At 46.5% G+C, this 141,731-nt stretch overlaps 6 protein-coding genes across 14 annotated transcripts; 4 read left to right on the forward strand and 2 right to left on the reverse strand.

Moving 5' to 3' along the window:
• Positions 1–52,971: 52,971 nt before the first annotated feature.
• ccdc85al (coiled-coil domain containing 85A, like) lies at positions 52,972–65,816 on the reverse strand. Of its 3 annotated transcripts, none has more exons than XM_029850771.1 (5): positions 65,535–65,816; positions 63,700–64,780; positions 55,514–55,571; positions 55,082–55,178; positions 52,972–53,847 (listed from the first exon to the last, which is right to left on the reverse strand). In XM_029850771.1, exons 1-5 carry the CDS (start codon positions 65,778–65,780, stop codon positions 53,662–53,664), a joined length of 1,668 nt encoding a protein of 555 aa, XP_029706631.1. In that variant the 5' UTR covers positions 65,781–65,816; the 3' UTR covers positions 52,972–53,661. The 3 variants fall into 3 exon arrangements, 2 of the variants coding, with proteins under 2 accessions (XP_029706631.1, XP_003972599.3); XR_003891567.1 differs by having other exon boundaries at positions 53,709–53,847; positions 55,082–55,189; XM_003972550.3 differs by lacking the exon at positions 55,082–55,178 and having other exon boundaries at positions 53,682–53,847.
• Positions 65,817–68,017: 2,201 nt separating this feature from the next.
• LOC105417713 (protein transport protein Sec23B-like) lies at positions 68,018–72,260 on the forward strand. Of its 5 annotated transcripts, none has more exons than XM_029850772.1 (6): positions 68,018–68,226; positions 68,539–68,775; positions 70,148–70,263; positions 70,414–70,450; positions 70,660–70,759; positions 71,383–72,260. In XM_029850772.1, exons 1-6 carry the CDS (start codon positions 68,029–68,031, stop codon positions 71,388–71,390), a joined length of 696 nt encoding a protein of 231 aa, XP_029706632.1. In that variant the 5' UTR covers positions 68,018–68,028; the 3' UTR covers positions 71,391–72,260. The 5 variants fall into 5 exon arrangements, 4 of the variants coding, with proteins under 4 accessions (XP_029706632.1, XP_011611333.2, XP_011611332.2 ...); XM_011613031.2 differs by having other exon boundaries at positions 71,527–72,260; XM_011613030.2 differs by having other exon boundaries at positions 71,683–72,260.
• A 97-nt stretch (positions 72,261–72,357) lies between these two features.
• LOC101067573 (protein transport protein Sec23B) lies at positions 72,358–80,199 on the forward strand. 2 transcript variants are annotated; one of them, XM_003972489.3, is made up of 19 exons: positions 72,358–72,520; positions 73,612–73,844; positions 74,054–74,111; positions 74,209–74,295; positions 74,700–74,936; positions 75,148–75,227; positions 75,342–75,486; positions 76,175–76,333; positions 76,504–76,619; positions 76,793–76,916; positions 77,013–77,093; positions 77,181–77,270; positions 77,456–77,562; positions 77,820–77,973; positions 78,106–78,183; positions 78,281–78,442; positions 78,527–78,613; positions 78,706–78,927; positions 79,325–80,199. In XM_003972489.3, the coding sequence occupies exons 2-19, from the start codon at positions 73,624–73,626 to the stop codon at positions 79,412–79,414; spliced, it is 2,298 nt and encodes a 765-aa protein (XP_003972538.2). In that variant the 5' UTR covers positions 72,358–72,520; positions 73,612–73,623; the 3' UTR covers positions 79,415–80,199. The 2 variants fall into 2 exon arrangements, with proteins under 2 accessions (XP_003972538.2, XP_011611334.2); XM_011613032.2 differs by lacking the exons at positions 75,148–75,227; positions 75,342–75,486; positions 76,175–76,333.
• A 2,026-nt stretch (positions 80,200–82,225) lies between these two features.
• LOC101062038 (germ cell-specific gene 1-like protein) lies at positions 82,226–86,303 on the forward strand. Its single transcript, XM_003972549.2, has 5 exons — positions 82,226–82,901; positions 84,011–84,058; positions 84,295–84,447; positions 84,823–84,934; positions 85,366–86,303. Exons 1-5 carry the CDS (start codon positions 82,613–82,615, stop codon positions 85,658–85,660), a joined length of 897 nt encoding a protein of 298 aa, XP_003972598.1. The 5' UTR covers positions 82,226–82,612; the 3' UTR covers positions 85,661–86,303.
• A 313-nt stretch (positions 86,304–86,616) lies between these two features.
• On the reverse strand, positions 86,617–95,327 carry tmc5 (transmembrane channel like 5). 2 transcript variants are annotated; one of them, XM_029850758.1, is made up of 21 exons: positions 95,173–95,327; positions 93,498–93,695; positions 92,970–93,181; positions 92,745–92,807; positions 91,835–91,951; positions 91,650–91,752; positions 91,350–91,431; positions 91,017–91,277; positions 90,413–90,555; positions 90,196–90,340; positions 89,900–90,052; positions 89,563–89,729; positions 89,187–89,262; positions 89,003–89,100; positions 88,834–88,929; positions 88,675–88,750; positions 88,157–88,290; positions 87,896–88,069; positions 87,743–87,821; positions 87,568–87,654; positions 86,617–87,487 (listed from the first exon to the last, which is right to left on the reverse strand). In XM_029850758.1, exons 2-21 carry the CDS (start codon positions 93,569–93,571, stop codon positions 86,945–86,947), a joined length of 2,883 nt encoding a protein of 960 aa, XP_029706618.1. In that variant the 5' UTR covers positions 93,572–93,695; positions 95,173–95,327; the 3' UTR covers positions 86,617–86,944. The 2 variants fall into 2 exon arrangements, with proteins under 2 accessions (XP_029706618.1, XP_029706619.1); XM_029850759.1 differs by lacking the exon at positions 95,173–95,327 and adding an exon at positions 94,062–94,210.
• nomo (nodal modulator) lies at positions 94,501–111,761 on the forward strand. Its single transcript, XM_029850760.1, has 47 exons — positions 94,501–94,686; positions 95,188–95,446; positions 95,549–95,697; positions 95,794–95,949; positions 96,119–96,204; positions 96,287–96,432; positions 96,496–96,643; positions 96,845–97,027; positions 97,107–97,252; positions 97,565–97,679; positions 97,822–97,919; positions 98,135–98,318; positions 98,395–98,525; positions 99,084–99,239; positions 99,326–99,404; positions 99,481–99,663; positions 100,680–100,904; positions 101,351–101,440; positions 101,522–101,567; positions 101,673–101,773; positions 102,622–102,728; positions 102,813–102,885; positions 103,289–103,441; positions 103,566–103,703; positions 103,791–103,880; positions 103,967–104,072; positions 104,151–104,301; positions 104,399–104,576; positions 104,871–105,012; positions 105,095–105,226; positions 106,203–106,339; positions 106,429–106,516; positions 106,737–106,800; positions 106,898–106,993; positions 107,079–107,300; positions 107,416–107,498; positions 107,570–107,729; positions 107,817–107,943; positions 108,034–108,147; positions 108,251–108,378; positions 108,489–108,630; positions 108,759–108,842; positions 109,509–109,619; positions 109,691–109,792; positions 109,873–109,992; positions 110,081–110,173; positions 110,243–111,761. The coding sequence occupies exons 1-47, from the start codon at positions 94,671–94,673 to the stop codon at positions 110,372–110,374; spliced, it is 5,970 nt and encodes a 1,989-aa protein (XP_029706620.1). The 5' UTR covers positions 94,501–94,670; the 3' UTR covers positions 110,375–111,761.
• The last annotated feature ends 29,970 nt before the right edge of the window (positions 111,762–141,731 follow it).

Here is a 141,731-nt window from a genome sequence, read left to right on the forward strand (position 1 = left end):
GATCACGAGATCAGCATGCAGGTCATCTGTTTTGAAATCTATTCACAGGATTCATGCCCAGGGTTGTCAAGTCCTTACCCCCCACCCCCCACCCCCACTATAACCTCCTTCCTCCCCCCAGATACCCTGACCCTTCCAGTGTTTTCTCAGCCGCAGACCCCTGGCTGTAATTAAAGACGACGTTTTCACTGGAAGGTGCACAAAAAATGGGCCCCACTTTTGGTGGAAAGTGCGACGGAAGGAGGATGAGGAGGAGGAGCGGTATCCCACAGTGCACCTGTCTCCATTACCTCCTAGCCAAGAAATCCAGAATCGAGAACTCAGTGGAACGTTGGTGTCAGCCTCTTTGTCTCATTATTATGATTATTACTCAACTAAATGGTGGATCTAGTTTTTCTGATTAAAAACGGATTCAGATGTGTGATTACAACCGGCACTTAATCATCTTTGGTTTCTGAAATATTAACATTTCACCAGAATAATAACGAAAACATTGAAGACCAACTGTTACGGCCGTATAATCGGGCCACAATAAATCACTCGCTTATATTAGGTTTTTAATGAGTTTGTGTTTGGAAGCGAGGCCTGGGTGAAAAATTAGGGTGACAAATATCTGGATAAACCTGCGCGCCGCTTTGACAGCTCTTACATGCCGTACTGACAAAATTCATGTTTGCCTCAGTTCATTGCTACAAAAGTACCACTTCACCTGCTGTTTTCAAGGTTCAAAATGTAAGTGGCACTACAACTTGCCTGCACCAACTCTTAAAACATGAATACATTAGCTTAAATAAATTCCACTCCCATAATAAGGAACGTTTAGTGCGCTTGGCTCATAAAGTTAGCGACACGTCCCACATTGTGCTCTTTCATTTGGCCTGAATATCACTCTGTGTCTTCCCCGTCTGAGGAGGTGACGGTGAACAATGGCCGCGCTAATAAATAAAACAGCGGACTATCAACCGTCACTGCCCGGCCTTGCCCTCCATCATCACATGACCCACATGCTGGACGACGTGTCACAGCCAGTGCGTCTTCATTTGCATAAGACAATCGCCCCTTTCGGACGCAGGGCACAAATGTTGTCTAGACGACATGCATCAGACGGGTGAAACCCCCAACACAAGCGCACGCACACACACACACACGCACACACACACACATACATAACACCTATATCTGTATTTATGTGCATCCATTCATATGCACAGACACAGCCACGTCACTTCAAACAGCCTAGACAGACCCTCCAGCTAGGATAGAGCTATAAATCAACTTCAGTTCTGTCCCGGCTTGATTTACATGCTGTGCTATTATGATGTGGTGGGTCAGGCCTGAGAAAGACCTCCCATTTTTACAAATCTTTAGTAATGGAACAATAAGATGGCCCCAGCAGTTGTTTAGAGATGTACGCACTATAGGTGGGAAATTATAATTGCAATTATTGTGCTCTGTGGGATAAATCCTATAATATGAGATACACCTCGAAGCCATGACAATGAGTCCTGAGAGTTCGTGCAATCACGTGGATCCATATCTGTGTGTACACGCATAGGTGTGTTAATGTGTGTGGATAGAACATACTGGCCACCGGTCCCTCCTGATTGTTTGATGTTTCTGTTAGTCCAGCTGTAATGACTGCGGCAGCAGCAGGATGCATCTCAGGAGAGCTGATTATGTCTGTTTGTCATCCACGTGAGGGTGATCCTGTGACACTGCCAGCATCCGCTTTGCCGCTCTCTCCTGGTTCTCTGTGAAGGAGAAGTTCACTCGAGTGCCTGCCGCGGAACACTCAGACGCCCGCACATGTCAACGTGTGCATTTGCATTTGCAGACTTTCAGCTACGAAAGTGGCATCAAACATCTGTCCGTTGTCACGGCGGCAGCGCTACCAGAGCAGGATGTCAACGTGAGTCGGGACGCTGAAGGAGGAAGAGAGGAGGGGTGGCCAGTGGGAAAATGGAACCAAATAGGAAGAGACAGGAGGAAAGATGACCAGATAAACCATATGGGTCACTTCTTCTCTGTCCAAAAGGGTCTCATTTATACTCCCACTCTTGGCTCACATGACCAGGAGGCAAATTTTAGCGTCGCAGGAAGGCAACATCTTTACCCAGACGCTGGCAGGGGAAAAAAACTGCGTGAAATGACACCAGATGTTAGTTATTGTTGGTCCAGGGTGTGTGCTATAACTCAGCAGGGTGGGACTAATCAACACCTTGCTGTTGTCACATGTATAGTTTGAATGTCCGTCATCACCTGGCAATAGAGCTGAGATGTTCAGTAAATGGTGGGCCGACACCTTTCATCGGCTCGCAAAAAAGTAAATATGCATGGGTGCAAGCCTTCAAACAACTCCGGTTGGCCTTTCTCTCTTTCAAATGACCACAAAAACAAATTCTTCTCTTCTTTTGCTGACATATTAAGGTTTACCAGCATATCGCTGCTGGTGATATAACTCCTCTTTCACCAGCCAGGCAGCCCTGTATTACCCCTCAGCTGCCTCTTCCCATGGAATCTTTGGGCAGATACCATTGAGCCTGGATTACCACTGCTCACACACACAAATGTGCGCACACAGACACAACTACCCAAACCTGCATATGCACCACCTCGCCTGTTTTATCCATGCCTTCAGAAACCACTCTTTAATCATTTCATCAGATCATTTGCCTGGCAGATACGCCTCAGGCTTTTCCCATTACCCCTGACTGCCTTGACCTACATATGTGTGTGTGTGAATGTGTGTGTGTGTAAAAGGAAAAGAAAAGGGGGATGGAAGCAATAACTGTCCATGCAAAGCTGTGTCCGACAGTGGCTAAAAGACAAACAGCCTCCCAGATAAAGTATCAGATGTACATTTAAAAAAAAATAAAAAAAATCATCTTTTAAATTAATTTTAATATTCTTTTACAAATTCTCAGATATTAACAGCTTGGCCCGTCTTTAAACTACATAATCATCACCTTGAGTTTGCATTTGTCTGATTTTTAAAAAAAAACGCATTAAGTATTTCTACAGTTAATGTGCCGATAAAATGAAAACACATTTTATGACATTTTCTACCAGTTTGTTGGCATTTAGTTTCGCCTTCCGACAAAAGTGCTTGTATCTTCCAGTGCTGCAGAAGTCGCTGACTTACATTTACACGCCCAACTCGTCAAACTGGAAGGTTTCTACCTGTCTGAGACACTGACTTCACTTTGCCATAAATATCAACGCCATTAAAATCATGTAATGTAAGGTTGACAGGAAGTCGTCACAGCGTTAAAATGCTTCTCAAGTAGCTGTTACAGGCCTCTTATGTAGCATTACAGAACTTTAGACAATTTTCAAGAAAGTAGGTGTCATCAATGTAAATACACACACCATCAGGACAGCAAAGAAAGAAAAACGTGTGCTACCTATAGCATCACTTGCTTCTGTAGGATCTCTCATTATTTGGTGAGTTGAGAGTAAGAAGTGTGAATAAAACCCGCCTGCTCTTAACATCTGTTGTTGGTCGACTGCTTTACAAACCATATGTTTGTTATTTGTACAGATCCCGTCTTAGACAAATGGTGGCAAAGGTAAAGCTGTTCCGCTTACTTTAGCCTCCGGCCAGCTGCTACAAGAAAGAAATGATCAATAATAAACCATAAAATACAAAAAATCAGCAGTATCGAGATGTTGGCCTCCCGAAAGAGGTTGTTCAGGTTCTTTATTAGACATGATCTTGCATGCTCAGGTGTGCTAGTTGGTGTCAGAGCTGCCGTGAGTGACTATTTTACTCACAACAAGACCTGCACAATGGAAAAATAACCTAAAATTTCAACCTTGCATGAAGAGCTTTCTGGAAAAAATGAGAAACTAGGCTGTAATATGCCCTCGTGCCTAATGTGCTCTGTTTCCTTATAAATGTAAATGTTTTCTGCCAAATTTCTGCAGGAAAAACAAGCCGCTATCCACCAAAAGATAAATTGCCGCACGCAAGAAAGCCATTTGCCTTGTAAATGGACAGTCGCCTCATCAAGCAAACATGAGGCGAGGAGACAGCAGGGAGTGGTCACCTCTCCGAGACCTCTTGTACAGTCAGCCTGGCTCCTGCCTGCACGCCTCAGGACAGCCGAGTGACGGATGAAGGGATGAACGAGCCGCAGCTTGGGGAGGGGACAGGTGGGGGTGAGCATGAATCACAGGCAAACAGAGAGATGTCAAGACGGAAGGTAAAACTAGGGTTAAGGAAAAAAGACTTGCAGTATTTTTTTGCGTTAAAGCCTGGAATACCAAAGCATTTCTTAACTGGACGACATTCCCGGACGTTTTTTTTTTGACTGACACATGCCTAAAATCAGCACGCTCTAGTTTCCCATTGAAGCCGCTGAGAGATAATGCTGGTTTCTAATCCCGTGAAATAACCCGCAGCTATACAAGCATACCTGATATTTCTGATAGCGCTCTGGCTGAGAGATTGTGTCTAAAACGGCACCCCCGAAGCCATATCACATGGCTCTTGTATCTTTTCATTCCAGTTTCAATCAAATTTTGGTGGAATGTTTGACTTGATGTGGGCCTTGGGCAGCCAGAGGGTGTAAGGCCAGAGCGTGGCTATCAGGGCTGCTTCGCATGAAAGGACATCTAATATCTGCGGCCCAGAGAGCATGCAGAATTCTCATACGCAAGGACAAAGGGATACGAGTCTGGACTCGTTCGAGCAGACTGCTCAATGCCAAAACATTTTATTGTGTGGGAAGGACTGACGGGTTTTGTGTGGGTATTTTTTTGGTTTTGGTTTGTTGTCAAGCATTGAAGATTAAAGATGAGCTGCGGTGGTGACGTGCAGTTGTGTGCAGGAGTGATCAAAGTTTGCAGATTTGGGTATTAAAACTCCAGTTTCCAGTGCTGCTAATAGTGTCAAGGAGAAAAGAAATTCTATCCCAGGAAAGTCTTTAATGAACTAGAGAAAGAGCCTGCATTCCCTTTTCTTTTTTCTTTTAATTCTGCTTTTCCGAGTGAAAGAGCAGCTAGTGTCTTGGCTTCTGAAAAGAGGGATACTTGAAATAGATTTGGGGTTCAGATATCGTTTCAAGAGGGAAACATGTTCAGGGGTTTTATTGGACTGTTAAAAGTGGCCATCACACAGTGAATACAAGTCTCTAGAGAACATGAAGCTGCACTGAAGACATCTCATCTCAACCCACGTGTGGTTGGGATTAGGCAGAAAAACATAAATGAGGAACCTACTGTGTCGTCTATGGCTGCTATCTACACCGTTCAGATTCACTTATTTTGTATGTAAAGCTGTGGCGGAACCAAAGACAAGAGTAAGTGAACAACATCAATTCTGGCTTGATACCCATTCGATTTGGGTTGGCATAGCAACTCCGTTCCAGCTTCACTACCGGCGCTCAGTTCGTTAACCTGTTGAGTTTTTGGACGTGGAACAAGAGGTCGACCAGGTCAGGTGCTACAAAAATGAAATGAGAGCATATTGACACCTTTCTTAAGAGAGTTGTCGTTCCTTCAGTGAATAAATCCATTTTATGTGTGTTTGCATACAGAGATAAAGACCCAATAGTTGGGTTATATTGCTTATTTGGTCCATGCTTTTATCTTATTTTTTTTTAAAAAACCTGCTTGCATTAAAAAAAGCACTTTGAAATCAGAACATTAATGCCTTCGTAAATTGGTTAATTCTAATCTGTTTTTCCTTTTCAACGATGGCCTTGATGCCCTTTATGTGGATCCTCAGAATTCAACCTGCTGCAGGCCGTGTAGCCTTGCCTAAAAAGGCTGGAATTCCAAGACTCGCTAACAGTTTCTTTTACCATTTTTTTTCCCTGTGTACAGTTAGTGAGTATGCATATAATAAAAGCAACAAATAACCTCATTGCCCTCTTGCTCAGTGCTCTGCTATCAGCTCTGTAATGTGAAGCGTCCTGACCAGTGCACATATTCCAATCACATTTATCATTAAGAAATATGTAAACTATGTTTATGGACCACGACCTTTGCTGACATGTTGACATGATCCCCGCAGAGCAGCACACAAGTCTGTGCTGCGGCGCGTGTTAGTGCTGTATACAGCGCTAATGCAAGCGTTTGACTTCATCTGTGTGTGACCAAGGGTCCATATCTACGTTTGACCCCTTTCCTGTTACCTCCGTGCATTGCCTGCTCGTTGTACATGTGAGGAATGTGTAAAAGAGAACATCTCAAGTGTATGGACAGCGTTTACTTGAAAATGTGTCCTAGCAGCATGGCACATGTATATATAAGGGTCGCGGGGACTATTTCTGTCACGTAATGTGATCAGGGTGTCATGTCAGCTGGATGAACTGGTCAAATGGGGACAAGCATGAGAAAGGAGGGGGGCATGTTAGTGACAAAAATGCAATGTGTTGGGTTACGCGCTACAGGACGTGCTAATTCTGCTTTAAAAGCGGATCGTGCCTCCCCGTGAGTGAGAGCCCATCGTGCTGATTGCTCTACACAGGCCTTGCACTGAAAAATTACTTGTAACGAGGCAGCGTGCGAAGGTTGCAGCACCTGAGACCCAATTTTGTGCCAAAGTGATAATGAAAACAACAGCTTGAGGTTCAGCGCAGCACTGAGAGGTCAGTGCAGCTACGGGGAAGGCAAATATTTCCCTGCATGAGCTGTTTGTGTTTCAGTTTAGTGAGGGTGCAACCATTGTTGTGTTAGCAGGTCACAGGAACAACCAGCAGACCAGTTTGGCAAGGTTGTTATTTGTCTTTTCAATTGTCCGGGTTTTTTTGGTTTGTTTGTTTTATTGATGTTACTCAAAAGATTTTTCATTTTCAGGGCTTTTATACCCCCCCCAAAAAAAAAATCTCATCTATCCAGCACCTGTCTCCACTCTAGGATGTGAGCTTTAAAGGCCATTGTTTATTTCTGAACACCGATGATAATATTCAACTTTAGCTTCTCCCAGAAGGACTCCTATCTGCTGTGAAACCGTTCCAGGATGCGTTCAATGGGCCTCCCTTTTCATATATCAGCACAAGCAGCAAGACAATCATCCTCAATCACCTTTTTTTTCCCCCTGCCTGTCACTCGGAACCCTGCACCACATTGGCAGCGCTCCCAAAAGGTAACGTGGCATCACATTCTGGACTAAACGTGCATAAAAACAAATTAGCCTGGCCCATACAATTTGCAAAGAGATGTGTGCAGCCAGCCAGCAAATAGATGTCATTCCAAACCAAGGTCATGATGGTATTGAGGCTGGAAATTTAGGATTGATGTTTGCACATGCCGGCCTCCTCCACTTTTCACTCTGGGTCTGACGGCTTTGATGCAGGTTTATTGGACAAGAATTGCTGGAAGCGAGACAGCGCAGACAACATCAGAGCGTCATCCCCAACCATGTGATTGAGAGCTGAATTAAACGGCGGTTCATCCTCATCCCAACACTCGTGACAAACAATGAGCAGTTGTCTCAATGCATTTGGCAAAGTAAACTTTCCTCCCATTGTTGCTTTGAATGCACGATTCAGACTGTGTAGGTAAAGGACACCGGCAATGGAAACATGCATAAATGCAACAGACGGATTTAACATTTACATTTTCTGGTCTTATAGATTTAGAATAAAGGATTATAGGAACCCACTACAATTAGCACAACTGAATGTGAGCCAGATTTGTGTTCCCCAGTAGAACATATTGAAAGAGACATCTTTTTGTTCCTGTTTTAGTTTATATATTCATTATTTTGGAAGCCAAAGGGAAAAATGTAGCCAATGTTGCCAACTGGTCCTTTGTTCTAGTCAATAACAGTCATGAAATCTACTCCTTTTTATGCCTTTCAGACATGGAGGAAGCCCCCTCCATGCATTGTCAACAAAATTGAAATATTCAAAGCGTAACAATTGATGCAATCCAAACTTTCCAGTCTGGAGGTGGATGAGGACACTTGCGAGCCCACCATCACAACAATGAAGCATATTGGTGTGTGGGTGTAGGTTGGGTTCCACACCACATTAACAAATAACCAACAGCAGCAGCCTTTAACTGGCTGCCTTTTGTAACCACGTTCCTGCTCAGAACCACAGAAAAAAACAGTGTTTGTTGCATCAAAAATACAACACAGTTGTAAGTTGCAGCATGGGAAAAGATGAGGGCATCTCCCTGTCAGAGCTTCAACAGATGGCCACATGTTTTCTGTGTGAGTATATCACTCTCTGGTGTGCATATCATGTGTTGACCTCCAACATATTTCAGTTTGGTTCTGTTTTTTGTCCAAAAACAAAACAAAATGCAGGGCTCTGCGGGACAAAACTACAGCACCACTTATTATGCAAATTTGCTTTGGAAAATGGGTTCAGGTCATGGGCTTCAGTTTGGTTTGGTGTATCCCCCAATCTACTGGGAACACACAGTTCCAACATGCTTTCCCACAAAGATGCGAGACAAATTTGCAGCTGACCACTGCATACAGTGTTTACTGCTCATGTCTATGCATCTAGAAACCTAAATATTCCTTCTTCTACAGGTATATACAGAGACATAAAAGTAAAAATAGATGATACATAACCTACACACATTATAAATGTGCTTTTGTCTACAGTAGGCATTGTCGTCGCATCACTTCCTCTTCCTTTTCTTTGGGAAACTGTTTATTCCCGAGCTGAAAGGACCGATGTGGAGTGAATAAGTCCACCTCAAAACCACAGGAATCTACAGGAACAGGTTGGCTTCTAACAAATAAATGACACATCAAGGTCATTTCGAGGTCGCATGTTTTTTTGGTTCAATATCTTGATATTATTAGGAACTGTTAATTGTTCAGCTAGAGACCTGCCAGTATTTGTGCTGCTGAGGAAATACCATTGGAGAGCATATTCCAGAGGCTGCAGAAGAGGTCATCCCCTCTATGGAGAATCACAAGGGCAATCCTTGACCCGTCTAGTCAGCAAAATGTCCCTGAGCTGGACACCGAAAATACATGTGAAATGTTGCCATTCTGAAGAGCCAGGTGGTTCCTCAGATAGTCATGTCTCCCACCAGCGTGTGAATGGTTGAATAACACCGTGCTCTGGAAGCAAAAACGGTTGTATCGATTCTGTTTTAGCCACCTGTTTCCCTGTCAACATCTGAACACCACTTCAATGGTACATTAGATCAAATTTAAGTTTGTTTTTTTTTAAATGGGAAAAGCCGAAGATTCTAAACACAACATTTAGATTAAAAAAACAAATCTGTGACACTTGTATAGAGCTACTTTCTACAGCACAATATACATCCTGTTCACTATGTAGTCCTATGACTTCATCCAAGTCATTGGGATGCGTGGTAGATGTACAGCAGGTCCGAGTGGTGCAGGCTTTTTACCCTCTATGGTATGCAGAGTGGGCCAGTGTTGAACAGAGCAGGGCCAGGCTAATAAGTCCCCAGGCAATGGCAGCCGGGCCCGTTGTAGGTGGATGATGGATCTCAGTGCCAGGGTACATAATGGTGGGACAGGGGAGCATGGGGGTGAAGGACAACACTCTGCCCTCTTTCCTTAATCAGATGCAGATCAAGCTAAAAGCAGTGGAGCAGCAAATCCCTCCTCTAACAGCGAGCCTCTAGACCCCCACACAATCCCCTCTCCCTTTGCCTCGCTCTTTCCCTCCCTCCGCCCTTCATCCCTCGCTTTTTTTCCCCCTCTTCTGATTGTCTTAGCAACAGAGCTCAGGGAGTGGACCGGAGGAGGAGACGGATGCTCGGAGGTCTTTACCACAAAGATCATATAGGATAAGTGCAAAAGCCCGTTGTGACTTGTTGATATAGTATTGATTTCTCCGCAAGCTGCTGTTTACGAATCACCTTGGAGGGAGTGACCCTGGAGACCTTAGGGTGTAAGGCAGGAGAATGGGCGGGAGGAGGTAAGTGGGGGACTCATGGGGGTGATGTGAAAAATGAAGAGAGGGGAATGCAAAAGGAGCGGAGAAAACCGAGGAGGCCGAGATAGAAATTGATTGGGGACAAAACCGGCTGCTAATTGAAGGGAAGGATCAATGATGGTGGAATGCTGAATTTGGGGGGAAACAATGGGGGAGGCTGTGCTCCGTGATGCTGGTGGACAACGATGAGACCGGGCACACACCCCACAGCGCACCTACACAATCAGATGAACACCGTCTTTGTTTTGATTTTGTCTCCAGAGAGATCACCACCCTGAAGTTTATGCTAATATCCCCCGCAAACCATTCAGAAGACGATGATAAAAAATGAGAGTGTCACCGTTCTGTAGCCTGCGAAATCTTTCAGAATAATAAGTTTTATCACAGCACTTGACTATTATAATGGCCTTCATGCTGGTCTGCGGGGCCTTTTCTCTCTGGAAGTGAGAACACTTCTCCCTAATTCTTGCCTCTTTATTTCTTTACTGTTTAGGATTGATTCAGCCAGTGTGTTGTCTCTAAAGCACAATGGTGCCATCTACAATTTTAAAATCTTTAAAGGCAATGCCTGCAGAGTGGTCGAGGCCCTTTAAATCTTTTTATTTTTCAGTTGTTCCTCAGACGCTGCATGAAAAACAGGTCGGCGCATTCGATACGGGCGCTCGCAAAGTGTGAAATTAGCTGTCTCTCCATGCTAACACAGGTTTTCAGCTCCAACTGAGAGTAAACGCTCTATAGTTTCATCTTATATATTTTTAAAGAGCAGCATTTTGGTCAACAGGCCATTTTAAATCGTCTTTACAAATACAGTTACATTACACTGGGTTGGCTTATGACTTCACATTTTAATTTATCTTTCCTGTTGTGAGGAACTGCTGAAAGACTTATTTAGAGATAGAAAGATTCAAATGTGTTAACACACATGAGAGGTAATATCCTTTCTAAAACAGCACAATGCCAAGTTTTTTTAGTCTGGCAGCAAGGCTGCGAGGGCAGGGCGCCTGATCCAAGAATGACTGCCAGAGCCGTGACCTCCCACTCTTCCTTCCTCTCTTACACCTTGTTGTCAGGAAATCTAATTTGTACCTGCAGCCTACAGAGCCACCAGGCAGCATATGCAGCATGCAAATGTGGCCCTGTTTTCCGGCGTTTGTAGAATCGAAGAATGCGAGATGGAGCGTTTGCTCGGAGGGAGTAATGACACCCCTGGACTCCCAGGATATTACACACCTCTGACGCCGAGGGTTAATGTTGAAGACACACATTTAGAGATCTATCTTCGCCTCCCGGCGTACAGAATTAATGTGACTCTTTTATTATCATTATTATTATTTTTTTGTTTGCTTGATGATAGATTAATCGGAGGCTCTGGGCTACCGCCAGCGGATTTTATTTGAGTCTCACTAATGGTGACCCTTCTTGCTAGCATGGCAACCAAACTTGCAGCAGCAGCGTATGTATGGCTGCTCTACATGCACCCATTGTGCTGCATTATCCATCTTCTATGCTGATTATGTTTAATGCTGTCATTTGACTCAGTGGAGCAATGTGTCTGTGAAAGGGAGACACAGAGGACAATGACTGCCAGCGAGGAAAAAAAAAACCTTTGCCAATGCATCACGATGGCGCTCTCTCCAGGGGATCAACTACCACAAACAAAATTCATCAACATGCCATAGACGCAGTTGTTGGTCTTCTAGCATCGCGGCTCTAATCCGTCGTCATCAATACGTTTCGTTTTCTTCTTGTTCTGCTTTAATTCACATCTTAAATTCAGAGGCGGGTTGGTAAGAACACAAGTGTAAATGAAGTAGTGCACTATCAAACGTGTGCAATTATCCCATTCCACTTCCTCTTTCAGCATAAGACCAAATCAATGGAAAAGGTAATTGATTACTCTTATCTTTTTACATAGTGCTGACATGGTGAACTGGCTGAATATTATGAGTTGCATGTGAGGAAAGGGGTTGTTTTTCTACTTAAGGTAGCAGGACAGAAGAGGAATATGGCATCAACATAAGGTCAGATGGGGAAGTCACAAGACACTAGCCCAAGAATATTACAAAAGAGGGAAAAGCTTCAGCTCGCCGCTGGGGCGGGAGCAAAGAGCCTCTTCAGCCATAACTGGCGGTTCAAAATCAAACATCAAATCATCAGAAAAAGTCTCACGGTTCAACTTTTAAGGGTGGAGAAAAAAACGACAATATACACGTATCAAGCCTTAAGAGGAAACGTTCGCTCATTCAAGAAGCGAGGACTGACTGCAGTCTAAAGAGTTCATTACACACACACACACACACACACACACATCAATCGTGTTTATCCCGGGTTGGACCCAGAGGCCCCAGGCTTCAAGGCCAAAGAAGACCAGGCTAGAGGCTACAGGCTGTCCTATCCTGTTTCAGGCCCCTCGTAGCCAACCACATCTGTTTAATACATACATCCAGTCATGAGGTCATGAGGTGGGAATGTGACAGAGAGCAAAAAGGGCTCTGGACTCTGGGTTCAAGTACACTGAAAAAATAAAATAAAACTGGTGAATCAGGCAGAAAAAGAAATGGTGTGTGTTACATTGCAGCAGGATGTGATTTTGTCCAAAGTTGCCCACTCTTTCCAGCTCTTCCATTCCAGGAACGCTGGTGGTTGACGGACGGCAGAATAACAGCCTGGGTCACTCGCATGGAGGCAAAAATATTTTTCAGTTGAAACAAAGTTCAGACGCGGAGCTCGGCAGGTAAATCACCCTCTGGTCCTCACAAGAGCATATGTCATTTTTTTGTTGTGACCCAAAGGTGGTTCTTCTCACTCCCAGCTTCTGTCATTGAGACATAATGGGACCTGTCTGGCCCGGGGCCATTTTTTTTGGTTTCCATCAAATGAATCCCAAAGGAAGGTATCAGTGTCTGCGCGGTGTTCTTCACTACGACGTCCAACCGCCAAGAACAACACAGCAGGATTAGTGCTCAGGGCCTACAAAGGAAATTACAAGTTAAAGGCCCCAGATCTTTGGACATTTTCAGGTACTTTGGACTATTAATCTGCTGAATTCCTTAATGACAATAATACAGTTATTTGGCTACTGCGTGTGCTCTATCAGCCTGCACACACACACACACACACACACACACACACATTTTCACCATACTATAATTAAAGGAGGTGAACTCTATCTGTGGCACACTGCCACTCTCTGGTCTCTGAGAGGTGCTGCTGTCTTCTTCCATTCCTAACGTCTTGTTTAGCGTATGTCCGCCTTAAACCTATTTAATGGAGGTTTGGAAAAAAAAAAAGTGTCAGGCTCTTGAATGTGTCTGTTGACACATGCGCCACGGCCCACGTTTGCATGTCTTCCTCAAAGGAGCCGGCAGAATGCTGGCGAATGAAAGAGTGAAGGAAATGTAATAGAGGTTTAAAAGACATCAGCGGGTCAGGAGACGAGGAGAACGACGGAGGAAGGGGAACGTGAGCGAGCGCGTGGACAGGTGGTAGCCACGCTCCTGTGGTACCGAGGAACATGCTAGCCGGGAACTATGGGCGAGCCTTTGAAACCCGTGCCTCAACTGTTGACACCTCTCAATACACGCGGGCGGCGAGAGAGAATGGCACGGCGGGGAGGGCACGGTCAGGATGCTGGCTCCTACTCTGTGGACTCAAGGATTGTGGCGCAGACTGATTGAATGTGTGGCGTCTCTTTTGTGCAGCTTCAGGGTTATCTTTTAGAAAAGAGAAGAAACACTTGGGGCACGAGTAAACATGTGAAGTGGCATTCATACAAAAGGCTGTGGGGTCTGAATCACAGTCGTAGGGCTGAACTAGTGTGATAAAGGCGGGGTTAAAACATAAAAAAAGGTTGATTAAATGAAATCACATTGTCAGGTTTGTTCTGCATTTTGCCGGAGCCTCCGGATCAAGCTGAGGAGCAGGCTGTCCATCACCGTCCTGGCGCTGAGTCTCAGGATCCTCATGAAAAAAACTCGTTTACACCCTTCGCGCACGCCTTTAATCAGGTTTTGGCCGGACCCGGTGTCGCGTCGGGAGTCTTCTGTAGGCCGTAGATGACCTTTGACGCTAGCAGGTGTCACCCTCCTAAAAACACACAACAACGTGAGTGTTTTATAGTCATCTTCGTGCCTCGGCTTCTTTTTTCCTGCAGTTTTCGCCTCCTCTGCCCATTTCTCTCAGCAACACTCCCCGCTCCCCTCCCACTCCTTCTACTCCTGCCCCTTTCTCCCTCTTTCTTTCCTCACTGTTCCGTCTTCGCTGTGCCCATGCAGGTTGGTCCACACAGTTTGTTGTGTTGTTTAATATGCACGGCCCATTCTTGCTCCTTTATTATTGTCCCACTGGCGGCGAAGGCCCTTTTCTTTGGCCAGACAATGGGCGGCGTCGTGACAGAGAGCACGGTGGTCATGTCCCATTTGCCACCCCGTGCTATCTCTCTATCCTGCCCCCCTTCTCACCCGACCCGCTGTCCCCCTTTCAATAGCACCCTAATACTGTTACAGGAGAGAAAGACCTGGGAGCTTTCAATACAACCCGAGCCTCCAAGGCCACAGCTATATACATACTATTAGCATAATTATAGCCTGAGAGAGAGAGACAGTAAAGGTGTTGTAATGTGACAGTCCCCCCTGCACACCATCCCACCCCTCCACACACATTTGAATAGGCTGGGTATTGGATTTGTTCTGATCTTATCTGTGGGTGGAAGAGTTCACTCTGGGCTGAGACTCCTGGGTGGGCAACCCTCCTGCTCCGTGTTACGGTTGCCTGACTTTGAACTTGAACTTAGACCCCAGGGGTGGAGCAGTTGGAAATTAAACTGCAGAGGGCTCCCCCTGGGATACTGGGCTGGTATATGCAGGCTGGAGCAGATGTGATCTCGAAACATGTGTTTACATGTCGTTTGATCCGTCCCCGCAGCGTCTCCTGACCGAACTGATAAAAACGTATTTGATTCGATGTCAGGAAAGGTAAAATTTATTTGCACTGATGGGAATTACATATGTTTAAAGAGGCATTTTATAGAATAATACGGCACAATATTAATATTGTGAGGCAGAGGAGTCACCGTGTTGCTAAAACAGGATTTCAGTACTGGAAGAAACTGACATGTGCTGTCATTTTTCCCACTCTGAGGTTTGTCCCGTGTTCTTTGAATCAACGCTTACGGCTTTCTCTTTAATGGCACCAGACTTGAGGATTTATGACATATACACTCTTTCTCTGCGCACATGGAAACGTGCATTTTTGGGGGGCCAAAGCGTTTGTTACATTTGGATGTAGAGCTGACTATTGACTTTCACAGACGTCGCAGCCTTGCAGTTCAATGGAAACCTTTAGTCATGATGTGTTCTCAGTTGTCTGTCAGGAAGTGAGACACGGCGCATGTCGTTTTTTTTTAGGATCCTGAGCAGAAATGCTACATCTACAAAACCATCTGAATCCTCTGACACCAATGAAACCAGGAAACAAAGATGTGAAAGACGATATATTATATATATATATCGCTGGCTCATAAAGGCAGCTTTTTTTTTGACACAACCCGATAATGTCACACTCGAACACAGACTCGGGGTAATACCGGTGTTTGGCTTTTCACAGCATCTGCTCGGCTGCGGAAAAACGCCGATCCGTTCTCTCTATGTGTTTTGCACAGGGAAAAAATAGCGCTGTTATAGAAACAGCCAACACCTCACTACCACTGGCCCAGTTGTCCTGTTTTAGGGGCGGCTTTAAAGCATGTCACAAGACCTCATGCATAGTAAACAGCGCGGCCTCCATGGCTGACTGGTGAGCAATTTGCCTCGTAGATTGCCTGGCCCCGGGGCCTGAGAGCTATGTTTATGTATGAGCCCTCCTGTTTCATATGTATCGGCCCCCGGATCATTTTCTCCTCCCCCCCGCGCGCCGCTCTTTCCCTTGCAGAATTGATGGTATACGCACACAAATACGCATGAACACACATAAAAGGACACACTGGACACTGCAGAGAGACGCACATGTGGCCACGCATGCATACGGACAACACATAACAGAAACATTAAGAGTGATGACCTGCACAAGGGGTGACTCTGCCCCTGCAGATTACACTATTGTCAATACAAATAGAAATTTACTATACATGTGTCAGAACAGCTGCTGCTTGTGGTGGCGGTTGCGGCTTGCAGGGCGACTGGAGATGCATAAGGAGTGTGTTGCCTGTAATGGTGTTGAGGTTTTTGGGGTTTCCCCCCCCACACACACACACACGTGCTGTGTATAGCACCTTTCACCATATTTTCTGCCTCAAATATTGCTGAAAATTGACTGATTTGCAGGCTCTCTTCCATCATTGGTTTGTAATGTAATCACAAGGCCTCCATCACTGGCAAATAAGAGACGCTTGTGCCAAACATTACTTGAATGCGCCGTGCGCTGTAAGACCACATGCAGGGAGACAATTACAAAACTGAATATGTGTGAGATGAGAGTCGGAGTTCATTAACACTTCATCGCCCCCTTTGTTAGCCCTCCATCTCTAGCTTTGGCTCTCTTTTTCAGACAAAACAAGACATTCTTATGTTTCCCGCTGGCTCAACTATTCATTGTTTTGATCCCCCCCCCCCCGCCCGGCCCTGTTTAATGGCAAAGCAGACAGGTTTTTAAGATAAATAAAGCTCCTCTTTGATTTGGAAAAAGGGATGCTTAGCATAAGAAGGTCTTAAAGAATATTTAAAGCATCAAAAGTTAGAGTAGAGATGTCCTCTATGTGTCAGCTAGGGCAAAGAATCTCCAAAGGACCAAATATGTAATGGGTTTCACAGGACACAATTTGTTTGATATGAAATGATCCTCACCAGACACAAAGTGGCCCCCATTAGGGTCCAAGCAGATTAGTGCAGTCCTCTGAGGGTCCGTGGCTCAGTGTCAGTGGTGGAGGACCCTTCTTATCTTTCATTAAGCACACGCAGCGGGGCGGATTCACCAGCCAAGGAGGGTGATTGTGGGGGGGGTGGGAATGGGGGACGAGAGATCGGCGGTGTTTAAAAAAAAAATCATTTTCAACATATCAGAGCCTCATCTCTAATTCAGAGCTAGAAGTGATGGAGCCGTGGGGAATGCACAGCATCTTTCCCTCCAAATGCCAAAATTGACCAGAAGGCACGGAGGAAATGAGGCTGAATCACACACACACACACACACACACGCACACACACAGGTTTGACCAAATGCACAAAAAAGGCATACATATATACAAACACACACACGAGCCAAGTTGTGAATGCAGACATGCACAAGTGGCTGAAAATAAAACCTACTTAGACACTGGCAGGGGAATACGAGTCACATTTAATCCACAGACACTACAGGGATGGCAGCGTGCCATGCCGGTTCCTGCCTAATCTGTATTTGTTAATGGCTTGCGTGTGCTAATTACTGTCGCTGAGCACCAGGGGCTCTCTCTGGCCAATCACCAACTAGGCTAGCCTCTGACCGGCCAATCACTAGCCAGCCTAGCCTCTGAACCGCACGGGCATTTGGGAGAGGGGGACTTTCAGTGGCGGAGAAATTGGTCTTGGAACACTTGTCTAATGTTGGAACATGGTGTTTGTGTGCGCGCGCGCGTGTGTGTATGTGTGTTTAGAAATGAAAAGGGGAAGAGACACAGGCATGGAAAGACATGGTGAGAGTGCATGCGTACGGGAGAGCGGGCAGAGTGCTTCCATGTGTCGGTGTCAGGGTGCGTGTGTTCACATGTGGCGCTATATACGCTGCTGAGCTTGTCCAGCCTTACGTGTGCGAGCAGCGGACGACAGAGTGGAAATGAAAACAAGGCCTGAATGTGAGCCAAGTCAACCACTCCACAGACTCAAAGGCTTCGGTAATCCAGTGTTGACATGGTAATAGCCGTGAGCTTAGTGTCAATTAGATAGAAACAATATGCTTACATTTCTGGATTAAGTGGATCGTACCTTTTAAGCAGAGTGATATTAAGTCTGAACTGAAATGAGGTTGAATCCGAGACTTTCCAATTTAACATGTGGTGCCTATTTCTTTCTTCTTTTTTTTTTATGTCTAACATACGTGGAAATCACACCTTCAAAGCCAGGCTTTGCCACCATTTTCTTTTATTTGATGTTCTATCCTCTGAGACTGCAGAGGCTTATTATATTTCAGTCACTCCAAATGGCTTTCTGGGCCACAGCCATCTCAACTGAGTGGGTCACCATCATCCGGCGAAAAAAGGGGTGACACAAAGGGTGAAACCATCTTTGACATTCCTGGAATGGCCCCGAGGCCATAGGAGGGAGGGGGTACGTACAGTATGTGTGTATGCTTGTGTAAATGGCTGCTTTGCTCCTCCGATAATGCCACATCGCCAGCTGGGGCCAGAGGGTATGGGGGGGGTGGGTTGTCTTGTGATTGGCTGATGTGCTGCGGCATCTTAAGCGAGTCCATTTACCGTTGTTGTCTGACACCCGAGGGTGGGAGGGGTGGGGGGGGTGGGGGGTGGGGGGCTGAGGCATGAAAACACCTGCATGTTTATCGCTGCAGAGCGCGACGTCCTCAAAATAACACGTTTTGATTTAGGGTTTATTTACAGCTATCTTTCACACGCGTGTGAGGCACCGGGTTAAGAAGATGCTGAAGACAAAGCGAGATGTGAAAATGAACATGAAAGGGAGACGAACACAGCTCGCACAGTCTGTGGGAGCTTTGATCAGTCGCAGCCAATGTTTGGGACACAAGACCAGAGCGAGAAAAGGAAACAGAGAAGGGAGAGTAAATCCAAGAAACTCAACTACGATCCTGGGACGGGTCCACGATTGATCACCAAAGTTTACGTCAAACTCGAGGCATCGGGAGCAAAGCTGTGAGGCAGAAGGTCGAGTTTGAGGGGGATGAAAGCAAAGCGTTGACCAGTTCTCCACACGATCCGTTGCAGATCTGTGCATGACAAGTCCTTCCCAGGATGAAGCAGCTCTGATGGAGCTCTGTGGATTTGCCCTTGTGTTGAAAGGCTCGATGAAACTGAAGGAAATCTGTGTCGCACGGTCGACAAAAGGGCCAGAAGACGGAATAAGGAAAGACTTTGATTGTTTTCCTTCACCTGAGCTTCCATTAATCAAACAGAACCAAATGACTTTGGTCCTAATTTAGTGGAATGGCCCTTATTAAAGTATTGCCAAACCCATCATCCAAAAAACAACCTAAAGCAAAAGTACCTCCTGTACCTGCACAGACATCACCATTTCTGTTCTCTTTCTCTACCTTTTTCCTCCCAGCTGTACGCTCTCCTCCATAAATAAACAAGCTCAGCACGTCTCCGAGCCAATGTAGTGTTTGCCTAAATTGGAAGGTCGGAAGGGAAGCCGGCTAATGTGGCGAACCACTTCAAAACCATTCTGACTTCTCTTTCCCCCAGTTTGCTTTCCTTCTTATTAGCCTCTCTACCATTTTCATGCACTTTCATGTCTAAAAAGGCTGTTTCATTTGAGAAAGAGGGCCAAATAAGTTGACAGTTTGGGGGGGTGGGTGGGAGAGCTGGGTGAGCCGGAGAGAAGGTGCTGGGTGATTAAACGTGAACAGGTCTTAATCACTTCTCTGCTTCCACTGTGCTCGTCATCGTATGAAACAGTCTGCTGCTGTCCGCCATTTAAAAAAAATCCATCTCGCTGCGTTGCCAAGCCGGTGAAGGTCCCCGTGCACCGACGCAGGAGCGCAGTGAGGGTCATTGTTCGGCTCTGCGGTGAAGATGGGCCTGCCTAAAAGAGGCGGCACTCATCTGCGAAGTGTGGAGTTCATTTTCTACAAAATAAGTATGGGCTGCATGCGGCACGTGTGGCCAGCACCATAAAAAACCCTTGAAATCTAATTCTGCCATCATTTGGGGGCCATAATAAGGTTGTTAGGGTTAGGGCTGTTCCAAGTGTTTCAAGCACCAATTTGATTGACAAAGCCTGCGTTATTAAAAAGAAGGTCCCTTCTTTCCTGTATTTTTGTAAAAAAAAAAAAACCCTGAGGAGCCGAAGTTGACTGCAGGTTCCTTTTGAAATGATGGGGGGACGTTCAGGGAGGTCACTGCAGTGGCATATGAATAATAGATTGTAATTGATTTAACCTGGTCCTGAAGTGAGCTAAAACACAAGCCCTGTCACTTTTGGGGGGCAGTAAGAGGAGAGCATGGTCCAGCACACATCTTTAAAAGCCCCTTGACGTGAGTCCGGGATGAAATATTTACGCCGCAGTACCGACTGACCTCCTACTGCAAAAAGACACGGCGTGATCTCCAATTGATTCCTAACAGGACAACTGGGGCGAGACAAAATGCGACCTGCTCCGTCCCGATAACCCTGCGATTCCCGACGCTGACCCGAGACGCCTCGCGGGAACCCCAATCGCCACCTACCTTAAAGAGGAAACGGCGTTTGAACAGCCGCTCCGGAGGTTCACCTGAGTTATTTGGTGCTGTTTATTGTTTATATCCGTCAAGAAGACTTTTGAATGCTGCTAAATTAGAACGCAGAAAACGGTCCCTGAGTAGTTGAGTAGGGGTTAATGCGTGGGGGCAAATCTATAGAACGGCGCTCGTTTTGGATGATCGCCTGGCCCACTTTGACCCGCTGGTTCCTTCTGCACAAAGCAGACAAGTTCAAAAATGATCATTATTTATTTTTGGGCTGATCCAACGGGCCTTCCTGATATTATGCAGATTTATTCAGAACATTAGCATGATAAATTGGGAACAAAATGAAGCAGCTACACTTGAATTATTAAGATTATGAAAAATTGTAATGAATGCTTCGCTCTTGATGTGACTTGTTTTCCTGATAAACAAAGGCCTCTAATTACCGCAGAAACATCTGGGGACTTTGGTAACCTTCATTAATCTAGCACAATCCCACCATTCATCTCCCCGCAGAGCTCCACATTAGAAAGGATAAGTGCACCAGTGACACTGCATATAAATGTGCACCAGCTATCAGACGCCGTCGTCAGTAACTTTGCAAACCTCGGGGACATTGACCAATGAATGCCTCCTGTCGGTGTCACAGCCTCCAATCTTATTGTGACTGAGTGTTAATTGCGAGATAGCAAACGCCGATTGCAAGTCAATTACGCTGCCTCTTCAAACGGACCGCCGCAGTTTCACACCACGAACAGGTGAGGCGAGGAATTCTGCAGCCACAGACGGACACTTTACAGCTTTGTGTGCATATTCCCAGAGGCCCGAACACCGAGAGTTCACCTCAGACATGATAATGGACATCGCAATGAACGTGACTCACACCACATATATTCAACTCGGATTTTTTTGTTTTCCACTTCATGTCTATCCAACTATGGCTTCTTTAGCCCAGATCCAAGAAATCAATCTCTCATGTTTTGATGTTTTGCAAATGGTCTCCCCACCTGTATTTTATTTTTATTTTTTTGTATTATGCGAGTTCCTGAAGGTTAAAGCCAGTGTTTGTGCTTATGTTTGTGTGTGTGTGTGTGTGTGTGTGTGTGTGTGTGTGTGTGTGTGTGTGTGTGTGTGTGTGTGTGAGAGCCACATGCCGGAGCCAAGGGTAGCTGTGTGTGGATAACCCCTACAACAGGGGCCCCAGGCTGACAGAAACCCTGGCTCAGAGAGAGAAAAGAGAGCATGGATACAAGGCTGGATCAGACTGGGAGTGATGGAGGGCCAAGACGCTGTGCGCGCGCATGCGTGTGTGTGTGTGTGTGTGTGTGTGTGGGTGTGTGTGTGTGTGTGTGTGTGTGTGAAGAAAAAGGTGATGGAGGATTTTGGATGGTTGTGGAAAAGGGAAGGAGAGGCTGTCATGGTTCTTTGAAAGAGTCAGAACTCATTTGTTTAGTCAGTGTGTGTGTTGGGCTCCGTTTCATGTGTGTTCATACGTGCACGTGTGGATTTCTGCACATTAGCTTCTCCCTCTGTGACCTGTAGGATGAGTGTGTCGTGGGGGGACCTCCTGCTGATTAATGGGCCTGTCGGTTCTCCCATGGTGGCACGTTTCCAAACTAAATTTGGCCACTGCTGGCTCGTGGGGTCAGGTGCAGGCGATGGAGACATTAAGGAGCTCCTGAGCACCGTTGGACCTCAGCATGAAGACGGCGAGACTGGTCATCTCACTGAAATGTTCTAGGTACATTTATAATAACGCCGTATCATCTCTGAAGACTTCAAACAACACTCGGAAAGTATGTGTTACAACCTGTACCGAGATATCTTCTGACACCAGGGCTATAATTTCCGAGGGAGATTCGGCCGGCGGCGGGAATAGTTCAGCATCTTGGAAGACGCGCTGATTTGCTGTCAACGTGGGCTTTGGAAGATTGATGGAAGGTATTTTTGTTTTGTCTTTACACTAAATCTAAAGCTACTGTCAGAAGCTGATAGCTTAACCCAGCATAAAGCCTGGGAGCAGTGAGAACCAGCTGGACCGGGGCTTCCCAAAGGCCGCGATATCTCACAAATGGTAGCTACATTTTAGTTTGCTGCTACATTTTAGCTGCTTAATCTGTAGAAAAAGAGGAATGTGCTGCTGTAAATACGCAACTGCAAGCCGACGAGCCCTGACAGGAACTCTGCACCTTCACGATGCGAGACAGAGATGTTAATTTCCTTAAAATATGCATCAGCCGACACAGGTCGGGTGCTAATCGATGGCGACGCAACAGGCATCGTGCACAGCAGACGCAACCGTTTTCATCCCACACACAGCCCCCACGGTGACATTTCCCCGTCCATCTTACCACACAATCAGCACTCGCCATTATGCACCCGCTACTAGGTAACAAGCTCAACTTGACCAATTACACTCACAATTGTAGACCCCGTGGCTCATTTTTCTTTGTGTTTTTGCCGGCGCTGTCATGGCGACCTCTGCAACGGACAAACGTCAAGACTGGTTGGCGGGTCACCTGAGGTGGGCAATGTGAGTACATAATTACAGCTTGGGAACATTTGCCCTTTGCAAATTGTATGAAATGCATAGTGGCTAATTGGGCCACTTTGGCATTTGTGGAGTTCACTGGGTCATCTTTTATGTGACGGCCATTATTACTAAAGTGATAAGAGTGATGGGCCCACTCAGATCCCTTTGGTTTGTATCCATAGAAATAACCTGGCTGAGGTCAAGTTGAGGAAGACACCACAAGTGCGTTGCACGGGGCTCTTGAATAAATCTTTTTATTTGGCGTTGATAACTGTTTTGTGTATGCAAAATGGTATTTTATTTGACTATCTCTTCATTAGGAGATTAGGGAAAGAAGAAATCCTCAGTCCAACAATGGAGGTTGTTGCTCAAAGCATTTTTATGGAAGCTACATTGTGCGTCATATATGGTGGTATTTAAAGGTCAGAGGTGTAAGAAGGGGAATTATTTGCACAACACCATAACTGCTGTAAAACCCACTTTAGTTTTGAATTGGTATTCTTAGAATAAGAAAGAAAATAGCCTTCACTGTAATTATCTACAACCCAGAAAGACTTAGCTTTGGGCAAATGGAATAATAAAACACACACACACACACACACACACACGTTGCATTCTGTAACCGTACGAGTCCTGCTGAAATGCTTTCATTCATCCATTCATTAAGGATGAACCTTGGGCGTTCGAGGCAACAATAGCAAACATCTTCACCTTCGGCAGCCTTTGGCTTATTGTGCGAGGCTGAAAGACACATGTTGCCGTGTTAAAGCCTCCTCTCTGACAGCAAACTTCTGCCATTCCGATAACTCCCAGCTCACAGTGCGGCAGGAATGTGCTAAATCCTCCTCAGGACAGGGGAGACGGCCTGCCGACCATTAACAGACCCCGCTGCCAGATTCCTCCCCCTGTATGTACACCCCTAAGTAAAGGTAGCACCATCTGCTTCCTATTAATTCCTCGGCAGGCGACTTATCACCTCAAGCCACTTTGACCTCGCTGTGCCTCCTGTGTCCTCCCTGCTCCTCTCCTTGTCTCCCCTCTTCACTTCTCCCCTCTCCTCCCTCATTCCTGAGCTCTATTCATCTCGTGCTTTATGCTCTACAGTTGAAGAGGTTTTGTTGACATTTCATTTCACAGTGTCTTAGAATATGGATTGATACGCGCACACGCTAATGAAAACACATACTGCAACCTTATGCTAAGTCAAAGCAATCCAACCCCCCCCCCCCTTCCAGGACTATGTCCACATGGCTGGGGCTCAGTGGACAAGTCTGGTCCTGGAGGTCAGAGCCAAATGAGAAGCAGAGCTTTAGGTTGAGGGAGGAGATAGTTGAAGGTTTAGAAGCCTTCCTCTGGTTTTGATTACCCCCCCCCCCCCCACTTGATTAAATGCCCAACATCCAGGGGAAAAAAAGTTGAAAATCGGATGAAGGGGAAGACAGAGTCAAGGCCATTTGTTTTCATAGCTGGACCTGGTTCAAGTGCTGGTCTTCTGCAGCAGGAGGGCCCACAGTTTTCACACACACACACACACACACAGGTATCACAAACAAGTACAGAGAGAGAAAAGACAATCATGTTTAGGAGGGCATGAGACAGAAGGCTGGCTCTGACAGGTCCACCACCTCACTTTCCAGTCCCATCCTTCACTTTCCTGTTTACCACCACCCCCCCCCCACACTGTACTCTCCGTCAGTGTAGGGTCTGTTAGGGTAACCCGACTCTGGCGGCTTCTGACACGATCCAGACCGTTTGTAGCCCCTGCCCAACACTTTCACCACCAGATCCAGACAGTAAAACAAGCAGATTACTACCACATGTTCTCTCTTCTCCCCCTTCCCAGTCCCCCGTGCTCAGTTTTCCAACTCCCGTGCACACACACACGCACTCACGTGCATCCACGCACATATGCACATGCGTTATTGGCAGGCATCCCCTGCTGCCACCATTACTAGCTTGGCTCAGGAACACAGGCTACACCAAAAACCCCAGAGTGGGGTAAACTGAGCTAACCTGTGCAGGGAAAATGTGACGGGGGTTGACCTCTTGGTGCAGCGGTATTATGTGTGACTGTGTAGATAAATAGTTTCAGCTTCAGAAGAGTTGGATTATCTTCTTTGGCCTTGGACGCTTCCAACAGGTATCGCCTTATGAAAATGACCGTTTAAACTTGTTGCAGGGATTTACAGGGAAAGCCATGGAGCAGATATTGAATAGGGGGCACGTGGTATCAATGCTAGGATGCCAAGTAAAATACCATGAACTGGAAAAACCTCTGAGAAAAGAATGACTTTCCATTTTGAAGCGAATCCTCCGTTTCTATCGGTTATTCCAATTCAGTCGACTCCCGTTTTCTGTTCCGAAAAACTTTGGTCAGAAAGCAGAAGCCTTGAGCGGCCCCGGACTAAATGGGCAGGCAGTTGACAGGTCACGTTGAGAGCGCTGAACGTAGAGGCCTCCTTATACCCAGAAATGATATCATCTTTATTCGCCAGTTAGCAGGACTGAGCGGAGGGCAGATCCTCGTCTATTCACACAAACCGGAGCATCGACCAAGGAACTGACTTAAACCGTCACCTACAGCCGTTGACCAACACCTTCCTCGCCTTCCTGTGATTGGTTGAACCACCTTTATTTTGGTTTGGGGGTAGGTTCCCACTCGGTAGGGGGCGTCTGGGCAGTAGGTGGCCTAAGCTAACGGGGCTTTACTGTCCTCTCCTGAGAGGAGCTGCTGGAAGGGAGCAATAGTTTTGGCAAATGATCGCTGCTCCAACCTTTAACGGCCGGTTCAGGAGAAAGAGCTGAAACCTGCGATCAGCGCCATCATGTGATGGCGTTTTCACACCTGCTGCTCTCTTGGCCTCATTTTTTTGGCGAGTGCATTTTTCCCCTTAATGTCCTTAAACAGGAGATCTTAATGACAACTCCATCCCGAAGCAGATCCCACACCCTCAGTCTCGCAGTCCCCTTTTGACTTTGCACCTGCACAACGTTCCCTCCCTTTTTCGCGCTCTGTTGCCGAGAGCCTCCGTGGTCATTCTGCCTGCCCGGGCACATTATCAACTTGCAATTACACTCGCACTCCCTTTTCTACCCATCCTAATGAAGCAGCTGGCCGTGCGGCGACGCGGCGTTGCAGACGCATCGATGAGGGGCACGCTCTTAAATAAGAGGTCTTCCGATCGCAAATAACCTTAATATGAACTTAATGTGAGATAATGAAGCTGTAGGAGTTTCATTCCAGCATACTGCACAGTTAATAAAACAATATTGCGTTTGGTGGGAGGGGAAGAAAAGGAGAGAATGCTGTGGACCAAGTCCGAGATGAGGCCCCTAATGGCTCTGGTGCCGGAGGCTAAATTGAAATTTAAAACCCAGAGCGAGACCCTAATTCACCCTTATCTGTGTGAGCGACGAGCTCGCCTCCCCCAGCTGAGATTGGGGCCATCAAGTTGGATGAACTGCAATTTGCTTTGTTAGAGGTACTGTAGGTGTATATGCATCACAGTGTGGAGACAGAGAACGCGTGTTTGGAATGCATCCGTGTAAAAGAATAAGGTTCAAACCCCCACCTGCTTTTCTGCTTTGTCCACCCGGACCCTCCCTGGAGCACCGGGGGCGCAGCAGAGATTCTGACCAGGACGGAGAACGCCAACAAAACCCACCCAGCACGACGCCCACCTCCATTATGTGGTCCTGTCCCGACTGGGGAGGAACACCAGCGTTCCGAACGTGCCGCTCAGCATCCCCTCATACGCACGACACGCCATCGCCTCCCCCCCCCTCCGTCTCCATCCCTCATCCTGCTCCCCCAATCAAAAGGCCACTCGTTCATCCCATCATGTTTCCTTGGTGATATCGCTCTGTCTCTGGCTTCCTCTATTTCCTTCCTCCACTTTCACATTAATATCCTCCTTTTCCTTTATCTAATCTGTTTTTTTTGGGGGGGGGGGCTCCATCGCTGACCGTTCATTACCCTAATCAGATCCAACAGCTCAACAACCGCTCACTGCCACTCCGCAAGCTGTTTAAAAAAAAAAGGAGGAGAAGAAACGGGACTCATTTGCATATGCGTCCAGTTAATTAGCGCGGGGGCGCAGGTGCGTGGTGATAATCATTATTAAACATGACAGTCACCTGTGACCACGCTGCCCTCCCCAACCCTCCACAAACACACATTTGCACACTCTCCCACACACACACACACACACACACACACACACACACACACACTCCCCCCCCCCACACACACACACACACCAGGCCTACCTCTGCCGCTGCACTGACAGTGATGACGCCATTTCCTGCTTCATTTTTAATGCTCAGGACATGTTCTCAGCATATATTCTGTGCATGATCGCAGGTGACGTTATGTGTGCTGTGCAGCTTATTATAAACAAGGTGAGATCAGATGACCCCCCCCCCCCCCCCCCAACAAAGGCACTTAGGATTGCCAGGTTTTATTTCTATGTGTCCCAGCTGGTTTATTCGGGAGTTTCTGTTGATTGGATAAAGTTTGAATTTTTTACTGGAATAAGTGTTCAGTGTAATTGTGTTTACTCAGCATGAAGATTTATTCTTTTCTGCGTGGCCATCTTATCAGGTCTGAGTGTGGGCTTTATGTAGGTGCTATAAACTGGAGCCTGGAGGTCTGAAGAGCGCCTGGTTAGTATTTTACGTGAATCTGAGCATAATTTACGATTAAACCCACTGGTGTATTTTTAAATCCCTCTGTAATGTTCCGGGTGTCCTGGTTGTGACTCTAGCGCCCTCTGCTGTTCATATGCTGAAAGTGCTTTAAGTTACGACATTTTGGACACAGAAATCCAAAATCTTCCAAATAAAAATCTCTCCTTTATCTCTTCGAACATTAGAGTGTGAAATTTTGTCGGTTTGTAATTTTTCTTAATCACCCATTTATAGAAAACATGATTGCACTGCATAAATAAGCGCACTAGTTACATTTTAGTTTTTTAGTTACATGTTTTTAAGGAAAAAAAATATGTACGTTGTTATGTCCCTACAAGATAGATTACGTACTGTAGTTTTTTTTAAAATTATTATTATCAATTATTTATCGCATTAACAGTATTAACATTACATTCCAAATTGAATTTAATTGCACTTGTAACCAGTAATAACTACATCAGTCATCACATTACACTTGATGCTGATCAAGTCAAGTAATTATAAAAGAAAACATCATGTTGTGTATGTTGTTTTAAATAAAGTGTTTCAATAAGCAACCTGCTGCCCCGATACTTTACTGCCACCTACTGGTGACACGTATTTCCATTAAAACTGCAGCTTTTCTCGTTTTGTCCCACGATGCGACAGTCTCATAACATCTATCTTGATAAATACAGGTAAAACAAATCTAAATCTGGAATTTTGAGTTTACAATAAGAAAAGGTTGGGTTTGAAAGAAGAAACAGTCCAACTTAATCATCATACAGACATATCTTAGATTCAGACTGTGTATAGTTCGTGTATTTCAAATCAAAATCTGAAAATCGAAAGAAATGTTTTTCCTGTAACAGAAAAAAAATACGTCTTTCTGTCTGTCACAGGAAAAATATTCACAGAAAATTTGTGGCAAAACAAATGAAGTCAATACTGGTGGTGTTTCAGAATTTGCGACACCAGGGGGCGATGTGGTCCCAGTGTGCATTTGATAGTCCGCAGTGGAAGAAGAGGAGAAGAAGAATTCTTACGTTAATGGCGTAAAACATCCAAGAGCCTCGCTTTACTTTCCCTTTAATGTTCAGTTCAAATTTAGAATACGATTACACTTAAATCGTGTGAACTCACTGTATTTCACTATAGTCATTTACAATGCGCACAAAAATCCTGCATCCCTATAATAACTATGATAGCAGTATTCCAACGTTTGCTTCGGGATGCGTCTTCTTCTACCTTCTCTCGGACCATCAAATTTACACCATGGCAACATCGCCCCCTGGCGGCTCGCAGATATTTCTGTAACACCTGGTCCGTGTTAGGTTCAATATCAGAACATCTCTCAAACAAAACTAACCTTGAAACTCCCCCCTCATTTAAAAAACAAAATTAAAACAGAATAAACGTAGTGTTTTCGGCTCGATTTTGGGTTTTGTTTTTAAACCTTTTTTTAAAAGAAAAAAAAAAAAACATACACAGACTATTCAATTACTTTTAAAAAAATCACATTTTAATGCGGCCGTAATAGAACCCCCACCACCACCCGAAAAAAATAAAATTGAATAAATAAAATAATAATAAAAAGCCTCTTTTCCAAATGTTTGAGTCATTTCCCCATTTGTCCTGCAGTCATCTGTGCTTTTCAAATGTGCCCGCTAGATGGCGGCATATCCGCAGAACTCGGCTGTGATGGAGGATCCAGTGGACGTCTTATCATCAAACTATCACTGTTTCCAAGGTAGTTCTCTCTGTCAACTGGACTGGGTTTCTTCCTGTCCAGTTGACAGAGAAAACTACCTTGGATACAATGACCTGGATGACTGAGAATTTACACAGACAACTATCACTGTTGAATAAACTGGGCAGAATTCTAATTCCTTCGTTTGGTTTTGCGAGTCACGCAGTATAAAGATTTATTTCATGGAGTGGATAAATAAATGCTACATTCGAATAAAAGACTGGTGGTGGATGGAGACACAAGGTTTGTCTGGATCTAAACAAAGCTGTTTGTCTGTTGGTCAGTCAAACAAATAAATAAATCAATAAATAGATGATCTTGGGGGCGGAACACTACATTCATTCTTTGGTTTCTATAATTAAATCAGGGCCACAACCTCAGTCCAACACCCCCCCCCCCCCCCCCCCCCCCCATCAAACCTGTTCTTCAAATGCCAACACCCTGCTCTCGTGTCCAGTGCTGCTGAGGTTTTAACAGGCCATTTCAAAGACTCAATAACAGACCTCAGTTTGTAATAGACATGGTTTAAAACCCATCGATCGTGTTATTGGCCAATTGTGTTTTGACTGATTCTGAAGCGTGAAGATGAATCAATAAGCAGTTTTCAAAACTAAACATCAGGGAGCGGAGCCACCGAGGAGGAAAGTAAATACAGCACATATTCATGTACTCACACACTTTTTAGGGTACGGGTGCATCGTGAGGTCAGGAGGGTCAGAGATAGGTCAGTCTTGCCACTGCTGGATTAAACCAGACATTACCCTCAATTTGTCTCCCATTATGTTTCTTTGGGTCTCCACCAGCTCAGAGTTCTGCCTGTTGTCAACCTGTGGTTCCCTATTATGACTGAAGGTTGTTAAGGACAGAATGTTGCCTCTTCAAGTACACATTTTGAATTTTTTAACCATTGAATCCTTAAAAACCTGGAAAACGATTACAAACTTGACATTGTGAATGGATTTAAATGTTTTTTCCCAACATTCTTTAATTCCTAAGTGTGTTTTTCTCCTGAAATGACCACTAACAGCAGCAACTGATCCATGGTTGAAGTGTCATTTACAGCCTTCCCATTTAAAATCGGTGTTTATTAATGGAAGCTCAGATGTTCAGCAAGAATCTGGGAAGAATGAGCATCACATGTGTCTGCAGCTGGAAACCTCTGCACACCCTGCAGACTTCACTCAATAACCCCATTTTCCCACATTTTAATGACAGAAACAAGAACTAATTCCCTGTCTCCTCAGCTAACCTTGATGGCAGTGGAGCTGTGACTGGAGGGCAGGGACCCGGACAACCCGGCCACGGAAATAAAAATCAATGCAGGAAGCAGATCTGTTGCCAGAGCGTAGTCCTCCAAGGTCATCGGCCCCGGCTGAATATCTCGCTCTGCTTTCCGCCCAATCGCCTCGATGTCAACAAACCAGAGACATGGACATTAAAACCGCCCACAACAATATTCCTGATACGTTAGGGTGGGGAGCGTGGGGATTTTGGAACTATATTTATTTGGTGCTCGCATCAAAAATCACCCAACAGGAAGAGTCTTGTTTCAAATGTTACCAAAGTGGATTTATGATGGTAGATATAATAAATAAATAGACGTAACTCTGTCCATCCCACCGACTCTGATGTCCTAAAGTCTGTAATTATCAGAGTAGGTGGAAGCAGGGGGACAAAATCAGAAAAAGGAAAAAACTAAAATCTGTATTGATGCGAAAACCAGTTGGACGAGGGAAAAAAATGTAATTATAAACTTTACTCAATTTTACCCTTCTTGGGGCTATTAAGTGGTCCAGTTTCAAACCGTCAAAAGGATTGAGGATTCTTCAACAAACAAAAAGCACCTCACACCCCCTGTTGGTTAAAAAAAAGGCCTGTTTCTGACATTTTAGGCAAAAAATCTTTCAAAAATCAGTAAAAATGACCAAACATTTTCATCAGAGGTGGAGTATAAACTCCCCCTTTGTACTTTAAGGTCAAAAGAGTTTAACCCAGGGACGGTGCTCATTCACAAAAATCAGGATACAGAGCAAATCATATTTAACACGTCTCAGGCGGATGTCTTAAAAGATCTGCAGAGAGATTACAAAAAAAAAATCAACGGTCCCAACCAATTAAGAGTCTTTTCTGGTTCCAGTCAATCGTGTCAGACGTCCTCCGCAAAAGGTCAGAGGGAGACGTGGAGTGTAAAACTCTCTGATTAAGCTCATGCGGGAGCTGCAGGGGTCACGCCTGTCAGAGCGGAGACCCAAAAGACCTTTCCCTGCCTCTCTTTTCAGGGCGCCCTTCAAAGCCAATGCGGTTTTCCTTTTCAACTGGGCCGATGCTAAAAACCTCAACCTTTACTCTCTGCAGATTCATCATTTCGTTATCTTTTATGCGAGCGGAAGCCCGCTCAATATTGGGCCCGAGGGTCTGCAGATTTCTCTGAGAGCTGGACGGGTCAGCCGGGGTCCGGCGTCGCTCTCAGCTGTTCCTAGCGAGCTGCGGCTCTTTAATTACTGTGCAAAGGTCAAGACGGGCTGCTCGGAAAATGCTTATCCACCAGGATCTGGAGCGTTGAGGGCTGCGCAGGCGAGAGCGGGAATCTGCCGATCAATCAGAGGCCACCTGGGAAGGAGCCCTGAACACCTGCATGGCAGATCATTCCCATTCCCATTCCCATTCCCATAACCCACCATTCCTGGTGCAAAGAGCCAGCCAGTGCAGCCGTGGCAGCCACAGTCTGCAGAAAGAAACCATTTGTCCTCATCACAGGGGTTCTGATTTCTACCAGCCGTCTCCCTTCCATCTTTAAAGGTCATTACATTTACAGTCACCAGGCTGCTATCTGGCCAATATTTGTTGCCCTATGTGCACTTTTTAGTTGCTATAGTTTCTAAATGTATGTTGTTGTTTCTTTAAAAAGAAAAAAAGCAACACTTCTTGTTCAGACTTCTGGATATAGTTGTGATTTGCTGAAAAGAAGAAGATAAATCTGTCAGCGTATTCACGAGATACGCGATTAGCTGGGTGGTTAGCTAAACGTCCCGGTGTCAGATGATCCCAAATGTATCTGGATGTCCAAGTGAAACAAACAAATACTTTAATGACGCTTCAGTCAGCCTGTGCACATGTACAGAAATGGACTCAAATGTGGATCCGACCCAGAGTTCAACCTAAACCCACAATGTACCGAGTAGCAACGGACACATGGCCTGCATCCCGTAAACATGGAATCCTGTGATCCGCTGCTGTAGTTACAGTATTTATCTTTAATGGAGCACACGGTAGGCAAAGGTCAGGATCGTTGTCAGCAGAGAAGGTCACATCCCTGGAGAGATGGTTTCCAAACAGACAGAGGGAACAATACCTCTCGAAGGGCATGTGACTCAGCGATGTGTTCAGCGGCCGGACGCGCTGCATGTAAATGTGACTGCCTGTGTCACCCCGACTGACATTCAGATTCGGCAAAGACCCCCGGTCGACATTAGGGCTGACGCACGTGTCCACCAGTCACGAGGAGATCTCTGAGCGTCTGTGGAACGAGGTCCGACAGTGGCGTTCTGTATGTGGATATTTGGGCGGGAGGTGTCATCACGATTTCATTACTCCTGTTCATTATTCCCTCAAGTTTAAGTTCAAGTTTATTGTACTTAGAGAACATTCTACACATCCTCCGTCCTTAGACCCACGGCAGGAAAAACCTAAAACCCTTTTAGGGGGAAAAAGAAGAAACCTGAAGGAGCTGATGTCTGTGTAAATTCTCAGTCATCCAGGTCATTGTATCCAAGGTAGTTTTCTCTGTCAACCCTCAGACAGAGGTTAGTACACCCAAAGGACAAGACACCAAGACCCAAACAAAGTAATGTTGTTTATGCTGTACAGTGCCAGGAGAAATGCAAGGAACTGTACATTGGGGAAACCAAACAACCTCTACACAGAAGAATGGCACAACACAGACGTGCCACCTCTTCGGGTCAGGATTCAGCAGTCCACTTACACTTAAAGGAGAGTGGGCACTCCTTCGAGGACAGCCAAGTACGGATACTGGCCAGAGAAGACCGCTGGTTCGAAAGGGGGGTCAAGGAAGCTATCCATGTTAAATTGGAGAAACCATCCTTAAACAGGGGTGGTGGCCTGAGGCACTTCCTATCACCCACATACAATGCAGTCCTCCACTCCTTCCAACAGCAAAACAAACATTCACACCATTCCAGGAGACCCAGTGACTCATCACCATGTGACCCAGCAGACAAAGGGGAGACATCTCAACAGAAACTAGGTCAACGACCCGACCAACGACCCTGCTAACGACTCTCAGGTGACCACCCAGATCATTAGCATGCAAATGGTCCAGGGGCTATATATTCTCAAGCTCTCTCCCCAGCGATTTCAGAACTGAAGAAGCCTTCTGGATAGAAGGCGAAACGTCTTCAAGAGAAGAAACCCAGTCCAGTTGACAGAGAAAACTACCTTGGACTGAAGGAGCTGAACTTTAGTGATGAGGATCCTGGTGAAAGGATGCTGAAGCATACTTCTTCTTATTATTATTATTATGCACCATCTATGATAGCGTGTTTTTGAAGCAGATGATATCTATATGATACGATTAGCTTAAGTGAAGCTCATTTTAGGCCGCTGGTGCCACACTTTCTGGCACGAGTCTGACAGGATGCCGTGTGGTCAGGATAAGTTACTGCAGCTGAAGCTGTGGCAAATCACCCTGTACCCTTTTCTGCTCTTTATGAAAATATACAGTCTGTAATTTGAGCTATGTTTGGCGATGCCATTTCTCATCTGTCCTGATCTCCCCCAGGACATAAAGAAGTTAAATATAGAGGCGAGCTGAGCTGCGCTGTCTGTGAATCACTGTCCACCGGCCAGGTCAGTTAACCCTCGGTCAGTCTCCCAGCACATCCCTTCAGACCCTCTGCTGGTTTCGAGGCCCACATCCAGCAAGGCAGGGCTGTCCTGGGGCCCTCATCAGGCTTGTCCATGCACCCGTTTGTACATTAGTCTACATGCTTTGCGAAGCATTTGCATGTGTCAGATTTGGTCTTTAAAAACTGAAGAGATGGGTAATGTGAGTGGTCCTTTTGTATCTTTCTAAGACACACACAGATGTACGAAATGAGTGTGTCGCTCTATCCTTTTCTGATGAGCACACAGATTGCATCTCCCGAGAGTGCTGAGCTTGTGGGATTTACCTGTATCCACCTGTTCTCCAGAAAAGCATCCTCCACCCTCACTATCCTAGAAATGTGGTTGTACCAGTCAGAGCATGGAACCTCCCAGGAGACGGCCTTCCATCTAAAGGTCGTGCCCTCCCCAGCACTCTGCGTTATCCACGCAGTGTCGGAGACCAAAACGGGGGCCCCGGGGAGCGGATGAAAAATGCTCAGGAACCAAAGTGGCGTGAGGGCGAGGCAGGAATGGAGCGAATAAAGAGGGACAGAAGGAGAGCACGGGAAGGAGTAACATTAATTTATAGCCGCCGTGCGACAAGGATATCCATTAGGAGTGTCTTAGTGAATCTCCGGTCCTCAGCAGTGGCAGTGAGATAGAATCTGGGCTGATTGAGCTGTGACCACCAGACTGCAACAGCAAACAAAGCAACTCTAACCTTTCAAGCTAGCATCAATGTACACTCTGTGTCATCGACAGCTGGCCTCACACATCTGGTTTTAAATCATCCCTCAGATTTCACCCCACATATATTTGGTCCAGTCAGACAGCATGTGTGTTTCCGGATGTGGAGTCTCTTAAATTTGGTCCCAAAACACTGAAAAAAGACGCATCCCAACTGGATTTCTTTTTCTTTTCTGTTGCAGCAGATTTCCCACTCATCATCTCATCCACTCGACATCTTCGTCTTTCCTTGTGTTTCCATCCAAAACGCACCCTCAGCAGGTCAAACCCCTTCCCAACCTGGAAGCGGCTGTCTTCCTTCTCCACCATTGACTGATGCATTCGCATCAGCCGCCTCGCAGGTCCGACAGGCTAGCCGAGCTACGAGAGAGTCATTCTTTATCTCGACAGCAACCTTCACCTCTGGTGTCAGAGATTACTGCCACGACTTGCTCCAGTCACCAGATTCAAGCAGCTGCCTCGGCAAGAGAGGCACAGAACGATATCTTCAACTATTGGGATATAGTTCATCATTATGGATATCGACACTTTTTCTTCCTAAGGCCCATGATGTTATTTAGCTCCCACCAGGTTTGTAGCTAAAGGTCAAGGACTGTCGTTTCCTGCTCAGCGACATTCAGCAACAGAGATACTGGACCATCGAGCAGAGCGCTCCAGGTAGCTCCCCGCCCTCCCCTGGCCTGTCTGACTCTTGTTTTATTTGTGTAATCCATGTCTTGGCCTTGGTCCAGAGCAGTGAAGTACAGCAATAATAAGATTATGAGTGAGTCCAAACTTCATCGCCTGTCGGCTGCCGTGCCAGGGGAGCTGAATCAATGGGGTGATTTATAGTTCGGAGTGTCGCTGGAGCGTGATCATGTGTGAGAAGACTGTTTAATGCTCTTTAACAGGGAGGTGAAGGTAATATTCCCACTGTAACTAGTTATTTTAGTTATTTTAGTTAGTTATAAAACTCTTAATCAGGGACAGCATTGTAGGATTAAACACTACTCAATTTTTAGATATGAAGCTGTTAATTGTGATATGAGACTGATCATGTGAGCACTAACATCTTATTTCTAAATAAAGTAAATAGTGATCTACCCCCGCCCCCCCCCCTCGACCCTTTCTGTATCCATCTACAGGTATCGCCAACCCCTGCTGACCTCTGACCCCACTGACCCTCTCAGCTCTAGTTTTGATTGCTGTGTAATTAATATATTTGCCTGATTTATGTCTATTCTCTACCCCCCTTCTTTCTCTGCCCAGCTCGCCATCAGCAGGAGGGTCCCCCCCCCCCACTATGACCTGTTAAAAGGGAGTCTTATCTTGTCGCTGTTGCTTGTTGGGGAGGGGGGGGAGCATTGTAACAGAAGTTATATAAATAGAGAGTAATTGTATTGTTTTCTGGCCTCTTCTGTGTCAGGTGTAAATGACCCCGTGCACAAACATCCTTTCCCTTCCAGGCTTCTCCCATGGCCGCAGCGAGCGACCCCCCAGGCTGACCAGGCAGCGACAGCAGTCTGCCAGCATCAATCGCCTGATCCGGAGACGCGGCTCCTTCACCAAGATGACGGTGCCTTTGAAAAGGAACCGGGGCGACATTTGAATTTGCGTCTGAGTTTGGTGGCTGCTGGTGCGTCCCGCCACTCCTCGCCGCTGTCCGAGCCCGCCCGCGTCGGTGCGCGTGTCAGGACGCATCAATGCGCCGCAGCTGGGGAAGGTGCAACGTTTCCTCTCCTCACGTGTCAAATGGCCGGCTGAGCTGAATGAAGTGAGCGGACGTGGAAAGAATAGTGAAAAAGTGAGTCCAAACAGTTCATAAAGGTGTATAAATCCACAGACTATCCTTATTCTGGGACGAGGCACAACACTCAGTAGAATTCACCGCGCACTCAGTTCTCAAAGCGCCACCTGCGTCTTCTCACCTGCACACAAAATCAATAAAACCCAGCTCTGTGGGTGGATGTCTTTTCTAAAATAAATAAATATAGAGAGATTTACTTTCTATGAAACTCTTCCACAGTCTTCCACAGTGTGCTCAGGGCGCAGCTGCCAAAGCAGATGTTTTCCACCCAAAACCGCCTTCAAAGCATCAGGTCCTTGTCTGAGCAAACAGCATCAGACAGACAGACAGACAGACAGACAGACAGACAGACAGACAGACAGACAGACAGCTGGTGCACGATCTGAGTAGGGAGACATGTTCACAGCAGTCCATCACCTCTCTGACGGATGCGTACGCTTAACTGGCTGGGCGTCTGCAGCATAGGTTGCAGCAGTGCGACACACTCCTTCCAGGGAAGGAGCGAGCACAGACACGTGGAAATCCACCAGCATTCAGGCCATATTCACTGCGCATAAATAGGACACGCGTCAGTGACTTTAAGTCCCAGAAGATGTGGACACTGACTAAAATAATGATGCTCCAAACATAAACGTCACTCATTTAAAACAGTCCTTCCCATGACGAGCCGGCTGAGGTGGTTCAGATCTGTAAACAGGAACTTAATGGTGTGTGGGTGATACGGCGCTACGGCGCGGGCTGATTGGAACTGAAGGATGACCGTTGTTGTCCTGGTTACTCACATGCTCACAGGCATATGAGGTATGAGGTGGAGGGTGCAGTCAGCCGCGTTTCTCATCATTTAGGTGGAGTCACGTTCCCCCAGTCCTTGAAATGAATGACTCCCAGTAAAATCCTCACATTTTCTTCAGATCGGAACACACAGCGTCACACACACACACACACACACACACACACACACACACACACACACACCTCTTCTATTATTTAAATGCTATTTGGATGATACACAGCTAGCAGATAGTAAAACGTATCATCTGCATACATTCAAAGACATAGAGAAACTGTTGAAATCAGCCTTAAGGAGGGTGTATTCACGTTTTCCCAATGGAAGTTGCAATCATAAAAACATTACTTCTCATTTCTTAGCAGTAGCTATTATTTATGATTTTCCACAGGAATGATATAATAACGCCTCACTGGTGCTGGTTTTAAATTAATCCAATAAAAAGAAATCCCAGAACCCTTTCTGTTGGGTCTTATTGAAGTCTATTGAATCTCTTTAGTAGGCTTTGGTATATTAAATGAGTCAAGTAATTTTGAGCAGGTGGAAAATTACTATTTCCTTTCATAAAATTAGGTTCTTTGTGTTTGTGGATGCAAAACTTTGAGCAGAAATTAACTCTACGGATTAAAATGACAGGAATCACACTTGTGGCCGAGAAAACCCTTCAAAACCTGTTTATGCATTACAGCTTTATACCCTCTGTTGCCTAGAACCGCGCACATAATTGACTTAATCACGTCAGCCCAGTTCAGTGGAACAATGAATCACCAGTAAGTGCCATATTATGACTCAGCTTTATGAGTAAATGGACACCAAGAAATTAAACTGGATCTCAGGGGTATAGGGGACCGTTATAAACCAATGGAAATCAATCTGAGTTCTCTCATTAAAGCGATAATCAACTGTGTCCTCTGACGCCACATTGATTGAACAACAGTTTGAGTGACAGCGGCGCTGTCCTCAGGGCTTATTTAAGATGAGTCATGCTGAGAGGGACTCAGGACGCATCCTCCATGTTCCTCCATGGCGGATCCGCCTCACTGATCTGATCCAGCATCATGGCGCCTTAGCAGCATTGATATTGCAGCACTGTTGCCACATCCGCCCCTGAGCCTGTTTCCCTCTCTCCAACTGTGCATTCCCGCCTACACTTTGCTGACAGTTACTTCCACCCACCTCTGAAACATTTTTTTCCTTAGCAAGTTAATAAACAACACTCCCCCAAGTCGTCGTAATATTAGGTTAGCACCTGTGTGCATGGTTTCATAAAGCTAAATAGAATTCCCCGTGGTGAGAAATATATTTGTTCTCCTTCAGCGTATTGCCCACAGACTATCATTATGGTACTCTGGGCGTAAATATACAGGAATGAGAGGTGGGAATAAAGAAACAAATAAATATAAATGTACATTTGTTGCAACACTGCTCACTTTAATGCCAAAGACACATCACTGATGTGACAATAACATCATGTCTTACAGGTCACAAAACAGTAATAATCACGCTGTGTCGAGTCCCCGACTGTTTCCAACTCTGACGGTTACCTAAAGTCAGCCATTGATTATTTTTTACCCCAGATAGGGGCTCACTTCCCCGGGGCTGATCGTGTTGCTGAGCAAAGCTATAAAGTTTCCAATAAACTGTTGCCACTTTTTTTTATTACACAGCGCAAAAAAAAGTCTTGTTTTCAAAGAACAGTAGAAAAACATTACAGTTCTTTTCTTGACTTTTCTTGTTTTGGGCTGATGTTTATAAAACCATCCCTAGACACAATCTAAAGTGTCTTTCATTTATTAAAATGACCTTTTTTTTAACTAAATAAAAACGCACGCGACACACAATGACAGATCCCTATAAATATTCCAAATTAGTAGTTAATTAAACCATCAGGTAGGAATTCGTCCTTGTGACTTATGTGATTCAACTGTATTTAGCACATCATAGCCCAACATTTGGAATTTTTGTTTTAATTAAATTTATTGTACCATTAACGGCGTTAAGCAGTGGTTTCTTGTTATGTAAAAAGATGAGTTAGTTATTATATTGTCTTCTCTTGATTAAAGACACATGGAGAGACACATCCAGGCACTAAGAAGCTATCTGTATAGCTGTTGTTGTGTCCCATTACCACTGGTAATCCTCTAATCCCAAAGCCCCAGTGGTGATTGTCAGTTGCTGCCCCTGGAGGTGCCTGTCTGAATATTCCTATTAATAGGTTTCAGTGTCCTGTTTTCCCCAGGCCTCCGTGCACGGGGGAGGCCAAGCAGGTGCAGAGCAGGAGCCTTTACACTTGGGTTTGGATAGTTAGGGGTTGAGCAGATAGTGTGGCACTGTCTGTCTGTCTGTCTGTCTGTCTGTCTGTCTGTCTGTCGCATGCGTGAATGGTTGGAGTGGAGGCTGAGGAAGGTGGCAGCTGCATCTACAGGACATGATGGAAATCACTGTCAGACGCTGCAGACACGTCCCCCCGGAGGATATCCACTTGGATTAGTAGAGATCCACGGGGTCTGCATGCCGCATGGGGCTCTTGGGTGTGGACAAGGGGGTGACAGCACCCTTTCAGTGCACCTTACGCCATGAGAGCGTGGGTGGGTGTTCGGCCAGATGAATGTCAATAGGTTGCAATATTGATCAGGCCTGGCTCCAAATGACCTCTGAGTGCATTCCCCCTCACAAATAACCCCTGCTGACAGAGAAGTGAAGATTCTGGAGATCCATTTTATATCTTAACAGTCTTAACACACGCACACACACACACACACACACAATAACTGATGTTTTTCTACCTATGTTGTACCTATATTACAGCCATAGTTATAGGATTGGAAGTCCTGTGCCTTTGCCTTTAAATTAATAAAAAATGGTTGAATGTGGTGAAAAGACAAAAGACCTTCAAGTTTGCATTGATGGCATCTTGACAGGTGCTTTTTGATGCACTTGAAAGGAAAAGAGGCTTGTACACAGGTCTCAGAAGAGCTGTACCTAACAAAAGTAGGGCACCGTCATCAGAAAAGAAGACATATGTCTCTAAGAAGGTACGTCTTTTATTCGATGACACTCATAAATGTAAAATGTGCACAATATTCTTCACCACTTTTGTTATTGTCATAGAAAATGTTGAGCTTGTTACCATTTTTCATGGTTCTAACTAAAACACAGCTTCAGGGGCCAACCTGTGGTCTGGTTTTTAACGCTTTGGGGTGAAGTCTGGTCTGTTTTCAACAACAGTTTCCGCTCTGATTGGCCGGTTGGTTCCATTGTCAGTTACAGAGCGGACATTGTGAAATTGGTTCCAAATGCAGGAAGATCGGCCATTACATGTTCGTGATGGTTTTAACCAGATTACACTGCTCGATCTCCAACCAGACACTTGGCAACACTTCCTGTTTCATGTTTTTCTTGTTTGTTGCAATGTGGTGTAATAGATATGGTCAAATTCAGCGTTTCAGCTCTGTGTGAAATTAAATCCCCCAAAAGGAGAAACAAAATGAGAAAACCAAAATATTGATCATTTCCTGCAGATTATCCAATAAATAATAATAGACACAGATTTTAGAGGATATTACTATATACAAGAAACTAGATTTGTGACAACGTATAAAGCATTTAAGACAGAGCTAATGCTGCTATTGTGATGCCAGGATGCTCTGCCTGAATCTCTCTAAAGGAGGTGTTACTGGAGACCTGTGGTCTTCCTCTGTGCACACGTGCACATAAGCAGGCATCCTGGTGCATGTGTGTGGGAGATCTTACCGATGCTAGTGATTATTTTTACAATGTGGTAAAAATAGCATGTGTCCCCTGAACCGCTCTGAAGCACAAACCTCTCTGGACAATAAACTGTTTATGAACTCTCCCTCAGCTTAGTCAGGAAGGGTTGAATTTATGAACCTTCCAGCTCTCTTTGAGAGGGGCATGACATCATTGAGGTAATGTATACCATCTCTAGCGTTCTCTGTTGACCCCGATGGTGAACCAGACAATAGTCAAGCCTCTTATAGCCACTCCAGAGGGAAATACCCACGAGAGGCTAACAAATCGCCTCTTAGAAGGCTCTCACAGTTTATTAATCATCTTAAGATGATTACGTAAAGAGAATTATCCATCAAAGTGGTCCCAGGCAGGGCACCAGAGTAATTGAGGTTTCCTTTAGAGCAGTAACTTGATTGGAAATTCTTTTCAAGGAAAATAGAAAAGCCCAGTTTATCGAGGCAAAGGCCGACTGGAAAGACGCTGAAGTGAAAAGTTCAACAGTGAACAGTTCATCTAACAGTTAATAACAGATTTATTACCATTAGTATGGATTTTAGTGCAACGTTACAGAAGTGAGTCCAATATAGTTATAATTAAAGATGTTACAGACAGAGATAAGTTTATATCCGTGCAGATCATGTGACCAGACCATTCTCACCTGTTGATGCCGAGCGCCTCTGTGCTTGCTGATTCTCTGATGTCACCACGAGCACCCTGCTGCTTACGGCTGTATGTGTCTCTCTGCAGGGTGCCGATTGAGGTGGCATTCTTTCTTCAACGTCCTCCTCATTACACCCTTCCCCCCACCGGCCTCCATCTCCAACTCCCCGTCATGATTAGGCTTGACAGTCCCAGAAGACCTGCAGGCTGCCAGCAGGACATTGTCCCTTTTCCTGCAGAAGTGCTCAAAAATAAAAGACCAGCCTGAAATGCTGCCACGCAAATATGGAGGAGAAGAAAAACTAGAATGTTTTAGTGGCCAGTGATGGAACCAAAACTTTGATGAAATGAATTCATCCAGATTATTTCATTTGCATCCAAGTCAACATGTGCAACATATCGAGCAACATGTCGACTCTCTCGATAAGAAGTTTAAAAGCCCGAGTTGGAACGAGCACCCTACGTGACGTTTGGACCCGCTGCAGAAGGAAACGTGCACGTCCAAGCTGAACGTGTATCAAAAAAGACAAAACCTACTGACCAGATAATATACAGAATAATTAGCCAAAAAATTTGATCCACATTGGTCCACTCCCCTGGTCTCTCATCATTGTCCGATTAATATAAAAAAGTTTTTTTTTTAATCTTTAAAGCTCATTAAACCAGATTGTCCGAGGCCCAACTAATGTCTAACAAATCTAAAATTAACCATTAATTATCTCTCCAGACCTCTCATTAAAATTTCTGGTCACACTTTTGGGCTGCTGCTGTCCTCAAAAGGATGCAGCTCTCCAGTAATAAGAAGAAAAAAAGTGCAAAGTCATAGAAAGAAGGGACAAAGGGAGGGCTGCGCAACTCTGTCTCCAGTGGCACCATTTATTTCTCTCCCTCCCTTCATCTCTCTCTCCCTGCATTTGAGTTTTAAAGCGACCGTAGAAAGTAAAGGGCTTCTGCAAAATAAATGTAGGTAATGCAAAGGATTTATACGCTGCTGAAAATGGCAACAGGTTAGTCAACTGCACTGCAGTTATTGGATATTTGTCTGCCTGGTTTCCGATCGAATGAATGAGTTAAAGGTCATTTGAGTTGAGCCTCCAGATGGACGCGTCTTAGAAAAACTGGTACATGATTAGAGACTGTTTTTCTCCGTTTACCTCCTTAGACGACATGAGCAGAGTGCCAACTGAAGCCACACTGACGCCAGCGTCCGGTGGTAAATATGTGTTGTTGTTCAGGCATTCTGCTGGTAACATTCCAAACCAGCTGGTGTCTCTGCACGTTTAGCTGATTCACGCCTGAATTAAAAGCACTGCAGTGAATAAGTCTGCAAAGAAAGGAGCAGGAATGGATAGAGAGGCCTTATTTTTTGCACAGTTGTCTCAGCTGTTAAACGTCTGCGTTGTTTTGGTCATCTGAGACCCCTGAACAGCATCCACACTGCCGAGTAATCAAAGATTCTGAATAAATAACTAAACTCTTGATTTAGCGTGTGTGTCCCTGTTGTCTATCACCATTTTTGTACACGAACGTGCAAAACGATCTGAAAATAGTCAATAGTCATGCAGATTTAATCCTACTGGAGCAGATGGGTCAGATCGACACCTCCAAAATTCATAAACACACACAGACACACACACACACACACACACACACACACAGACACACACAGTTTACTGTAATGAGACCGACAGCAGGATGATCCCTACACACACACACATACACAGACACACACATGAACATACACAGTTTACTGTAATGAGACCGGCAGTGGGACGGTCATTACGCACGCACGCACGCACGCACACACACACACACACACACACACACACACACACACACACACACAAGCTCAACCAAAACCCCTGCAAAGCAAGAGATTGAATTGCATCAGAATATTACTTTCTAAAAAAAGGAGCTAGAGCAGCTATTCTGACTGCAGCTGGAGCTCTTTTCCCTCTTGCTGCAGCCACGCAGGGATCGCTGCATCCTGGAACAATCCTCTATACACCATGTGAGGTAAAGTGGGGGTGACGTGCTCTGAGCCAGGCTTTGGTGAGTATCAGGACGACTCTAAAACATCGCGGCGACTGTGTCGTTTAGAAAGGTCCACCCACCATCATAAAGAATAAATGGGTCATGCACACAAACAAGAAGGGACGGCTGATTTTCTGAACCCTCAGGACTGCAAACATGATATGTTTTGTGCTCATTTGTGTCTGTCTGCTGCTGTTTAAAAGTTTTTCTTCTTGCATTTTTCTGCCTGCAGCCCTGCACACGCTTGACCTGGAAGCTCCTATATCTCAAAATCTGACAGTATTCACGCTACTCTCGACGAGGGTAAATCATCGGCACAAATTTCACAAACAAAATTAACTGGGGGGTTGGATAGAGAGGGAGATGGTTTGCTGTGATAAATGTTAGCCCCCCCTGGAATGGGACAGCAGTTTATGTGTGGAGGGCTGGAAGCAAATGATCTCTTTTTACTGGCGAGCAGGTGGTGTGATAAATCTCCCACCCTGGTGGCCATTTTAAGAGCAGCTTGGCCTGATTTTGCAGACCCCCAAGAAAGGGGCAGGCACCATCCTGAAAGTAATTACTCTGTATCTTCTCGGCCCTAAATCCAAGCAATATGCTGATATAGGATATGAAGCTTTGTGAGTAATCACATTAGGATATTCGCTACGTAAATAGTGGCTCCCAATCGGATTTCGCGGTCTCAACAAATAAATGGAAATAGAAGAATCATTGCAGATCTTGCTTAAAGACTGTCTCTCAAAAGTCAGGAAAGGCTAACACAATTACCGTACAGTTATGTAGCCCGCTGTCACCTGCAAGGAAACTGCAGAGCAAGCATAAATCAATAAATATGAGGGAAACCCCATATAGTACTAGAAAGTTTGCCTTTTCTTCCCAAGGGACATATTGCTGCAAGGAAAGATAATAATAGTCTGGTTGGTCAATGAGACAACTCGAAGGAGTTGCACTTAATTTGTCAATTATAAAGCAGGGGGAGATTCTCAACAGCCAATTATGCAGTACATGTCTTATGTGACTATGAGTAATTAAGAGCTCCTTAGATGGAATGTATCTGGATCCAGGATGGGTTCTATTAATTGGTCATACACACCTATTTCCTCAGTCTTTAAATAGGATCCCTCAAATGAATTGTCAGTACCTACATTCTCTTCATGGTGACTACTCTGCAAATTTTCCTTTGGTTTCACCAGGAAAGTATAGCAGCTTTCGATAGCTTCACAGATATTTCAGCCCCACATTCACGGGTACTAGAATCCAGCTCTAGGCTCTTTAACAAATTATTACAAATTCATCATGAATAAGTACTTGTATTAATGATTGTTAGAGTTCCATCTATCAGTGAACAGGATGGGTGTAACGCTGCCTCTGCTGGTGAGCAGTGGTACTACATTTGAGCTTTTGGAAAATGAAAATCGAATAGAAACGCATCTCAAAACTGTCCGTCTAAGTTCACACATGTTGATTCCAGGGTTAATACATGTGATTACCTTCACACCTGACAATCCAGTCACAAAGATTTCCTTCTCACAGATACAATGTTTGCTGAAAGCTCTCCAGACATGGCCTTCTGGCCGTGACCGCCTCAGTTTGCGATTCAAACGGGGCCAGAGGCCTTTATCTTTCCACTGTCACCAACTTGATTTATGCTGGATGCATTCCAAGGTTCCAGGGCTCTAATGCCCCACTCAGTGCCTGTCTGAAGTACAACAGCGCGATTTCATGACGGTACTATGTGGCCTCTTCGTGCCATGTCTGAAGGTTGCATCATGCTTTCCAAACACACTCCCTGGTGCTTTTAGGTGTTTTATCAAGTGTCCAAATAAGGCCTATTAAAGTTGTTTTAATGAAATCAAGTCATTGCCATCAAAATGTGTGCTCGATAGAGAAGGGATTACAGTGTAGAAATCCAACCACACTCCAAGGGGGGGGGGGGGGTCGCAATGTTAACCACATCCTTCACTTACCTGTGTTAATGTTCTGCCTTGCTGCATCCCCCCCCCCCCCCCCCCCCACACCACCACACACACACACACACACACACACACACACACACACACTGTTGTCCTCTAGTCCTACTAAAGTGGCAGCAGCCAAATTGGTCCCGAAAAAACCCAGTTTCCATCTGCTGCTCAAAGGAAATAATAAAGCTTCAGGATAAGCTGTGCAGAGAGCAGGACAGGTGAAATGACATAGCGGTAGAGCTGGAAACACCTGTGTACTCATGTGTATGCGTGCTTTTTTAAAACTATACTCTTGAGGAAACACTGTGATGGTTTAATCTCACAGCGTGGATGAATGAGTTTTCAGAAGCACAATAAATCAGGGAACTTGAAGATTGAAAACAGGCATCAAACCAAAGACCATGCATCCTTAAAAATAAAATCCCTGCATGCCATTTATTTCCAAGATCTGCAAAGAAAATTGTAATGGGACCAGTATAGATCCTGGTAGGAGCTGATTTTCAATGGTTCTGTATTTGCTGCTGTTTACTATTCAGAATACAAACATATCCATCAACTGCAGGACAATAAAGCCCAAACAGGCCCCGTTTCTCTTTCCATAATCACATTCTGTTCAGTTCAAATGAACGATGAATAAAATATGAAAATAAATCAGTGCTTAATGACCGCTCACTGCCATATGCTGTCTCCTCTGCTGTGCTGCTGAACGACATGACGCCATGTTACCGCAACATGTCACCCAGGAGAGGATTTCAGTGTCCAAGATTGGGGATAAAATTGGGTGTTGCTGTATCTCTTTTTTTTTTTTGGGCCAGTGTAAGTGTGCGTGTAGCACTGACCAATAGATAACTTAGATAACACAGGAGTGTGCTTGAATAGGACACTCTGAGCATCCAAGTGTTGCAACGCACATGTTCTGCTGCTGCTTAATGCGTCTCTTTTGATTGGATGAGTCTGTGATATCCCAATGAAAAGTGCCGTATGGACCCTCTCAGTGCAACCCCCTGTGAGCGGCGCCGCTCGGGCAGCTAAAAACCAGACGTTGTGAGATTGTCGAGCGTATAGGCGCACAAAAAGAAATAAAACAGGAACAAAAACAAAAGTCCTGACTGACGTGGTGATGACAGTCTACTGAGTGTGAGGACGGAGCATCTGATCCTGCCCGTTGGGTCCTACGGCAAACGCAAGCCAGCACGCTCTGTCTCTCTTGCACACCAACACACTCAGAACACACACACACACACACAGCTTACTATAATGAGGCCGAGGCCTGCTGGGCAGCGGGACCGTCGTTCCAACTTGTCCTGGCTCTGATTTCTGTCCTAAAGCTCCTCAGATGTCATCCACCGTTTCACAGTGACACTTGGTGATATTTTCCTCGCAGCATTAGCTCGTATTTACAAACTCGGCGAGGCTGAACAAACACAGACCTGTTCCACCAGAGCACAATATGAATATGATGGAGGGCCTTTGACCGTCCACGTAAGGGGCTAAAGTAAAATGCCTGCAGAAAAATGCATTGAATTCAAATTCTGTTGCCATGTTCTGAAATTAGAGCAGCACTGGATCCTTTAAAGCCAGTTCTGTTGATACCCCAGCCTATAAAATCTAAGAACACAAAGTGACAGACTTGAACGACTTCAAGCAACCAATCTGGAATTAACTTAATATTCTAAGATTTTCTCTCATCTGTTATGTCCGGTTTAGCTTCCTGCACAGCCAACCATGATTCTCTCCATCTCACGTCTCCAAGTCGCTCTATTGTTTTATTCACACACACACACACACACACACACACACACACACACACACACACACACACACACACACACACACACACACATTCACTCACAAGCTGATATTTTCATGTTTATTTAATCTTTGACACAGACATTTAACATTTCGGTCAAAGGCGTTCAGCAGGTGCTGGTGTTGCTTGTGTGCACATGGAGCGCACAGGTCCTGCAGCAGTGTACTGAATTTAAATCCATTTCCTTCAGCGGGCCAGCTGAGCCTCCCTGTTCCTGGATGGGTCTAGTTACAAAAAATCTAAAATTGTTTTGCTCTCAATATAGTTTGTATTTCCTGCAGCTGACTATCACATCATAGCGCATGTGTGAATATTTGATGAAGGTTCTTTTTCCATCAGTTTAATCTGTTAAAACAGCAACGCTCACCCCATATTTTCAAAGGCACTGAATAGCGAAGGGTGTCTTATTGTTGGATTGAGCTACTCTGCACCCATGATACCCCCAGCACCGAGACCGAGCATGTTGTGTCCATTCGTAATGGACATTATTTCAGACAGAAACCAGGTCAAGCTGCAGTTAGAGGTCAGGCATTTTTTTTATGCTTAATGTATAGAACATAATACAGTTTTCAAAATAAAATACCTCATCGGCCTTCATATAAACATAGTGATAAAAGAGTGGATGGAAAAGTGGATGTCATTAAAGAAATCAAGTGAGAAGAAAGACGTAGTGGGATGGACAACAATGTGGACAGGTCACGAAAGTCAAGTGTGCTTCACGTTGAGGGTTTGGTCACCAATGTCTGAGTGCATCAGCCCTGCAGTTCTCTACCTCTGCCTGTCTCCACTGCTGTCACTGCATATCAGCATTGCATTAATGTCTCACTATACTGGGCCTGGCTCTACTCACCCACTCACCACAGGAAAAGGAGGCAGGAAGAAATAAGGGGGGGGGGGGGGGGGGGGGGGGGGGGGGGGAAGGAAAGACAGAGTAAAACTGAATAGAGGAGATTTGAGAGAGGAAAATGTTATGGATTCCATCTTAATGTGTTAATGGATCTTATTTCAGATAAAACCAAAAATTGTGCGCGAATTTTAGAAGAGGAATGAGGTATCCTGCAGTGTCACGTGTGCAGGGCTCGATCGTGCAAACAAGATTTTGGACCTGGGCCCCCTGAACCATGTGTGAAAGTCAAATCTGTAGTGATCATTCTCGGAGGTTACATTAAGTACATGAACGTATCAACGCTGTGGCCGGTGTTCCTATAAGAAGGATCTGTGTGAATTTCTGAAAAACAAACCTTCCCAGAATGAAGTGTGCACCCTTGGTCTAATAATGCCCCCCCCCCCCCCGCCAAGATATGGGAAGGGTGGTAATGAGAGATCAGCTATCTTTGCTAGGCATTAGCTCATTAGCTCTGTGTGTACGTGAAGTCATTAGAGGATGAAATGAAGCCCCATTGTGTTGGAGATGGGTGATAATCAGACACGTCAGGAACACGCATGTAGAGCCGTGCGTTTCCTGCTCACAATGGTGACCTACATATGGGTGCCAACAGTCAAGTACCCCGGTGTGATCACAACGTATCAGGTTTGCCATCTCTGTGCTTCACACGAATGAGAGAAAGTAGATCTGTTGTGTTTCACCTTTTAGCACAACTAGAGATTTCATCATCAATGAGCAAAGTGTGTTTTTTTCTGTTTAACTGTTTCCATGTTGATAACAATCTTCATCGCTTCCACCTGAAGCTCTGCTGTTCAGTCATCACCCTTAAGTGCTCACCCTTGCTCACAAGGCCGTGGACATTCATTAATTTTTCATTTTTTAATGAATCTGGCCTAATTGGAATGTGGATTTTCCTGACTAGGCGAAACCTTCCTCTTCTATCCCAGAATTGTGGAATAATCTGTGCTGCTCTCAATCCCAAAACAACTGGTTTAAATTGTAAATGACCTGTTCAGTGCACCTACAGATTTGCATGAGTCCACCCATCCATCCATCCACCCATCCATCCATCCATCCATCCACCCATCCATCCATCCACCCACCCACCCACCCATCCATCCATCCATCCATCCATCCACCCACCCACCCACCCACCCACCCATCCATCCATCCATCCATCCATCCATCCATCCACCCACCCACCCACCCACCCACCCACCCATCCATCCATCCATCCATCCATCCATCCATCCATCCATCCACCCACCCATCCATCCATCCATCCATCCATCCATCCATCCATCCATCCATCCATCCATTATATTTCCATGTTTGTGTGAATCCTGAGCTTATGATGCTGCTGTTCAATATAGCTTGAGCCTTTTGTATCGAGCCATTTCAGCCTGCAGTTAACCTCAAGTTCATCCTTTCCAGTACAATATTCTGTGGAGAGGATCCACTCTGTGAGCACACGGATCTCTTTTGCGTTTTTCTACTCAGTATCATCTTAATCGTGTTTACAGGCTCACATCACATCTGAAACTCAGACCGAGCCGCTGGTGGTAGCTGAGTGCTGCTCTAACGGCACTCAGATTTAGCATTGACAGCCTTTAGCCTCAGCCGGGGATGCAGATGGGGAGGATTGACCTGCTGTGACCTTGGGAGAATGCCCTGGCAGAGGGCGACGGCGACCGCGGGATGGGCAGGACATGCTGCAATGCAGTAGAGCAGATCGGTGGTGCTGCATGCTCCCACCACACACACATGTGCACACACACGCGCACACACACACAAACACCAGCTGCAGCTGACAGGAACAGAAACACACAGGCGAAGAGTTTAAACTAACACAATATGCATAGTTGCACACAAAAATCTACACAGCTTGTAACAGCTACAGTCCACATATGTAAACACACAGACACACACACACACACTGTTGAGGAAAGTCCCCTCTTTTCTTTATGGTCCTGCAACGGTGTCTCAACGAAAACACCTCCCGCATGACACTGCGTGTTGTCCAGCGCACACACGTTGCCACATTTCTTAACCTATAGACACATGTGCGCACAGATGTGGAGACACACAGGAAATGATCATCCAATTGCTGTCAAACACTGCACACACAAGGACATTTGCATTGTCAGGCTAAATATACGGCACATTAAACCAGACAATTCCACAGAAAATGTGAGGTTGCTCCTACGCCTCTGGCTGATTCCCCTGTGTGTGTATGTGTGTGTGAATATGACAATGTACAATCAGAGAATGGAGGGAAATCCCATTCTATGGTGCTCCCGCGACCCCTTGAATTTGTGGTGAAGCTTCTCTGATAGGGCCGAATGTCTCAGGGTCTCCTTAATATCATTAGTTATTTGTAAGTTGTGTCGGTTAAATAATGCGATCGCTGTCTTGCCTTCCTGCAACGTCCCCGCGGGGCCACCCCAGAGGAGTTCGATATGTAACAGCATCTGCTTCCACATACCAGCCCAGCACGCGCCTCATGAAAGAGATTTTCTGTGGCATATAATTAAACACTAATCACTCTGAGCAATCTGATCAAACCAAATCAGCCTGAACTCACTTTTCTTACTGTTAAATAAACTTTTGTTCCTCATCTCGGTGGAGGAGCTCATGGTTCAACCTCCTATTGACTTTCAGCTCCTACTTTATATTACTGTAGGGATTTATGGTACATTTGTACTGTATATAGCCAGTGTTGGCAAGGTCTAATACTGTCATAAGCATATTCTTCATCAGCACAAGTTTCCACCAATCAATCATCAATCTGTTGGTGTTTGAGAGGGTGTTTGCTTTCTTTAGGAATTGATTTCTCTGCATTTGTCTGCTGGTTGTTGGAACCTCGCACTTTCATTCTCTCCGCCGACGTTTATTCTGCACTCGTTTGTGGGGCTATCACAAATAAAACCCTAATTTCTGTCCGAACGATCCAGCCCTGCCACCTCACGCTGAGGACCCCGGGGGTCTCCGCACGGTTCATTAGCATCCGATGTTCTGCTCCACAGCACATCCACACTTGACTCCCCTCTTACTATACTGGACGTCTGCAGTTTTCCTTTTCAATCTGCAACCCTGCCTTTGATGATGCTACTGTAAATTAATACACATTTGCTGCCATCTTATATGTCCATTTTAAAACTATTTACTGCAGGATTTTTCAGATTTTGGTCCATTCATTTGGAGCCTGCTACGTTTTCAGCACTTCCCAGGAATAAATTAGGCAGTGATTAAGAGAATAATTCCACCTTTTATTGTATTTTTTTGTTCTCCTTATGTTGAAATAGTGCTGTGTTGCCCTACATTGAAATCATGCAGGGACATACTAAGGTGGCTTAATATTCTCTAGTGCAATAATGGTTCTCAGTTTCTTGACAGAGCTATAGGGGGAAGGAAAACAATGTACATATCATAACAGATGCTTGTAATGGATACACGGAGTGACATCATCTTTTTTTCCTTGTACTGACTCATAAACATGTACAATTGTGTGGAAGTAGGACCAGTGGGTTGATGGTGCAGGCAGGTCAGGATGTGAGGGATGGCGATCGCTGCAGCGGAAGGAGAACTGTGTGTTTTCACTTCCAACAGGAAGTCTGGAAATCTGTTCCACCGGCAGCCGATTGTTCCAGGGTGAGACGTGGAAATATACAATGTCTTCATCGTAAACATGTGGGGAACTTAAGGCAGAGCAGATTCCGTACCAGGAACTCAAATAAGAACACTTTAAGGTGTAATGGGAAACTTTAAAGCAGGTCCTTATTATTTCAAAATCTAATGCATAAAGCACAAAATATTATACAGTAATCTGCACCATAAAACTAGTCAGAACCCTCAAACCAACTAGCCAATTGTTAAGCGCACACTTACCACACAAGAGGGAAAGACTTTGCTGCTCAAGTAGAGTAAAGTTTATTGTGACAAAGCAGAGTGGAGAACAGAACAGGGGCCGAGACGGGAGGCTGGGTGTGAGACAAAATAGATGGTTGGAGGCAGCAGACCTACGTCTGTTATCACAAAATCTAATACAAAAGTTCCTCTAGAGCCTGGTGCCCAATGAGCGCAAGGGCTCAACAGCAAACTGGCCAACAACGGAGAGGACGAGCATTCTTTTATCATGCAGCTGAGTGGAGTCAGTGAGGACCAGGTGAGCTGATAACTGAGGCACAGCAGGTGTGTGTTGACCAGGGAAGCAAGGAGAGCCACGAGCATCCAGGGGAAACGACCCCTGGAGAGCCGAAGGACCAAAAATGTCCTTGATTTTTAGGGAACCTTTGGATTTTGGTCCTCACTGTGACACCTGTACAACACATACACACTCACACACACACACACACGCACACGCGCGCACACGCACAAAGAGAGTCAAATGAACTCGAAAGACATCATGTACTTTTACATAAAGAACTCTGTTTATTGTTTCATATATATATTATATGCATCTTCATACAATAGTTCTAATACAGTCAAAAATAATAATCATATATTTGTATATAGATATATAGAAAACTAATCCCATAATCTACATTTTACTTGTAAAAAAAACAAAATGGAGAAACGAATAATCTTATTGCCAGATTTAGGCATTTTGAGGGAGCAACAAAGATGATACAAAAAGGAACGATTACACCCGAACATCGCAATTTATAGACCTAGAACATCTGTCAACAGCTAGTAATGACCATCTTGGTTTAAGACACAGGAAGATTTTCTTGTTTTTACTTTGTCATATTTCTTGAATAACATCTTTAAACAATTACAAGTTTGTTTGTTCTTTAACTCAGCTGAAATGGCTGTAAAATTGGATGTTGTGATGGACGGAGCTGGGAGTGAGGGACAGAAAGGAAGAGGGGAGTAGATTATAACTGCCTCATTACACACTTTGAAGATCTGACACGGGGAGAAGGGAGGAGGAGGGTCGGAAAAAGAACCGCGGGGTGTCCAAAGTCGACTTCATGTGCTTCTCCAACAGTGATCTGCTTTTGTAAACAGAGAGGAAGTGGCACAAACACTCTCCCATCATCCTCTTTTCCTGATTCCTCCCATCCTCTGGGTGCTCTCCGGGAGGTAGCAGTGTCACAGTTGGCAGGGAGAGATATCCGCTCTAATCCGGTTCGCCGTGGCAGTCCTCAAAAGTTTTTCCAGCTGCACCAAAACTCCACCGAAGACGCTCGATATGTTGAAATGAGGATATGAAGGCAAACACGGGCGCGTCACGCAGGTGCCGCAGGAGCGCTTTAGCGCGGGGACGCCTGGTTCTTGAAGTCGGGGTCAAGAAGAGGCATCGAAGCTGCACAACAGAAGAAGAGTCAACGACATCTACAAACCCCTGCAGATAACTGCACACAGTCTTTTGTATAGAGATTCAAGAAAACTGCATTTGTGGTTTTCTGGAAAAGCTCATAGCGTTAGAAGTGTTGTGGACTCACCAAAAGGAGCTTTTGTCACTTTATTAAATTTTTCCAGGCCAATTTCCTGATGAGTAAGCACTAGGAGGGTGACCTGCCGACCTCACCTGCCATGTGTCATGTTTCTGATCCATCATAGCAACAGTTGAATTGTTACAATTTGCAGTATGATTTCTTCAACGTTTCCCATACATTTTTATTCACATTAGCGCTGATCTTTTATGGACTGTTCATTTTGTGTTCAGCCTTCCTTGATTGTGTCTAAAGATAAAATATCACGTAGCATGTTTGACGCTAATTAGCAGTAGATGAAGCTGAACATGAATCCATGTAATCCAGATATTACCTTTCTGTGCCTATTTCTAGTTCAGAGAATTACTCACAATAGAACAGTAACCTTGAGGTGTTACAGAAAATATCAGCCACTGACTTGATGATAAACATGCAACCATTCTCAACACAATGGATCTAATTCTATAACATAATTATCTATTCTGTTGTCATTTGGGGGAAAAGAAGTGAATAATTAACTACATTTTTCCTCATCGTTCTCTGTTTGCCACTTCAGCTGCCGCTACCGCTACCTTGAAACACCAACAGCTGCCTCTTACTAATTTATTGCTGAAGGTCGTGGCTCTTGCAACAATCCATCAAGACCTGTGCATGAATACGGCGTTAATAAATGGATTTGGTCCAGTTGCAGAAGCAGCTCTTGGATTTTTGTGACATTTGGACCATACTCAGCCATTTAGAAAGCCGTTCAATACCGCGGTGGGATTGATTAACGCCGGAGGTAAACAACAGAGTTTGAGTGTGAGGTTCATCGCTGCTGGTTTTCATGTCGCCTCGGCGGCGGTTCCTTCCGTGCTCTCCTGCAACTGTTTCCCCTCCAGCTGCGAGGCGAGGGAGCCGACTTCATGGCGCGTTTCTTTTTATCTGAGAGTGTGAATCATTTAATGATGGGAAGTACGCCTTCTTTTGTACTCATGTCAGAGGAAAGATGAGGTGAAAACACTAATGTGTGAGGAAAAAAACAAGATTTCTAGCAAAATAAGGCATATGAACAGCCTCAACATACTTGTACAACACTGTGTGTGCACACGTCTTGTCTCTCACAGGCATTAAATATTTACTGCCATCCCGATGGAGCTTCATTGAAGATGCAGGATGCACAGAGGGACAGGGTACGGTCACCTCCAGCTCAGTAATCCCACTGTAAAGCCACTGTGATTACACATGGGTCAGACCAAAGATTTCAACATGCATCTGAAGCTTTCGGCTTATTCGGGCCCATTATATGAACGATTGTCATTCTCTAGTATCAATGTCAAATTGCCTCTGAGCCAGCTGTTAAATGTAAATAGATTTCAAGACTCCTGCAAAAGAAAGCCCATTATAGGATCAAATGGAATCCTAAGAGCTAATTACTGGATTGTGGACTCTGGTGGATGCACAATGACCTTCACTGGCTGTCCTTGTTCTTACAGAGATTCTAATTAACAAAAAAGAAAAAAAAGAAAAAAAAACAGGTTAGAACGATGGCCTTACCTGTCCCAGAGCTTGACATTTCTACAGTTGTTACTGCAGCAGCCTGCCGAAATCAATGCTGTGACAAGGAGAAGAAAGACAGGGGGGAGGGGGGAGTTTAGCGTGCTCTTTTGATAAGAACTACAGACCATAAGCTATTATTTCATATCAGTTTATGTACCTGTTCAGGCTGGCAAAAATTGGAGTATAAGTTGATACCATTGGCAATCAAATTTGTCAATTCAATTTGTTTAATGTGGAACAACATCTCATCTTTCTTTTACCCCAGCACGATTTTCTTTTGACAAAATGTCGTATATCCGTTTTATCAGAATTCAACTTGCTTTTGATGGAGCTAAAAGCAACAGCTACGCAGGCTAGCATAGCAGCAGGACTTGTAACAAGCTGTGAATAATCAATATTACCCATAACCACTCTGCCTCTATGTTCTCATGAAAAAAATGTTGTCAGTGCTGATGGGCAGGGGGTCAACTCCCTCCTTCCTTTGAGATGATAAGCTAGACCCATGGTGGGATGACAGAGGGTAGAAAGTCAGAGTGATGATCATATTCTGCTACAAAAGGGACAGAATGAGCAGCTAACTAGCCATCCTTCACCGATGTCTTCTGCTTTAATGTAAAGAAATAGTCTAAATCTGGTTTAGCGCTCCTGTGGCCACTGCGTTCCGCAAAAGATTTCCGTCTTTGCCTTTGCTACAACGCTGATATGAGGTCTTCCAACGAGTCCAGGGACATGGAAGAGGGCTGGAGGCTATTTGCCTTCGGAGGTCAAAGTGTGGTGGGTTTAATTGATTCCACAGCTGCTGTAGATCTCAGACAGGTGACAGAGAGGTAAAGACACGATCACAGCTCACTTTCCCCACAAACACAGACACAAAGATGGAAAATCTGATGGAGGGACAGATGGTATGTATGAAAAGAGGATGCACCTCATTCTTTGGTTCTACTGCTCTGATTGGCACAAACTGAGGAGCCAAATATCTTCTGTGGAGTTTTTCAGCAAACATCCAGGCCCTGCTCAAGGTTTCCCCCTGTTAAAGGGTTAATCAAACTTGAGTGTAACAAATGTTATATCGATAAAGTTGGATTGACTTGAAGGACCACAAGCTTGAGGTGGAGCGTTGAGAATCAGGGTAGAAAGAAAAGGAATAGAAAACAAACAAGAGACAAAAACAGAAATAAATTACATCTGTATAATGATTATGCTATGAATAAATCTGGATTTAAGGGGATGTGAGGGTCTGCATGCATCAGAGGATAAATATAGGAACAGATTTACAAGATGTGTTGATTTTCTTTTGGGATTTTTCTTTTTTTAAAATCTGAGGTAAACCCTCAAGGCGCATTTCAAGTTTTTATTGATATCTGAATCAAGCAGGTACAGATTTGAACCGCTCGGTCTTCTTTCCTCCGTCCACAACCTCCTGTCTCTCCCTCTATCAACTGGATCAATGCCGAAAGGATTCACATGGACATTCCCTCAGATCAGAGATCCCGGGCATATGAATTATCCAGGATGGGTGAGCAGGAACAGAGAGACGCGGTAGATCAGTGAGCTTCCGTTTAGCTAGTAGTTGGGCTCAGAAAACTAGAGACAGGCCCTTCCAATGATGTTGCCTTGAATCAAGTTTAAAAATGGCAAAAAAAAACCTCATCCAAGAAAGCCTGTTAAATAATAGAGGAGGAACCTCCGCACAGAATGATGGTGACAGATTATGATCCAATAGTATTTATGACCCACCTGAACAGCCGAGGCACAACAGATAATGTATGAAAGAGAAAAAGTGGAAACAAAATCACAGTCCTCCGATCAATACTGCTGCCGCTGTGGAGAATATCATGCTGACACTGCAGCGTCAGGTGAAGGGACGATTCATCTAAAGCTAAAAATGCATGAAAGAAAAAAATGGCTATTGTGTAATCTTGACAAATCAAAAGAACTTGAATTTAGAGTAAAACATGATGCTGGCTGAGCTCCAGAGATCCTGAGTGCAGATTAGAAAAATGTCCAGAATCGCTGCACCAATCTGGCCACACAGGCGCCTCTCAGATGCCCAAAGCCCTAAGTAGAGACAAATATCCTGATCCAGAGCACTCAGAACCTCAGCCAACGCCACAGGCTCCCCTTCTAAAAACACAATGGTCCTAATCACGTTGCCAAAACAACTGTGAATGTCTTGGAATGGACCAGCCAGAACCCTGAAAGTTCAACTAAACAGCTCTAGAGAGACCTGAAAACAGCCCCAACAGACGCTGAGAGGATCTGCAGAGGAGTGAAGGAATATCCTTAAATGCAGGTCTGCAGAGCTCGTGTTATCATGCCCATAAGGCTGAAACCTTCGACCAAGGTCCACGTATTTACATGTCAAGGGGAGCACATTTCTGATTTAATTATAAGGCGTAAAGGGATTGTTTAAATTTTTATAGAAGACAGTAACTTGCAAGGGCAAAAAGCTGTTGCAGTGTCGTACAGCTAGATGATTATTTTAAAGAAGTTTCCTTAAATCCACAGTTCCTTTAGGATTTTCAGTCTTTTGTTAGGCTACATTGTTCTTTTCTATATTCGTCTAAGCCTTAGAAATTAAACCGTTCTCCCTCCATAGTTATGCTTTAATGACATTTTGAAGAAGCTCGTGTTTGTTCTCATTTGACTCCTCAGAGTATAAAAAGAGACTAAAATTCCGCAGCCAGGGTCACGACGCTTGGGTGGATTCCCGATATCAGAGGAGTGTGGGGAAACTGGAACGTGACAGCAGGTAGGAAAGAGTAAATAACTGGGAGCTGTGCTTCCTGCAGTTAGCTCTCTCTGAGGCTGAGGTAGCATGAAGAGAAGTGACGATGGAACCCGCTGGGGAAGAGCCGGATAATTGGTGCCCTGTGGGCTGGTCGAGCCTATAAGGTCAGAGAGAGAGTGTGTGTGTGTGTGTGTTAGTCAGAAGCATATTTGTGATCAATTTAAGAAAGAATTACAGAAGACGAAGCTCAGATGACCATAAACTAACAAATTAATTTAGCATGATCAGCATAATGGACCAGCGGGTTTTAACTTACCAAGGGGGCAGCATCGTGTTTATATGCGTGGTACACGGATGTCAGGCTTTATCACCGGGATCTTCCTGCCTCCTCCATCAGACTCAGTACATTATCAGTCATTAACTCCTTTTTTTTTTGCTTCTGTCCTTCCTGTTTAAGCCCTCGCCCCATCACTCTACCGCCATAGCAGCGGTCCACGGTGTCAGTCACAGCCCCGGGGTCTGTTATCTTCCATGGATGGTGAAATGAATTATTGAAGCCGGCATTTGCACGATAAACTGCTGTTGCCCTGTATCCACGTGTTACTGCCCATCAATCCTCAACACTGGTGAATAATGCAGGAGATTGCGGCATCTCAATGCATGATGGGGGGGAGGGGGGCACGGGAACATCTCTGATTTCCTTTACTGTTGAGCTAAGGATGTTCAATCAATGTCCTCTTGACTCAACCTCCACCTGGCCCCAAAGGCTGCAAGTGTGCTCCACCAATCAGCAGTCTACAGCACACAGCCCCGCCCCCTCAACAATTCTGGCTAATCTTAAAATAAAGGCAGAAATGTGTCAAGGTTTTTCCCAAATCATTGTGAACATTAAAAAAAAGTTCCTGCAATGGAAAAAAGGGGTTGGGGCAAAGTTATCTCTGCACAAACACCGTTTGGGAATCAGGCGAAGCCGGAGGTTTCTTGCTTGAACCGGGTGGTGGCTGCGACAGCATGTGTGCTCACGGTGCAGCGTGACATCTGCTGTAGCCTAAATAAATCCTGATCCATCACCTACATGTGAAGGACACCTACCACTAAATAGCTAAATATTTAAAATTACACCACAACTGGTCGTCTATCAGAAGTAGAGACATGAAGGGCGACATTTCAGAGGCGCTAGCACCAGCTACTTCCCATCTTTCAATGGCAGACTTTACCTAAAGCTCGCACGGGGCAAATGAAAAAGGTAATTGAACACACGTTTTTTTTTTGCTGTAGGAAATGAGCCATCCGCTCTGGAACTGTGGGGCTAGCCGGCGGATGTCGGTACCCCCGACAGGAAACCTCAGAGTATGTCTCCGAGAGTGAGTAACAGCCAACGATAAATGTGTAATGACTACTCCGCCTATCGTTTCACATTGGAAGGATCCATCCATCGGCAGTAATGGGACCCGTGTCTCCGCGTCGCTCTCATCGGGCGGCCGATACATCAAATGTGCGTAATGCACGATATAGGCGGCAGATAAATTTGTGCTGCAGGAAATGGATAACTGCTTCCTGCGTGTTGCCAGCAGGGATGATGCCGTCAGACGGAGCGGTTCAGGCGTGTTAAGGCCATTCTCACTCGCCTTGTTAACAGACGGCATCAGCGGAATAACTGACCAGCGGGGCAAACGTAAGCCTCGCTAAGCCGCCGGCGTTAAGACTTTTCACTGGCGCGCTCGCTCTCGTTCTCAAGAAATGCGTAAAACCTGGATTCTCACATCGAATATTCCTTCACAACCTTTCGAATGTACAAAAGCACTTGTCATGTTAAACATCCTCCTGCTTTGCCTCCGCTTCACAAGGGAAACTGAGCACAGCCGAGCGTGGTTACCGCTGGTGACTGTGGGACCGACGGAGGCTCCCTCGGGCCGCCAGCTGCCCTCGTACGTGGCAGCCACTCATCTTCCAGTTAATTACCTGGCCTAGGAAGCTAATTTCCTCTCAGCTCAATGGGCCGCTCCCCACTGGCCCAGCATAAGCGTACAAAGGCTGTTCCGCGTTCCACTGGGCTTGCGTGTCTACCAGACGACTGAGGTTACTGTGGAACATTTGTCACAGACCTCTGGGGGTTTTGAGCAGGAGCGATGCAAGAACATGGCGAGCGAAGCGCCCTCCTTTATGACTCAAATAGCTGCTTCGGAGCTACTAGCATGTAGGGGCTGGATAGTACTCATTTTCATAACTGTTACATTCATGGAAATATCTTGCATTGCTGAAGGAAAATAAGTAAGAATAATCATAGCTGTGTCATCTGGTCCAACTGGGTTTCACCTTAAACACAAATGACTAAAGTGCAGACTACATCTCGTTATTTATTCAGGGGTGGATGAGCTTTTGTTACCGTGTCATTTCAGTCGTCCGGTCTGATGTTTAGCAGCGTTCAGTGGAGCATAACCTGCATTTTTATTGGATTTGTTCAAATAAGCCCTTATTTCCCTTTTCCCCCCCTCAGAATCTCTTTCCTGACTCAGCTCCGGAACTAAATATGAAGGAAATAAGGCTTTTGAATCACACCTCTGACAGCATTAGGAGCAGCAGCATGCGCATCCAGCCCAAATAAAAGCAAAACTTCTGCCGTTATCAAGCAACCAAATGTGTCAGCCTCCACCACGCCCTGCCGCTTTAGGAGGACTAGTCATGAGCGACCCGTCTGGGACGGCAAGCGCCACAGATGAGGTCGTCTGGTAGGAATAATCCATTTGAATTACAGCGGGCTAATGCTCCCCCAAATCCTTTCATGTCAGGCAGCTGCGACAAACATTTGACTTCCTCCGAGTGGCATAGCCCAGCATTCGTCAAGGGGACGCGCTCCATCCACCGCCTTGGTAGACATGTGAGACGGAGAAGAATAGAGTCAGGGGAAGAGGAGAAGATGCAGAGAGGAAGCAGTAATCCACTCAAACACTTCCTCGCCCCCCCCCTTTCCCGGCTCAGTCTGGCAAAGAGTGCATTCTCCGGCCGTTTTCAACCAAAAAAAAAGAAAAAAGATTTGCAATCAGTTTTCACACTTGCCGACAGCTGGCCCTTCCTACTGGCAGCCAATTAGGGTGGGGGGGGGGGGGGGGGGGAGGAATGGAGAGTGAAGTGAGAGAATAGCTGCTGTAGTCAAAGCCTCAGTGATGATTTCCTGTTGCTCCGACAGTCGGCGGCACTTCAGCACAACAACCAGAGGGGCTGAAGCGATGCCACACTTACCAGGACGAAAAGAATCAGCGAGCCAGTGGGAAGATCTTTGCTAATTCAATCAGATTCTTCCCTGCGAATGTAGATTCATGCTGCCAGTGTTTGTCAGCTCTGGTTAAATCAACAGATACTGAGCGCAGGAAGAAATCTCTTCTCTATTAAGTCCAATCACCGGCTGTGCTGACAGTCGTCTCATGACAGCAGTCTGAGTTTCAACAAACAAAAACAAAATGCTAATTGTGTGACTGCTGCTGTCTGCACAGGAAGTCCAAAGCATTTTTCTCCATGGCGTTTGGGTGCGCGTGCATCTGCGACAGTCTTTGGCGTCGCATGTGCAGAGGCAGAGTTCCCAGGTGGGACAGTTCATGACAGTTTCATTTTCTCCTGCAGATCCTGCAGGCAGCTTAAGCTAATATGCAGAACCTGTGATTGCTGAAGCAGAAAACGCGATTAAGGCCGTCCTCTTTTTGGAATAGGACCCCCTGCCATGCAGAGATCCTCTGGACATGAACCCTGCAGTCTGGGTCATGAGACTTCAGCCTGCAGGAACGTTATCACATGGATCTGAACTAAGACTGCTTTCACTTGTGTCCTACCACATTATGTGACACAACGGGTTTACTGTCTTTATTTAATCAAAGGTGGAGCAACAAACTGTTTATAGTTACTCCTTATGCTAGTTTTTAATAAGCTGCAACTGTTTTTAATCTCCTCCATTTTGCAACGCTAATGTGCTTCTCAGGCCAGAGAAGGATTGGTCCTTTTTCCCAGAAGTGAACAGAATATGTGCTATAAGCTCCGGGCAAACATGCAAAAGCAGATCGTGTTGAAAGGCTGCAGAGGTCAGAGAGCTGTTTTGCTTTTATTTGGGATTTTGTCGGGAATTTAAATGGCAGACATGAGACACTCATTTGTCTGAATAAAAACCCACATAGCTACAGTGATCCTGGCACACTCTGGCATATCTATCCAAATCACACACACATAAAAATGAAATAATACTGGGCAAAGGGCTTAGAGGATAATCCAAGTGAGTGCAGCATCACAGGAATTAAATTCCCTCTCCTTCCAAAAAAAAAAAAAAAAAAAAAAGACACCGACAATGAGGATAGGTCAATGGCCGACAGATGTAGTTGCTCTCTTTATTCCTCCACCCTCACAAAGACGGTCATTCAGTCTTCTCTTCTTCTGGCAGTGTTTCTCTCATGCTCTCCGTCTCATTTTCTGATATTGTCAGAGCGGCGCTGCAGCACAACGTCTAGCTTCCAACTAAAGCCAGTGTTTGTGCCTCGATACGGAGACACTTGACATTAGTGTCCTTGGCAGGTCAGAGGGGACAGAGATATAACTGTCCTCATAGATGAGGACATATGAGCCTTTGTGAGTGTGGAGCATCCCTTTTACTCTACAGAGGCTCAGTCTGTGAAGGCCCCGTGCACTCCCGATATCCTCCAATTAGGGATTTGTAGGGCATTAATGTGATGAGGCCTCTCGCAGACTTCATATGGGTTTGAGGTTACAGTGAGATTGAAACGCTCTCACGGAGAATGAGCACCAATAGAGGCAGAGTGATGATTCAAATCAAAGTTGTGCGTGCCTTTTACGATAATCCAGGGGAATCCTCCGATTGCAAAAACGGGAAGAGATGACATGTTTGTTCCTGGACTGTTATGGACTGCCCCTGGAACGTTTCCACGTTTATTTGATTTCTGAACTATGTCCTATGACATCCTCACAATCTACACTATGATTAAAAACGGTCGTGCTTCTGGGACCGCAGGAGGAGCACCGGACTCCCCCACAAACACAATCTAACTGCTAATTGGTGTGTTCTCTTCACAACCATCCCCCTAAAAAACATGAGAACTATCCAGACGTGGCTCCATGTTTAGACGTGAAGTGGCGTTGGATATCCGTCCTGTATTCTGTTGTGTAAATTCAGGCTCATATTTCAAAGTCATGCAGATATTTCACCTTGAGGAATCTGTCCTTCAGTCAGCTCTGCACCACTCAGCAGTTTCACTCCAGAAATCATTATCAGCCACTGTGGGGTATTTAAACAGCAGCCAAGCCAATATTATCCGCCTTCCCCTGTCACACCCATAACTGGCACTCATCTCACAACAGCGGGCCTCAATCGCCACATTTCTAAATGGAAATAAACCCTTTTTTTGAGTGTGGTACGCTGGATGTGGGAGATAAGTGTGAGTGTGCGCACACGTACCATTCATTCCATTGTAGATGCTGCGATGATGAGGCGAGAGCTCATCTCCAGCCGCCCTCCTCTGTCCGTCTCTTCCAGGGCTTCCAAACTTGACGTGGTCGGGGCTCATGTTGTACTGGTGTCTTTGGGGTTCAGGGCTGCCCCCCTTGACCAGGCAGCTCTTTTCGTGGTGCTCTGTGTTCCCCAGATGTGCCAGCCGGGGTTCTGGGCTCAGACACCCGGTGCTGCTGATGCTGCTCCTGTGGTGCCTCTGAAAGAGCTCTCTGCCGTCTCCCTGACCCACGAGGTGCTGCCTCTGACCCAGCAGGAGGTCGGAGCTGTGGTGCTTGAGCTGTTGCTCGTAGATTCCCCGACCGACGTTCCTCCCGTATTTTTCCGGGCTAAGGCCCCTCATGACTCGACTGTGGTCAGGCACAGATATGGATCCGCAGCGAGGCCGGCAGAGCTGGGGCAGAGTGTACGGGTACTCGAGGCTGGTACTTCGATGGCGCCCAGCAGGATGCTCGGGACTAGAGACGTCCTTGTCCGATCCAGTCCCGCCTCCCATTGCACTGATGCTGCTACACCTTGGTTTGTGCATGAGTTCAAGGCTGCCCTTTTCCCCTCCGACTCCACCTGGAGCCAGGTGGGACTGCTTATGGTGAGGGTGATCAGAGCTGTCGGTGCTCCATGCACTGGAGGTGCTGCTCCCATCGCCCACATCTCTCATGAGCAGCCCATGCCCAGGAACCAGCAGCAAACTGTTCTGGCTGTCTATGGAGTTACGGCAGCCGCCCACGCTTACGCCGCCTCCGCCGCCACCTCCACCTCCACCTCCACCTCCCACACCCTTCTCCTCATCCAGCAGCAAGCAGAGCTCCTTCAGCTCCATGTTTTCACGAATCACCTCCTCCTGTCTGACCTCCAGTTCCTTGAGCTTCTGGAGGTAGAGAGTGACCTCTTTGCGCATGATGCTGGCGCTGTAACGGCCCAAACGCTGCCACTCCCTGGACACCCGCTTGCCTTTCTGGCGGTCATCATCCAGGAAGCAGCAGAGGTCACGCAGCTCACGGTTGTCTTCATGAAGCTTCTGATTTACGTCCTAAGAGGACCAGAAAGAACAATGTGGGATTAAATGACAGTTGCACTGAGACCTGGATGAGGACGCATCACAAAGCTTGAATATTAGGACAGGGAAATCAAATTTGGACCTTGTTTTAAAAAGAGATGTCTGTTTGTTCTTTTCCTCTAAGTAGATCAATGTACCCGCCGTCCACTTTCAATCCATTTACCTTCTATTTTGGGTATCAGACGGCTGATACTCAGAATGAGATGACATCCTAATCCCCTCTATCTTCCCTATGAAAGCACAGACTCATTGCCTGTGATTCAAAGTGAAACAGGATTATTTTGGGTGTTTTGTTGGGAGCGGAGAGCCAACAGATTGACTTCAGCTCAAAATGTCCACACTCTGTTACTGTGAACAATCCCTTTTCTTGGATATCCAAGATATTCTTTTTTGGTTTTTAACTTTCTCATCAGCTCTCCCCATCCCAACTCTTGTTACAAGACACACAACTGCACAAGTGAGCTTTTCACCATAGGCAAAGGATCCCTCCGTGAGTTTTTTTTGGTTTTTTTTTAAACAATACAGAAAAGCAGTGCTGTCGGTAACGGTCCCCTTCATATGTCTCCGAGGCCACGTGCACATTCATCCATATATGATATTTATTTAGTATAATGTAACATTTTGCTGCCATTTATTCTCTAAATAACGGAACATCCATTCTGACGTGCGCGCTCAGGTGCGCTCCAAAACTATGATCTCATCCCTCACGGATGCGCGCCCCCCTCACCTTCAGCCCCCTGATCTCGTTTAAATGCAGCTGGAGGCTACGATTGACCTCTCGTATGAGATTTCCGTGGTCCATGATCACGCTCATCTTGTCGGCCTCGGACCTCCTCAGCCGCCGAACCAGATCCTCTTTGGTCCACTTGAGCAGCTCCTCGTCGGTCAGGCCGGAGATGTCCGCCGCAGGACTTTCGGTCTTCGCTATGGAGAGCTGGAGCTGGGGCTGGGGCGGCGGAGTTGCTTTCTCCATTGGCACAGCTCCTCTGGCACCGACGAAGCACAGAAACCAGTCAGAGGCTCGGTGGCGTCTGCTCGCATCCGCTCCGCGGGTGGACTAGTGGATGGAAGCCGGTGAGCGGTAGAAAGTCAGTCTCATAGTTTGGCCTTCTTCTGTTGCTCCCCACCCTTCCACTATCTGCTAGAGCAACAGCTGACAGAGCCGGATAGAACAGGGAAGATGCTCTCTCCTCATATCAGCGCAAAGCGCTCACGGCCAAGGATGAGGACCCGCGCACGGACCACTTTCTGTAGCGGGTTCGAATCCAGAATCGGTAGCAGGCGTGGTCGGTGCGTGAGGGAAGCATCCGCGGAGAGTCTCGGCGCACACATGCTGCCTGGATGGGAAGCTTTCTGCGAGGCAGAGGGAAGAACGCACTCTCTGCACGCACAGCAGAGATCTCTCCACCAGCCCTCCTCTCTCTCTCTCCAGCTCCTGGACCGGTGGGTTGACGCTCCCTGCGCTAGAAATCGTGGCTACAGCGCCATCTAATGGGAATCTATGATACAAAGCCGTTTATTATGAAAATATTCCGGAATAACGATATTAAAATGCTATATTATGTTATTTTAACTATTAACACTCAGTAGCAATGTTGAGCTGAGCCGCTTTTCTAATTATATAGGGCTTGATCAAGTTACCACAGCAACCACATCTACTGGGGTTCCTATTCTTTTGCAGAGTGCTTTTTTCCCTTCTTTTCCCTCACATTGTGAAAGAAAAGTAAGGACAAAGTGGGTTCTTATGTAAATATGCATTGGTGGAATAAAAGCACCTTTTAAATATTTAACATACAAAATAATAATGCCATGTTTCACTAAGAGCTAACTAACTGCCAAGTTAAAAAAAATTAAAAAAATAACTAGACTTACATTTCAATCTAATCATACCGTGACACAATGGCATTCAGCCTTTGGAATGTCTTGTATGTATACTGGGTATATTGGCAAAATATCATTACATTGAAAGGAATATAATTATGAAGAGTGTATTCTAAGCAGTTCTTAAGAGAGCTGTGTGGTACATACATGTCACAAATAAAAGAGGCAATAGTAGACGCCTAAACCTGGACATTCTGAGTGGCGCACACAAGCCAGTTGTAGGGCTTCTCTAAAAGTAAATTGTACTCTATGTAAATTGAGTGGTATTCCAACAGAAGGACAGAGATGGGGTGAGATTCAGCTGGAACGTGTGGCCGTCCAGCCGACTGGAAGCCACCAGGCTGGTGGTCCCACTCTCGTGCCTCTTCACACCCACCAAAGAGAGGCCTGACCTGCCACCGCTACAATATGAACCAGTGATCTGCAGTCAGACCACCTGTATTTGTTATTACCTCCACCAAGGAGCCAGTGTCAGACGTTCCTGTTTTCATCTCTGTGGTGCAGGTACGCGTTTCATGTCTGCACTTCTCAACCATTTTATGAGATGTTATTGCACCAAGTCCAATTAATCTGGGGGGAGAGGTTGTTCTCCAGCTCACCCAATTTGTTAAATGAGTAAATTATTCATTATTGTGCGCAGCAGTCTATAAACATATTAATTCTATAGAATCCTCCCTTGATTTGTGACCCGACTGCTATTGGAGCTGAAAAGGATCACTTCATCAATAATGTATTTGACTTTCAACAGTAATGTGAGCTTCTGCAACTATAAACATAGAAAATAGCATCCAGCCTAACAAGCATGGATGTTAGCACCTCAGTTCTCTGGATGTTTGTCTAGATTCCTGTAACGCTGCTGTGGATCAGCAAAGCTGTTATCTTGGCTCCTTTAGAGAATCAGAGGTGAGACTTTCTACTTTTGCCAATACAGCTTTGAAAGCCTCCCCTGACCTCTGCACCTTTACAAAAGACCCTTAACTCTCTGTGCACAGTAAAATAGACCTCTGCTGCATCATGTTAAGGACCACATCAGTTTCTGCAGTGCTCACATCTGTGCGATGTGGAAACAACCTCAAAATGATCGGTACATTTCAGTTTCCAGAGTGTCTTGAGTGGTTGAGGTTTTAAGATTTAAGATTTAGTGAAAGTTGGCTCAGGGCAAAACCAAGTGGTACTGGGGGCAGACAAACACGGAGCAGGCTGGGCGGTGCGAACAGGCGTCCGATCTGCAGGAAAGACTAACAATCAGTTCAGAAGTGGAAACAGGAATAATGAAACAAACTTGCATTCAGAATTCCAGGAGCCAGGTTGTACCACTGGGGTTAAACAACAAGTTGGTGATGATTGGAAAGTGGACCAGGCTTTTAAAGCAGGAGGCAGGTGTGGGTGATGAGCTGGAGATGAGTTCCAGGTGTGATCGACCGACAGGAGGGAACCTGGAGGCAGCCCTGCCCAGCCTGGAAGGAAACAGACAAGGGAAACACAGACAAGAAACAGAAGAGGACAGGGAAGCACTTGGGAACCCCAAACAATCACAGGTGATGATCAAAGCCAAAGGGGTTTGATAATTAAGCAAACTACTATGTTAGATAACCATTCTATTAGTACAGCTTGTGTTTCGGGCATGTCTGCACGTCTCACCACCAGTTTTTTACATTGGGGCTGATTAATACATTTTGGGAAAAAATGTAGTTCTTAAGCTCTCCTGATTTAAGGTGCATGTTGTATGAAAAACACCTTTGGTTCTTGGCCCAACTGCTATTTGAGCTGGTCATTAATAATGTATACAACGAGCTGCTGCAGGGACCCAAATCCTTTGGCTTCACCATCACTTTCCTCACCATATACAGCGCGGCCCTCCCACCCCTCTCATCTTTCTGTATGTGGTGGACACCTGCTTGGAAGAAGAGGACCTCCAGGCCCTCAGGGAGTCCCTGCAGATGTCCCTCAGCCTGCTCCCACCCAACGCACTGGTGGGCCTCATCACGTTCGGACGCATGGTTCAGGTTCATGAGCTCAGCTGCGAAGGGGTTGCCAAGAGCTTTGTGTTCAGGGGCACCAAAGACCTGAACTCTAAACAGATCCAGGTGAGTGGAGGCTTGGCTGTTGCTCTGAGATTAGTGAGTGATGCAAATGAAAAGAGTGTGGTTCTTGGAAATGCTTTAAAAGGATAATTGGAAACTCTACTGTTGCAACCCTGTTGTCTTATTCCATGCAGACTAGTTGGAAAGCTAATTGGTTTATTTTGTGTGTCTAAGGAAATGCTGGAGTTTGGTCCCAGCATCTTATTTAGAGTTCCAGCCAGGGCCCGATGTCCATATTCAACAGGAAGAGGACAGTGTTTTGTTAGTTCAAAGGCTGTTTTTATGTTTGCCTTCTCTCAATATTATCCTCCAATTTGTGACTGCTGATCTGCAGTTATATAACTGATGAGAGCCGTTCTTCCCTCGCTGCACTCTGCTTACGCAGATAGCAGATGATGCCTGATTACACACAGTACCAATTTCTCTGAGACTGCAAGGGAACCCCAGCTTCCCTTAAAATGTCAAAAAAAATGTCAAATACGTACTATTGTGTTAACATTTAATTGACTTAATTGACTACAAATGGGTTAGAACAAAATCATCTTGAAGATGAGGACGTTCATAATCAGCTACTTGTCACAAATCGAGTGACTCACTTTTGTTAACATCCCATGACGTCAATGCATTTGCCTGTGGAAGCCAAGCGTCCATTCACTCCAATGGGACAGTTTTATTCACTTCTTTGAAAGGTCATTGGACAAATGCCAGTGGGGCGCCTCGGTTGGCCTGGACACTGTGCGTCTGCATGTTTATTGGAGGATCAGAAGCAAGGCTGCATCCCTTTTTAATGTTGGCGATTTTGAAGCACACGGCGAAGCGTTTTCCAATGCAAGTTCAGTCCTTTTGGATTTAATAAAAGAGCTCATTTTATATTTGGTGATTTATGTGTGCATGTGCATGTCCTTGTATAATATAATTAAGAGTATTATATAGATGTGTTTGTTTGATCACTCATCCTGTGGAGCAAGGAGGCAGGTGCCCCATATGGTAATTAGAAATAATGATACTAAATGATAATAATACTGATCCACAATGGCTAGATCAGTAGCTTTATTTATTTATCTATTTTCAGTCGCGTTATTATCACATTGCTTACTCGTATGTCAGCGTTCCAGGTATTCCTGGACTCCGAACTGTGGATTGCTAATGTCAACATTGGAGTAACGAACCCTTTGTCCACTGAGTTCCTCGAAATGCATTCCGATAAGATTAATTGGATATGACTCCTTTTAAAATCCTTTGAAAAATTGATATGACTACTTTATAATCACTTTTTTTGAACAGCCCTAGGAAATCCTTGATAAATGTGGCACACATGGTATATGTTGTTGTGTCCCCACTGATGTTTGGTGAACTTTTTTTCCCCTCTTCACAGTATTACGAAGCCCTGGCGACCCGCCTGGCAGCAAACGGCCACAGTCTTGATATGTACGCCTGTGCCCTGGACCAGACTGGGCTGCTTGAGATGAAGTGCTTACCTAACCTCACTGGGTATGTCAGCACTCTCACTGATAACCTGTTGGGGATACTTGTGCTTATTTTGAGGCATCTGTTCCATTTACACATGTGTTCTTGGTGCAATCCAACATGATTTTGTTTGATTTCACCACTGCAGTTGCTGATTGCAGTTTGTATTAACAGGGGCCATATCGTGATGGGCGACTGTGTCTCAGACAATGTGAGTCCTGTCCCCAGAGTCTCAGTTCTTCTTGTTTTCACTTAAACATAATAGCTTGTTCACCAAAAAATCAGAATTTTGTGTGGGAGATGGGAATCGGTGGCACAAACCAGTGGAAAATATGCAGCCTCAACCCATCAACAACCTAGACTATTTGTTAGGGTTTGTAAATCTACCTAAACATCATGTGTCATGTTTGTGTGTGGCAGCACAATGCGCCGATTCCACAGGGAGACCGAGGCGTGATCCAGTTTGTTACCCAGTATCAGCACGCCAACACACAGAGGAGGATTCGCGTCACGACAGGAAGTAAGAGGGCAGAACTCTGCCTGAAGTTATTTCTGTCTGAAACTGGAATGCTATTATAATGAAGCCTGCGGATATTTAACAGAAAACACACTTGGGTCGCTTCAGAAATAACAGTTAGTCAATATTGGCCTCTGTAGAAAGGATATTTACATTCCTGCTACTCCTGACAACGCCTGCTTGAACCAGTGTGCGTCATTCACGCCACACCCATGTTCCTCTAACACTTTCTCCATGTCATAGATGAGATCTTATCCCTCACCAATGTGCCCCCCCCCCCCCCCACCTTCAGCCCATCATGTCGTATAAATGCAGCTGGAGGCTACAATTGACCTCTCGCATGAGATTGTCATGGTCCATGATCATGCTCCTCCTGTTAGCCTCGGACCTCCTCAGCCGCTGACCCAGATCCTCTTTGGTCCACTTGAGAACTTTGTCGTCGGTCTCTGCTCATGTCAGCGCAAAATGGTCACGGCCAAGGATTAGAGTCTGGATTGGGTAGCAGGCATGGGTCTGAGTACACATGCTGCCTGGATGTGAATGTTTCTGCGAGACAGAGTCAAGAGAAAGGTGTGCTGCAGGCAAAGCTCTATTCCTCCCCCTTCCTCTCTCTCCCTCTCTTGTAGGCTCTTAGACCTATGGTATGGTGCTGCCCTGACAATAAATAGTGGCTACAGCGCCACCTAAAGAGAACTGATGATATAAAGCTGTGAAATAATATGAAGAAATCCTAGGATAATAGTGATAAATGGCCATATTATTTGTTATAGCTTGCAGATGATATTAACAGGAGAGCATCCTCACCAGCGGCCTCTCAGTCTGGTACAGCAGCTGCTCTGTTGTTGCCCAGAAGGCCCTTAATCAGGGTGTTGTGGTCACCAGAGTTGACCAGATCAGCCAAAGACCTGTACTTGTCCCCCACCTAGTGCAAGAACTGTCCACCCTCCTTCTCATCCTGCAAGAGCTATTGCAGCAAGACGACCAGACTCGGCAACAGCTTTTTTCCACATGCCATTAGACAACTCAACTCACGCAGGAAACACCCACAAAGACCAACTGAATGTTAAAATCGTGTGAATTCAATGTCTATGGTCTTTATATGCATGGTATCATACATGGATACATACAGATATATCTTCATGCTGCCATGTCTGCAAAAAAATGCTTTAACTCTTTTATTTATTTAACTATTAATTGCTAAGTAAAAAATAATGTATGGACACTATATCATAGTGTAACACAATGAGGCAATAAGGATTGTTGTATGTAGACTGCATCTATTGGCAATGTACTATAGGCCAAATGAAACTGCATTAAAAAGCGTGTAAATATGTTTAGAGTGTAGGCTATTCTAAGCAGTGGGGTATTAAAATATGGAATTGTGTTTGTACTCAATAACTGATTGTTTTTCTGACTTTATGTAAGTGTTGTATTTTCATAGTGATGGCACTTTGTATGTACATGTTGCACAGTTAATAAAACTATATATAAAAAATCTACAACTGCAACAGTTGCTGCGTACTACATTTCCCAGCATTACTTTGTCCCCAACAAACGTCATAATCAGGGAGCCAATAGGAGGCGCCCGTACTTGGAGTAACACGTCAGTCTAGTGGAGTACAGAAGCCGGTTGAGGGTTTCTCTTCGTCGGTCTCTCCGGTCGGCTACATCCGTCTGTATTGGATCCCAGATGTTGTAAATTTGCTCAGAACCCAGCAACCTTATTAACTCTTGTACGAACCGAAGCTACTTGTTTGAAGAGAGGTAAGCAGCGTGTTTAATGTTGTCAGTCCGGTTCGTGTCATTCGAGAAGAGGCAGAAGTCATTAGCTACATTCGGTTAGCTAGCCCAGTCAGCTGTACAGCTTACTGTATTTTTGAAGGAAATTCGATATTCGATTCTCAAGCAGGATAGATTGGATAGCTAATGTTATAATGTTAGTGAATCAGTCGTTTTCTTTCTTTTTTTTTTTTTGCTTATATTTCTTCCCCTGATGAATGTTTTTTGAAATAAGTATAAATACGCTCGAAAAATTGTAATTTCACATTGGCTTTGGCCTGTTATGTTATAATGACTCGTTTTATTTGTTGTCCCTGTCGTGTCCACATATCCGAACGTGCTGTCAAATGTCATCACTCCAGATCCGCTTTTAGTCCACACGGTCAAAGGTCACACAGACAGTCGAATATATTATCACTAATGTCTTCACATTTCAACATTTATCTCACCATATACATGGACATTAGTATTTACTCAACAGTGGCAAAATGCTCTGTCACTAAATTATTTTCATCTATTTAGTTTTCCCTATTTGGGACCCAGTACCATTACTTCTTGGGACACACACACACACACACACACACACACACACACACACACACACGCGATATCTACCTGGTCGTTTACATAAGTACAGATCAGCATACACTCAGTGCTTGTTTTTAGCTGACTGCACAAGACGGTGATATTTGCCATGTTTCTGCCTCTAAAATCCCCGATTATTATCCCTGATAGCACTGAGATATTGAGCCACTATGACCGTCCCAGCAGGCTCATTTAAAGACGCGTGTTCATTTTACGAAAGACGTCACTGCTGCACCTGAGAAGGTGGAGCCCCGTGTGAATATGACAAGAATTCCTCGTTGCTGGGCTGTGCAGAAACGCGCAGGTCTAGTTCCCAATGACGTACTTGTGCGTCAAACCTGACAATGTAGGAGGCTTTTTTTAGCATTGTTTTGAAAGGGACGCCTGCTTAAAGAGCACTTCAACTCCAGGCTAGCTCAGCCTGCCGACGTCCCGGAATTCTCTCGGTTCTCCTTCTGGACCTGCATCATTGATTCTGAGTCTTTCTCTAGCAAAGTGCTGTGATGACGACCTACCAGGAGTTCATCCAACAAAATGAGGACAGAGATGGGGTGAGATTCAGCTGGAACATGTGGCCGTCCAGCCGACTGGAAGCCACCAGGCTGGTGGTCCCGGTCTCGTGCCTCTTCACGCCCACCAAAGAGAGGCCTGACCTGCCCCCGCTACAATATGAACCAGTGATCTGCAGTCGGACCACCTGCAAGGCAGTTCTCAACCCACTCTGGTGAGTTCATACGTTATTATTGAATTTTAAATGTAGATATTATAGTACTATGTATAAACTAAAGAAGACAGTTTAAACCTGGTTTAAACTGTTGATCTGTTGTATTACTATCATCTAATATTGGGTGTGATGTCAGACGGCTATAAAAACATGTTGCTGATTAGTCATTCACAGCTACATTCCTGTTTTATGGTCTTTTTTTTTAACAGTCAAGTTGATTTTAGAGCAAAAATATGGGCTTGCAACTTCTGCTTCCAAAGAAATTCAGTAAGTACCAGTATCATTATTTCGTTTGATATGAAAATGGAACATTTGCTTGACTCTAAAGAGTATTTAAATCACCTGGATGTCTGTGTCTCTGTAGTTTCCCCCCTCCTACGCAGGGATTTCAGAAGTAAACCAACCAGCTGAACTCATGCCACAGTTTTCCACCATCGAATATGTAGTGCAGGTACAGTTTGGGTTTCAGGCATGTCTGCACTTCTCATCAGCAGTTTGTTATAAAACTCACCTGATTTGTTAAATTAGTGAATTATTCATTCATTTGCACATTAGTCTTTAAACATACTAGTTCTTGACCTGAGTGCTATCGGAGCTGGAAAGCATCAGGTCATTAATAATGCATCTGACTTTCTGCAGTAATATGAGCTTCTGCTCAGTAAACCTGGAAAAAGCATATATGCTGATGTGACCCAGTATATTTGTAGAAACTCTTAAACAAAGCAAACATCATGTTGTTTTTTTTAGTACTTTATTTTACAACTTTAACAAACAAAGGGGAACGTTGCCAACTCTTTCCTTTATGTTAGAACCCAAATCCTTTGGCCTCACCATCACTTTTCTCACCATTTACAGCGCGGCCCTCCCACCCCTCTCATCTTTCTGTATGTGGTGGACACCTGCTTGGAAGAAGAGGACCTCCAGGCCCTCAGGGAGTCCCTGCAAATGTCCCTCAGCCTGCTCCCACCCAACGCACTGGTGGGCCTCATCACGTTCGGACGCATGGTTCAGGTTCATGAGCTCAGCTGCGAAGGGGTTGCCAAGAGCTTTGTGTTCAGGGGCACCAAAGACCTGAACTCTAAACAGATCCAGGTGAGTGGAGGCTTGGCTGTTGCTCTGGGATTAGTGAGTGATGCAAATGAAAAGATTAGATGTAAATGTGGGAGTGTGGTTCTTGGAAATGTTATGAGAGGATAATTGTAAACTACTGTTGCAACCCCCCTGTCTTATTCCATGCAGACTAGTTAGAAAGGACACTACAGCTATTTGTTCAAGCTAATTGGTTTTTCTCTGTGTGTCTAAGGAAATGCTGGGTTTAGCAAAACCAGCAGCACCAGGACAAGGTCGTCCACCAGCCCCCCACGATGCCTCTGTCCCGTGCAGGTAGGGAAGAGCACTGCCACGTCAGACTTGTCTTCAGTTAATCTTGGGGATCAACAATCCTTTTGACCCTCCAGCAGTCTCTCTGTTAAGAGTCTACTTTTGGTCATGTTTTAGGTTCCTTCAGCCCGTGCACAAGGTCGATATGAATTTGACGGATTTGCTCGGGGAGCTCCAAAGAGACCCGTGGCCTGTTCCTCAGGGCAAACGTCCACTCCGCTCCACCGGCGTCGCACTGTCTGTTGCTGTTGGCCTGCTGGAGGTACGGTGTCCCCACGTGGAAGTGGAGCTTATTTATAAATAAGATGCTGGAGTTTGGTCCCAGCATCTTATTTAGAGTTCCAGCCAGGGCCTGAGGTCCATATTCAACAGGAAGAGGAGTGTTTTGTCAGTTTAAAGGCTGGTTTTTGTTTGCCTTCTGTCTCAATATTATCCTCTCATTTGTGACTGCTGATCTGCAGTTATATAACTGATGAGAGCCGTTCTTCCCTCGCTGCACTCTGCTCACGCAGATAGCAGATGAAGCCTGATTACACACATTGTGGGCTTTTTCAGCAGCTCCAGATTCTCTGGGCCATTGAACCGTTTGAAAGAAATATGTTTTAATATAGAGTGAATCTGAAACTCTTTTAGCCAAATGAGGTGTGTTTTTCCTCTGTTTGGTTCAGTAGCTTTGTCATCACATCGCTTTCTCTCATGTCAGTGTTTCGGGCATTCCTGGACTCTGAACTATGGACTGCCACTGTCAACGTTGGATGTGGAGTCAACCTTTTTGTTACTGAATGCCTCACAGAGCTCAGTCTGATAAGATTAACTTGATATGGCTCCTTTTTTTTTTTAAATCACTTTTTTGTGTCTATTAGCACCAAATCCTCCCTGAATAATTGCAACCATCTAAATTTGTAGCGTTTTAGCACAATAATACTCAACTCATCCATTATGATCCTCAGGGGGCCTTTCCCAACACAGGCGCTCGTTTGATGCTGTTCATTGGAGGGCCTCCCACCCAGGGCCCAGGTATGGTGGTGGGTGATGAGCTGAAGACCCCCATTCGCTCATGGCATGACATCCAGAAGGACAATGCTCGCCATTTAAAGAAAGCAACCAAGGTGACCTATCACAAAGTGATCTTTCAGTATTCAGTGTGTGTGTTCTGGTACCCGAGAAGAGATGTGACTATGTTTTTGGCTTGCTAGCTACTGCGAATCCTAAATAAGTTTGCCACGGTATTTGTTGTGTCCCCACTGATGTTTGGTGAACTTTTTTTCCCTCTTCACAGTATTACGAAGCCCTGGCGACCCGCCTGTCAGCTAACGGCCACAGTCTTGATATGTACGCCTGTGCCCTGGACCAGACTGGGCTGCTTGAGATGAAGTGCTTACCTAACCTCACTGGGTATGTCAACACTCTCACTGATAACCTGTTGGGGATACTTGTGCTTATTTTGAGGCATCTGTTCCATTTACACATGTGTTCTTGGTGCAATCCAACATGATTTTGTTTGATTTCACCACTGCATGTGAAGCAGAAGCCGATGAGCAGTTGCTGATTGCAGTTTGTATTAACAGGGGCCACATTGTGATGGGCGACTCCTTCAACACTTCCCTGTTCAAGCAGACTTTCCAACGAGTATTTCACAAAGACTATAATCGAGACCTCCGCATGGCTTTTGGAGTCACCCTGGAGGTCAAGGTAAAGACCAACGAAAATTTTATGTATTGTTCATCATGCTAAGCCAAATATTAGCTCATGTGCAGGTTGAAGTTTCACAATCTGTGTGTGTTACAGACATCAAGAGAACTAAAGGTCTGTGGCGCCATTGGACCATGTGTTTCACTCAACTCCAAGGGCGCCTGTGTCTCAGACAATGTGAGTCCTGTCCCCAGAGTCGCAGTTCTTCTCGTTTCCTCTGAAACATAAAAGCTTGTTCACCGAAAAAATCTGATCTTTGTGTAGGAGATGGGAATCGGTGGCACAAACCAGTGGAAAATATGCAGCCTCAACCCATCAACAACCTTGGGCTTGTATTTTGAAGTTGTAAATCAGGTAAATGCCAGAGCAAACTTTCATTTATGAGACGGATTTGATTCTTGCAAATGATCGTATCAGTGCAGCAGTTGCATTAAACAGGTGGATAAGTTTAAAGTAAAACTCTATAACTCTTATAGGAGACTATTTGTTAGGGTTTGTAAATCTACCTAAACATCATGTGTCATGTTTGTGTGTGGCAGCACAATGCGCCGATTCCACAGGGAGGCCGAGGCGTGATCCAGTTTGTTACCCAGTATCAGCACGCCAACACACAGAGGAGGATTCGCGTCACGACCGTCGCCAGGAAGTAAGACGGCAGAACTCTGCCTGAAGTTATTTCTGTCTGAAACTGGAATGCTATTATAATGAAGCCTGCGGATATTTAACAGAAAACACACTTGGGTCGCTTCAGAAATGACAGTTAGTCAATATTGGCCTCTGTAGAAAGGATATTTGCATTCCTGCTACTCCTGACAACGCCTGCTTGAACCAGTGTGCGTCATTCACGCCACACCCATGTTCCTCTAACACTTTCTCCACGCTTTTCTCTCCACCGACCAAAAGTTGGGCAGATGCACAGTCACAGATTCAGCACATTGAATCGTCATTCGACCAGGAAGCTGCTGCGGTTCTCATGGCTCGCCTGGGAGTCTTCAGAGCCGAGTCAGAGGAGGGGCCAGATGTCATGCGCTGGCTGGACCGGCAACTCATCCGCCTGGTGGGTGGCCGGACGGCTACCGGCATTAATGATCAAAGAGCCGCCCACATTAAAAGAAATCAGGCAAACTCTGTTTTTGGTCAATCACTGACTCCAGTAACGTTATTCTATTATGTCTCGTTTTGGTTTTAGTGTCAGAAGTTTGGCCAGTTCAGCAAAGACGATCCAACATCCTTCAGACTGTCTGAATCCCTGTGCCTCTACCCACAGGTGGCCCCACACGACAGTTACATGGAAATATATAAACACACATGTCATTGTGAAAAAGATGACTTATCTTTGCTCTGTTGCTCTCCTCCACCTGTAGTTCATGTTCCACCTGCGGCGATCACCCTTCCTACAGGTGTTCAACAACAGCCCGGATGAGTCGTCCTACTACAGGCACCACTTTGTCAGGCAGGACCTGACACAGTCCCTCATCATGGTGCAGCCCATCCTTTACTCGTATTCCTTCTGTGGACCACCAGAGGTCAGTATCACACCCTCCATGTTATTGTCAGCATATTTGTTGGTGATCTTTATTTATTTATGTATTTCTGTCTTCTCTTTCAAGCCTGTTCTCCTGGACAGCAGCAGCATCCTGCCTGATAGAATCCTCTTGATGGACACCTTCTTCCAGCTGGTTATCTACCATGGAGAGGTGAGGACTCCCCTCCCAGGGTTCATCCACATGACCACACACCTACCCTACCAGCACTTGTTAATGCCGCTATTGTCCCCTTGTGATTCCAGACCATCGCCCAGTGGAGAAAGGCGGGCTACCAGGAAATGGCAGAGTATGAGAACTTTAAACAGCTGCTGCAGGCTCCTCTGGATGATGCCCAGGAGATCTTGCAGGCGCGGTTCCCCATGCCCAGATACATTGACACAGAACACGGGGGCTCGCAGGCTCGGTTCCTGCTCTCCAAAGTCAACCCGTCACAGACGCACAACAACCTCTATGGCTGGGGGCAGGTACGGTATTGTGAGATCCACCTGACATTTTTTATAATTAACTCAAGAAGCATGCTCTCCTTCCACATTTAATTTCATGGAAGGCCCATAAAAGTAAACATTTAAGGAATATCTTCGATTTTCTGTACTAAAGAATTAGAAGTAGTGCAACTCTACTTTTAAAGATTCAAAAGCCCAAAAGAGCATTAATCCTTAGTTTCTGCAGTGAGCATAAAGCCTTAAACTGTAACCAGCAGAAGGTTGTGAATATATCTGAACCTGAAAATGAACTTGTCATCTTGTATGAGATCATCGCAGTGATAAGTAATTATGAGATCACTTATGTCATATAAAACATCTTTGGGCTGTTTAATGATCATGTAATGGTTCCTTTTGTTTGGCCTTTCCTTTGCAACAGGAGGCAGGCGCTCCCATTCTGACTGACGACGTCAGCCTGCAGGTCTTCATGGACCATCTGAAGAAACTGGCCGTTTCCAGCTCTGCGTAAATCCGTTCCCAGGGAGAGCGACCCAACATTCCCGTCATCACACAAGGATCCGCCAACATTTCCCCTCTTTGTGATGAGCCAAACCCCGACTATCTTCTGTATTTCCTCACTTGAGCTCCACGTTCTTGCAGTGCTCATTTCAGCTAATTCAGCACAGTCCTATCAGGAACCCAAGTGGGTTTTTTTTAGTTCTTGATCATTTCCTATTTATAAGTAAAGATTTTACAATCCAGACTAGTTTTATGTGAGCAATAAAAATAATTCACTCATGTATGTAAAACCACCTGTGAAGTCACCCAAGGAATAATTTATTTTTTCTTTCTCATCTTACCAGATTGTAATTTATTGACCTCACGGTGCAGAGAAATGAATCTATTTAGCTTTATCTATATGTTTTACATCCAGAACACGCTATGCAGTGATTAAATCCCAACAGTACTTGCTGAGAAAGAAATATTGGCAGAGATCATCGGTCTCTGCTCGGACAGCCTCTCAATGAGAGCCCGACAAAGACGGATAGAATATTATGTTGGTGGCAAGAAGATTCCCTTTCAATATTGAGGATTAACACATTCCAAGGAATGGCAGGCAGCTGCCCCAGCGGAGAAAGCCTCCGTGTGGAGGAGCATCATGAAGACACTTTATTGAGCATACGTGTGGTCCCGTCCCGTCTCACCATCTGCTACCGTGCACCGGACGTCCTCCCCCAGTCTCTGTAATCATCGCTCAATAAGATGGGGCAGTTTGTGCATTTGATCTATGCATAAAGCTCTGTCAGCAGGAAACCGCCTCCGTGTCTGTGTCCTGCACATGCGCGTCTTCAGGCTTTTTCCCCTCGCAGATGCTCAGTTGGCGCAGCAGGCATCTGTCCGGCGGCGCAGCAGAAGGAGCGGCTTTAGTCCACCGTGTGACGCTCCACCAATTGCATGTCAGTCGCAGCAGGTGACATATTCTCTCTGCACTCTTGATACAATTGTCTTTTTCTCATTTGGCGCTGTTGCACATAAAGCCTGCGCAGCACGCAATCCCAATCATAAACCGCGCGCGAGCCCATCTACTGTCGGTGCTACTGTAAGCTGATTTCAGAGCACCCAGACAGTATGATTTCGAGGATCAGTGAATGGGAGATTATGAAGACTAATCCATCTGTTTAGAGGAAAATTCTACTCTTAGCAGCTTTAAGCGGAAGTTGCCGCCGCAACACAAATGAAGTCTGTGTCCATCAGGGGCTTAGGCCCCAGAATGGTGCACTCTCAAGATGCATATGCTGAAAAGGTATTCAGGGCCAAAGAGCAGATGCAATGCAAAGCCCGGTAATCTGTTTTTCCTGACATAGATCTGTTTGCACAATACCAAAAAGCCCTTTTTAGGGTGCTGGATGTCCAACTGAAGCTGCGCTTTATTCAAATATGCAAAAAAGGAACCACGTGTCTTCATTTAGTGCCTGTCTGTGCGTGTGGACACATTCCTTGATTACTTTTGTCTTCAGCAATCATGTATCGTCCGTGTCGATGTGATTTTCAAGGCTTTAGCCTATTGTCTTTTGTCTAATCATTATGGATCAGTTCAACCACTGAGTCCATTATGGCTTCTGTCCCATAAAAGCTTATGTAAGACCTCCGTATAGAATATACCAGCGTGTTTATGTAACGGCTGGATCTGATCAGGTCGCACATTCAACACCAGCACTTCCGATATCTAGCAGGAGGTTTATCAAGGAAGATGGTGGCCACTAAAGCATCGATATCCATCTGGATAAACTAGTGATAATTTAAGGCTTCTCAAAAACTGGTGAAAGGAGAGATTTGATAGGGTCTTGACATTCTCTCGGGTGACTTCTGTCGCCCTGAATTAGGAGTCGCAGCAATTGTGACGCCTACTGGCAACAGGATTGTTGATTTATTCAATACTTTAATCTCCAAATGGAATCTTTCTGTGCTGAAATAGTAGAATTATCCCCCTCCTGAAATCATGAAAAACATGATGAGATCTCATCCGGGGTGAACGGGACTTTTCAAGTCTGCTTCTCTGTGTTGTCTTCCCTCAAACCTTCCATGACCTTTTCCAGGAATCATCATGGCAGTCAAAGAGTGAGACATTTGCTGTCAAGCTAAGGCCCAGTTTCCACCTATAAATAAACCAAAAGAGTGAATTTATCATAATGACTATTCTGTGAAGTATAAAGTTAACACAATGTTGTTTTTATATTCAAATCTGCTTTACTTAATTTGGCATAATTGCAAATTAGAGTCTACAGTCAACAAAGATGTTTAATCTCATGACCCCATACGTCGACTTCGCGCAAACACTCCGAAGGACAAAACCGCCTTGAAGCGTGCTAAACTGAATTAGTCTCCAGCTTTGGAAGACGTGTAGACATCGATCGCTTCCTTCTGCAGCAGAAGGGATGAGGATGCGCGAGCACGAGCAGGGATTAGCCTCTCGTTATTGCTACAAACTCAGGAGATGGCGAGCTTATCGCAGCCCACATGGATGCAATAAACAGGGTTAGCCAGCTGTAGCCAAGCGGTCTGGATTCCAAAGATTGCTGATATGCCAGAAGGCGTCGCTTCAGATGTTCTGAAGGTGCCTCTGCTGCAGTTGGGTCTGTCACTGGCCCTTCAGCCGGTTGGTTCTGAAGACGACGGCCTCCACTGGATTCAATCCTTCTTGGAACGGCGCCCACCATCACTCAGAAAAAAATTGATTAGTGATGTCAGCAGCAGCTCATTCATTAAACTCTGCATGACCTTCTCTCAGCACTCACTGGCTCCTCTAAAAGCCCCAGAAGCCCCATTCTAGGGCTCTACTACGGATTTTTTTTTAAATAAATAAACAAATAAATAAATAAATTCCCCTCGAATCTATACTTAGCATTTAGAGAAGAGAAGTTTGTGTCCAATCATCCATTTGACGCAAGCGCCACGTCAAATCCTCTGACAACGTGACGTCCTATAGGCAGAAGGCTCGTCGGTCACCGCGTGTGGAAAAGGGAAAAAAAAAAAAAAGTGGGGAGATGGAGCTGTGAGCCTGCGGCTTGGAGCTCAGTGTGGGGATGCTGTCGCTAATCTGCGCATCGCTGGTCATGTGTGCGTCGTGCGCAGCGCCGCTCGGGACCTGGACCTCACCGGGCGCGTTCCGAAAATAACCCGGGCCCGAGCACCTTCTCCCGCTGGCACCCATGAATTTTGGCGGACAATGAAGACCACACGGAGATGCAGGACCCTTCTCTCGGTCAGCCTGAACTTTTTTGCCCTGTTTTTCTCCATCACCGCCTTCATAACCACCTACTGGTGCGTCGGGACGCAGAGGGTCCCCAAGCCGAAGTGCAGCAAGCTGCGGACTCACCAGTGCATCGACTACGGGGTCAACGAAACGGACCCGAACAAAGTCGTGTACAGCTGGGAGACCGGGGACGACAGGTTCCTGTTCCGACAGTTCCACACCGGCATCTGGTCCTCCTGCGAGGAGAATATCGACGATGAAAGTGAGAGAAGGGTGACGTGTGTTGTTTTTAGTTGCGCAAACTTACTTATTTACTCTTTAATTAGAAGTTAATGAACTTTTACTTTGTCACTTTCCAATTTAAGTTTCCCCTTATTTTACACATCGAAAATCCTGTTTAAAAATCTAAATGAACTCGTTTTGTTAGTTGTGTTAACATTTATTGAGCAAACAAAAAGATGGAAAAACTGAAAATAGATTTATATCAAATAGAAAATTATAATTATTGTTTTTTTTTTATAATGGTAAGGCTGCTCAGGAGTGTGATTGCTTCCCCAGCTTAAGCCATGGGGTGACTTCACTCTGGGAGATGGGGGGAAAAATTGGATCACACTGGAGTCTGTAGTCATTTAATAATCGGAGGCTTAAGTCACAATTGCAAAGGTATAAAGACCCCCAGGAGGAGGGGTGGTGAGGGTGTTGATCAGTGAAGGTCCGGGTCAGCGGTGTGATGAGGTCAGCTGTTCCAGACGTGTTTCACTCATCCCCCGTCCGTGTCTCAGCACCACCACGCCGGCGTTAACACGTGTTACATATTTTGATGGCACTCGAAGGCCTCCGCACGAACGAGATTACCAAGGGAGGAATTGCTAGCACATGTCCATCTCATCAAGTGGCTGTCCGACCGGGGAGGGGTGGCGAGGCGGCTTGAGTTAATATGGATTACGTAAGCGCGGCCTTGATGAGTTTTTCCTGAAAACAGCTGTTGCCACCCTCCGTCCACCTGATTAAAGCGCTCCACTCGCAGCAAATCCGGCGCCACGCTGCGTCCGACAGATGACGGAGCAGCAGCAGGCCGCGCTTCGTGTCAAAGGTCATGCTTTTACTCTTCTGGAACAGGCCTCCACCACATGTTTGTGTCCAGTCCCGGCGACGGGTCACCCCCCACCCCACCCCCCCCCCCCCACAGGATGGCGTCTCTGCTCTGTGGTGACGTCATTCTGCCTAAACACCTGTCCGTGGGGGTCACGGGGATGGACAGCTAGAGGAGAAACTCAGATTTAGGGGCTCTCTTCTGCCAGAAACAGCTCCGTTACGGCTCCCGCAGCTACTGACGACACAGTGTGGGTTTTTTTTTTTGTGATGTTACAGGTGAAAGATGCCGAAGCTTCATCGATTTGGCCCCCGCGTCCGAGAAAGGTGAGAGCGGCTGCCCGGATTTTCTGTTTTCATTGTTAAACATTGACATTCCCTGTTGCATAGCCGAGACTTTGCAAAGTGTTCCAATAAGAAGCGTAACAATGACATAAAACACGCACCCATCGATTTAAAATGCACATAAACGGGAGCCGGCGGCGTTCTCTGGCGGCGTTCTCTGGCGGCGTTCTCCGGCGGCGTTCTCTGGCGGCGTTCTCATGATGAACCGTTTCCTGCAGGGATGCTGTGGCTGTCGCTGGTCTCTGAGATGCTCTACATCATTCTGCTGGTGGTGGGTTTCAGTCTCATGTGTTTGGAGCTCATCCACTCCAGCAACGTCATCGATGGGCTCAAGCTCAACGCCTTCGCAGCCGTGTTCACGGTGCTCTCAGGTAGACCCCCCCCCCCAGCCGTCCACCACCATCTCATTTTGGATCACTGCTAAAAGTTAAACTTTCAGTTTGCGGTCAGATCCAGAAGAATCCTGAGGATTCTAATCATACGTCAAAACATCAAGGATCCTGCAAAAAGGATAAAGCATATAGAGGAATATAGGAGATTATTGTGGAGCATTTCCTGCTGCGTGTAGCTGGATTATTACAAGTGCAAGGATGAGCCAGCAAGACGGAGCTTTTCTTTCAGTTTCGTGTAAAGAAATGATGTTTTTCTGCTCATTAATCTGACGACACAATAACCAGCAGTGATGTTAGAATCCTACTCTGATGTGCTTCCACAGTTTTGTGATACTCTTAAACATTTTCTTCCAGGTCTTCTGGGCATGGTGGCTCATGTGATGTACACTCAGGTCTTCCAGGTCACCGTGAGCCTCGGTCCCCCCGACTGGAGGCCCTACAACTGGGACTATGGCTGGTCCTTCTGGTACGGCTCCAACCAGTTATTTGGTGTCCAAATAATTCAGGGCGACTCAGATGAGGGGTGTCGCTCTGCGTTTAGCTGTAGCTGTCTCACCTCGTCCCAGCATCATGTCTCTGATGAAAAAAGCCCAAAGCTCTCATGTTCTGGCAGGATTAGGCTTTGGTGTCCAAAGCCCCGATAGGGGCCTGATTGGAATTGCATAAGGGGATAATATTTCACTCCTTTACAATATGTACAGTATGCTGAAAACTCCTTTTAGGGGCGTGACATTTTTTAGGGGGGCGTTCAGCGAGCTGGGTGGACAGGTCCATGATTTCTGTCTCATGTGGACCAGCATGCTCGGCTGGGACGGGGATAGTAATCCTGCAGACAAGAGGAGTGAGGGGAGATTTGGGCGTGTTTGGTTGTTCACCGTGCTTTGTCTCCTCTCTCAGCATGGCCTGGGCGTCCTTCACCTGCTGCATGGGCGCCTCCGTCACAACCATCAACTCCTACACCAAGACCGTCATCGAGTTCAGACACAAGCGCAAGACCTTCGAACAGAGCATCCGGGAGGAGCACGCGCGCGAGGCTTTTGGATATTTGCGCGAACACTCGGTGCACTCCATTTCCAAATCCGTGGACATTTATTCAGGCCAGACCCCGAAGAGCGGCAGGAAAACTCCCATCCCTGCCGATTCTCTGGACCTGAGTGACAGCGCAGGGTCGCTGGGAGAGGAGCAGTGCTGAAGACAGTGTGCGCCCTCGCCAGGTGGAGGCGCTTTCGCTCCATCTTGAGCGCGTTTAAACGGATTTCCTGTAGCATCAGTTCTTTAGGAGCTCTGTTATATATTTATTTTATTTTTTTACCTCTGCCTTAGCAACGGGCGTGACATCAGCATCGGCAACGGAGCAGACGCACGCAGAGAAAGCGATGGCGGGATAAATAACACGGGCACAGAGGAGGTCTTTTTTTTTTCCTGTATCGCAAAATATAGTTACATTTATTCAGAAAAACAGAGAATGGATCTCTCAGATTGCAAGAAGCCTTATTTAAAGCAACAAATCACCCAATAAACCAACAGATTTAACTGACAATAAGCCATACATACTTCCTGTTTATGAAGTGCCTACTTATATTAGCTGTAAATATGTTGTGGAGCACGTTTGTATATAGGATGAGTGTTGACAATTGTGTATTTGTTTTAGAATGTTCACGTCCTGTGTTATTGTCAATGAAAAAGAGTGCAAAGCATCATGGGAGCTTCCAAATGTGAATCTGATCTCATCGTGGACGTGGAATCGTAACGACACAGTCATGTACACAATAAATGGTTTTTATGTGATGTTTTTGATTTATTGGGGGAAATAAAGTCAGCACTGTACAACACTATATCTATTTTTTGCTATTCTTTTATGTTTTTCATTATCAGTGATGCCTTGTGGGGTATTTTCTTCTCTCCTCACTTCAGGCGTTAAAAAGTGCCTTTGGAGAATGGTTGTGCCTTCGGGTCCAGCACTGCAGAAGACTGAGAAATGCTGCAGGAAACAACACACACACACACACACACACACACACAGATACCTTACTTGTAGCTGCACGAAGGAAACGCACAAGTGCAACTTCCTGAAGTAAAATGAATGAACTTTTCAGAACATCTCATAACCCAAATACCAAAAAAACTCAGAAAAATCATCTTCTTGTGTATTTAGATTTTATTTTGTCCATATAGAAGAGGATATCAGAAGATAATTTACATATTTTAGTAAGAAAGTTATACATTATAGTTAAAAATGGGTTTATAAATGGCACCATGTCCTAATGTAATGGTATCTATTTGTTAGGGACATTGAATTTTTATTATCTTTACCTCACTGTGTTTGAGGAGGTGGACCTGCACTCTCCCCTTGATCAGTTATAGCTATAGACATAATTTCTTTATGAATTTGTGCATTTGTCAATTCCTCTTTGCTGACCCCTGATCAGTTTTGAGTTCTACTGTGACTTTGATTATCTTTCACTTCTGTTTAAGCTTAATAACCGTCGTCATACTCGTTCTGGGCCTGCTGCCGGGCCAGCATCGCCTGTATCAAAGCGCTGGGACCCGCAGGAGCAGAATCCTGCAGACTTTCCTCTGCTCGCTGCCTGGCCTGCATGACCTGCGTCATGACATCAGAGCCAGAGTACGACAGGCTGTCCTCTGCTGTCTGTCTGGCTCGCATTGCCTGCGCGACAGCGCTGGATGTGTCACCAAAGAAACCTGTCCCGCTGTAGTCCTGATCGGATTCTCGGGTCAGGGAGGCCTGTCTGGCCTGCATGGCCTGTGCGATGGCGCTGGAGGACGACAGGTGCATATCCGGCATCCGATGCACCTCGAACTCCCCATTCTCAGCTCTCTGACGAGCTAGCATGGCCTGAAGCAGAGCGCTCGAGGTGGGGATGTCGGCGGGAACGGGCACTCCACCGGAGCTGCTTCGCTCCTCCTCCTCTTCAAACATCTGCTTCGCCAGGAAAGCCTGAGCCATGGCCTCAGACTGATCACCCTTGGGGAGGTCCTTGGAACGCCAGTTGGTGCGCTAACAAAACAGGAAGGAGAATTATGTACACAACAGAGCTTAGGCCTTCATTAACCACCATCAAACCCTCCACGACAAACCTTATTTGGATGCTTTTGCTTGACATATTGGTTCGATTTCTGAAGGTTCTGGAGCTTATCGAGCAAGAAAGACTTGTCTTTCCCCTCCTAATGAGAGAGAGAAGAGAGGATGAGGAAGACAGGCAAGACCATCACTCAAAACCTTTCACCGAAATATGCAGATGAAACCCCTCACATTAATGATCTGCTGTCGAAGTTGCGCAATAAGCAGCTTGCGGCCCTGAGTGACTTGCCAGAAGATGTATATAATAATTCTGAGGAGCAAAGATGTCATTATCTACATGTTGACAACCACGTGTACAGAAAAATGGACAGTTCGTGCACTTACATGACAATGAGTGCGAGAAAAAAGTAGAAGACTTCGCTTCTGATGACGTGGTGATAGATCCAGACGGCCCACTGAGAGCCGGGGATCTGCTGCAGATCCTCTACCCAGGCTCCGACTGCGCTGAAGGTGTTGTTCAGCCCCCGGAACGGACCGCACTGTTCTGATGGGGTCAAGCTGCAGAGCAGGACAAAACCAGGGGAGGACTAATGAGCGCAGCCTGTTCGGTGGGATTTAAAAAGAGGCTACAGCGCGCCGTCATACCTCCAGGCCGTGTACGCGACGATGGATAGAGCTCCCACAAAAGAGGGGAAGAAGAGGAGGGCGATGAGGATGGTTTGCATCTGAGCTGCCCTCCCTGTTCGCTGTGGGGGCTGACAATTCTGAGCCAGGCTGACCTTGAGATCAATCATGAAGCACAAACTTTACATTTCAATCTGACTATCAGCCCCACGACTCTCTGTGGCCGACGTCTCCTCAGAGGATTAAATGGCAACACTTTAGGCAGACGTTCGCAAAGTTCATGAAATATTCAACAACACCAAACCCGGTCTGGGTCCAGTTACCAAAGGCCTTTTATTTTACCCTTCAGGGAAGGATGAGTGTGGTCTAGTTTAATGGGACCTAAAGGTTAACTTCTGTGAGACCAAACGTCCCGCCTGGCTCTCCCTGAAGAGCTGTCAGTTATATAATAGCGCTCCAATTAATTTTTCAAAGCAGGTGTACAAACAGGGTAACACGATCACTTCAGGCATCTGAAACAGGGACGCACGTGGATTTACCTTCTTTACATAAAACAAGATGAAACATTTGAGAATCTGGATGGCCGGCAGCAGTGGAGAGAAGTAGATCCCGATCCTGCTCAGACAAACGGCAGAAAAATGAACCTGTAACAGCGTTAGAGCCCGACAGGAAGTGCTGTAGGGTCAAGTAGCCCATACCAGGACAGCGTCTGAGCATAGATGAGCTCGAAGACATTTCGGGCCACGTCAAACTCCGGAACACCCAAACTCGGCAGCAGCTTTCGCCCAATCAGGCTGTAGAAGAGAAACAATGATGATTTCTGATCGGAGCATTAACCTTTAAACCATTAACAAAAAAAACACCCACTTGCTGAGAAACTCTCCAAAGAAGGAGCCCAACAGTAGGAACAGGAAATCAAAAAAGACCAGTCGGTACAGAGCTTGTCCCACCATGGACTCCCAGCACTGTGGAGAACACACCCAGCAGTTACCACAGCAGAATGAAGCAGAAACAAATGTGGTGAGAGACTGGAAATTAAAGAGGAACATACAGAAAACTTCTTGGCCACAACATGCATCCAATAATAACATAAGACAGCCAGGATGGACATCTTGAACAACACGTTTCTGTTGACATGGAGGGAAAAATACAGCATTATTATGTCCTGAGCATGATGTCATTATAGCAAAATGTATTAAAATCAAGTTAATTTCCATCTCACCTGAATAGTTACATTTAAATGCTATTACTGAACTTCATTAATATTAACTTGAAAAGCAAAAGCCTATAATGAAGGGGCAGCCAGAAAGGTCTGCTGCCTCATTAAACACATCAGCGAAAGCCTTTCTCCTTCTTTCTAAGATTACAGCAGGAACTGGTTCTCCGTGTTCTAGAGCAGCCTCCCGGTGACCTTCCTACTCCCTCACCTCACCACGAGGGCGTAGATCTGCTTGCGCTGGCTGGAGTACACCTCAAATTTTTTGAAGAGGGCGTAGAAGAGCGGGACCACCAGGTTCATCAGAGACACAATGAAGGGAACCAGGAGCGTTTGAGCCTCCTGAAGCGGAGTCCAGCTGGACTCATCTGTTGTACTCTATGATGGAGGGAGAGAAGAGCAGCAATGGACAAACACTTTGGTCTAATATTTGGGATCCGTCAATGAGTAGTCTGAGCTATGACTGAGCTCATAAAGAAGGAACCAAACAATAAAGTGGAATCATATCATTTGCAAAGTAAACAAAAAACTCATATGAGCGTGAGCACCTGCTGCTCATACTGGCAGAGGAAATAGATGCCGGCTCCACAGCCAAAGGCCAGGCCGGTGGAGAGGAGCCAGGAACCCAGATGAACCCCAAAATGCTTCATCTTTTCAGAGAGGGTCAGCATCTCCTTCTGGGCTCCCTCCGACAAAGACTCCTGGAAAGACGATGGAAGTAAAAACCAAGAATATTGAAAACCGAAGGTCACGTGGTGCTTCAGGAAATGACACCTGGGTGGTTACATTTGGGAAAGTAGGAACCAAATGATAGAATCCAGGAGGCAGCTGTGAAACTCCTCACCTTGAGTTGAACACTCAGGTTGTTCTTGCGCTGCTTGACGGCTCGCTCATTGGTCACGCTAAAATCCCAGGTGCACAGGAGCTGCCACGCGCTGTTCGACGCCGGGTCAGCAAGCACGTAATTTTTCTTGAAGGACTTGGCCATGCTGAGAAGGACGGACATGGCTGAGAAAATTCCAATCAAGAACAACGTCCATGTAAAAGCAAACCGCACCTACCTGAAGATGAGAGCAATGCCACACAGAACCATGTAGAGCGAGATGGTGAAGAAATAGGCTAGCTTCATGTCATACGCCACCAGACCCACCAAAGTTTCATTGCTGTAGCTGCCGTAGTACAAGACGCTGTAGTTGAAGTAACCCTGCAGGTCAGGAGAAGGATTTCCACAGTAGTGAGGAGGCAGCATCGTTACTAGAAACTGCGTTCCCCTAGAACTGAATCCTAATGTAACATCTGAAGAGCAGCAATAACAGAAATTCTAAAATTACAAATCCACAATGTTGCATTTAGGGAGATCTTATAATGGCCAGAAGCAAGATGAACCCTCCACATCAATCATGATGGCTCCTGACATCTTTAAGATAGCTCCTGAGATGTTGTTCCTTCTTTTTGGACTGTGTTTTTCAAAGTTGGATTTGAGGTACAGTTGCAGGGGTGTAATGGTGCTATTATGTCACTGATATCTGGTCCGTCCAGGCTCAGGACGTCAAAAGTATGACCCGCCACTCAAAAAAGCTGGATAATGTTGAGCGTGATTGTTGTTCTACTTCCATCGACCACCAGGGGGCGATCAAGTCAGCCGGAAGGATGAGACTCACTTACAGCTCCAGTCAGTAGCTCCAGGCCCCTGAAGCTCACCCCCTCAGGAATGTTGGGCGAATGGTCATAAACCAGCAGTGGGATGGTGATGAACCCAAAGTTGATCAGGAACGAGACGACGTTGAACATGAGGAGCCACTTGAGGAACAGGAAGTAGGTGAGGACGCTGGTGCCGAACCTGCCGCCTATCTCCTTCATGGTGCCGTGCCAAAGCTGCAGAGTCTGCCTGGCTGACCTTAAAGCGTAGCCCCACCTGCGGAGAGTCTGAGAGAACCGCCGAGCTCTTTACTTGCACAGCGGCAGTGCGTTTTGCTGCACGGCCGAGTGGAGACTCACCACCGACACATTCTCAGAGAAATCTCTGAAGCAGGTGAAGTGGTGGGACTGGGTTGCAGACTTAAACGCCAGTACTTGGTTCCTGTGGGGTAAATACAGAGATCCAGGAGTGGATTATAAAAGCAGTATTCTCTGGTGATTTATGTGAGATGTTGCACTGTTAGAAAAGCCACTCTTAATCAGTTTTAATTGCCTTCTTTTGCACCTTTGAACCAGAGTTTTATGGTTGTCAGCAGGGCGCGGCGACCACAATAACGCTGAAAAGAATCCACATCATCTTTAATGGTCTGTCAAACGCACCTAATAGATTTCTTCTCTTGAAAGCTCATTGGCAGGTCCCGGATGGCATCAATCCGTTCCCGTGTTGACATGTCAACAAGGTCCTTGACCAGGTTTTGCTCCTCTGTCACGCACAAGGTGAGAAACAAGGATCTCTCTGTTATTCGCGCCAGTTTTAATAGTCTGACACCTCGAAACACTCATACCCGTCTCCATCTCCTTCTGGAGGGCGTCCTCTGTGGGAGCCAGGGGGGGCGTCTCAGCGCCGGGAAGCACGCTCATTCTTCTCGTCGTATTTCCTCTCCATCTCATGCTCATGTTTCCTGAAGGAAAACAACATTTATTTCATTTTATCCTCAAAGAATGAAAGGAAAATACAACACAGAACCAGGAAAGAGTTAGCTGTTATGTTTTAGGTTGCTACCATTACTCTGCCTAGTTTCAACCTGTCCAGTAACCAAAACTATAATCCATTAATGACAGCAATGAATGATTAACAATATGTAGTTTTTTAGATTTCAGGATTCAAAATCATCGTCTGGGGACGGTGAACATGAACCAAAACACTTTCACCATCTGAGTTTGCTGCTATTGATAGTCTCTATGAATGACCCCATCCATCCCTCCATCCATCCCTCCATTCATCCATCCATCCCTCCATCCATCCATCCATCCATCCATCCATCCATCCATCCATTTTTAACCGTTTTATCCCTTCATTAGGTGGTGGGGGTGGAGCCTATGCTAGCAAGGCAAGGCTCCAGCTCATTGCAGAGCTGACGTACACAGACACCCACTCACACTTAACACCTAATGTCAGTTTAGAGTAGTCCTGAGGAATCCAGTGTACCCGGGGGCAACCACCGCAGACATGGAGAGAACACGCAAACTCAGCAGAGAAAAGTTTCAACTTGTTTTGGAGCATCAATGACGCATCTGTCATCCAGGTGACTTCCTGGTCATGTTGCTGATTAACCAAGACTCTGGTTGAATGTCTCATCCAAACCTCAATGATATCATGTGTACGCTTCAGTTTCTGTCTGCCTTTACAAGGGTACAACAGCAGAGGCACATATATCATAGAAAAGAGCAGAGTGCGAGTCATTTAAACATTACCTGTAAAGGAAGAAGGAAGTCGAACACTTCCAGAGCCAGTGGAGATTTGAAAGGTAGTGTGACCTGAGAACACACCAACATGTGTCACTTAGCAACACAGTTGAGCCAAAAGGACACGTGACTTAATTGTGCTCCCTGTACATCACAGGGGATATTTATATATATATATATGTGTGTGTGTGTGTGTGTGTGTACAATTATATACAAGGTATGCGATCCAATTACTGTGATTGTGGTGCCATGAAGGACTCCCACTCTGATTTGAGATGAGATTCATGGCAATGCTCTCTCCCCCCCTCCAGCCATCGTGCTGCCAGCCGGGCAGCGCTGCATTTGCTATGCCGCCACCACCGCCAGCTCGGTCGTTCGATGAGTGGTGCGAGTCCGCCCTGATGTCCCTTTCATAAGGGTTGGTGTGGTGGCCTTTGCTGGGAAATCTGGGAAAAGATAAGAGACAGATGTAGAAGTGTAATGTTTTAAAGTTTTAGTGGACACGCTTAATTATAACACTTCTCTGTTAAACAGATATTGGAGTGTGTAATATCCTAAAACAAATCCAACTAGGAGTTATAATACAGTAATTCATATATTATATATGACTTACTGTATTATACACAGAGAAACACACACACACACAAATGATTGTATTGTCACACACTGTATATCATTACATTTACTCACATCCATATATCCAATTGCTGTAAGTTCTAAAGTGTATTATTATTATTACTTTGCCATTAAATCTCAACAAACCTTTTATCGAGTTCCAGGGTCTCGCTGTCATGATAGGCGAAGTTGAGGAACCCTCCACTGCTGGACTTTGACATTAGGTCCTTTAAAGTGGTGTTTTAAAGCATCAACGATCCTTCAGCCCTGGTGTTCACGGTCGGTGCCCGATGTGGTGTTTACATAGTCCAGATCCAGGATTCATGAGTGTGCTATTGTGCGAAGCTGTCATGGAAAAGTTAAGCACCGGCTGTATTAGACTTCTGATTTCCAGCCAGAAAAAAGTGTTCAGGCTTCCGTCTGTGCTGTGAGTGACATCTACATTGTGTGGGGCACCAGAAGTGTAATCCGATCTTCTATTCCCATTTGCACATGATTAATTTAAGTGTAATTTTAGCTTTCTCTATGATCGCTTAGATCCATGGTTCTCATAACAGCGCCACTGAGGCACACAGGAGCAATTTACTCAAAACTGCTGTCAAATTAACAACGCCTAACACACTGGGAACAGAAATAATGTATACTATAAATTCTCCCACTATAATTACATATCTAAAATTACATTATGAAAAAAGAAACAAAACTTGTTACCTAGGGGTGATCAATCGCATGCTGCACCGCTATAGGCTAAGTGAATATGCCTCCTACCAGGAAGCTACTCTGAACTACCGGTAATATGTTGAGGTAAAAGTCCACAGCAGGTGTCAGCAGGTGTAAAGAACATGTTAATAATATGGCCATTACACCCAGAAGTGACAGCAGGGAGGGCCGGATTTAAATAACAAGCTCAAGATGGAGAAATTCATAGATAGATAGATAGATAGATAGATAGATAGATAGATAGATAGATAGATAGATAGATAGATAGATGTAATTAAGTAATGGGGTGTGGCAGGCCACACAAACCACGCCCCCTACGGCTTGAGACCTCGTCCAAATCAACCAATCATAGATGTTTAAAAGACTCCCGGTCCAACCCCCTTTTCGTGATGAGGGCGTGGTTTGTAGTTTCCGCGGTCCGCAGCTGGAAGAGCTGGGTTTTCTGTCACTCCGGAAGTTGGTCTTTGGGAAAAAGTGTCATCTTCCTGACAACAGAGCAGCCACTGCCCCGTTGTTAAACAACTGTTTTCGGTAAATAGTTCTTCGATTGGAATATTGGAATACACCAACACATCTGGGATTTGGCCAGAACCGGCAACAATGGAGGTCGACTCAGGTAAACTTGCGATGTTTTTATACGGTCTTTGTAACGGGTTAAAAGTTGTGTATTAGCTAGGTAATGCTAATAACTACGCTGCTGACACAAGTTTTTTATTTCTTTATTATTAGTTTTAAAAGCCTGCTCGATTCTAGTTGGACAACTATCGTGCCAAAGAAGTTTTTGTTGCTGACTTTTGTTTGCTATTTAACGAAAAAGTTGCAGCTTGTAAATCCCCAGAATGATGGTGAAAATAAAAAAAGATGCACATGCAGTTTGAAAAATTCAGAAATAAATGGTATGCATAACGGTTCCAAATTTACAGTGTTTAATTCTAAATTTGAGGAAGTATGGTTAGATCGTGGGACCTGGATCTATTGGTGTGACAGGATTTGGAAGAATTTCCCAACAATTTTTACCATGTAGCTTCCACTGAGAACGATCATTGAAACCATATTCTACTACAACAATGTCTTCTTGAAAGCAGTCTGAATCCTTACATACTTTCTCTTGTTGAAGTCTTCTACACTGATCGGAACAGCCCAGTCACCAGTAATCCATTGTTGGACCAGCTGCCCAGTTACCAGTCGCTGCTGTACCGCAGGAAGCCATCGGCTGGAGGCAGCAAGCGAAGACACAGCAGCAGAGGACGTCTTGGCTCGTCTGGTAGTGGAAAATGGGTCCCGAATACCATCAGCAGACAAGAGGAGAAACAGAAGCTGGAGGTGAAACCCATACGTGAGCTCGCCAAGCCAATGGCCGAAAAGCGCAGCGACAAGTGAGACAGATTTGACTGTAAAACATTGCCAAAAGGGGAGGTTTAAATTTTATCCAAAGTTAGAGTTCCCCTTCATCCATTCGGACTCTCTGTTCTTGCCAGTACACGGCGCTTGGCTGAAACTCAAGAGCTCAGCAGTTGGAGCCAGTTCAGGCGAAGCGCCCGCAGGTTTCTGAGGAGGTTCAAGGAAGATGGTGGAGAATGGCTGGACTCAGTGAAGCTCTGGAGGAGCGACATCCACCTGATAGAGGGTGAGGGAACGGCACCTCGTCCACAGCATCAGCGGTGAATCTCTCGTGGGCGATTGGGTGTTTACCGAACTCCTCTCCCTGCTTTACGTTCAACAGGGATGTTCGGCACGGGGATCCAGTCGTACTTCTCCTTCCTGCGCTTCTTGGTCATGCTAAACTTGATCATCTTCCTGCTCATGTTCAGCTTCGTCATGCTGCCCATCATAGCTGCCCCGCACGCCACGGGAAACATCAGCTACAATCAAAATGATGGTGAGGAAGCTCCCCTTTTTCTAAATTTAGTTTCTGAGGGACTCTTATTTTTTCCCTCCTGCTAACAGCTGAGTAGCGTTCGAGCCCAATCAGTGTCTTCAATAGTGATCGTGCAGTTACGTTGATCTCGACAAAAAGGCAACCCAAAGGTTTAAACCTTTCACTGTAGGAAGCGCGTGCAGCGTGTATCCCAGCAGTGCTCGCCGAGGTTTGGTCATCTTCCATGAGCACATTGCAGACCTGCTGTCCGGTGGGGTGAGCCTTTTTTTTCTTCTCAATAATAAGAGCAGAAAACAAACGTCCTTTTTCTCACCCACCTTTTGATCCCACCCTGCAGGGCTTCCTGGAGCAGACCTATCTCTTCTACGGCTACTACAGAGCTGACAAAATCGTCTTTCCGAACGCCACCTACAATCTGGCGCTGGCGTACCTCCTGGTGACTGTGGCCTATCTGTTCCTCAGTCTCATTTGGATCGTGAAAAGGTAGCAGAAATGGCAAAACCCCCAGTTGGGCCGATCAGCGTCTGATTGAGGTGATTCTCCAAGGTCGGCCACGGGATTCAAGCGTAACCTGGTTCAGGATGCGGATCGCTTCCAGAGCTTTTGCAACAAGATCTTTGCTGGCTGGGATTTCTGCATCACCAACGAGAACGCCGCCAAGCTGAAGAGGAGCAGTTTGCTGTATGAGCTCAGGGTAAATTACCACCGTCCATCCAATAGACGTTGGTGAGGGTAAAATAATAAGATGATCGCTCAAAACTTTTTTCTGTCTGTGTTTTTCTTATGTGAGGTGTAAGCTATTCATCGGTGCTCTCACAGGCTGTTCTTGTCTCTCCAGCGAACATTTAAATCCAATGTTGACACGCTTCATTTTAGAATGTCATGTTCTCCCCAGACGGATTTGGAGGAGGAGAGGATCAAGCAGAAAATAGCAGATCGCACTCGCAAAGAGAAATGTCGGATTTACCTCATCCGCCTCCTCCTTAACCTCTTTGTCATCGCTGTTCTGGCTGCTTGCTTCTACAGCATTTATATGGCCACCATCTTCTCCCAGCAGGAACAGATGAATAACATAAAGGTAGGGAAGCTAGCTTAGACGCTCCGCTAATCATTGACCACCCTCCAAGAAGCATCTGTGTGATATTTCTTTCCTACAGGAGAACTTCTTGGTGGATCTCATCTATGAGTACCTCCCTTCAATTGTTATCACCATGGCCAACTTCATCACGCCCCTCCTCTTCTCTGTGATTATCAGCTTTGAGGACTACTCCCCAGCCTTTGAGATCCGCTTCACCCTCATGAGGTGCTTTTGAGGATCCGCACTTTTAAACAACTTTATAAAAGTTATACATCCCCCTACAAGGCCACAAAATCAGACGTTCTAGCTTTAACGTTGATACCGAAGCAACAATGTTGGGACGACTTGTTGAATATCAGCACAGAGAACATTCAGATGTTAATTAATCAGTTTTAGGCAGACAAACCCTCTTTGGTTATATTTCCTTGGCACATTTGCCAATAAAATTGCTGTTATTGACAGAAGTGAGAGTTGATCCCGAGCTAAATGCATTGATTTAGACCCTTGACCATGTTTCCTTCCCTCATGTCTTCACAGGTGCGTGTTCATGCGGTTGACCAGCATTGGGGTTCTGCTCTTCTCTCTCTGGTCCCAGATCACCAAATGTAAAGAGGAATCCTGCATCTGCGGTTACAACCACCTTCTTTACTCTGTGAGGCCTTTTCCTGCGTCCAAGTACAACAACCAGTGCAGCTTTGATACCATCCATCTCTTATGAGTGCTGATGAGGGCTTGTAAAGCTCATCCCCAGTGAAGTTCTCCGGGGCTGAATACACGCTTGTTTCTACCGACAGTGTTGGGAGACCCGCGTGGGCCAGGAGATGTACAAGCTCACCATCTTTGACTTCATCATAATTGCTGCCGCCACCATCTTTGTAGAATTTCCCAGAAAGTAAGATCTTAACTAGTCAGCCTGGTCGGCTGTCGTGTGTAGCTGCTGTGATGATTCCGCTTAATGTTGCAGCACGCTAACAGATATGTAGATTTATTCATATGTTCTGTGTATAGACACCTGTGTGAGTGATGTTCTGGCCGTACTTCTGGTCAAACCTGGAGGCCGTCTGCCTCTGTCTTTGTTCCTGAAGTCTTTTTCCATGTTGTCGTCAGGCTGATCGTGCGGCACTGTGACTGTGGGCTGGCCAAGTGGTGGGGACAGCAGGAGTTCGCCATTCCTCAGAACGTGCTGGAGATTGTCTACGGTCAGACGATTTGCTGGATCGGTACTTTTTACAGTCCGATGCTGCCTGCCATCTGCACCATTAAATACTTTTTTATCTTCTATATAAAGAAGGTGAGTTTTCCTTTTCCGTGCGCTCAGTTTTGAACAGTCTGGAGTCGGCGTTTGACTGTTGTTGCGTCTCTGTCAGGTTTCACTGATAAACAACTGTCGTCCTGCCACGCGTCCCTTCCGAGCCTCCAGTTCCCACTTCTTCTTCTTGGGCGTGTTGCTGATCGGACTTGCCCTGGCCTGCCTACCGGTCATTGTCAGCGTAGCTCAGTGAGTCTCGATCTTGGTCTAATTTTTTAAAAACAGATTTTTATCAAGTTAGGATTGTTAGTAAGGTTTAGCAAACAACCATTGTTCGATGTTTAGAAACTTATTGGAACTCTGTTCAGGTTGATTTCAGCATTTTGTGACATGAGATTGTACCACCAGGTGGCACTGTTGCATAGAAACTAGGGCTGATTTCTTCAACCGCGTCTTTGTTATTAATCCAGTGAGACAAGTTAGGTCATAAACTGTTAATATGGAGAAATATGAACTGATTCAACATCAGTTAACAAAATCATCACACCCTAAGGTTCAAAATAAGTCCAATGCAATAACACATCATTCCCAGGTCATTATTCACATTTCTGGCACCCTGATATTTAGCCTGCTGTGCTGAACAGTGGATGTTTCTTGATTATTTTCCAGTTGAATAGTCATTTAATCTCAGATAGATCATTTTGTCAGGAGTTTCTTTTTGATTTCTGTTACATATGAGAGAAACTTCACATCTGTCATTTTCTTCCCCGCGTCAACATTTACTTTTCCACATTTGTCACTACCCAGTCTCAACTGCTCTCAGGCATGTGGACCATTTGTAAACTACACCACTTCATGGGAGGTGCTGCCCACTACAGTATCGGAGTTACCTAAGGGACTCCAATCACTCCTCAACGCTCTCTCATCGGAGGCTTTCGCTGTCTCCTTCTTTGTTGTTACATGGTACTTATCCTTTGTTTGCATATTATATCACGATCAAGCATTTCAAAAATTTTTCTGTTACAAGCTTCTCATCACTCTTTCTGCAGTTTGGCCATGTTTTATGTCATCGCGCTGGCCGGGGCTCATAAGAGAGTTATTAACCAGCTGAGGGAGCAGCTCGTCATGGTGGGGTTTTCTCAGGCCTTGCATTGACCACGTTTTATTACCAGAATTCAGCATCTGTGGCATCCTTGTCCAACAGGAGGGCCGTGACAAGCGTTTCCTCATCCAGAAGCTGTGCCAGGCGCAGAAGGTCGCCGCTGTCAGGTCTCCGGTGTCGAACCCACGCAGCAGCAGCAGCAGCTCCAGCTATCACACCAGCTTTTCCAACAATTTCAACGAACGTTTGTTCCTGGCACACCCGACTCCTGATTCCGCCACACACGTGTGAGGAGCAGTTACACGTCTCAGGAGCAGACAGATATTCAGTGGGACAAACTTTTGTGGTCTCCCACATATTTGTGTTTTGTATTGTTTTTTTTACCTTTGATGGGAAAAACTTGGGAGCTTCTGTGGACTTTTATTATACATTATTTTTTTCTGGTAATTAATAGTTTTATTGTAAACACTAATAAGACCCCAAAATGCACATATATTTCGATACTGTCAGAGTTGTGTAAGCTTTAACCTAAAATAACACTGTTTTAACTACTGAATTTTGCAAAACTTTTGGAATTGTATGCACTTTACATGTATTAGCAGCCGTTAAAACTTGTTTACAGGGGACTGTGCAGCATGTGTCCTTTCTGAGGTTGCACAATAATGCACAATACATAAATGCAGAACTGTAACTGTCGTTTTTTTCCCCACATGAACATATTTTGTGATTTGTACAACACTAAGGCAAAAGCTCAAGCTGTATTTTTCGGACTATAAGTCGCACTTTTTTTCATAGTTTGTCAGGGGGTGCGACTTGTACTCCGGAGCGACTTAAATAAATACATTATTACAGAATTTCACATGTTCGTTATTTTCACACTGACGACCACCAGAGGGCGCTCTAGGCATGTGCACTGACGACCACAAGAGGGCGCTCTAGGCGTGTGTACTGAGGAACGAGTTCCTTTATTGACGCAGAAGAAGAAGCGGTGCTTCGTCTATGGCGTTAGACTTGATTGTTTGGTAAACTTGCTCGGATGTTCTTTATGCTATAGTTATCTGAATAACTAGTCTCTTGTTTGATTTGTTTTTGTATTGCACACACATTAAATATATGATAACTATTCGAATTGATTCTGAAATTCTGCTATGTTTTCCTTTACCGGCAATCAGAATGTTACTTAATTACTTAATTAAAGACTTCTGGTAAAATAAATATAGTAATGTAATTGGCAGTGCGGTCGTACTACCTCCCTGCCAACAGGGGTCGCTACTACGATTTTGTCGCCCCCTTTTTGACAGCGGCTCAGCTGGTGCGGAACCGGAGGCAGCGTGCTGTTGCTCGGGTCAGCGACAGATCAGTCGGCTAAAATGTTGAGAATTACAATTCGTGCGGATTTCGGAGCCCTATGGGTGCTCTTATGCATCACCTATTCACAGTTTATGACGGCGTCCTCCGATGATATTGTAGTGGCCTGCGGGGGATTTGTTAAATCCGATGTTGAAATCAATTATTCTTTGATTGAGGTGAGAGTGCAAACGTTCTTACTGGTTAGCAGCTTGCTAATGGCTAGCTGGTTTGCTGTCTGCTAGTAAGCTAAACTGGAGGTTAAATGAACATTTTAACTAAGCAACGAGCAAATAAGTTAATGATCTTTTATTCTCTATTTGTCAGTCTTGAATTTAAACATGTATTTTACATTTAAGCTCCTGTGAGACGTGTATTTAGCTGTCTTGTCAGGTTAAACATTTCTGCTTCCGGTGACGTTTTATTTCCAATACATTTACATTAATATCTTTATTTGTCTAACGCATGGCGCGTAAACTTAATCATCTGATAAACATGAAGTGATAAATGTTAATCCCCGTTCAGGACTTCACGGGATTACTAGTTTAATTGGTGAAAGCGTCTCTAGACCGAGCATACCGTTTAAATTTGTATTTGAGTTTAATAGGTGCGTGTTTTTTCACAGATTAAACTGTACACCAAACAAGGTTCCTTGAAATATCAAACGGATTGTGCCCCGATCAACGGATACTTTATGATACCAATCTATGACAAGGTATGAGAGTTTTATAGTGCTTGTTTGGGTTTTTTTTTTAGTAATCTCTATGAACAATGCACCCTTTTTTGCCCAACACAGGGAGACTTTCTTTTGAAAATTGAGCCTCCTCTCGGCTGGAGTTTTGGTATGATTGTTTTATCTCCATCTTTGTATATAATTACATAATAATTCCTGGAATGTCTTTGCTGCTGTTCCTTTCTTTTCTAATTGCTTCTCCCACCGTCATCAGAGCCGACCAGCGTTGATCTGCATGTGGATGGAGTGAGCGACATCTGCACTAAAGAAGAGGACATCAATTTTGTTTTCACTGGCTTTTCGGTCACAGGAACGGTAAGGGTTATGAAAGAATTTCTCTTATTTTATCTCGAAGACCCTGTATTCTTACCTGATTGGCTGTTTCTGTTTGAAATCGTGTGCACGTATGGCTCTTTTGCCTTTTTTGCCCCCGACTAACCTGAGAAAAAAACTGCAAAGGCTGCAAAAATAACTATTTAATTGGAAAAATGAACACATGGCTGGAAGGAGTGCATTGTACTCTCTGCTGGTGCACTTTCTCTGGAGCCCATTGTGGACTGATGGGTTCTGATGGTGGACTTTTGTAATTGCACTAGATGCAATATTCCAGAAATCTTCTGCTTTCTATTGTTATCTGTTATTTTGTATTTCGCAGGGCGAAGGTTTGGTACTAAAAGATTTTTTTTAGAAATACGTTTATTTTGCACTGAAAACAAATTGTCAAATAATTTATTTTCCGTGTATATTTGTGTCAATCAAAAACATGCATTTAATTGAATACGAACTACGAACTATAATATAAATCATGACTTCTTCAATACATTCAACCCGTTGCTGATTTACGTTATTTTAAAAAAGAGGCACAAATCTGAGGCAGTGATCACATTTGAGATGCTGTTTTTGCTATGCTTGTTAAAATCAAAGATGACCTTTTGTGGAAAAATCACATTTGATTGAGTCAGTCTCGAGGTTTAGGAGCCATCCTGAGGCTTTGATCCAAAACCTCAGATGCTCCTTTGAGTGCGTTATCGTAACTCTTAGCAGTGAAATAATGACAGCTCTTCCCTAATCCTAATCTCTGCTATACTGAGGTAACTAATAAGCCCTTCATCATCATCATCATCGCTCCCTTGAAGATACTGATGTGGGCCTCTGTTGCACAGGTTCTGAGTAAAGGCCATCTCCTGGGTCCGGCCGGAGTAGAAGTCCTACTCACCCGAGCGGGAACAGAGGAAAAACTCCAGAGTGTCGTCACACAGTCTGGAGGAAAGTAAGCGGCTCCCAGACGTGTGGCTTGACCAGTGTTTCTCCAGTATAAACACACTTTGACCTGTTTTTACCTTTTCTCTCTCAGATACACCTTTGTCCAAGTTCTGCCTGGAAATTATGACATCACGGCTGCCCATCCCTCCTGGACCCTGGAGAAGGTGAGCGTTCTTACCTCAGTTTTACCGGGCCTGAGTCAGTAGTGTAAACGTTCCAGAGGTATATTGATTGAACTCCGTGTACTATATTTTTAAATTTATTTAGTTTAAGTATATCATTTTTCATTATGAAAGTCTTTTGATAAATGAGCGTCTCAAATGAAAAAAGTTCAATGCTCCCTTGTGATATTTCCGTAAAAGCCAATGTCTTATCTTTTTAATAGTTAATAAAAGATTGACAGAAGGGAATAATAACCAACTACAATCCTCTGGATCAGCAGTAGCAGTGGATCCTGGGGAAAATTTATAAATTAGATTTATAAATAGTGTCTGTGCTGCTGCTGACGCTCCCATTCGTCCAACTCTAAATCTGACTTACCTGATGACCTTTGACCTCCTCCTATAGAGCGCTACCTCTGTGTACGTCTCGAACGCCAATGCCCCAGCCGCCGACCACCTGGTCGTTGGAGGTTATGATGTCACCGGGGAGGTCCGCAGTGATGGAGAGCCCATGAAGGAGGTCACCTTCCTGCTGTATTCTGCCACAGTCAAGAAAGAGGTCGGGAAATATTCGACACATGTAAAGACATTGAACGACTTTATTAATGGTCACATTTTAGTGTTCTTTGAACATCATCAGGGTTGTGTCACCCCAAAACTAAGTTCTTTGCCTCTGCTGTTAGGACGTGAGTGGCTGTAACGCTTCACCAGTGGAAAGGGCCGACTCGGGGGACAGCTCTTTGAGCTACATCTGCAGCGCTCTCTCTCAGGATGACGGGACCTTCGCCTTTCCATCACTGGCCAGCGGCGAGTACACCGTGGTCAGTTGTCCTCATTTTAAAAGTTTCGGAGCCTTGTTAAAAAACCACCCAGATCACGTGACCTTGGTGACTCTGCCTCGGATTCAGGTGCCGTTCTACAGGGGGGAAAGGATCACCTTTGATGTTGCTCCTTCCAGGATGGATTTCAAAGTGGAACACAACAGTTTGAAACTGGAGGTGAGGCGTTTCTCATGCACGTGTCGATCTGGTTGTGTTCGAGGCGCTGTTGAAATGTGCTGCTGACTCCCTTCGGTTGTGTCCAGCCCATTTTCCGCGTCATGGGCTTTTCTGTGACGGGCCGAGTTCTCCACGGCCCGGAGGGGGAAGGGGTGCCGGATGCCTCGGTATCCATCAACAACCAGATCAAAGGTAACTGCAGCCGGGCGGCGGCGTCGTGGAAGCACCATCCGTGCACGGCGGGCCTAATGGCGCTGTTCTCTCCCCCAGTCACCACCAGAGAAGATGGTTCCTTCAGGTTGGAGAACATGACAGCTGGCACTTACACCATCCGTGTCAACAAGGAGCTCATGTTCTTCGAGCCAATCACAGTGAAGATTGCGCCCAGCACCCCCCAGCTTCCCGACATCATCACAGCAGGGTGCGACCTGCCTGGTGTTTGAGCGCCACCTTTGTTCTGATTTCACTCGTTCTCCAGCTCCAGTTCTGATTCATGAACTGATGTGGGTTCTCCACAGATTCAGCGTCTGCGGGCAGATCTCTCTCAGCCGCCTGCCTGAGGGCATGAAGCAGCAGGGACGCTATAAAGTGACTCTGAAACACCAGGACCAAGACAAGACCTCCAGGAAGACCGTGGAGTCCGACCCGCAGGGAGTTTTCTGCTTTCAGGCCAAACCTGGAGACTACAGCGTCCATGTAAATTGGGTTTATTTTCACTGAAGTAGAACGTTTTACCCCACAGGCTTTGACTTAAATCACCAAGACCTTCACATTTAGTCGATTATACAGAATAAATGTTGTTGTCCCCTTGAATATGGAAGTTATCTTATCTTAATTTGAACCAAAACTTGCATCCCAAAATGTTTAATCTCAGTCATTTTTGTTGCATAAAGTGATGACGTTTGTATGATTATGACATAATCACTCTGCAGTGATTAATTGAGGCGCGTTATCAGCGGCGTTCTGATGGTTGCAGCCGTGTGTGTTCAGGTCTCTCTCCCTGAGTCAGAGATGAAAGCTGGTCTGGCCCTGCAGCCTCAGGAGCTGCAGGTGTCCCTCGTGGACCGGCCCCTCACAGACCTCCTTTTCACCCAGTTCATGGCTTCCGTCTCTGGAAAAGTCCACTGTTTGGGTAAGGGTTCGCTCACCTGTCCAGACACAGACGCGTCTGCTCCTCTCCTTATTTCCTTGTAAACACACTTCATGTCTTGCAGCGTCCTGCGATGATTTGTCAGTGACTCTCCAGCCGGTGAGTCGGCAGGGAGAGAGGAGGTCGGTGACCTTACCTGGCAGTGGAGACACACTCAGCTTCTCCTTTGACAACGTGTTGCCTGGGAAATACAAAGGTCAGGACTCCTGGTTGGCGTGTTTCCTTCCCCGTGATGATTATTGTTGCGTGCTCTATATTCTGAAATAATGCTTGTTAACAGCTGCAGGTGTAACAGTAACGTTGGCAGATGTTAGTTTGACTCTCCGTTGCACGTTTCTGTTTTGAAGTCGCACCTTTTCCTTCATAATGTTTGTCAGGAAGTGAATTGGTCGCTACCAGCTGCTAATCCAAACTGGTATTAAGCAGCAGCTTTCCGGACTTCCACGTTATCCTGGCAGAGATTCCGCGCCTTCTGGTGCCACATCCATCTTGCTCTCTGTTCAATAGCCACAGTCTGTTTAGTGTGCCCGCAAGCTGTCTGCACAGCGAGCATCTGAAGCCTGTTTACTCCGACGGTATCGACTGTGTCCAGCAGTGCAGCAAGTTTACTTTCTTCAGCTGAGCACCATCTTCGAATTGAAGGAACATTTCGTCCACAGATTTAAATTACCCAGCCTCATGTGGTGGAAATGCTTTTCTTTTGTTTTTTGTAAAGTTTAAAATCCTGGAGGATTCTTTACCCAGATAGTAACGTGATGTTACATCTGTGATGTGATGTGGAATAGTAGTAGACTTAATTAAAGCCCCAGTATTTATTAATGTTGTACCACTGGAAATGATTATGGAGGCATTTTCAGGGGCTTTTTGTGTTAATGCCACTAGACGTCACTAAATCTCAGTCCCTTTATTTTGTGGGCGTTAATATCCACCATCCAACAGTTCAAATTATGATCATCAACTTAAATTTGACATGTATTAGTTTTTAAGGTGTTTATAGCATCAGAGTAGCTGTCCAAAAGCTTTCATCTATCACAGGATGGCTGTTTATTAATATTTCTTCTAATTATTCATGATTTGAAGCATTTCTGAGTGGTTACCACTGTATTTACACTTGTTTGTTTTGTTTTTTGACCCAAATATATTTCTTTTCCCTCATCATGTGAACCCCTCAGTGAGTATTTCTCATGAGGAATGGTGCTGGAAGCATAAGTCTGTGGAAGTGGACGTCCTGGACGCCGACGTCTTGGGGGTCGAGTTTAGACAGATTGGCTACATCCTCCGCTGCTCCCTCTCTCATGCCATCACTTTGGTCAGTAATGTCTTCTTACAGGCACCAAATCACGGCAGCAAATCCATCTCTGTTATTCAAGCTTAAACCAAAAGTGTTTTCCCACGTAGGAATTCTTCCAAGATGGCAGCAAACCTGAAAACGTGGGCGTGTACAACCTCTCCAAGGGAGTCAACCGTTTCTGCCTCTCCAAGCCTGGTGAGCATGTCTCTCCTGACCTCTCATTAGCTAAACATAGCATCTATTAGCATAGCTACTAAAGGAAAAATGAGCCAACTGTTCCCTTGGTGGAATTCACTGTTGAGAGCCAAAAGGTAGGTAAGTAGGTGTGTGTGTGTGTGTCTGTGTGTGTGTGTGTGACTTGCTTAAATATAAAACTGGAACAAAGCCATTAATCATGTTCCTCTGGCTCGCCCAGGTGTTTACAAAGTCACCCCTCGCTCCTGCCATCAGTTCGAACAGGACTTCTACACGTACGACACGTAAGTAAAGAGTTGCTGCCTCTGTTTATTCCTGGATCAAAAGACCGTGGTACTTTTTGACGGTGCCCTCTGACGATATCCAACCGTGGTGCAACAGTTCAGCCCCCAGCATCCTGACCCTCACCGCAGTGCGGCACCACATGACGGGAATCATCACCACAGACAAGCGTCTGGATGTGACCATCACCATCAAGTACTGAGGACTCCGTCTGCCTCCGCTTTTTTTAGTGCATCATGCAAACGCTAAATCTGTTTTCTCTTGTTTTCCCTTGTGTAAGATCATCGATAGAGAGCGAGCCGGCGCTGGTGCTGGGCCCCCTGCGCAGCCTCGAGGAACAGAGACACGAGCAGCAGCTGCATGAAATCGATATGCGCCGCCAGGAACGCGAACGCCGCGCCGCCGAAGAGGACGGAGGAGCCCGAGACGACGGCCCCCCCATCCAGGAGAAAGCTGATGAACTCACAGGCCCGTTCCATTATGACTTTTCCCACTGGGCCAGGTCAGAACCACCGCACGAGCCCCACCAGCTGAGCTCTTGCTTGGCAGTAAAAGCTGTTTTTAGACAGATCGCCGGTACCAAACGCCGCCGTTTCGTAACGATGTTGTGTCTGCAGAGCTGGAGAGAAGATCACAGTGACTCCCTCCTCCAAGGAGCTGTTGTTCTATCCTCCCGAGGTCGAGGCCACCATCACTGGAGGTGAGTTCCTTCACATGTATGACGGTACCTCTTGAGATGAACAGACCAGTAAAGCTTCCCTCTCTCGGCAGAGTCGTGTCCGGGGAGGCTCGTGGAAATTGTTGGCCGCGCGGGACTTTTTCTCGCCGGCAAAGTGACACCCGAGCTTCAAGGCGTGGAGATTTCCATCAGCGAGCGGGGATCCAGCACGCCGCTGATCACTGTGGCCACCAATGAGCTGGGAGCGTACAGGTGGGTGTCACTCAACAAATGACATCGTCTTAAAAATGGCCGCTCTCGACGTGACCCTAAAGTCCTCTGTTGACTCCACTCTGACAGCGTGGGCCCGCTGCACAGTGACCGGCAGTACGACATCGGCGCCAGCAAAGAAGGCTTCGTGTTAAGTCCCGTGGAGGGAACCCAAGGAGACTTCAAAGCCTTCGCTCTGGCCGGCGTCACCTTCATGGTGCGTCTGGGTGTTCACGGTGAATCGACCACTCAGTCTTTTAGTGGAAGCGTTCTATAACCCACACCCCCCCCCTCTTGTGCGACGCAGATCAAATCCGAGGACGGCGTCCCCCTCGCTGGTGTCCTCCTGTCTTTAAGTGGAGCACAGTTCCGCTCCAACCTGCTGACCCAGGATACCGGGCTGCTCACCTTCAACAACCTGGTAGGCGTCCAGTAAATCCCTCATTTTGTGGTCAATATTGTAATTTGCACAATCGTGGCTTTATTTCTTGAGGTCTGAGTTGATGAACGTTCCCTCTCCTCAGAGCCCTGGTCAGTACTACTTCAAACCAATGATGAAGGAGTTCCGCTTCGAGCCGGCGTCTCAAATGATCACAGTGGAGGAGGGCCAGAGTCTCAGCATCGATGTTACTGGCATCAAAACCGCTTACAGGTATGACGAACCCGTAGCGCCCGTTTCAGCGCCGTCTCGCTCAAGAATACCGTTTAAGGACATAGAAATCGCTCTGGACCTGCAAATATCTGCTAGCGGGTTTCTTGCAGCTGCTACGGAGCGGTGCAGTCTCTGAGCGGGGACGCGGAGAGAGACGTAGCCGTGGAGGCGGTGGGACAGGACGAGTGCAGCCTCTACAGCGAGGACACCGTCACCGACGAGGAGGGGCGCTTCAGACTCAGGGGGCTGCTGGTGAGCACCTGCTGCCTACGGATACCTGACCGGCCTGGCCTCGCTAAGCATCGCTAACATCAAGAGTTAAAGCTTTTGTGACGTTGGTGTTTCAGGGAATTCTTAACAGATGTCACACTTGTTTTCAGCCGGGCTGCAAGTATCTGGTCCAGCTCCGAGCTGAAGGCAACGACCACATAGAGAGGGCTCTGCCGCAGCACCGATCTGTAGAGGTAAACCTAATCCAGCTTTCAGAGGCTTCAGAGCACAATCCTCTGGGCAGCAGAAATCCTGTGGCTTTTAAAAAGATGCTTCACAGTTTCAGCTCTTGTTGTTTTGCCCGACGCACCCAGGGGGGTCGAGTTTTCTTAGGATCCAAGCGATATGTGGTAATACCCAAACGGCCGGTCCTTGTGAAGAAAGGAGAATTTAGATATTCAGCTGTACGCACAGGACTTGCAGAGAGAGCGCAGGCTCACATTTGGGAATGGGAAATGGCTGCTTGGCTGGAGTCAGATAAATGCTCCTCTCGTTAGTTCTGGAAAGTTCCTCTGACTTGAAGGAGGGTGCTGCAAACTTTTGTAATTGAATTGTTCAAATAACTGTGGGAACCCCGTGATTACACCCTATCAGCAGCCTTATCACATGCGCTCTCTCCGTGCGCAGAACAAAAGCAGCTATAATCCCGCTGCAAGTTTAAACCTCTGTTCATAATTTTAGCTCTGCTGAAAAGTGCGGGGCCTCTAATCTCTCCAGCGAGGCAGGGAATGCTTTAATTCCACTTAATTCTCCAGCTATTATCCCGCTGTGCGACTTTTACGAAGCTTTACCCACTGTTCACCTCTGCTGCGCCACAGGGCCACGTTTCTATCGCGTCCTTAATCTGTGTTTCCTCCAAGGTGGGCAGCAGTGACATCGAGGGGGTCAACATCATCGCCTTCAGGCAGATCAGTCAGTTTGACCTCAGCGGAAATGTCCACACGTCTCCTGAATATCTGCCAACACTATCAGTAAGTCGTTCCCGTTTGTCCTTTCCAGACAGCCGCTGGTTTTATTAAACGCCCTCCCTCCCCCCGTCCAGGTGAAGCTGTACAGGAGCGACAACCCGGACAACCCCATCCACAGTGTTTCTCTGGGACAGTCGCTCTTCTTCCACTTCCCCCCTCTGGACAGAGACGGAGAGGTACCCAATGACGCTCGGCCCCGGCCGTGTCCCCACGGCCCGCTGCCACTGGCTGTAACGTTGTTGTGTTTGCTCCCCAGACCTTCGTCCTGATGCTGTACTCCACGTTGTCCCGCACTCAGTACGACTTCACCTTACCCCAGGTCACCTTCACCTCCAGCGGCTACCACAAGCACATCACCCTGACCTTCAACCCCACTGTGAGACTGATGTTTTAAAGCAGCACTCGGAGCAAATTAATGCTCGATTCTCATGACTTTCCTCCCACATTGTGGTTCGGTCCAACAGCGGAAAGTGCCTGACCAGGACGTGGCCCAGGGTTCCTACATCGCTCTTCCCCTCACGCTGCTGCTCCTGCTGGCTGCGTACAACCACGAGAAGGTACTTGAATGTCTCAGAGGTGAGCCTGCTGCTCGGCTGGTGTCACATGTCCCCGCCTCTGTGGCGCAGGTGATCCCCCTCTTGCTGCAGGCGGCCAGTCGCATCCAGGGCGTGAGGACCATGGCCCAAGCCAGCGGAGACGGCGCCGCTCTGGAGGACGCCAAACGTCAGGCCAAGAGACAGAAAGCCAGACGCACATGAATCGCAGCTGGAGCTCGCGCCACCGCTCTGCGCACGACACCCAGGGTTCCAGCCTCGGAGAAGAGCTGAGTAGATTTTGGTTAACAAGAGAGACCTTTTAATATCAGGGTGGCCGTGGCTAATCGTGGGCCCCTGTGAACTCTTCAACTGTGACTTGGCCTCGAGCCCAACCCCAACCGCTCAGCACGCATTACCATCACCTCATCGGCCATCCAGACCCCCCAGGTGGAAAGTTCACATTTTTCCAGGGCGACTTCCTGTTTTTGTGTAGATTTGAATCATTTTCTAGAGTGTTCCTTCATATTTGCGATCGAATTTGAGCCAGTTTTGTCTATAATTACTGTCTGACAGCACCAGGATGCTTTTGGTGTCGGTTTTAATGTGAATGTGGCAATTATGATTAAATACGTCTTTAATTTACCAGCTTTGGAATCAACTCAGACAAAACAGACCTTCACTGTCTCTCATGTAAAAGCCAGTAAGATTTTTTTATTTATTTTTTCCCTCAGCCGAGGTTTCACGGAATTCCCACTGAGGGGGGGAGATGACATCTGTTGGCAGGTTGAAAGCAATAAATCAGCTTTGAACCACCCAAAGCAGAGCTGGCTAGCAGTGTTAGCTCATTCTCTCTGGACTAGTCATATTTCTGGCTTATTCCCATGACGCTGCAGTTTTATTCGGTTTTTACTTCTCCAACTCGAGATCACTCATCCTCAAGTCTCGTGAGCCTCGTTTGAGCCCAGAGGTCTGGAATGAGCCGGAACTGCCGTCAAAAACAGGCGGTTTACACCGCGGCCGTCAGCCGAGCAAAGACGCAGCACATGTGAGCAGTGGTCAGCTCCATCCCATCAGGGTGGCTGGAACACTGAGGATTTAAAATGCTGCCGAGTGATGAACGTTTCTCCATCAGTCGACAATGTCAAGACTCTGTGAAAATTATTTTCTTTTTCTTTTTAGGCAGGGTGGGTAGGGGCTGTTAACAGGTAGCTAACTTATTAACTTTTTTTTCCTAATCTAATCTGAGTGGTTGATGACATCATCGTCCAAAATTGTGCTTTTTTTTTCTTTTTCTTTTTTACCGTACAAAAGTGATTCGAAGTGAAAATATGAGTCTTGTATCCCTGAGTTAATCCCAAATGAGCCCAGGTTGTTATATTGAGTCTGTTTTAATCGCAAATGTGTTAAAATGCACTGAAAAAAAAAAAAAAGATCCAAATTATCTTCTGTTGTTTGCTCATGGATGAGTTGTGGAAAGCTGTAACGGCTTCTGTTTATTGTGCTGCCATAAGAGAAAATTGAATTCTTTGGGTTTGGGAGGGGCTGATGTGTCATTTCAATCAGTCAGATTCTCTTTTTCTTCCCTGATAAAAGTTTGACTGGAACAAAATACTGGTTGTTTTGTGTTTGCGCCTCTAGGGGGCAGCGTAAGATTAGACACGGTCAGTAAGGGTTCAAATCAACAACATGCGCATTATTCTGTCAGAAATCGACTTCTGGGCCCTTTGAATGAAACGTTTCGGACATTTCAGGGTAAAATTCAACAGGTGACGCTTGGGAAAAGGTAAAAGATGCCAACACTGTAAAAAGTTGATACATTTTTACAGGAGATAGGATGAGAAGTGGAATAAAATTAGCAGCGGTTTTAAAGTTTTAGAACTACTCATTTCCTGACCAGCTTCCATTTTCAATGAACAATAAAGTTGGCGACTGCAGGAAATTACTTTTGCTCCGTCACCGAGGACACGGAGCTGGGCGACGGGGCTGAGACGCAGCGCGCTGTTGACCCCCAACAGGACAAATCACATCTGCAACCCACATTTTTTTCCTTTTTGACGACATTTAAGGCTCCAATGTGCCCGTCCACACCCACCAGGAGTTGGACGCATGGTAATTATGTCCTTCTGAAGCGTATAAAATAAGGGTTTTAATTAAACTGAGGGGTTTAACATAACAAGAGAACATTTTCTCTGCAGGAAATGATAGAACTCCATATTGGTAATGATTTCTAATATGTGACGTTTCAGACAAACCCCCTTTTTCCGACTTTCAGGGTTTTTCTGAGCTGTTCGTGTTGGAGTTTGGGTGCTTTAGTTTCTGAGGTCTGTATATTGTTCAAATTGTTCAAAAGTTTATTTCTTTAAAGCTACTTCTTGTTCCCTCTTGCCAAGCCTGTCACGCTTTGGGCTGAACACGGGCGGTTCTACAGCGCTGAGACGCTTTTACCTGGATGAGAGGCAGCCAATTAGTGAGACCCGCTTTGTCAGGAGCAATCTGCTGCACGGATGAAGAAACAACACACACACACACACACACACAGACACACAGTCAGCATGTGGAGTGTATCCTGCCTCCGGCTAGTCTGCCGGCCTCTGAGGAGGACAGGCACAAACCATCACCCTTTGGTTGAATTGATGCTGCTGAGACGTCAGCAGATCCTCCAAGAAAGAAACGTGGCGTCAGATGCCAGATGGCTGTGGTCGTTCAGCCTTCCTGTCCCACTCTACCCCTGCCCCTCCGGTGACCCCTGTTGCCCTCCTTCCCTGGTGACACTGGCCTTCCTGCCCTTCCGCTACGTCCCATTTGTGCGGTCCTGGACGTCCACACGAGGGTCTCAGCTCTGTGAGGTGTCCTGTGTGTGGATCAGCCTGTTGACGTCTCTGTGCTCGTCTCTCGGTCGTCCTGGTGTCTCGTAGACGAACCGCAGACTTCCCAGAGACTCCTCGGTCTCACCTGTCCACCCTTGGAACCTATTCTTTTTATTTTGAGTTTGGGTTTGGCTCTTGCTGGCTTTCTACTATCGCCCTTGCTCCTGTCTGTCTGTCTGTCCTGCATCTGTCCTCCACCTCTCCCCTGTCTTGCTGTCTCGCACCTACGAATATAAAAGCCGTGGGTATCGCTTCTGTCTCTGCCTATTCATCATATCAGCCCTGTTGTTCTGCACTCTGGCCAAATTCTGCCACCCTGATAATCACACACACACACACACACACACACACACGTCCGAACTGTTGAGGAAACTCTTTGGGTCCATTTCTCTTGTTCAGGACTCATTTTGCTGCTAATTGAGTTAAATTTCCTGCCTTAAGCTGTCATTTACGCAGCGATAACGTGATCTGTTGGGGACCCCTTCGAAGGAGTCCCCAACATTTTCGGGAGCCGCGGTCTGCAGGTTTCCAAATCGCCAGTGATCTCTGGCACGCAAACGTGCGCTGACGATGCCGTGCAGCAGATTCCTCCAGAGGTTATGGAAAAACCAATGAGCCCCAAATTAGGCCGAACATCCCATTAGCCGCAGTGCACATCCAGTTTAATATGACGCTGCTCCGCTGAGTGAGGCGACGGCGTAATTACATTAGCTCACCTCAACTGATGAAATGATCAGAATAAATGGATCACATGACTCAGCTGGAGCCAGCAGTCCTCTCGGGTCCCGCTGAGCGGTGAGACCTGCTGGCTTGCTTCCCCCTATGCACTGAATGACTTTCCAGCTAGTTATTGTGTAGAAAGGTTCACTCCAGAATGACGTATCTTAAATATGATAAATCCAGCTGTACGACAGCGGCGAGCAGCTGTTCCCAGGAGGTGGATACGGCAGTGTCGACGGCTAGGGGCTCTCTGCCTGAGGGTTTTAGCACCAAAAAGGAGAAAATCTTAATTTAAATGTAACTGTTTAGCAACACAAACACACACCAGATAATCCGAAATCCTTCAGCAATGCTTTCTGTCTCAGAGTTTGACCTGGAGGTCGAGGAGAAGGAAACGACCCGGTGAGGGTCGAACCCTCGTGTTGAGCATTGGCTGGAGCGGCCGATGTCCCCTCGCGGTCCCGGTTTGTCGTCAGCTAACGCGCCGGTCGACTTTGTTTATCATTGACTTCCCTGGGTCGATGAATCCATCGTCCTCTCGTGGCTGCGCGCTGGGACAAGAGCAGTAGTTTAATGGAACGGACGCTTTAACTGCAGCTCAGCTCCGAAACTGTCCCGCCATCCCTTTAAGGAGAACGCGCCTCATTTCAACACAGACGTTCGGGTCCACTCGGCTGTAAAACAACGAGCTCCAAAGCCGCCGACCTGTTGTTCTAAGACGTTTTCCAGTGTGGGCCCAATGATAAAGCCCGGGGACAGAAAAGGCTGACAGGCCCGGCGAGAAGCCGCTATTTCTCTCTCTCTCTCTCTCTCCGACTCGTCTCCTTTCTCGTCTCCCCTCGCCGGCGCTTTGGTTTGGTCATGCGTACGGGTGACAAGAGGGGAGGAGAGAAGAGATGAGAGGTGGCAGGAAGAGACAGCGGGGTGTGAGGCGTGGGGCGAAAACTTTTGGAAAGTCCTTGAGGAAAGTCACGTCGTTGAGGAGGACGACTGCCGAGGCCCTGGAGGAGGCGCCTGGACCCAAACGTCTCGTAGACAGAGACCTTTCCTCACGCCATCAATAGGATGAGCTGCTGAATATTTAACATCAGCCGCCAGCATCGATTAATGCTCCAGCAGTCTTTAAAACTGCCCTTCGGGGCCAGGTGTGGGTCCTCCAGGGCCAGGTGTGGGCCCTCCGGGGCCGGGTGTGGGCCCTCCGGGGCCGGGTGTGGGGCCTTCAGGGCCAGGTGTGGGGCCTTCAGGGCCAGGTGTGGGGCCTTCCGGGCCGTGTGGGGGCCCTTCCGGGCCAGGTGTGGGGCCTTTGGGGCCAGGTGTGGGGCCTTTGGGGCCAGGTGTGGGCCCTCCGGGGCCGGGTGTGGAGCCTTCAGGGCCAGGTGTGGGGCCTTCAGGGCCAGGTGTGGGGCCTTCAGGGCCAGTTGTGGGGCCTTCCGGGCCGTGTGGGGGCCCTTCCGGGCCAGATGTGGGGCCTTTGGGGCCAGGTGTGGGCCTGCCCTCATGGAAACACCTTTGTTCGTTTAAATGAAGGTTTTGCTCCAGATTCCCCAATGTGACCTGTGTGATCAGCGTCCTCCACAAGCTGTGAATACACACAAAAAAACCCACATTATTCTAAAAACGGTTGCCACGGGCGCGCATTAAAACAAACAAACAAGAAGCTGTCAATGGACGACGAGCCAGGGGTGCGTCAGGAACCCCGGCTGTGCTGCCAGGCTCGGGAAAAGGCCGTGATTTGGAACTGATGGAGGATTAGGAAACGGGGAGGAGAAGCTGAGCTAAAGCTCCATTGTCTCCTGGTCTCACCCTTCACACTGTGCTGCGCAGGGGCGGATCCCGGCGCTGCCACCCAGGTACCGCACACATGTTGTGATCCAGCTGATAGACCTTTTCTAATTTATCGGATTAATTAAGCGGGTTAGATGTCATTCGAGTGTGAACGTTTCCTTTGATAGGGCCGTGTATGTGTGTGTGTGTGTGTGTGTGTGTGTGTGCATTGAGACAGAAAAAACATCCCGCTTGACCTCCAGTGTTGGTTATCCTGACAATGGAGGGGTGATACTGAGTGAATGGCTAAGCTGGTGTAGGCAGCACACACACACACACACACACACACACACACGCACACGCACAAAACATAAACAAAATTTAGATGTGCTGTCAGCCATGAAAGCCTCATGAATCTATATGTTGCATGATAAACAATGATCCACAGTACAAGATAGTGGCGAAGGCGGCCATTTTGTTTTAAGATGGTGGCGCTGAGGTTCTGTTTGGGTGTAATGAGGGTGGTTTGGATCAGGAATCAGTACGTCTGAGGGACAACGCAGGGATGCAGAGTGGGCCAGACGGAGACGCTTTTGGAAAACCCAAAGTCCTCCCTCAGAAGGTCTTGGGTGTGGCCACAACTCTGGTCGCAGGGGCGGCCATTTTGGCTGATCTGAGTCCGTCTTTCCATCCCATGTTAAAGTTGCCACAGGAGTATTTACTGTCAAAACTCTTATTTTACCCTCCGCGCATCGTGAAGGTCCTGATTCTGCGGGGGTTTATTTTAACACAAGAGCAGGTGATTGCGCTGATTAGTTGTTCCTCACCCACTGATGACTAATCAGTGAAATCAAACCCTTAAGTGGACTCATAAGTGCTGCGTAACGCGTAAAACTCCAATTCGCTTTATTTTTCCGTGTTTAGTGCCTATTCTTCATGTGTTCGCGCCCTCCTTGCATGTCTTAAGTGCGTTCATCCTGGCGTCTGGGCTTCCACCTCCGCCCCCGGCATCCTTCACGCCGAGATGTGCTCCCCGTCCCCCGGCGTGAATAATGCATGGCCTCCGAGGTTCTGGGTGTGGAGGGGGAATGAGATACCTAGTCCGGGCGATGTTCTCTGACTGCTCACCTCCCGGGACCCTCACGCCTTCAGCGCCGGCCCGGCTGCTGAGAGGAATACTGAGTGACACCCTACGACAAGCTGCTGTAGGCAAGTAGAAAAGACCCCATGCATTTATTTATGCTGTGTGTGTGTGTGTGTGTGTGTGTGTGTTTTCATGCACATTTGCGGACATTTGGCAGTGAACACGTGGCATCAGGTGTGAAGGGTAAGGGGTTATGTCCCCACAACGATAGAGGAATCTAGATAGAAGTCACCTTCCTATCAGGAACATCTGCTTACCAAACACCAGCCGAACCCGCCTCGCTTTTTAAAGCATAACAGGAGGAAATGAGAGCGAGCGGCCCTCTAATTGATAACCTCATTACCTGCGCCTACCAAGCTATTAAGAGCCCCCCCTGTTCTGTGGCGCCGGGGGTCACCGGGTTACCACGGGGACCTGCACACGAGAGCAGCGAGCATTAAATTGGTACAAGACGGCCCGGCTGCTGTCAGATGGCTGCGCCTTGCAGACACACGCCACGGGATTCTGCCCGCCACCAGCTGCTCTTTGATGATACCAACTGAAGACGGAACACACACACACACACACACGCACACACACACACACACACACGAGGGGGCTTCAGGTGTCTGATCCATTATCACCACAAAGCCTCTGTAGCTCCATTTTGTGAGATTTCTGGATGCACTTCAGGAGCAGAACTCGATAAATCATAGCGTCTATATCCCAGAATGCCGTGCGGTCAGGCCGCCGATGTTAGATAACAGTGTGTGACCTTGTGTGTTCAACTCCTGCTCTTCAGTGTTTCTGGTTGGTGCAATTCTGGGGCGTTTTAGAAAACGTTTCTGTCTCTCGCGAGTGTTTTCAGCCGTGGGTGCTCTTTATGTTGCCTGTGACACGAAGATGGCGCGACCTATTTATAATGTAGCGGCGCGGCACAAGTGCGTTGAGGGTGCAGCACCACGGCGGGGTGACATAAACCTGTCGTTTATCTTCAGCCGCAGCAGTTTTTAATGATTTATTTATCACCTGTGTGGAACTTTAACGCGGCCAGAGATGCTCGTGGATCTGAGAATGTCAGCATCATCTTTCTTTGTGCGTTTGTTTGCAGCGGAGGGTATCGATCCAGCCGTCATATATCCTCTCTGAAAACAACCTCTCGCCCCTCAGTGATTAAACAAACAACAAATAAAAGCAAAGCCCACGGGAGAGGAAGGGGAATAATAGAGTGACCGAACGGGAAGAGCAGACAGAGAGAAAGAGGTTTAATAAGCTTTTTCAGGCTCCACCATAAAGGGCAATTCTGCTCTTTTTGTGACGGGACTCTCCATGGACAGTGTGTCGTTGCCTAGCGTAGCACAGTGTGTCGTTGCCTAGCGTAGCACAGTGTGTCGTTGCCTAGCGTCGCACAGTGTGTCGTTGCCTAGCGTAGCGCCTGCTAACATCTGCTGAGCGGCGTCCAATGCTCTGCTAAATCTCCACCGTCTCCCCATATACCCTCCTCCTCTACACACTTGACCATCAGCAGGAGCCTGGACCTGCTCAGGGTTTCTTCCTGTTCCTACGGTGACCCAGAGTTCTGTGATCCAGTTCTGTTGTGGTTCAGGAGCGCTCCGTTCGCTGAGGCGAGAAATCCTGAGAGAAAGATCGACAAAAATGACGAAAACAAACTTCGTGGACGACATTCGGACATTCATCTTGATAAACAACTGAGCTTCTGTGTGTGTGTGTGTGTGTGTGTGTGTGTATTGACGGCTTGTGCTGAATTTCTCTGCTCACTTAGCAGATATTACGTGGGCGCATGATAAAATGTGGAAACCAGCTTCATTAATCCTCACTAGAGGACTCGCTGGTCGATTTAGTCAAATCGATCCGAGCCCGAGTACAAAGTCACGCGTAATGAAGCGCGACTTTCATCGACAGCTCGGGCACTTCGGGTATTCACAGCAGAAAACCAGCAAAACCCCTTAAACCAGAAGCAGCCTGACTAGATAGTTTATGAAGTCAAGAGAGCTTCTGAAAGCACCCGTTTGTGGACGTTAGCTTTGCCGTGATTTAGCTTAAATGCTAGCTGAGGTGGGAATAAAGGCTGTCTGAAGACGAAGCTCATTGATCAGGCGTCAGATCGATGGCGTCTCTGATACGGAGCCCTCGGAGCAGAAGCACGACCTCTGTATCCACCGCTCTCCTAAAAGATCCTCGGTATCGGTTGGTCATGTGATCACGGCTCATCATAAAGCTTCTTTCGCGCCCTGGCTCCGTTTCATCCAAATCCCAGCGCGGTCGGAGCGGATTCACCTGGATTCACCTCGTCAGATTAACGGGCCGCTGTGATGGACGCAGCGGGTCGTCTGTGGGCGGCGCCGGCTGTCTGACAGCTGTCCAATCAGCGTCCATCACCGCTGACGGACGCCGGGCTCATCTCTGGGCTAGCCGAGCGTGAGGGTTCCGTTGGAGCACACCGGAACACTTCTGCTTATTTCTTTGTGATTCATTGGAAATTCTGGGAATCTAAAGTGGCAAAGACACCGAATGGAGGCGAGAGAGTCTCATTTGCATTACAGAGCATAAACGGAAAGAAAAGAAGAGGGAGAGAAACACACGATTGGTTGGGAACAGCGAGGAGATGGAAAAAAGCGGAAAGACAAAGAAATTCCTTCCTTTTTTCCCTGATTCCTCACGTGGTCCAAGCAACGTCGGGATCCGGATTTTTTTTGATTGGATGAAGAAAAAAAACATGCTAAACTGTTTGACATCAACTTGTGACGCGAGGGACACCAGGAAAATAGGGTAAAAAGGAAAAACTGTCCTCCCGCTGTGGGTTCGAATCCCTCTGAGGGCTTTTCTGCGAGGTGCGTGCACGTTACGTGCACGTCCGCATGGGTGGGCGACAGCTGAATTGGTGAGGTGACCTCATGGCGACCTGCTGAAATGATCAGAAGGTCCCGGACAAGGCGGCGCCGCTATGATGGACGTCAGGGACCGTCCCCCACAAGCTGTCCCACAATTCCACCCTCCTTCTAATAAAGCTGCTCGTCCTGTGTGAGCAGCTCCGGAGGTTCTGTCCAGCCTCCGCTCCAACCACCGCCTCCACGCCGCCTCGCGTCGACATAATTAGGCATCCTTTCACACTCTGACGGCGAGGACAGACTTGCTGAGCCAACGGCGATCGACCCCCCCCGACCCACGGCGGCAGTGTTTATACACAAATAAGATCAACGGGATGCTTACCAAGTGTTTTCTGATGGACGCCCACGGGACAGTGGACCTGAGTGGCAGCTTGGCAGCCGGCACCGGAGAGATCCATCATGTCGTGACAGGAAGGAGAGGGCCCTGACGTCTCGGCCGGCCCTGAAGGGCCCGCGTCTGTCAGCTTAATGAGGCTCCCGCTGACAGGTGATGCGTGCGGGAAGATGGCGCCAGCGCCTGTGAGTGCGCGCGCGGGCGGGTGCAAAGGTTGGACAAGTGCGTGCAGAAGTTCTGGCGGCTGAGTTACCCCGCCGCTGTGCCCGCCTCGTCGTTCCTCCTGGTCCGTCCGTCGCTAACTTCCTGTTTGGCTTCAGGGTCGTGCGTTTGAATCTCTGTCACCTCCCCCAGCTCTGAAGGTGGGCGGGGCTCCAGTTGCAGATGGAAATATGGGAACATAGGATGGTAGCATTCCAGACGCCAGGAACTTTCTCTGTTTAATAATGTTTGTGGAATTAGTAGCATTAGTAGCAGCATTAGTAGTAGCATTAGTAGGAGCATTAGTAGGAGCATTAGTAGGAGCATTAGTAGGAGCATTAGTAGGGGCATTAGCAGTAGCATAGTAGGGGCATTAGTAGGAGCATTAGTAGTAGCATTAGCAGTAGCATTGGTTGTAGCATTAGTAGCAGCATTAGTAGCAGCATTAGTAGCAGCATTAGTAGGAGCATTAGGAGTAGCATTAGTATTAGCATTATTGGGAGCATTAGTTGTAGCATTAGTAGGAGCATTAGCAGTAACATTAGTAGAAGCATTAGTTGTAGCATTAGTTGTAGCATTAGTAGCAGCATTAGTAGCAGCATTAGTAGCAGCATTAGTAGAAGCATTAGTAGCAGCATTAGTAGTAGCATTAGTTGTAGCATTAGTAGCAGCATTAGTAGCAGCATTAGTAGCAGCATTAGTAGTAGCATTAGTTGTAGCATTAGTAGCAGCATTAGTAGCAGCATTAGTAGCAGCATTAGTAGCAGCATTAGTAGAAGCATTAGTAGCAGCATTAGTAGCAGCATTAGTAGCAGCGTTCGCAGTAGCATTTCCGCTCTCAGGGGACTAATAAAATTACGTTTCCTTTTATTCCAATTTTGTGCAAACTTCTTGTTTAGCACCACCTTTCCTAGTTTTCCCCGAGCACCCTATGTCAGTCAGTGGTTACTTGTCGGTAGTTAGTGGTCCATTGTTATTTATACCAGTGGGAACAACTGAACTAGCATAAATTAATCACAGAACTGTATTAGATTATATCATTATTGAATATTATATCAGATGTTGCCGGCGCCTCTTCCACAATAAGTCATTTATAAGCTAACAGCCATATATAACACCCCCCACTGCACCATACTCGCCACTTTTCCCTCTCACACACTGAGCTAAATCACGGTTAATTGGTATGAATAATTTTAGATGTGCCACCATTAATATAAATGATAATTAGAATGCCACATGCTCATTTTCAAATGTGTTAAGAGATTTTTCTCCAAATGCAGGCGGGGATGGAAGGGTTTCTCACCAGACTCCAGGATTAGTAACATAATCAGATATTTTAATTGTTTCATCTATCTATACTTTCCATGTGCCACATGGATGTATAGTAGATATATGAGCAGGTAACTGATTCAACAGGTTTAACCCTTCAATCCACTAACACAACCAGTTAAAAAACAGGTTAAAATGATCTTTAGTTAGGTGGGATTTCAATTTAAAGAAGGAATAAATGACTCTTGTTGGTTTTTGGGGATTCAACCACTGTGGCGGCCATGTTTGTAGTCCATCGGCCTCTGAGGCGCCACGTGTGTGGATAAATGTGGAAAAACGGAAATAGCAGCCCAGTCCGAGAATTCAGCCTCAACCAAAAGCCACAGTCTGGAATTTTACAAGCTTCTCCTCGGTTTGTTGCTGCTATTTCCGAAAACACGCTTGCCTTCTTGTGCCGTGGCGGGCTGAAGCCCCGCCCAGCCATGTCGCAACAAGGCCGACGCGCAGTTACAACTTCCTCCAACGTTTTCTTGGTAAAATCTATTGAACGCCATAGCAGGGCTGTTGTTTGTGGGAAACCCTTGTTTTATCTCTTCTGGGCTGCAGCCTATTTCATTTAATATGTCTTATTGATTTTCCTTTGGAGCTCAGCTCAGACTGAATATTAGAGGGGGTTAAGGGTCAGGTTTAGTTTTCTGTTCATATGATATATGGGCTTCATATAGAGGTCATATGATATGTATGTAAATCTCAGTTCTGCCTGGCTGAGAGATTGACCCCCCCTTCGGCGTTTGAAGCCTCCTCCCTTTTAACAGGAAGAAACTCGGATCAGGGCCGGGGCTCATATGAGAGGAAGAACAGACACTGTTCATTATAAACGCAACACAAAAGTCATACAGCTAAAACTCAGGGGGTCACTGGGGTCAGAGGTCATTGTGCAACGACAGAGGCAGCGCGAGCTGTAGCGGGCGAGAGACACAAGGAGAGAGGGAGAGAGAGAGAAGCTGAGTTCTCTGTCAGACATTTTTAAGGGTGAAAGGTTCTGGTCATGGTTTCACTCTTCAGTAGCTCTTTAGAAGGCTTCCTGTCCTCATTTGGCCATTTTCACTCGCGCGGATTTTACAAATCCAGCCCATAATGTCGGGACTGCTGGAGCGGGAATGTGAGGTGTTGCTGGGGGGGCTCCGCTGGCATTTTCTCCAAAGGTCACCTGAGCTGTTCACGGCTCCGTTAAGTGACTCCCGGTTTTCCTCCCAGATGTGCTGGATAACGTTGACACCTTATTGGTGATTGAGTCTTCAGGAATGATTGGCATCGGTTTTCAAAGGTCAAAGGTCAGGCTGATATCCGCACGTTTCTTCTTAAGAATAGCGTTATTAAGAGAAATCAGTTTGACGTTTGGATCATTTTCAATTCAGGACTGTAATTATCCTTCGTTTTCTCTCCTTGACCTTTGCATGAGTGGTAATTTTTCCTTTTTGCACACATTTTGCTAACGGAACCTCAGCGGGATTTTAATAATTACAAATCTAAAACATGCAAAAGAAGCCACGTGCGCCCTCTTGGCAGACCCTTCCTACCACCGTTTATCACGGGCGTCTCCTGGTGGCGCCGAGTTGCTCCCGTCTGAACAGTTTTCGTGCTCGAACCCGCGTATCGCCGGAAAAAACTACCGGTAATTAAGCTTTGAATTGGTAGAAGCCGATAACGAGGTTCTGCTGATGGTGGCGTCAGAGCGGCGTGTGCGGCTGGATATTACGGGCCAATAACGCCATTGTGGGTGTTTAATTTCACAGATCTCGAGCCGCAATCAGACACGTCTTTTATTAATGGCCTGAATAATAGAAAATACGCAACGGAAGCGACGCTCACAGTTTTTGGAGGGAACGGTGACGGGAAGCGGAGCGACATGTCGCGACCTAACGAGAAGGCTAGCAACGGTGTTCTTCTTCTGTTTCACAGCACCGTTGCCAGGACAACTGTCGTTATCGCTGTTGTTGGACACGCTGCTGGAGCTCATCATCATCATCCTCATTATCATCATCATCATCATCATCATCATCCTCCATCCCGAAAAGGTTTCCGATTTTGCATTTTCCATCAAACATCTGTTTTTATTTCCCAAACCTAAAAGAAAAAAACCCAAACAATCAGATTCTGTGTGCACGTTCGTTAACTGTACAGCTGCCATCAGCTGCGGGACGCACGTGCGCACGGATGGACGCGCTCGGAAATAATTGGCGCGGTCCACAGGATCGCCGGCGTTGCTGCAGACAGGCGGAGAGAAGAGAGGAGGGAGACGCAGGACGCTCTGCTGCAGCTCATTAAGCAGCGCCTGTTAACGTGGAAATAAATTGGGTGAGATTCCACCGCTGGAGAGGCTGATTAGTTCATTTTTCTCCTCCCCTGACTGACCCGCCGCATGTTTGGCGAGGCGAGGACGCGCCGGCCTCCGTTTGTCTTACTTCCAGACGCCGTTTGAGCCGGAACACGCCGGCGGTGGGAGCGGCGGCCCCCGTGTCCCGGGGCTGATGTGATCCAGACAGGTGTCAGGTGACTCGCAGGCCGTCACACCTGGCGACGCCACCGCCGTGTCTCTGAGACCGATGGTCGATCCAGGCACTCATGTGGAGGGGGTGAGTGCCAGAAGTGGGGAAAAAAAGGGCAAGGAACACTCATTCTATGTCATTCTCCCTCTCACATACACATTCTTGTACTTCTATCTTTGTGAGGACCTTCATAGGCATAATGCCTGACTCTAACCAGCATGTAGCAAGTATATGGACACACACACATACACATCTAGGGATGATTTTTGGAACCTAAAACCAGCGATTTGGAGGATTAACTGCACAAACAGAAAATGCACATGGACCTGGACGCAAACCTGGAACCTTTGCAGCTGTTTGAACCATCACAACCAACCACCAAAAGACCACAGGAAGAGGCAAGTTGCACTCCTTCAACACCTAGCAATAGCAAGTTAGCGAATTAATCGTGTCTCTTCCGCCGTCCACAGTTTTTGGACACGTTTGACCAGTTTAGAACACCTGGTCCTAATCCAGCCCCACATCCCCTGGGTGTCTGAGCCGAACCTACAGTAACTGTCTTAACCTTCACCGCGACAAACTGGATGATAGTACAGTTAGTGTCAGGATGATTTCGCAATAAAAATACACAGATGTGATAGAAAAGTCTTCAACTACTCGGGAGCGTCTCCTCTCCTCCTCAAGAGCTAATTTCCATTTATCAGAGATAATGTACTTGGACATTTTGATGCAAGTTGCCAAATGTCAACAGGCTGCAGTTTCTCTTCTATATTTCCAAGTTTAATAACTTTGAACAGGGCAGTCAGCATTAATTCATTAAAACTCGGTAACTTATTTCTGCAAATGAATATCCTCGCGGCCAAAGACAATTGACTGGCGTAAAGTACACACCAACACACTCTGCAGAAGCAAGTTTTTGTTTCTGTTGTGGTAATTATGTATCTCATTGTCAAGAACTTTGGGTTTGTACAAATTCAACCTCAAAATGCAAGATTACCAAGTTTTTAATTAATATCTAGACACAACATTTGGTTTATAGTTTAAATAAAACAAATATCAGGTGTATATTGCCCTCTGTCATGAGTCTTTATACCCTCAACAAAGTGAAACACAATTAATAATGAGAAGAAAATGGATCATAAATAATAGAAAATGGCTCCACAGCAGCCCTGGAACCTGTTTAAACACATAATCCTTTGGCAGCCATAAACAAGAATGTAATCAGGAAATATTTTATTACATCTAACTTCACATTGGAGAGTTAATGGAAACTTTCAGCAAGAGTTACACGACCCACAAACTACGCAGCTGGAAGTTACGACTCTCGGTGACACCGTCCAAGATGACGGCGCCCAAAACAAGTGTTTACTTGTGTAATGGAGAAGAACACATGGTGGAAAACTAGGAGAAAAGAGTTGAAGCACTTATAATGTCCGTGACCAGAAACACACACACACACACATGCACACACACACACGCACTCATGCTAGTGGTCAATCAAAGAATAACCTGTCATTTTCCCCCACCCACTGGTCCTCCCTTCTTAATAACATCATTAATCAGGAGTGTCAGCGTGGAGATACGGGTCGATAAACAATTTGGTGCGACATGGCTAATGAAAACCGGACTCATTTAACATATTCACTTGCTTATAAATCTTGCAGATTAGATCCTGATTCTGGGACCCGCCCACTAGAGCTATGATCCAATTCCCCTCGAGAAGGGGAAAAGAGAAGCTGATACTCATATAAACACATCTGACCAGTCCAAACTAGTCCTGGACTGGTCAGTTGTTAATGAACTAGTTAATGATGTTGATCAGTCTTTGTTATTGTATATCCTCTTCTATGTCATCTGACTGTTGCCAAATGAGGCGTGAAGACCGAGACAAAGGGACGCCGGCCAGCTGTGCTGGGAGCCACGGCTGTGCAGTCCAGCTGTGGAAGCAGCAGGTCAGCAGCTGGCAGCTTCATCAGGAGCGTGCGTGGACATCACAGCCTCACCCAGGTGGATCTGTCGGGCGCCTGCCGGGGCCGCAGGGGTCGGTCTTCCATCCATGAACGAGGAACGTGTCCTCTTACGTCACTTGTCCCAGACCACTTTGGTGTCGTTCCAGCTCAGGCGTCCAATGGCGGCCGATGGCGTTGCAGCGCAGCCGGTTGCCGGGCGACAAACACGGAAGGCAGCAAGTGGACGGCAGCGATGAATCGCAGGGGGGGTTCCTGAGATGGAGGATCTACGTTGCTCATAGAAAAACATCGATGGACCAGACAGGAAAGACCCCAAGAAAAGGGAAAGGAGACCTGGTGAGGAGGGTGATCAACAGTGGGGCAGTTCCACATCCAGAAAAGCTAACATGCTCTCTCTCTCTCTCTCCCACGCGCACACACACACACACACACCTCATAAGCCCAGCAGGTAACCCTCAGGACGCAACCTCGCCGTGCCGACCCTGAAAAGGAAGTCTGTTGACCCTTTTGGAGCTGGAATATTCATCTTCCTGATCAACTTGGCTTCATCTTCTGACAGTTTCCTTTTTTAGAAGTAAGATTTCTCTGGTCTGATACCAACACGTGTCTGATGACTAAGAAAAACAAGAAAGAAGGTGCAAACAAAGGTTATTTTTAGTGTTTAGTGTGATGCAACTATTAACCCTCATGAGTCTTTTACCCAGGCCTGAGACTAATTAACCTAATCCCTCAAATGAAACCCGCTAAGATTCCTGCTAAAGCCCCTCTCAGTGTCCCCAAAATTCATGGAGATGTAGTAAATCTCCCCTATCAGGCCCAAACAGCAGATATGCAAATGTTTCCATCTGTGGATTAATACAGCCCATAAATCTACTGTTGACTTTTCATAGTATTGTTACTTTCCTCGTTTGGATGATCCACTCACACCAAAGTGGAGTTATTCCTGCAGGTCCAGATTACCCAGGTCGATATTTACCTTCTGAACTGTCCTCAGCTGGTATTGAGGCCTCCCTCCCCTAACTGAGGACACGGATTAAAAGGAAAACGGACAGTTGATTTTTGGAATCGCGGATGATGAAGAGTGAAGAGTCCTGCCCAGATATCTGGGTTTCCCTCTGAACGCAGCTCCGTGCTAACCCACGCCGCTCTGCGTGTGTCCCCCGTGGTCATTCTGGGGACGTCTGACCTGGTTTGGGTGTTCCTGTGTGAGGATGTGCCAGCGAGGCCCCCGGAGACATGCATGTCGCACTAATGAGGGGACGCCAGGTTATTTATGGCGGGCTGGACCGGTGTCATGGCTATGGAGATAAGGTAGCACCTTGGTAATAAATCAATACAAATGTGCCCGCGTGCACGCGCAGATTTAGTCCAACAAAACACACAATGTGTCTTTGGCGAGCATGTCTTTGCATCCGTTCACACCCCCTCCCCCGCTGTCGTGACTAAGCAGGGGGATTAGTGACATCACCTGTCAGCCGGTGGAGACGTGCGCCTCGCCGCCGCCATGTCGTTACCATTATTTTATCATAAATGAATGAGCAGAGCTGTTGTCTGCTGTTGGAAAATAGGGGCAACAGAAGTGAATGAGGCTGTTTTATCTGGAGTCGTGAACATCTGACGGTTTTAAAACAGGCTGCAGGGGAATATTTCATCAAGTGTCCCCTGAATAAACAGCCTGCTGCCTTCACAGTGCTCTGAAACAAGTGTGTGTGTGTGTGTGTGTGTGTGTGCGTGTGTGTGTGTGTGTGCGTGTGTGTGTGTGTGTGTCGTAGAACTAAACTGTCTCTGAACAAGCTTGAACTATTCAAACGCCCACCTCATCCCATCATGAAAGGCTTAAAATAAAACCCCTCCACGGACAGTAAATGCTCCTGTGTGGGTATTTTTCTCAAATATCAAAACGAACTCTTTCCATTATGATGCTCCAGTGAGTTTCAGAGTCGGCGCTTTGACCTTTGGATGGATTCTGTGTTCTTTAAAGTGGAGTGCATGCATGGCTGCCGCCTGACGCCCCCCCTCACCGCCGCCCCCTGCTGACTTTGTTAACCTGGCCTTGCTCTTTTTCATGCTTCTGTGAGACCTTTGACCCCCCGCATGCTTATGTAATTTATGCTGTCTAATTGCCACGGAAAAGGCTTTAATCTGCGTTCATTCTCTACTTGTAGTGTCTTTTCAGAGCTGATGTTCTCATCTTGGTCCGGCAGCAGAAATCACCGCAGGAATCGGGCCTTGAAGGCCCCGGCTGGCGTGGCAGCCGTGCACCTGCAGCACAGGTAAGCAGGGCGGTGACCTGCTGCGCTCCTAAAGTGTGTCGGTGACAGACAGGATGAAACATTCCATAGAGTTGTGATTGGGATCCACCAATGTCTCATCAAAACTAAGATGGGAAAAGTTGCTGCAGACAGCTGAATTCCCTGATGGATCCGCCTGCGGACTCTCGGGGCCGCTGAGGGTTATTTCGCCAGCAGTGGGACGTCTTCAGGGAAGGGAATGAAAATATGGCTGCTGGAAGAAATCAAGTTGGCTTCTGCAGCGTTACTTTGGCGCCATGAGTTACTTCCTTATTTAGGCCGGATGCTTTGTCGCCATTCCCGTCCACGCCTGGACGGCTCGCCTCTTCCACGGCTTCTTCTCCCTGTTAATGAAGTGAACTTTATCACCTTTAATTTTGCTGCTCTTTCAGCTCGTCACCCCCCAACTGGTTACCAACACGTTAGTGTACGTCTGACCTTTGGTGGCGGGTCGTGACCTCTATCAGATGGGAGTTATGAGTTCAGTCAAACGGGGTTTGTTTCTGTTCTGGTCTGTTCTTTTCAAATCTAATTTAGATTAGATCATTTAGATTTAAGATTAAAAGGTCAAATATCTCATAGGCAAAAAAAAAAGAAAAGACAAATGACTGCAAAGGGTTTAGAATAATAAACTTCCCCCAACATTGACTGTTTTAAAAAGTCCAAATCAAAATGCTGAAGTGCTCTGTGTGTTCTGTTTCTTCTTTAAAAGCATGAACCCAGGTCCAAAGGCGCTCCACTGGTTCTGGCTGTGAAGCTGCGCCTGCTCTCTGCCCTGTTGAGCCTGGAGCAGTGTTGGTTCTAATGACTGACCCTTTGACCAAATGGCTTAGCTTCAGGAATCTAATTGCGTTGTAAAAACTTCCCGTTTGAACCAGTTTATACAACCAAAACGGATTTGGCTAATTGTGTTTTTCCGCTGTAGCTGATGCCTGCATGGATCAAAGCTTTTACCGTTTAATTCAACACATTTCTTCTTGTTTCTTTGACAAATCAGTTACTGTAGCTTCTAATTATCGTGCTCCTATCACTTTGACCATCAGCCCTCACGCATAATTTTGACGCAATGGGAGGATGATGCTGAAGAAGATTCCTTACTTTTAGTGTCTAATTACAGGCCTCATTGTAAATGTTCTCTCTTTTCTCCCTTTGTCTTTGTACGCCGGTGTCAGGAGGAAAAAAGAAGCTAAGACAAACAACGGCTCTGAAACCCTTTGTAGTGCTTCTCCCCATAAGATGCTCATTCATCATGTACCTCACAGTTATGCTGTCCTAGATGACAATATAGGAGAGGCTGCTGTTTGTGGGCTCCACGTGATCGGCCCGACTGTTAACGCTCTATGAGCAAATGCCGTTTTTAAAGCCTCAGCTCTTAGACCAAATGTAAGTAGATACCCTGGTGTGGTGGGGGCACCTTTAAGTGCACTGCTCGAGTAATAGCAGGACCCTATAATGTAGTCAGCAGGCTTCACCTAGCTCATACAGTCCAGAGACCTCAAGATGGAGGAAACAGTCCAAGGAAGTATTAAGTAGTTTCTCCAGAGTGGAGCGGCCTCCTGCAATGGCTGGAGTTACCACGGTGTTAGAGGAGACCAGTCTGGAGGACCTACCAAGTCAATTCTGCTTTGCTTTGACAGCCAAGGTTGTCTCAAAACAGCCTGATCCTGGCGGAGGGGACATTTTAAAAAAATAATCCCCTTTAACAGGGAGAAACCTTGAGTAGACCCGTGCTCCTTTGGGGGTGTCGCTAATGGCTGACCTTGTGAAGGAGGAGGGGAAGGCGAGATGGAGCAGGGGTGAAGAAGAGAACAAAGGAGGAGGAGGCATAGACATATACAACGAGGGAAACGAGAAGGAGTCTTCAGCGGATCCTCTCGCAGCGAGACCGAGAGCGTAATCTCCTTGATAGTGAAAACGCAGAGCATGTTTTTTTTTTATCATGTTCAAGGATGCATTGACGGATTAAAAGATAAAGATGGATGGCTTCAACAAATTTATTACAATTTAATGTGCTGAGATTATGCAGGCATCACCCTCTGCACCAGCACCCTCAATGGGGAAACATCAGTTTCTGTTTTAAAGGCCAGTTTGTGAGAGGAAAGAGACATGGAAGAGGGAGGAAGCATTGAAAATGGTCCGTGTGTGTGTGTGTGTGTGTGTGTGTGTGTGTGTGGGTGTGTGTGTGTGTGTGTGTGTGTGTGTGTGTGTGTGTGTGTGTGTTAGGGGAAGGAAGGACCCGGCATAGTGATCTTTCATCATAATCCCGTTACTGTTGAATAATTTAAGTATCTCCTGGCCGACATTAATTTCCTATCATCAAGTCCGTCTTTAATTCAGTGGGAGAATTAATGAGGATTGACATGGCTGCTCTTTCTGTCGCTTTGAAAGCCAACATGGAAGTGTTGATAAGTGGACCGTGCTGGTGGGACAATGGGCAGCCAGTCACGGCCCAATCCCTCTTAGCTGCCTTGAAAATAGAGGATAATAATGGCACATCTACGAGACGCGACTGTATCTATCGTCAGCTAAAGCGCTGACGAAACCTGAATTGATCAAGGTTCTGCAGGCGTGTTGCTTTGGACTTTTCTTTACAAATAGAATTTGCGAAGACAATGACATGATAATCTTAAAGCACATTATCTTTGTAAGGTCACCTCTAGTAGTAGGACTAAGCTGTGCAACTGAAAGGCCATCTGTTGTTAAGATTGATAGCACTCTTCCGCTAGCAGTGATACGCCAACGCAGCTCCGAGCAATGGAGATCCTGGAGATCTTCATTGTTTTCCTCAAGGGCATCTGGGGTATACGTCGTGATATAAAATCATTGGTCTGGACATATGCAAGAGGAGGGGAGGGGAGGGGAGGGGAGAGGAGAGGAGAGGAGAGGAGAGGAGAGGAGAGGAGAGGAGAGGAGAGGAGAGGAGAGGAGAGGAGAGGAGAGGAGAGGAGAGGAGAGGAGAGGAGAGGAGACATGGTGATTTACATTCCAAGCCATCTTTAATAACGGGAAGATTCTGCAGTGACATTCGCATCACAACAGCCCAGCGTAGGTTTACAGGATGGGGGGTTTAGGGATGGTGGGGGGGGGGGTTTCACTGCACCTTGAAGTCATTTGGCCGTCACTTAAAGCTGACCCACTCTCACTTCTCTCCTTGTCAACAGCAGCTGAGAAAATTCCCCCCAAGAAGATTCAAAATATCCCACTTGTGACACAGCTGATAGGAATTTAATTAAAATGTCAGCCGAGCGACGGGGATCCCAGAACGTGTTTCTCTGCTCTTCTCTTTATCTTCCTGTCTCTCTCCGCGCTGAATTACAGCTTCATCTGGCAGTTCTGGCTGAGCACGAGGGTCACGCCGTGCATCAGGTAACGCCATCGATGCCGCGCTCATTTGACCCGTCACCCCAACAATGGAGACTGACCCTGAGCTGCTCCCACTATTAATCACCCGGCCCTTCTCGCCACCGGCTGCCCCCCCCCCCCCCCCTCGCTTTTTCTCTGCACCCCGACGGCCTTTTCTGAGTTGACCCACGGTGGCGGGAAAAAAAAAAACCTCCGCCGCACACCCCCGCCTAGAAGGGTCGACGACGGTCGTACGCCATTCCACATGAATGCCAGTATAAATCTGACGGAAGTAATTACCCATCATTCTCCGGGGGCCATGAGCGGGCTCCCCCCCCTTCCCTCCCTCCCCCCCCCCCCCCCCCCCCCTCCCTCCTCAGCGTAGTGCAGCCTGATTATACTCTGCCGGGCATATAGGCACACAGAGCCGTATTTTGAGTTAATTGCCTCTGGCAGGTGAGGACATCAGTTCCAACGGGTGCTCAGGCAGATGGCCCACCAGAGGCAGGTTCAATCAACTAATTGTAAAGTTCTGATAGGCCTTTGGGGAGGCGTTGACCTCGGGAAGGACGTGAAACCGACCGAACGGCAAAACCTCTTCAAACCAAGATTGGTTCTGCATGCAGAGAAGGTTTCCTATCATCTTTTCACACGTCTCCCATAACTGAAACGTATATGGTTCATTATGTCCGCTCGTAATAAAACCGATTTTTCCACCAATGCTGGAAAATCTGGAAAAAGATGTGGAGGCTTAATTTATGAACATCAGCATCAACCCCCCCCCCCCCCCAATATTTAAATATTTTAAATATCCCCATTCACTGGGCTCCATCCAGGGATGTTGCTAGTGTAGAATAAGGCCAGCTCATCACAGGGATCCATCCCAGCAGCTCTCCTGCTACCAGCAACTGGGACTTGAACCAAGAACCCTCCGCTTCTCGGCCCGGTCCTCTCCCGCCCGAGCGCCCACCTCCAAACTTGCTGAAGAAAACTTTGTTTCCATGGTAACCTTTTCTGTCTTCACGGGGGCAGTTCCCTGAAGTGACACCCACGACTGCTACTGGGAAAAAAAAAAAACTCTAGTTCTCTATTGTGAGAAGATCCTTCGCTTGTCAGCCATGCGTGGATGTGGGGAAGACCCTGCTCAGCACCGGGGGAGGGGGGGGGGGGGGTTAAATAAAGACGTAGGCTGATGTGAAATCACTTGGCAGGTAAAAGAAAGACAGCCGATTCAGCAGACGGAAGCCAGAGGTGCCGGAGAACCAGGCACAGCTGTTAGATGTGCGATACTTTATTTCTATTTTATCACTTTCTCGGCGTTGACGACCCGCGAGCTCGTCCGCGGTCGTTTTCACGAAGACGCAGAAGCTGCTGGAGTCTGTAGAACGGGCCGGGCTGGTGTTCGCACCAGACCCGAGACAAGACAAGTGGGAGGAGAGGCGCAGAGGGGCGAGGCGAGATGGATGGGGCATATTTTCAGGAGCAGACGGGGAATGATGACGGGTCAGGTATACCCATGAGGTCTCTGTCAGTGAATAATCTTCACATTAGCATTGACTCATTTAAATAATATGGATCGCTCAGCAGACAGAATGTTGAACCCCCAGCTGCCTTTAAACAAAGTTATCTTTACATCCACGCTGGGCGGGATTCCATTACGGCTGCTTTAATTGTAGAAACAGGGCTGGCATCAGTGGCAGTGTGGAAACAAAAGAAAATTCAGATAAAATGCAGAATATTACAGCTCATTTTATGTACAAGTGCCAGAAATTGGAGGAATGCAACCTCTGTCAACCAAAAAATACCCGACAAAACATCATAATTATAAGTCTGAAAAGTCTGTTTGATAGCAACATGTTTGTTGGTCGCGTTTGAGTAACATAAGATGTAATTATGTTGATAGTTTTCTGGTGCCGAGTGTTAGTGAATGTAAATGAGTTGAACAACACGATGTATTTTGGCACAGGCAGTGTAACAAACAGCCTCACCTCCGGCCAACAGGGGGCGCTGCAGCACCCTCAGTGCCCATCTCCCAGCCCCGATTCCTCCTCCTCCAGGTCTGATCGAGGGCCATCAAGTAAACATACAACATACATGCTAGCTATAAAAACAAACATCCTGATCGATGGGCACCTGGAGTGGCTGTAACCTCTTCTCTGATCACCTCACTCGGGTCACCTGTCACCATGGATACAGTGATCGTTTGAGAAATAAGGAAGCCCAGATGAGCTTATCTCCCTTCCACTGACAACAACTCGTACTGCACAAGCGTGCTAATGTCGCTGACACAGAGCTACATATGCTAATGCTAATTTGGGTGTTTTCCACAAAGTTACCTCGAGCAGATGAGAGTCTGTCGAGAACAACGCGAACCGAGGCAGGAGGCCACGGCTGGGTTCACGCCAAAGTTTTTGATATCGATTCTCATTCTTATTCATTGACCGAAAAACTTTTCAGTTTTGTTTTGTTTTTTTTGTTTTTTTCCCCTCAAAGTTTCGAGAAAAATCGTCAAAAAGAAACCATTCGGCTCCCGCAGCAGTTTTTGCTCGGGGGGAGTCCTTTTGTTTACCGCCGTGTCAACCAGCCATCGGTTCAGGGGAGGAAAACGGGGCTCGGAAGCGCCCGGCAACCCTCCCTCTCTTTCTGACGGACTATCTGTCATAAAACCTGATAGTCTTTCATTCTTCACCGAGACACTCCAAGTCAGCTTCGCCCACTCGGGCAGATTACACATTCGATCCACTCCGGATGGCTCTATTCGTCATGCCTGAATCACAGCGCCGTTGGCTGCTGATGCACTTGATAAGCGCCGCAGGAGGCGACTCCTAAAGCTCAGCTCGGCCCGAAGACGGAGCAGAAAATAGCCCGAAACGAGCAAAACCTGGCTTTTAAGGAGCCGAATGGCCTTCGAAAGCGAAGGTTTGAGGGATGAGACGGGGTGGCGCTGGAATCATCAGACTCCATGACAGCTCTGCGGGGTTGGAGCCATCTTTTTTTCCCCCCCTCAGCCATAACTCATTGTCCATGTGCAAGCGAGCGGGTCGCCGTGCGCGGCAAGTGGCGTTCCGGTGGCGACATCAAGTTGTTTTTCTCCTGTTATTTGAGGGAGATAAATTCAGTTCATATTTGAGGGCAGTGCTTTCAGCTCAGGCTGCACGGTGAGTGCGTCAAATGAAGTGTGTTGCACAAGCTTCTGGGCCTTGAGAGCTCTGTTGTGTTTTTGATTGCAGTATTTTGTGTGTGTGTGTGTGTGTGTGTGTGTGTGTGTGTGCGACAGAGTTAATGGTCTCTCTGTGTTTGCACTTATGTACTGTATGTGCAGACGCTGATGTTGAAGCAATAGGGAGCTGAAAGGTTTTCAGAGGTGAGAGCACTGGAACTTGTGTTGCCACAGCAACCACAGAGGAAACTATAAATCATATTAATGGACCCCTCTCATTGTGCCTCCATCTTGATCAAATTCAGGTGAGCGAAAACATAAAAAAAAACCCCGAAAAGATGACTCCCCCCCCCGACCGGAGAGCAGTCTGAGCTGTCGGAGGATGTGAAGAGAAGAGGGAGCCGGACTGACAGGCCGCTGCTTTCCTGTGTGTTTCTGTCGCTTCCATAATGGGAATCTGTCTGCAAAACAGGCTGCTGAAGCTTTGTTCCTGGTGCTTCTCCTCATGTCACCGTAAAACCAGCTGTGAATCCAGCCCCCCCCCCCCCCCCGCGTCCCTGCATCAGGGCGGAGGGACCAGGTTAAATGGTGGATTGGAAGCTCCATCAGGAGCTTGGATCTCACACAACCTGGCGCCGACAAATCAGCCCCGAATCTGTAAATGGGTTTCTTCATCCGGAGTTCCCGGAGCGGAAACGCGATGTTTATCTTTAATGTGATCAGTAAATATGGTTTAGGAACAGTATTTTATCTATATCATATACTCACCGCGGTAATAACTGAATTCAGCCTCAAGGATCGATAGAGTCCATTTCATCACTTTACACGAGGAGAAATGTCTCGCCCCCCCCCCCCCCCCCCCCCCCCCCCCCACCAACACCACCGCCGCTCGTGAAACTATATAAAAAAAAAAGATTTTTTTATTTTCATCGGTTTACAAAATGAAAACCGAGTGAGCCGAAGAAAAACCACATCAATATTTTTCTTTAAACCAGCGTCTGCTTATAGATAGAGGAGCACAATGTCACGGAGTTTGTAGCGTTGCTGTTGGCAACGATACCAGACAGGCCCAACGATACCAGACACACCCAACGATACCAGACAGACCCAACGATACCAGACAGGCCCAACGATACCAGACAGACCCAACGATACCAGACAGACCCAACGATACCAGACAGACCCAACGATACCAGACGGGCCCACGCTGCCCTACAGTGTGATGGTCCTGTCCCCCCACCCATGACCTGGTGTCCACCTTCCCTCCCCAGTGCCACTGCCTCCATGTTCGCCGTGGTCCTGTAGCTCCTCTGGGTTCTGCTAGATGGTTGTTTGACTCTGCTCCTGGTCGTTGGTCTGAACTTCCTGCGAAGCCGGAACAACACGTGCCGCAGCAGCATATGTCCCTCTGTCTGACCCCGCAGTGCCCCCCTCCCCCCCACACACACACACACACACACACCCCAACAGCAGTGAGGCGTGGCCGGGCTCGTGAGACATCAATCAAAATCATCATTTTTTTGATTGAAAATAAGTGAATACTCGGCCATCATAAAGGACGCCAGATTTATTCCACACATCCGCGGCGCTGGCTGAACAGTGACCCCCCCACACCAGAAATCAATATGTAATTATAGACACCCAACCCTGGGCTGCTCCTTCAACGCCGTCCACCTCCCACCATCAGCGCTCCACCCTGAAAACAAATGTCAGAACATGAGGAACCGACTGATCATTTTGTTCAAACGCTTCTCGCCAGCAAACTTTGCTGCGCAGAGAACTTTCACATCAGTCGCAACCGAAGTGCAAGAAACACTCCAAATAATAGGATTGCTGCAGTTTATGACCCGCTAAGTCACACGCGGAAGTGACAACTTTTACATTAGCTGGACGAAATGAGAAAACGGCAGCAGATAATTGAATGTGCACGAGGGGAAAAAAAGGCAAATGTGCAATAACAAGTTCAAGTTTAATAGAAGACTGCTGGACTGCATCTTCTGGGTGACGATCTGCCATTTCTGCTGGTTGCCCGGCAACCGCTGGCACCGATGACAGAACATATTATGCTTTTACTGTTGGACAAAGACAATTCAGCTTCTTTTTCCCCTCTGCTGTGTTCTTCCTAACGTCACCATCGCTAGCTTTAGCAGTCGATTGTTTCCAACCGACTCAGGACAAAAAAAGGATTTTTTTAATGGTATCGATCATTAATACAATTTCACAGTCTGAAAAACAACCGACTGCCCAGTGTTTCTCGTCTTTTTCTGTTTTAAATTGTAATAATCCGCATAAAAAGACGAGGAAAATAGGAAAAGCACAGCGTTAGCACGCTGGGAAGATGTGAAGGCTTAATTTATGAACGTCAGCATCAAGTGTTCCAGTAATCAAAGTCGGAAATAATGTCCCGATGAGGGTGTGATGGCAGCGAAATGAAGCAGTTAATTTGCTCCGTTCACAATGAGGCAGAAGTGTCTGCTTCACGTTCGCTACGTCTGCACTCAGAAACTGTTGGAAGACCAGTCAAGAGCTTCTCCATAAATAAAATCTTTAAAAACGACACCTCTATTTTAGAAACAAACGAAATCAATCAATGCTAGTGCAGGAAGGTGGGGGGGTCATGAAAGGAAAGGAGGTTTCATGTAACTGCCACTCTGTCTCTTCCAATATCTTTGTTGTTAGACATTATATTACTATTATTTTAATTGAATTTGGGAAATTCTTTTAATATAATAATAGCATAATGTAGCTGAAAAACAACACTGACCGATATAATGGGTTCAAATATGGAAAAATGATTGAAAATGGGGACTATTACTACCAATACAGAGTGATTCAGACTGGAGGGTTTATTTTAAGCACCGCCACAATGCTAAATATGTGCTAGTCGGGCTTTGGAGTTCTGCTCAGACGCCCTGATTAATGGAATGAAACCTCTGTTATGGGGAAGTTCTCGTCTCAATCAGCCTTTGTGAACAACTTTCTTGGGCACAAAAGGCAGAAATCAGATGAAAATAGCATCTGTGCGTCACATGTTGATGAGCAATGTCATCGGTTTAAGAACAAAATATCTAGAAACAGAATGAAAACAAGATTGTTTTTACACCTTTTATCAATCATTTTCATACATTAAGGATTTTTATTAGCTCGGCAGATCCCATTTAACACTCGGGTCACCGATTAAAAGCCCACAATCGTTAGTTTCTGGTCTTAAAAGTAAGTTTCCTGAATTTTCCCGGCACATTTTTGCATCCTGATGAACCCGCAGCGGTGAATAACCAACCATTAAACTCCATAACGTCCATCCCCGGCCTCGGGTGCTCTGATGATGTCCCCGGGGGCCCTGACACTTGATGAACAGCCGCTCGGCCTGAACTCTGCCCCCCACTCAGTGTTCACTCCCAGCTAAATCGATGGGCTAACCGGGCACCGCGCGCCCACGCTCCCGTCGTCTGGTTATCTGGCCCCGGCACTTTAACAATGACCCTCCCACAGGTAGCAGGAGACACATTAATCCATCTCTCCACCCTCCACCCAGCGCTGCCCCCCCCCCACCTCACCCACTCTGTTGCCAAAGCAGCTTCTCAGCTCTCCAGCTCGCCTCCTGCACAGATTCACAGCTTTTTCCATGTCTCACCGTCCAGAGCATCCACCCCCCCCCCGTGTGTCCCTCTGCCCACGCCAAACCACCATCTCAGATCGCTGCTGGTCCATAGCTGCTCTCAGGGGGGGTGGCTGGAATGATCGGGGGGGTCTCAACCTTCCATGGAGTCGGAAGAAAATGTCTACTGGACTCCTGGATGATGCAGCAGATGTTGGACCGGGACTGGACCCATGTGGACGCCGTCTGTTTCAGGGGATTTCTTTCACGAAATCCAGGATATTTCCAATTTGGAGGGGCGTGAGGGCACTATTAGACTTCATTATTTGGCCACACTGTTTTCCCTGCAAACACAATGCGGCCGATCCGTTCTGTCGTTTTGAAAGGTGGTTTGTAAATAAATGCATTTACCTCCACTCAGCGCACGAGCCGCGTTGCCACGTTACCGAGGGACCGTCTGCGATTGTGATTACCCCGCTGACGCGCCAGAATAAAAACAAATTACACGCGGCCGCGGCGGCGCCCAGACGAGGTCACATATCTGAATGTCACCCGCGAGGGGCTGAATCGCGCCAGCGCACGTGTTTGACAAAGCAGGAGAAAATGACGTCCAGCGGGCGGCGGTTTTATTGAGCGGAGCAGAATGAGCAGCGGTAAACACACAGAAAACCAGGGAACGAGCGAAGCTTTGTAGAACGCTGCGCATCAGAAGAAAAAGAGGAAATGGGTGCTCGTCACCTCCGTAGCAACGCGTGCCAGGAGAACTTAACAGGGCTTTAAATAAACCGGGGGGGGTAGAAACTGGAGGAAGGTGAAAAAGTAAAATGGAGGAGCTGAGGTCGGGCAGGATGACTTATGACGGGGCTGTGATGTGCTGAACTGAGCAATAATTAAAGGGGAGAAGCCGGTTTTTTAAAAAGCCTTCTGGCAGAAGAAGAAGCATGTAAACAAAGACGGAATGGATCCTGAGGGAAATTACCTCCACCTCCTGGTGTCTGTGTTTTCAGAAATATGGCTAAAGTGCCCTACAGCGCCCTTCTGCTGGAGAGAACCTAATTGGGGGCCATATTGGCTCCGTCGCCTGATGGAAAAGGAATTGGCCTCTGCATGCCTGAGTGCTTAAATAGTTAATAACATTAAATGCATCAGAAACTAGACCCTCCATGCAGACATGTCACAACTTTGTTCGGCCTATTAGGGGCCCCTTCTTCAGTCTCCCGCCACCCCCCTCAGGCGGCCCCAGCCCGCCATTGAGTGAAGGTCGTGTTGCCAGTGGGCACTGACATTTAAGATTCATTATGAGAAACACGGGCTGTTTCCACGGTGAGAAACAGGACTTTGGGCCTGGTGCGTGATAGCGATGCTTCTCCCTAAAGTCAGTTTATTTGGTGTTTAGGAGAATCTGTTTATTTGGCCCTCGCGTGGTTCTCCCGCCCACGCTGCGCGCCAGTTACGCAACACCACCATGGTTCTGCGCCCAGATGCAGCGCTTTGTTGGAGAACGGCTCAGCGAGGGCTCTTTATGCAACACCGGTGCCATGACGACAGGTGTGGAACGCCACTGCCCCAACCGGAGCGTCTCGGCACCTTTATGTAAGTTCTCCCTGTCAGTATCAACGCAGAAGGAAAGTTCGTATCTTTGTTTTTAGGTCCATTCATACGTAGCACCAGTGCATGTTGTTTACTCCCCTAAATGGTAAATAAAGCCCTATAAAACGACCTATAAAAAAGAGACCAGTATGTCACCAGTCGAGCGACCTTCTGACCCCACACCCGACCGGACAATTAAAACCTTTGAGGTAATCACGTTCCCTCTGCTGCGGGCTATTCTGTTATAAGCTAGCTGGCGTTAGCCTTTAGCTTCAGTCTTGGAGACACGCAATGATCTTTATTACGTAATGAAAGCAAAAAGAGAAGTTATTGAACAACTTTGATTGAAGTAACGTCCTCTTTGCGTCCTTGGTTGCAACTTTAAGTACAACCTGACTCATAATTAAGGAAAAGGCTGTTTGACAATGAAAGCGGACCCGACCGAATCAGATCGGTGGGTGTTTGAAGGCACCGGCTGCTTCATCAGCTGAGAAAATGTCGTTTTTATTCTTAGGCCTGCTGCTCTATATTTAAATAAGACCCAATTAACACCTGGCATCATGAGGAAGCAGGTGGTTAACTGTGAGATGGCGAGTGTGGTGACCGTCTGCACATACTGGAGAAGAGCCCCTCCCACCGCTGTTCCTCCTACAGCCGATACAACTGGAGCCAGTAAAGACACCGTTCTGGGTTTTTTGTCAGGCATTCTGACAGACGTCCCGAGTTATTCACCTCTGCACCCTTTCCTCCTGCTCCCCCCGGCCTTTGTGTTGCCTGGCTGGCACGGCAACCCCCCCCCCCCCACGACCTGCAGCCGGCATACCAGCATTCATTCCGTGACAATACGAGCATGAATAAATGCTACAACTCCGCATTCGAGCGCACACTTTGGCGCCCGTGTCAGCGTTTCGGTATTGTCTCCGGAGCAGACGTCAGATTCATCTGGTGCTGCCTGCTGGAGCCTTTCCCCCACAATATCTGCAAAAAAAAGGGGCTAAAAGCAGACCAGCTGCATCCTGGGCTCGGGGCTGTGGGGCACTGATATGAAAGCAACCCCAGCCCCCCCCCCCAAACTCCCCCCAAAGGAGAGCCGCGTTCATCCCAGCATAGAAAATCTGCTGTTTGCTTCGTATTTTCTCATCAACATTCCTCACCTGGGGAGCCAGATCCAACGGAGGATGCGGATGTGACAGAGGGCTGAGAGAGGGAAGGAGGACGAGAGAGGAGGAAAGAGAGGAGGAAAGAGGGAGAGAGGGAGGGAGGGAGGGAGGGAGGGAGGGAGGGGGGCAGTAATGAAACTTTCATGAGGCGCAGGGGCTGGTGTGGCCAAGTACAATGAAAATGCAAAGATTGAACTTTTCTCCCGGACTGCGGGGGGGGCGGCGGGGATAAAGACAGCCGGGAGCGCCCGGGCGAGGAGGTGGAGGAGTCGGGAAGAGGAGATCGCCCCGAGATATGAAGAGGGAGGATGTAGAAATGGCTTATCGTCGGAATTCTAATCCCACTGTTCCTCGTCTTTCCCCAGCCTCCAGTATTGTTTACAGCCTTTAATCTCGCCCTTCTTTAAGCCCCCCCTTTGCTTTTTGCTTTCATCCACACTTTCATTCCGACCCCTCGCTCTATTATTTGTCATCCGGACCAATGCGGTCCCCCCAACCCAGCCTGACCACAGGGGGAAGTACAGCACTGTGTCAGAAGACCGGAGATGGAAGATCTAAACATGAGCTCATGTGTGTTTGTACACACACACACACACACACACACACACACACACTTACACGCTGTTCTGTCTTGTCTCCCGTTTCCAGGAAATGTCGGGTGTCACGTTATGATCGATGGCTTGCGTTGGGAGCAGCCCCCTCTGTTTGTTTGCCTCGGTTCCACATGGCTGG

Source organism: Takifugu rubripes, chromosome 17 (genome assembly GCF_901000725.2).
Source record: "Takifugu rubripes chromosome 17, fTakRub1.2, whole genome shotgun sequence".
NCBI lineage: Eukaryota > Metazoa > Chordata > Actinopteri > Tetraodontiformes > Tetraodontidae > Takifugu > Takifugu rubripes.

What these genes read in the sequence shown, in the direction of transcription:
- ccdc85al (XM_029850771.1), bottom strand. Translation starts at nt 65,780, where the DNA reads ATGGAGAAAGCAACTCCGCCGCCCCAGCCCCAGCTCCAGCTCTCCATA. An exon ending in ACGAGATCAGGGGGCTGAAG is followed by an intron (nt 64,781 to 65,534) that starts GTGAGGGGGGCG and finishes TGGTCCTCTTAG; the next exon opens with GACGTAAATCAGAAGCTTCA. An exon ending in AATGTCAAGCTCTGGGACAG is followed by an intron (nt 55,179 to 55,513) that starts GTAAGGCCATCG and finishes GTGGCTTTACAG; the next exon opens with TGGGATTACTGAGCTGGAGG.
- LOC105417713 (XM_011613030.2), top strand. Translation starts at nt 68,029, where the DNA reads ATGATTGGAAAGTGGACCAGGCTTTTAAAGCAGGAGGCAGGTGTGGGT. An exon ending in TGCTTACCTAACCTCACTGG is followed by an intron (nt 70,264 to 70,413) that starts GTATGTCAGCAC and finishes TTGTATTAACAG; the next exon opens with GGGCCATATCGTGATGGGCG. An exon ending in GATTCGCGTCACGACAGGAA is followed by an intron (nt 70,760 to 71,682) that starts GTAAGAGGGCAG and finishes TCCCCCACCTAG; the next exon opens with TGCAAGAACTGTCCACCCTC.
- nomo (XM_029850760.1), top strand. An exon ending in TCCTTCTTTGTTGTTACATG is followed by an intron (nt 99,240 to 99,325) that starts GTACTTATCCTT and finishes CTCTTTCTGCAG; the next exon opens with TTTGGCCATGTTTTATGTCA. An exon ending in TGCTCACCTTCAACAACCTG is followed by an intron (nt 108,148 to 108,250) that starts GTAGGCGTCCAG and finishes CCCTCTCCTCAG; the next exon opens with AGCCCTGGTCAGTACTACTT.
- LOC101067573 (XM_003972489.3), top strand. Translation starts at nt 73,624, where the DNA reads ATGACGACCTACCAGGAGTTCATCCAACAAAATGAGGACAGAGATGGG. An exon ending in GAGTCACCCTGGAGGTCAAG is followed by an intron (nt 76,917 to 77,012) that starts GTAAAGACCAAC and finishes TGTGTGTTACAG; the next exon opens with ACATCAAGAGAACTAAAGGT. An exon ending in CCCTGTGCCTCTACCCACAG is followed by an intron (nt 78,184 to 78,280) that starts GTGGCCCCACAC and finishes CTCCACCTGTAG; the next exon opens with TTCATGTTCCACCTGCGGCG.
- LOC101062038 (XM_003972549.2), top strand. Translation starts at nt 82,613, where the DNA reads ATGAAGACCACACGGAGATGCAGGACCCTTCTCTCGGTCAGCCTGAAC. An exon ending in GGCCCCCGCGTCCGAGAAAG is followed by an intron (nt 84,059 to 84,294) that starts GTGAGAGCGGCT and finishes CGTTTCCTGCAG; the next exon opens with GGATGCTGTGGCTGTCGCTG. An exon ending in GACTATGGCTGGTCCTTCTG is followed by an intron (nt 84,935 to 85,365) that starts GTACGGCTCCAA and finishes CTCCTCTCTCAG; the next exon opens with CATGGCCTGGGCGTCCTTCA.
- tmc5 (XM_029850758.1), bottom strand. Translation starts at nt 93,571, where the DNA reads ATGTCAAAGTCCAGCAGTGGAGGGTTCCTCAACTTCGCCTATCATGAC. An exon ending in TTCATGGCACCACAATCACA is followed by an intron (nt 92,808 to 92,969) that starts GTAATTGGATCG and finishes GTGTGTTCTCAG; the next exon opens with GTCACACTACCTTTCAAATC. An exon ending in ACCTGAGTGTTCAACTCAAG is followed by an intron (nt 90,053 to 90,195) that starts GTGAGGAGTTTC and finishes TCGTCTTTCCAG; the next exon opens with GAGTCTTTGTCGGAGGGAGC.